Source organism: Heteronotia binoei, chromosome 8, assembly GCF_032191835.1.
Source record: "Heteronotia binoei isolate CCM8104 ecotype False Entrance Well chromosome 8, APGP_CSIRO_Hbin_v1, whole genome shotgun sequence".
NCBI lineage: Eukaryota > Metazoa > Chordata > Lepidosauria > Squamata > Gekkonidae > Heteronotia > Heteronotia binoei.
Genome location: NC_083230.1, coordinates 94,972,345 through 95,116,523, shown reverse-complemented (window position 1 = coordinate 95,116,523; position 144,179 = coordinate 94,972,345). Strand labels below are relative to the sequence as shown.

Genomic DNA, 144,179 nt, shown 5'->3' with positions numbered 1-144,179 from the left:
ATGTCTGGTGGCCGGGGATGGATGCGAAAATCGAGAACTGGGTCCGGAGGTGCCAGGCATGTCAGGAGTCACGCCCCGAACCTCCCAGCACCCCCGCCACACGGTGGGAGTCCACCAGGAAGCCGTGGGCGAGACTCCACCTCAACTTCGCGGGGCCATTCCAGGGGCAGACCTTCCTGATAATGGTGGACGCCTACACCAAATGGCTGGAGGTCTTTCCCGTAGCGTCCACATCTGCCGCCTCCACAATCCGAGCACTGCGCAGGGCATTATGCACCCACGGCATCCCAGACACCATTGTCTCGGACAACGGAGCGGCCTTCACCTCTGGAGAATTCCAGGCGTTCCTCCAGAGGTACCTGATCAAACACATAAGGTCTGCCCCATTCCATCCGGCCACCAACGGACAGGCAGAGCGCATGGTGCGCACTACAAAAGAAGCCCTTAGCCGAATCATACAGGGGGATTGGGAACACCGACTAGCGGCCTTCCTGTTCGACAACCGAGTGATTCCCAACCCTGTCACGGGGGTAAGCCCGGCTGAACTCCTCATGGGGCGGAAGCTCATAACCAGACTTGACAGGCTACACCCCGACAGGGCTTCAGACATTCGTGGGAACCCCGAGGTCCGGGACGTGACCAGGGGTTTCTTTGCGGGCGACCCGGTATACGCCCGGAACTATGCTTGGGGCCCCGAATGGGTGGCAGGCCGAGTGCTGCGGGTAACAGGGTCCCACCACTATGACGTATCTACCGAGGGGGGCCAGGTCGTACGGCGGCACATAGACCAGCTACGCCGCCGCACGCTTCCGGAAGAGCCGGCGGACACAGATGAAGCAAGACCCGGGGAAGAGCCAACCAGGGGCCAGCCAGAGGATGCGGCCCCAACGCCCAGTCTACCGACGCACGAAGCGCCCGGGCCGGTGGAGCTCGAAAGACCCGCTGAGCCAGACCAGCCGCCTCTGGCCGCACCACTGCCCACAGACGCGCCAGCAGCAGAAGCCGCGCCTCCCCAGGACAACTTAAGGCGGTCAACCAGGGAGCGCCGACCCCCCGCATACCTCAGGGACTATGTACAATAACCAGGGGGGAGGGGTGTAGTGTATCGTCATAACGATACATCGGAGCAACGCAATAGCACAGAACCAAGCTATACGCGCCCATGCGCAGAGGCGACTGGGCTGTCCCAGGTGCCCAGCACAGGGCGCGGAAGCCCCCGCCAATCACCAGCTGTGGCAGGAAGTTTAACAGGTTTGGGCTGACCTGTCCAGAAGGCTGGACCGGGGATTGTACATAAGCGGGACCCGGCCCGCGTGTTCCTCTCTCTGTAACGTGCCTCCATTAAAGCATGTTGCCCTACCAACGTCTCCTGTCTCAGTACGTTACAAAGATATCACCTCAAGTTATTCTGAAACTTTCAAATGCATTGTTACAAAGAAATTTTCAGATGGAAGAAGTGGTGGGGCTTCTTTGAAAGGCGCTGACAAATTTAGGATAGAAATTCTAAATAAACTCTATGGCTGTTTGCTAATGCAGTTAGGCAAGAGGATTGACCCGTGTGAGCAGATTGCAAAAAGGTTCAAGTTCCTCTCAGAATTGGTGACCAATTTTGAAATTGATGACAATATTAAACTTATGATATTGCATTACAAAGATGATATTGACCACAAATTAGTAAATGAGTAAAGCAGTAGACAAGTGCACCTTTAAGCTTTCATTCTAAATAAAACTTAGTTGGTCTTAAAGGTTCACTTGTCTACTGCTTTGTTCTATTGCTTCAGACCAACATGGCTGCCTACTGGGATCTATCTTAGTAAATGAGTGTTATCAGTTCAAAGAATACTTATACCTTAGGGCTTAGGTGATCCCAGAAGAAAACACACCATCTAAAATGCAATGCATAGAAGTTCTTCAGCTTATTTGTGAGCAATATCTGAAGTGCTCCCTAATATTACTACTGCACTTAAGCTATACTTGACAATGCCTATCTCAAAGCTTTCCTTTATAAAGTTTGGTCTACCATGACTGAAGAGTGCTTAAATTCTATATGCATATTGTCTGTAGAAAGTGACATTGCAAGGAAACTCTCATATGACAAAACTGCACATGAATATGTTGCTAATAAAACAGACAAAAGAGTATTTTGGAAAATGTGCTTCATGTAATATGTATTCTCATAGGTGTCTAAAATTAAAAAATATATACTAACTGTGGTCTTTGCTATATTCTATTTCATTATTCTATGATGCACCATGCATATATACGTTTCCCTAATTTTCATCTATAAGGCATAGCCTAAAAAATTTTTATTCACACAAGTGACTTTGACATGTGAGATAACTCAGGACTAATTTTCATCAAAATCTGAGATGTAGTGGTTAAATTTTAAAAATATTTGTAGTGATCTGCCATGAAACAAGCCCACTGAACAAGATAACAGTGGTCACCCAGACCTTGTTGCTAGTGGGAAGGGGCTCATTGTATGGCCCATTTTCAAGGGCTGCACCCCACACCCTATTCTCTGCCATTTGGGCCTTGAGGTCCTCACAAGGGCAGCAAGGCCCTTTGGGCCTTGTTGGATGTTGCCCTATTGTTGCTGGTTGAGAGGGGGACTCCATAACAATTTAAACTTCAGGGTCCCAAAAAGTAGATCTGCCCCTGACCCCAGCCCCAGTTCAGGCTACCAAGCGGCAGGGGCACAGCCATCTACCTGAGGAAGTAAAGTTAGTTGCTTTGTTTTGCATGTTGTGTTCAATTTATTGCAGAAGTGTTTCAGTATATTAGTAATTTGTTCTTCATTCAGTATCATGCATCAGCTTTTAGTGTCAAAGATTTCTGTGGGTTGCACAAAATCCAGTACTATTTGATTCAAAGCGGGAACTAGAAAAGAAACCTGAGCAAGAACAAAGCAGCTAGTCCTGTTGAAATCCTACACAAGAATCTGGAGGAATACAGGAGGTTGACACCAAAGTGTCATGCCTCAGGGCCAGAAATCCTCACTACTCCACTGTTAGACGGTCTTTAAATAGGTCAGTTAATTGTCCATGTTGTTTTCCTAGAGGGCAATGAGTGATTCAGCTCTACAACGAAGCCAACAGCAGTCATTTGAAACCATTGCTAACATTTAAACATCATCTACCACATTACTTTCAGACTTTGAACTTGTTAGTTTCTTAAAGTAATTTTAAGAAAAGTGTTCCTCACAGAGAAGAATTCAATACTGAAATCTGATGCTTTAAAGACTGTCTTTCCTTCTGCCAGTGAGTGATAGCCTTTGAACATTCTCTCATATACCAGAGAACTTTTCCTTGCCTTCAGAATCTAAAAAAGGGGGTGCCATTATTGAAGATTGGCAATATGTAAAATTCAAAATGTGTTACTCTGTCACAAGCTGGGCAGTAAATTGACAATTCAGAATATATGTGTTCCACTGAACGCAGCACCCCTGTGTTTTCTTCTACTTTCTCTTTCAGTAGTATCTAAGTAAAACAAAAGTTGTGGGAATGATATTATCATGTCAAGACTTTCCCTACTATTATATGTGGCAGGTGATAAACTGGAGTAAAGGCAGGTCAGATGAGTGGAATGGAGAAGCAGGGCTGCTCTTTTGGGCTGCAGTCATGCAGTTGTGTTTTGAACAATGTCTAGTTTTATCCTGAGAAATCATTTGTGATTTTACAACTTTCATTAATTCTCCTCTTTTCTAGACCAATATGGCTACTGTCAAAGATAAACTACAAAACATCTACATGGAAATCAGCATATATACAAGTGTTGAAATTATTCTTCCTGTTGTTAACCACAAACTATGGCAAGTTGTTTCATCAGCAGGCAAAAAAAAATAGTTAAAAACAAGCTGTGTTGCAATCATTTCCTGTTACCAACTGTTAATTTGAAATGCAGCACGAGTTTCAATCTGGAATTAATTATTATCTGTGAAACGTTGGCAATTTTCATTTTATTGCTCGTTGTATACCTCATACTGTTTTTGTTGCACTGTTATTCAGTTTTAACCCTGATTTATTGTATGTATTACTCATTTCAGTGCTTTCCTTAACTTCCTAATCCAGTTTTTATTACATTGTTGTATGTATATTGCTTTGATTACATTGTTTTTATTGCCTTGTTTTAAATTGTGTCATCCGTCTTGAATTTTAGCGAGAAAGGCAGACTATAAATGAAGTTAAATAAGTTTTTTTTTAAAGATTGGGTGATATTCAATGATCTCTTCCCACCCTTCACACCAAATAAATGAACATTTACTTAGAGGAAGGGCTGTGGCTCAGTGGCTCAGGGAGAGCCAGTTTGGTGTAGTGGTTAAGTATGCGGACTCTTATCTGGGAGAAGCGGGTTTGATTCCCACTCCTCCACTTACAGCTGCTGGAATGGCCTTGGATTAGCTATAGCTATCGCAGGAGTTGTCCTTGAAAGGGCAACTGCCGTGAGAGCCCTCTCAGCCCCACCCACCTCACAGGGTGTCTGTTGTGGGGGGAGAAGATATAGGAGATTGTAAGCCGCTCTGAGATTTAATTGCTGTCAGGGACCCCCAGAAGTGATGTGATGGCTGTCTAAGAATTGCCAGACATCTAGAGAGAACTGACATTACTTCTGGAGAAAACAGAGTTTCCCACCATTATACCCTATGGGCCATTGAAATCAATGGCAACCTAGGGCATAATTAGAGGCTACTGGGGAGCATGGGGTTTGAGGGAGAGCCCCCAAAACTGCAGAAAACTCGCAGGGGACTCTCCCCTACAAAACTTCCAAGTCCCAAAAAGATTGGGCTAGGGGGTCCAATTCCTGGGGCACCCAAAGCCAAACTTAATTTCACACCAGAGAATCTCTATAGGACCCAATGCACTACACCCATCTATCTACTCTATGAACCCTGCTGGCCTGGAACCAATATAAACCCAGTTGCCAATGCCAACGTTACTGCCACACAAAACACAATCTGTTCAATCTGCAGCAAACCCAGATGCCAGCGCTCCCAAACACAAGCACAACAAGCATGCTGGTTCTGGGTCTCTCACTCAGGTGCCAGCTTCCCTGCCACAGAACACACAATCTACAGATGCCAGCTTTCCAGCCCTGCCCCAAACACCATGGGGAGAGCTGGCCAAGCACAACAAGCATGCTGGTTCTGGATCTCTCACCCAGACGCCAGCTTCCCCACCACAGAACACACAATCTACAAATGCCAGCCCTGCCCCAAACAACACAACACTCAAACAAGAGAAGCAGTGGACAGAGCCAAACTACAACAACAGATCCAAACAGATCACTGAGAAGAGGCCAACAAACTCAACTCCAATGAAAATTAGGCCAAACAGCCCTTCCCCCAAGAACCAGAAGCAGAAGAGAAAAGGAACAACAGCAGCAACAACACAGCAGCAACAAATCAAACACAGAGTCCTTTTAAAACAGTAAAAAACTTGACTTTTAACAATACAGGAACTTTACCAACCCCTCCCCCCCAAAAAACCTTCACTCTAACCCCAAGAAATCCAAGCCACCCAAATCAGGAAAAGTAAAAGGACACTGCACTTTTAAAAGTCCTCTCACTAAAATAAGATATGGGCAAATCGGCAACCCCCGCACCCCAGGCCCCCACCCCTAGCAGAACCCCCTAACTCTAACCCCAAATAAGCTACCCAGTACTCACCCACCCAAATCTGGGTAAGTAAAGGGACTCTGAGTCTTAAAAAGTCCTTTTACTAACTAAAATAAAAACAAGAAGCCCAAGACTGTCTTACCTTAGACGTCTTCTCTTAGCTGCGATTAAAATGAATATTCTACCAAGGATAATGTATTTGTTTCAAACTATTCCTATTGTGAAGGATGCTAAACAATTTGATAAAGGGCATAGGAAAATTTCAGAATTTGTGTGGACCAGGAAGAAGCCAAGGATTAAAATGAAAATTCTGTCAGATGCAAAAGAGAGAGGCGGATTTCAACTACCAGATTTAAAATTATATCATGAAGCAGTTTGCTTAGTGTGGATGAAAGAATGGATAATGCTGTTAAACAAAAAACTAGTGTTAGAAGGTCACGGAAATAAATTTGGTTGGCACGCATATTTGTATTATGGAAAAAAGAAGATGGATGGTCTTTTCTCTCACCATTATATAAGAAGCAATTTATTAAATACATGGACAAAATACAAGAAATATGGAGATGAGAGAAGACCTTTATGGATAGTGCCAGCTGAAGTAATAAAGATAACAGCTGAGATAGGTGAAGAAAAGTGGTTGTCATATAATCAATTGTTAAAAATACAAAGTGGAAAAACAGAACTGAAAACTGCTGAAGAATTGAGTCACAAATATGATTGGTTTCAAATGCAACAAATAAAGAGCTTGGTAGAGAATGACATTAAAACTGAAGGAATAAGGAAAGAGCAAACAGAAATGGAAAAAGTTCTGCTTGGAGACAATGATAAACTAATTTCAAAAGTATACAAATTACTTTTACAATGGTCTACAGAAGATGAAGTAGTGAAATCTCAAATGATTAAATGGGCAATTAATGTAAATAAAGAAATAAAGATGGAATCTTGGGAATATCTGTGGAAGAACTCTATGAAACTCGCAACATGTCAAAGTATTAAAGAAAATTGTTTTAAGATGATGTATAGATGGTATATAACTCCTAAAAAATTGGCAAAGATGAACAATAAGATGCCAGACAGATGTTGGAAATGTAAAAAGCATGAAGGTTCTTTCTACCATATGTAGTGGACTTGTGAAAGAGCTAAAATGTTTTGGCAGATGATCTTGGGATATGAATTTAACAAAGTTGCAGAGACTTTTCTGTTGGGACTACAAATGGAAACATTTCCAAAACATAAGAACATAAGAGAAGCCATGTTGGATCAGGCCAATGGCCCATCCAGTCCAACACTCTGTGTCACACAGTGGCAAAAAATTTTATATATACACACACACTGTGACTAATAGCCACTGATGGACCTGTGCTCCATATTTTTATCTAAACCCCTCTTGAAGGTGGCTATACTTGTGGCCGCCACCACCTCCTGTGGCAGTGAATTCCACATGTTAATCACCCTTTGGGTGAAGAAGTACTTCCTTTTATCCGTTTTAACCTGTCTACTCAGCAATTTCATCGAATGCCCACGAGTTAGAAGATAGAAGATAGAACTTTAATCTGGTACTTGCTCTCAGCCGCTAGGACATTGTATGCGCAGTTGTGGAAGCAAGAAAAGCAAGAAAAAATACCAGAGAAATGGGATTGGATTATAAAAGTTGGATTATAAAAGTTATGACATGGAGTGAAATGGACAAATTAACAAGAATATTAAGAGACTATGATTTGGAAGTTTTTAAGATGGAGTGGAAGTTCAGAAGATACATAGAAAAAGAGTAGAAAATAAAAGGACATTGGACAGTTTTTGATAATGATTAAGTTTTTAAAGAAGAATATAACTTTTGGGGTTTTTAATAGTTAAGGGTACCTTTAATATTTTTTTTAAAGTAAATAAAACTGGTGGGGGTCAAGTAACGGGGGGAGGGGTGAGAGAAAAGTAAGATATGGGGTAGATAAATTTTTCTTTTTAAGTTGTAAGATATTGATGTAGATTTGCTACCATATGTTACCAATAAAATTGTTTATACTAAAAAAAAAAGGAAGTATACAGGGAGCCGTATACAGCTCCCATATAATGGGTCCCAATTGGATTCGGAAGTATATGGTGCCATATACTTCTGAATCAGGGGTGATTCGGCGGCTTCTTTGATTTGGCCGAACCAAATGCACACCCCTAGTTCAGACCTGTAGCCTTCTCCATCAAGCCATGGCATCAGAGATCATAGAATCATGGGGCTGGAAGGGGCCATACAGACCATCTAGTCCAACCTCCTACCATCTAGTCTAACCTCCTAATGCCAAGATGCCAAGCCCTGGACCTTGAATGACTACACTTGAATCTTAGCTAAGATTGTTCTCTTCCCCCAAATCCCTAAAGTCAGCTGCTGGAACTGGAAGTACAGAAGGTACTGCTCTGTTGGCCAACCAAAGCTTCTAGTATTTCTACAAAGGAACAGCCAATTCAGAGGCTTCAAACTGCCTGATTCTTGGTGTTATTAACCACTCAGTGGTGCCTGGAATTCTTCTGGAATTACAACTGATCTCTAGACTACAAAGATCAATTCCCTTAGAGGTAATTAGAGTTTTGAAGGGTGGATTCTATGTCGTCACATTCCAACTGAGCTCCATTCCCTTCCCAGGCATAACCCCCAAATCTCCAGGGATTTCCCAAGCAAAAGATGGTAACCCTACCTGTGCTTGCTAACAATAGTGCCTGGTGCTGCACACATCTATTTCCCGTCTATGCCTCAAGAGTATGTCATCTCTCATAAAGAGCTTGTCATCCATTTTTAAACAATGAGGTTCCTGTTTCAGGCCCAAGGTTCCTGCCCTGTTTGTGTGTGTGTTTGTGTATCTTGAACTACAGCAGGAGAAAAAATAGGAATTTCTTTTCAGAATTATTGTTTTGCATTTCTACCCTCTGCTACTATATTAAATGGTGTTTTTAAAAATATGCCAACAAATATTTTGAAAGTGTATACTGTGGTCTCTTCTAATCATTTGCTGAACTTGAATGTAAAGGTGTCAATTGCCAGATATAATACTGCACACATTATCAGACCATATGTGAAAAACATATGGTTTGAGGGAGAGGGTAATGTTCTTGCTGAGAAGAAAAGGAAATGGGAATGAATAGCTCATTCATTGTGCTAGGAAGTCACTATTCCTTTGGTGGTAGAGTTTCTTCAGTGGTTGACATTCTAGAAAGGGAAACTGAGCTTGCAGAAAGGGAAAGTGTTTACTGGTAGAAAAGATATGGGGCAAGACATTTCTATGACAGGGAATGTCAACAATTGTGACATGATTGCCACTGTGTTCAAAGGATGATAGAAACAAAGATAATATTTTCCATTAAGAAATTTGCACTCATATTTGGGGTAATAATAATAAGTCCTGCTTGATTCAGATTATAGAAAGGCTATAAAATGGAACCAATAGAATCTGCCATGCTGAGAAATCCTTTCCTGGTGGTGAATTTCTTTCATCCTCTGTTACACTCTTCATTCTCTTGCATACTTCTCTTTACAATCTATACTTGTATTCAAATTTTAGATCCTTTGAACTACTGGATCCATTAAAGTAATGGTTGGGTCTTCTTCATAAACTTTTGGGCACCCACTAGAGATTATGGATTTGTACATTAGTTTGGGGACACCATTGTCTGGTTTTGCCTTCCTATTTTTTTAATTCAACAATTCATTTTGGTTACTATCTGCCTGAGTGTGCAGATATAATCTGTTATGAAGAGGTCCGCTTCTCCAGTATGACATTTCAATTGCCTGCCCTCTTTCCTCCCTTTCTTTTGTATGACCAATCAAGCACAGATTTTAGCCACCTTTTCAAGTTTAAAAATTAACACTGTCTCCTTTTATCTATCTCTATTCTGGCAACATTTCCCTATCTCAGTTAAAAGTGACCTTGACAGAACTGAAAGAATTTCTCTATTCCACTGTGTTGCATACTCTCCATATCTCAGTGTTACTGCAATGAAAAAAAAAATCTGAGAAGCTGAATACAATAATTTTTTTTGTGGATTTGAGGGCAAACATACAGTGATAAAGACACTTTGCTTTGCCTAGTCATTTCCACCAAACATGGTTACTTCATGATAAGTATATATGCCACAGTTCTGTTTGCATACCCAAATATAGATCAGTGTTACTGACCAATTTCGCACTAGACCTTTAATCAGGCCTTGGATTTAATGGGAGCTCACAGGAGCACAGCTACTGAACCTTTCTGAGAGTTCCACCTCCTTCTCCTGAGAGTTCCACCTCCTTGTGCATTGAATAGTATGTGCAGCTGCATAACAATCCCTGGATGAGCTCCACCACCTATTTTTCTACAAAATGACTCCTGCCTTTAATCCTGGTTTAGCCCTGTCCCCAAGCTGACATTCTACACTAAAATCATAGAGTTGATTTCTCTGATTCTAGTGTAGAATGTCAGTTTGGGGGCAAGGCTAAACCAGGATTAAAGGTTTAGTGTGAAATATTGTACAGTATACTATATATGGCATAGCCAGTCTTTGGCAAATGCTATGTGCATACCTAAAGGATGACCTACTCCCTTGCAAACTTAAGTACAACAATTAAAAATTAACCACACAGTGCAAAACTCAGATCACTCACAAATCCTCTATATGAATAATTGCTAAAGAACTTATATTTATAAGTGTGTTGTAAATATTACAAAAGTTAAGTATCTACTACAAAACATAATCTCTGAATTTGCTACATAAATACATAAACAATTAATACAATAATCAAGTTCAATATTTTCCACCATGTTACAAATATTTGTATGTGTTCAATAAATACTGTTTTTGTTCAGTACAGTGCAACATATATTGTACAGTCTCTCGGCATATCTCAAACAACAGGAGTTTGTCTGTAATATTTCTTCCATGATCCTGCAGATGGCCAGTTTCATCCGTTTCAAATTAGTTCTTTTTAAAGGATCATTAATAGGTCAGTTCCTTGTTGTTTTTATCCCTGTTGCTTGGCATTTTGTTTGTTTAATTTTAACAGCATATAAGAAGTTGCTTCAAGCAACAGGGAATAAAAAAGTTGTATACTCTAGCAATCTCTCATCTACGTCCCTAAGGATTCTTTCTTAATCTGAAATGTCAGAGGTGGCTTCAGATTTGATGTTGAAGTCCCTGAAACTTCCATTCTCAGGTACTTCCACAGCCATATTGAAGACTCCTTACTTAGTGTGGTTGAGGATTTCATGGCTACCATGATAACCAGGGCTTTTTTTTGCAGCACAAACTCCTTTGAATATTAGGCCAATCCTCCAAGAGCTTACAGTAGGCCCTGTAAGAAGAGCCCTGTAAGCTCTTGGAGGATTGGCTACATCAGGAGCTGAGGACTAATACGCAAAGGACTTCCTGCTGCAAAAAAGGCCCTGATGACAAATAGGGAGCTGTTCCAGAAGCATCTTGCCTTCCATACATGTAACTGTTCATAAACTAGTCATTTTGCTCTGATCAAATTTAAAGTGATCTGGTAGTGGAAGAATTTTCACTAACTCTTTCATCATTGCACAGATCATATCTGATGAGGTTCATATTTGCAGGTGCTCAGACCCTCTTCAGAGCTATTGAACCAATTAGGATGGATTATCCAAAAAAGCTGATGGATCTGAATAGACGGATATAGTTTGAGAAATGTCCTGCTAATATTGCTGGTGCTCCTGTCAAACACCCTCCTTGATCCTTGTAATTCAGAGATACTCTGAGTGGATGACGTAGCTGATCCTAGAGTTCCAGAACAGTTCAAGGCAATAAAGTGGCTGGAAGATGGTTTGAGCATAATTAGAGTAAAATCTAGATCAAGCATATCTGAACACATTAGGGCACACATTCATGCTTCTGTGGTGGTGATAACAGCAAATGATTGGTACTTATAGAATAATGACTGCTTTTATATTGCTTTTTTTGTTACCTTCTCTGTCATTTGTGTTGTTAATTTCATGCTGCTGATTTTATTCTGCTAGTTTTAATTATTTTTATTGTTTTATATATTGTTTTAGAGTTGACAGATGCCTTGCAAGAGAATAGATGACAAACGTCTACAATATATCCTGAATAAATTAGGTGTTCCCTTCCAGTTATGATAAGCCCTTCTAAACATGAAGTGTTTCTACATGAGGGTAAACTGAAAGGTAACAACTGCCCTCTCTCTCTTTTTGCAAAGGAATAAAGAAATTAGTGCTATTGTAGACCCCCTACTGTTATTTTCACAGATCAAGTTAGAGATAAACTGCTTATCCCATAATATTCTGTTCCTCAACAGACAATCTAAGGGTCAGACAGCCATCTCCAGACATCTCTCTCTTCTCTCCACCAAGCTCCTACCTCTCTCCTTTGTTATCATTTTTCTGAACATTTTGATATTATTTTTCAAATTTCAGGTTAAATGGAACAGGACTACAATCTTGAAAAACATACAGTCTTAAAAATAAGGAGTTATTGATCTTTACATGCTGGAATCAGTAACCTTTTATTAAGTTAAGCTGAAAAAGTGAAGAGAAGTGAGGAGAGAAAAAAAATAGAATTATAATAAAAATCCCAGAAGGCATCCATATACTGTAGCATTTAATAAAATCCTGCAGACATTCCTTCCTGTTCCAGTTGTCAAATAGGCCTTCCACATTTCCTTTAACCTTGAAAGCCCAATCTATAATACGTTCAGATCATATACATTAAAAAACAAATTTTAAAACTCTGGTGGTTCTGCAAGGCAGAATTCATAAACATATTTAAGGAGGAGGAGGAGATTGGATTTATACCCCACCCTTCACTTAGAGCAGAGGTCCCCAACCAGTACCAGGCTGTGGCTGTTAGCAACCAGGCTGTGAGTTGTATAGTTAATTCATTATATATTGCAATGTAATAATAGAAATAAAATGCACAATTGTATCATCCTGAAACCATTTCCTTCCCCCCAGTCTGTGGAAAAATTGTCTTCCACGAAACTGGCCCCTGGTGCCAAAAAGGTTGATGACCGCTGACTTAGAGCATCTCACAATCTCCGTCTCTTCCTCTCCCCATAACAGACACCCTGTGAGGTAGATGGGGCTGGCTGAGAGCTCTTCAAGAACTGCTCTTGAGGAACAGCTTTTCCCTTCAGTTTATCTACTGGTACTGCATAGTACACCATGAACACTTGAAGATACTTTATACTGAGTCAGACCATCGTTCCATCAAGGTCAGTAGTGTCTGTCTACTGATCAAGTGTAGTATCTGTTCTTATCAGTTTAATATCTACTGAGACTGGCATCAGCCCTCCAGGGTCTCAGGGAGAGGTCTTTCACATTACCTTTCAGATCCTTTTGAGTGGAGATCCAGGGATCAAACCTGGGACTTTCTGCATGACCATTGAGTCATAGCCTCTCCTCATCTAAACTGCATTGGTGTAAACTCCAAGCAGGAACCATTTTAGGTTGGACCACATTGCTCTGCCTGATGTGAAACTGAGACAGAAGTTTCAGCTGTGGGTAAGGCACATGTATTAATTTATACTGTGTAAAAGTTTAGTTGGCTTGACCTGGATAGCCCAGGCTAGCCCAGTCTCGTCAGATCTCAGAAACCAAGCAGGTTGGCCCTGGTTAGTATTTGGATGGGAGACCACTAAGGAATACCAGGTTTACTACACAGAGGCAGTCAATGGCAAACCACCTATGAAAGTCTCTTGCTTTGAAAACTCTACAGGGTCGCCATATGTCAGTTGCAACTTGATGACAAAAGGAAAGAAAGAAATATTTCTGGACAAATAGTAGCAGCGATGCTAAATGTAGCAATTTTTGCTATACTATCTGTTCAATCTCCCCAGAATTTTCTAGCTGTCAACACAATAGATTGAAAATTAGATGTCTGAAATTAATAGTTACATTCCATCATGGAGCTGACAAATAAAAAGCATTTAATTGTTTTGCAGTTTCTTCCGTGAAAATAAGATATGGCAGTTGTTGTATTTAGCATATTCTCTCATCTTGACTCTTGTTATGCTGCACTCAAACTGAACAGAAAACTGAATTCAGTGAGACTTTCTTCCAAGTAAGCTTGCATATGATTACAGCCTTATAGCAAATGATGCATTATGAAAGAAGAAATTCATGATCAGTCCTTCTGACTTTTCAAAAAGAAAAGCTTAAAAGCAAAAATGGGCAGATTTAGATCATTGCTATGGTACACTGGAGTTGCCCCTCTCAAAATCTCTGCCCCAAAGATGACATTAGCTGTGACAGTGGAGAAAGACAGTTACCCATATGATCTCTAGGATTATCATCAACAAGGAGAAAGGAAGGGCAGGGAAGAAGAAAGGCAGCTACTGTTGAGTATGGGAAGTCAGCTCTATACTTACCTCAGTATGCCCAAAAGTCTACTCAGAAACTCACTAGAGACTGGGAGTTGTGTTGCCCAAGGAGACTATGGCCGTTTTCCCACTTACCTTACCCCGGAGCGACGTCCCTCTTCACCGCGCTGCGTCTGCGCGGATTTCGCACAAACTGCTGCGCAGCACCAGGAAGAGCCGCGTAGTCCCGGGGCTTTTGTGTCGCAAATGTAAACTGCTTTTTGGCGGTTTACATTTGCGACGCAAAAGCCCCGGGACTACGCGGCTCTTCCTGGTGCTGCGCAGCAGTTTGTGCGAAATCCGCGCAGACGCAGCGCGGTGAAGAGGGACATCGCTCCGGGGTAAGGTAAGTGGGAAAACGGCCTATGATTTTCAATAACCCTCCATGTTTACACTGGACTCTAATGAACTGCATACAGATTGGTTATGCAGATGTGATTGCCCAACTACAGGCAAAAGGAACTGATGTAAAGCAACCAGTGAACAAAGGAATCTTCTGGTCACCAATTTGGAATAGCACTTCTGTTAATAAAACATGGTTGTTCTAATGTCATCATCATAGCTACATCCTGCCACCCATTTCCTCTCCTCCCAACCCTTTTTGTTTCCTATTCTTCCCCAAGAGGTGTCACAATAACAAACATTAGACCCTAAATTGCCCGACATTGTTTTCTTTGTCTTAGTATATGATTCACTCAGAGAAGCAATACCACTTTCTGGGTGCTTTTGTCAAACTTCTTGCGAATTATTGATCAGCCAGGTAATCTCATCACAAGACACTGCCTCAGGTTACAAAATTAAGGCAGACCCCTCTGCCATTCAGGTGTGGCTTTTACCTGACTGCTACCTTGCTGGAAAAAGTCACCCCCATTCCTGATCAGTTTGGGTCCCTTCCCATCAGGACACTGGTTGTTTCACAGCCCTCCTCCCATCTCTCTTGCTGTTGAAGCTCTGCCTCTCCAGGGCAGATAATGTATACTCATTGATGTAATTCCTGCTAATGCAACTTTCTCTATCTTTTTCTTACTATATTTCCTAGTTCTGAACTGTGAGTGAGTGTTTGATTCATTCTTGCGTGCTTGAATTTTTCATCAAATAAAAATCATTTGCTTTAGACACTTATTCTCATCATTGACTCTGGGGCTCCTAAGAAATATTGATTCTGGTAGAAAAAGGTTAATGTTCCCATGCTATTTTTGCCACCTAACTAATTTTTTGCCAACTAACTTATGTTTGCCCACCTAACTAAAAATCCCCCAAACTTATTCAAAAAGGCAATTTGGCTAACAGTGGATAGCTCACTACAGTAAGTTATCATTGTTCCTCATAGGTTCCTGAACTTTATTTGTCCTAGAAAAGAGCCTGCCACAAATCACATGAGCATGCCACAATTTTTGGTAGTCCTTAAAGTATTACTGGACCCTTGTTCTTTTCTATCGTTACAAACAGACCAACACAGCTGCCCATCTTGATGTACTTGTCCCACTTGGCTCATTCATCAGTATTTGAATGTAGACCATGCTGGCACTGATTGGATCATTTACTTATGTAGGGAATTTCTATGCTGCCTCTCCAGAGTTCTCCTAGAGGCAACTTAAAAAAAAAAAGAGAATCCGCTCTGTGTGTGTAAAGTTGCAGCCAACTTACAGTGACCTCATATAGTTTTGCAGGCAAATGAATAAGCAGAGGTACTGTAGTTTGTCATTGCCTTCCATTGCCTGCCTGCCTTGGTGGTGTCCTCATCCAACTACTTACCCTGCTTAATTTCTGAAATCTAATGAGATTGACCTATACCAGGGGTAGCCAAATTGCAGTTAGAGAGCCACATGTGGCTCTTCCACACATATTGTGTGGCTCCTGGAGGTCGAGAAGTATGCTTTGCATTGGATCTAAAACTTCAGTCAGCCTCTGAGCACTGACTCATAGGTAGGCAACTATTTCTGCTGTGTGTGAAGCAGAAAAGGAAGGAGAAATAGGCAGGCTTGCAAGCTCTTTTCCTCCATCAAAAAGGTCACCTGGAGACCTAGAGAGGGAAAGAGAGTGTAAGAGCTAAGGGAGCCTCTGAAAGGAAGATCAGAATTAAATAGGGTTACACAGGGTTCTTTCCTAGTTTCATAGCTGTTGTAGGAGATGTATTTACTAATCTTGGTGCCAAGGCAAAGAGAGATGCATAATGATGCAAACTGTGATCAGTGATTTATATGGTACATGGATGTTACCTTCTCTCACTGGTGCAACAAAATAATTCCCTACCTTTTCCCTATGCTGGTCTTATGGAGACTGTTATTCCCAGCTTTTTTTTTTTAAAGTGTCCTTCTAGCTTGGCCATGTTGTAAAGTGCATACATATGTATTTTGTCTTTCTGTGCAGAGAAAATATTAAGAGTTTTAATAATGAAGTGTAATATTTGCTCATGTGTGGCTCTCAAACATCTGAAGTTTTTTCTATGTGGCTCTTACATTAAGCAAGTTTGCCCACCCCTGACCTTTACTATACCATTTCACATCCCCCTAAAAGGATTCCATACAATAATTTTCTTTAAAAAATCATAAATTATCAATGTAAAGAAGCCTCAAACTGTGAAAAAAATAGCAGATGCATCCCAACAGGTGCCAAAAGGCACAGAAAAAAAAGTGAATTCCTCTTTGAAGCCTAAATCTATCAAGAGGTTTAAGTTACAGAAACAATGCATTGCTAGTGAAACATAGAAGTCAACTGTAAATCCAATGTGCATTCTGCTTAAAGGAGGTTTTTACATTGGATTTACAGATGAAGCAAATTGGTTGGGGGAGAAATCAATTTTGGAGTCATTCCTGAAAACAGATCGAGTGTTTTCACAGCCTGCAGCACTGTAGCCAAAGAAAGGACTGTATTCCTCCACAAACCATTTTGCTGTGGTGACCTGTGTCTGTATGAAAATATGCTGGTGGAATTGGGCTACAAATTGCTCATTATGTATTACAATAGCTGCTCAAATCCCCTCCCTAGTTTCTCCATTTCTTTGTCTTTGAAGTGCAATGATATAGAGAAGAAACACACAGGTGCATGGAATAGGGTGTATAATGATATTTCCCTCAGGTCTAGGTTTTCCAGGGCAACATGGGTGAAAAGAAATAAGACAACAGTGATGAACATGGGTGAAAAGAAATAAGATAACAGTGCTATCCTAAGCAGGTCTACTCAGACTCCTACTCAGAAGAAGAAGAGACTGGATTTATACCCTGCCGGTCACTCGGAGTCTCAGAGTGGCTAACAATCTTTTCCCCCTTCCCCTCCCAACAGACACCCTGTGAGGTAGATGGGGCTGAGAGAGCTCTGAGAGAACTGCTTCTGAGAGAGCAGCTCTTTCAAGAACTGTGACTGACCCAAGGTCCCCCAGTTGGCTTTATGTGGAGGAGTGGGAAATCAAGCCTGGTTCTCCCAGATTACAGTCTGCACACTTAACCTCTGCACCAAACTGGCTCTCAGGTCTCTTCAACGGTGCTTACTCCCTGGAAAGCATTCTTAGTGTAAGTTACCTGTGCTGCTAGTTCTCAGTCAAGGATACTGTACTGCAACACAATCTGAACCATATACATAGAGCACAAAAGTAACATGTAGCATGGTGCAATGTGGGGAATCCTGCAATAAGAACATAAGAACATAAGAGAAGCCATGTTGGATCAGGCCAACGGCCCATCAAGTCCAACCCTCTGTGTCACACAGTGGCAAAAAATGTTATATACACACATACACTGTGGCTAATAGCCACTGATGGACCTGTGCTCCATATTTTTATCTAAACCCCTCTTGAAGGTGGCTATACTTGTGGCCGCCACCACCTCCTGTGGCAGTGAATTCCACATGTTAATCACCCTTTGGGTGAAGAAGTACTTCCTTTTATCCGTTTTAACCTGTCTGCTCAGCAATTTCATCGAATGCCCACGAGTTCTTGTATTGTGAGAAAGGGAGAAAAGTACTTCTTTCTCTACTTTCTCCATTCCATGCATTATCTTGTAAACCTCTATCATGTCACCCCGCAGTCGACGTTTTTCCAAGCTAAAGAGTCCCAAGCGTTTCAACCTTTCTTCATAGGGAAAGTGCTCCAGCCCTTTAATCATTCTAGTTGCCCTTCTCTGCACCTTCTCTAATGCTATAATATCCTTTTTGAGGTGCGGCGACCAGAACTGCACACAGTACTCCAAATGAGACCGCACCATCGATTTATACAGGGGCATTATGATACTGGCTGATTTGTTTTCAATTCCCTTCCTAATAATTCCCAGCATGGCGTTGGCCTTTTTTATTGCAAACGCACACTGTCTTGACACTTTCAGTGAGTTATCTATCATGACCCCAAGATCTCTCTCTTGGTCAGTCTCTGCCAGTTCACACCCCCATCAACTTGTATTTGTAGCTGGGATTCTTAGCCCCAATGTGCATTACTTTGCACTTGGCCACATTGAACCGCATCTGCCACGTTGACGCCCACTCACCCAGCCTCAACAGATCCCTTTGGAGTTCCTCACAATCCTCTCTGGTTCTCACCACCCTGAACAATTTAGTGTCATCTGCAAACTTGGCCACTTCACTGCTCACTCCCAACTCTAAATCATTTATGAACAAGTTAAAGAGCATGGGACCCAGTACCGAGCCCTGCGGCACCCCACTGCTTACCGTCCTCCACTGCGAAGACTGCCCATTTATACTCACTCTCTGCTTCCTATTACTCAGCCAGTTTTTGATCCACAAGAGGACCTGTCCTTTTACTCCATGATTCTCAAGCTTTCTAAGGAGCCTTTGATGAGGAACTTTATCAAAAGCTTTCTGGAAGTCAAGGTAAACAACATCTATCGGGTCTCCTTTGTCCACATGTTTGTTCACCCCCTCAAAGAAATGCAACAGGTTAGTGAGGCAAGATCTTCCCTTGCAGAACCCATGCTGAGTCTTCCTCAATAACCCGTGTTCATCAATGTGCCTACTCATTCTGCCCTTGATAATGGTTTCTACCAAGTTTCCCGGTATTGAAGTCAGACTGACTGGCCTGTAATTTCCCGGGTCTCCTCTGGAACCTTTTTTAAAGATGGGGGTGACATTTGCTACCTTCCAGTCCTCAGGAACGGATGGATGTAGGATAATATGAATTCAAATTCCCCTGTCATAAGAACATAAGAGAAGCCATGTTGCATCTATCTCAACAGTCAGAAGCCAAGAGGCAAGCTTCTAACCTTCCCAGGACTAAACAAGAAAGTCAGCCCTGCAACGTTGGATGCTTGCCAAAATGAGTTTCCACAAAACAATTAACTTGGCTTAGAAACTGGAGTTAGGATTGAAGCCACTTGAACTCAAAAGACCATGTATATAATTAAAAATAGATTTATTAAAAGTATGCAAGAATATTTTGCAAGAGAACAAGCACTGAGGAATCAAACAATAAAGCTAATTATAAGAGACTACACAGTAAGACATTGGGTCAAAACAAGAATACAAGTTGTAAGAAGTTACCATTCGAAAGTTGCTCAGCAAGCAAAGTCCAACTCCCTCCACAGTTTGCATGGGCAGTGTCAAGGGTCCTTGACATTTTTCTATTTCTGTACAATGGATGTCTTAAGAATGGGGGGTGGGGGAGATGCACTATGCCTGCTTTGCCTTAGCTGTGCTCTGTCCATTGTAACAAGTACATGTATTCATTTCAACCCTGCAGAAAGGAGTAAGGTTGTACCTCAAGGTCATATTTATCTTTTCACAGAGACAGCTCAGCTGCCAAGTGTCTGGTGAGAAAAGGAGATGGTGGGTTTCAAAGAATGCATCCAAAATCAAGGAGCTTGGGAACCCTAGAGACATAAGAACATGAGAGAAGCCATGTTGGATCAGGCCAATGGCCCATCCAGTCCAACACGGTAGCTAAAAAACCAGGTGCCATCAGGAGGTCTACCAGTGGGGCCAGGACACTAGAAGCTCACCCACTGTTGCTCCCCCCCCCCAGCACCAAGAATACAAAGCATCACTGCCCCAGACAGAGAGTTCTATCAATACACTGGGGGTAGAGTCAAAGTAAAAAATATTCAGATATGGGTGCCAGGCAGATATGAGATTGTTCTTGAAAGGGAAGGGCGGCATAGCTGAAAGTATTTGCCGGTTAGGAAGGTTCCTGGGAGGTGCCAGAGCCTAATTGGTTAGTGACATGATGAAGTGTGAGGAAAGGCTAAGACAACAGGCCAGAGAGGCCCCAATGACCAGAACTTTAAAGGGGTGGGGAACATGGAGGGGGTGAAGCCTCAGAGGAGGAGCCAGAGACATATAGCTGTAGCTCTGTCACCAGAGAGGGGAGAATGACACTGCGGCTACTGGTCACATTTTTTTGACTACTCTGCCTAAATGTCTACTTAATAATGATGAAAGAAGACAAGGCAATGCCAACCATGCAGTAGGGGGGGGGGATGTATACTAAAAAAGTCCCTATGTATTTCATATGCAGCTTTGTCAGAGGTTCTCTAAATATATATTTTTCCCCAGTGTACATCCCACAGCTGCTAAACTCATGAAGAAAAGTGGGCAGGATGTTTAATACTGGGCCATATTTGCTGAGAAGCTTAAGGAATTTATTTCTAAAAATTTCCATAGCATTGTAGGCCATTCAGTGGTACTTCCCCTGAAGCTTAGTTCTCATTTCCCAGTTAGTTTTACTTCATTTCATAACTTGCTTATGGTTTTTACTTCCATGTCTTCTCTGTTGGTCTAGATTTCTGTGCTTTGAATATAAGCCTTTCTGTACAGCAATTCAGATGACTGCTATGTTCATGATGTTGTTGGCAACCATGCTTCAAGGCCTTTATACCATCCTATGAGTCCACATACACAACACATCCAGACACGTGGCTTTCAGAACGTTTATCATACGGTACTGTGCAGAACACTGCATTCCTTGAGATGCATTATGAAAGCCCAAACCATTGAGACCCATCTCTTCTGGGGTGGGGGGGGGGAAGGTTTGTTAGAAGCAAAGTGAAAAGAACCATCTTCAGGTGGTTGATTTGTATGAGAACTGAAATTTTTCTTATTGTCTCACAAAAAGTTCAGTATATTCTTTGGCCCTGCAGCTCCCATGTTTGGCCTCTCAGAATCAATCTTTTTTGTTTGTTCCAAAGTATATGTGCTAGGATGCCCACTGACATTTGGTCTCAAAGCTTTTGGGTCATTTTGTGCTGTTTCTGCCGATGTCTGTGACACAGAATGATAATTTTCAAAGCCACTGGCCTTATATGGGTCAATCAGCTTGGCATTTGTTCACCATGCATCCAAAAGCTTCTTCTCACTTCATTTTTCTGTTTTCCTTCCATGTTGTATGCAAAGAAGTAACTGGATTTAGAGGCAGAGGTGAAAAAAGTACAGAGAAAATAATCTTTTTTTCATTATAGCCAAGGCATAAAGGCATCTAACAGGAATCACAAAGAATGACAACTGGGATGTATTTGTTCCTTCCAAATGGCTATAAGGTAAAGATAAAGGTAGTCCCCTGTGCAAGCACCAGTCGTTTCCGACTCAGGGGTGATGTAATATCACAACATATGCATTAATTTTCTGAAGCACGATTGAAAAGCATTAGAGTATCACTAGAATCTTCTGAGCAGTTTATCAGCTCTTTTTAGTACAGTAAGAATAGTAGTTTAATAAAAGGGCTTCCACACTTCATTTACAACTATTTATTTAAACCTGGCACACTCTGTAAGAGCTGGCTTATGATAAATAAAAGAAAACAGGAAGTAACTGTAGAAGAACAGCATTATATAGTCACATAAAGTATACAATACAACACCAGCTGAAATCACAACATAAACATTACACCATAAAAACCATAAAAGCAACCAAAGGTAAAACTGTCCTTTTAGAAGCCCGAACCATGAAACCAGGTAAACATCTCCATGATGAAAAAGGTAAAGGTAGTTCCCTGTGCAAACACCAGTCGTTTCCAACTCTGGGGTAACATCGCATCACAACGTTTTCACTACAGACTTTTTTAACGGGGTGGTTTGCCACTGCCTTCTCCAGTCATCTACACTTTACCCTCAGCAAGCTGTGTACTCATTTTACCAACTTTGGAAGGATGGAAGGCTGAGTCAACCTTGAGCCGGCTACCTGAACCCAGCTTCTGCCAGTATTGAACTCAAGGTTGTGAGGGAAGCTTGGACTGCAGTACTGCAGTTTACCACTCTGCGCCACAGGGCTCTTCTTCAGTGATGAAACAAATTAATATAATCCCAGTGCTGTTAGTGACTGAAATACACAATCACTGAAATACACATTATATTAAACCACATAATACTTTTTATTAGGACCAATCCAAATGATAAAAAATGGTGTGGAAGTTTTTGAGTTCTTCAGAAGTCTTCATCAGACTAGATGCATAGAAGCTGGAAGGAGTGGTTTACGGTTATGATCTCAAAGACTTATGCTAGTCAGTATCATGGCCTGAAATTCACCACTACCTTCCCTTGAAACTTCCAGCCTGCTGAAGAGTCCTGGCAAACACAAAAGCTTGCATAGTTTTGTATAATTTTGCTTGGTCCTAATAAAAAGTATTACAGGATTTCTGGGGTTTTTTTAGATTTTGCTTTGCACCAACAGTCACCTGTAGCCTCATTCTTCCTTGATTCTTTTCCTTTCCATTGCAGCTTCTCTTCCAGGGGTCTGAATATGATAAAGAGCCCCTTTGCAATCAAGAAAACTGAAGAAGCATTCTGAAAAGAAAATACGTCAATTTTTTCTCCCTGACCTATGGATACCCCTCCCTCCCAGCTCAATAAATACTTGCATGTACTAATTCTCATGCATTGGATCTAGTGGAGGTGGACTCTGTTCCCTGGAGTAGTAGCATATCAACCCCAAACCCCAAGAAAGCAAGGAAGGATTTGTTGTACGGTTTAGACCATTCAAAATCCCAAATCCCAACGCCGTCAGCTTGGTATTGCTTTGATCTCGTTGCTCAAGTTCCCAAATCCTACAGAGTTCGAGCATGGCCATACCCTAGAGGGGCTGGGGTTTCCCTGATTGTAAAGTGGCAATGGAGCTTTCAGAACTTTCCCAGAACATCTTGCAAAACAATAATAAACAAAAGTTGATGTATTGACAACCGCAGCTTGTCATGCTGAGGGGGGAGGGAGTCATGCCCCTCTGGGGGCTGCCGTTCTACTGTCGGGGGCGGTCGTTTGAGACACAGGCAGCAAAGACTATGTTCGACTCCATTCCATAATCCGCTCCGCATTTTATTGGCACCTTTCGCAGTACTCCAATGTATTTTCAAGGCAGCCCCTTCCAGTCCATATTCATTCATAGTTCTCATGATATCCAGCAGGCCTTCTGGCTGCTCTCAATTGTCTCCAATGGACATTTCTGTATTTCATTGTAGCACAAGCGCGGCTTTAAAGGAGCCGCGCGAGGCACTGAACTGCCCAAGAGCTCGAGGGGTGGGGAGCTTCAGCCCACTGGCGAATAGTAGGCACTTCCTCAGCAGCAGCCCGGTTGCACGAATGGGGCACACGGCAGCCGTGCGGGGAAGGGCCTTGGCTGGGGCAGGCGCCCGCCCCCTTCTGCCACGGCAGAGAACGCACCAGCAACTGAGTTCAGCGCCTGCGCTCCCCAGCCTCCTCGCTCGCCCCAAGTCCCACCCTCGCAGCGGCGGGACCGGCTCGCTGCCTGCCTCCACGGCCAGGGGGGGGTGGGCTGTGTGCAATTGAGAGTGGCTGGAGCCGGAATCCCACGGACGGGAGTCAGCCAGCCCGCCAGCCAGCCGCCTCCCCGCCAATCCTCTCGCAGGCCTGAGCTCAGCCCCCTCTCGTGCTCCTGGCCCGGCCAGCCCCTTCGTTCGCGCCGCCGCTGGGGAAGCCGCCTGGCCTGGCTTGGCCGGCCTCCCTTGAGCTGCGGCGGTGCCAAGTGAGCGCGCAGCTGCTGCTCCTCTCCGCCCCGCAGTGAGCGCCGAGGCGCCCGCCGGTGAATGCTCGCTCTGCCTCTGCCGGTCCCGCCGTCGCCATGGGTGGGGAAAACGAGGCGGAGAGCCGGCAAGGCCCCGCCGACCGGACCAACGGAGAGTCGCCGCTCAACCTGTTGGACACTTGCGGGGTGTGCGGGCAGCACATCCAGAGCCGGCAGCCCAAGCTGCTGCCTTGCCTCCACTCGCTGTGCCTGCGCTGCCTGCCCCCGCCGCACCGCTACCTCATGCTGCCGCCGCCCGCCGCGCCTTCCCCGGGCGGCGGCCCCAAAGACGCCCCCTTGCCGCCGCTCCTCCAGCCAGCCCCGGCCTCGCCGGGCTGCGCGCCGGCCTCGCCGCTCCACTGCAACCCGGGTAAGGCGCCACAGCCGGGGGACGCGCTTCGCCACGCCGGACCCGGGAGGGGGGAGGGGGTGGGTGGCAATCAGAAAGGTTCTGGTCAGGCTACGCGCACAATGCAAAAAGAGAGTTCCGGGGAGGGGGGGCGGCGGACTGATGGACAAAGAAAGGTACTGGGGCCAAAGCTTGCCTAGGAGTCCCTTTGTCAGGGAACCCGTCCCCTCCCCCCCAATTCCAGGGAGAGCGTGGAGGGAAAAGGCATTCTTTTGTCCCTTTACGGTGTGGATGAGGTGTGTGTGGGGGAAGAATAAGTCTCGAAGTAGATCTCCGGAATCGAGTTAAGCCCCATTTCCGTGAAGGTATTTCAGGCTACGCAGCCGTAGGCACACTTTGCTGGGGAAGTCGCAGAGGGGCTGACTTGCGATAAGGCTGTGTGGCGTGAGCTCCAGATAGTTGGGAAAGTGCTTGATCGGATGCATCAAGTGTGGCTGAGGTGGGGGGGGGGGAGGCGGTGGGATACAGAGACGTGAGCTGAGATGCAACAGGGAAAGGGAGCCAGAGAGGCATAGCTCGGCTATGAAAAAATAAACAGGGTTGGGGTTGTGTCTAGATGTCTCTGGTTTCAGTGGCAAAAAGGAAGCTGCTATAAAAGAAACGTGGGGCTTTAGATAGGGAATGTTTGTGATCCTGTCTATTAATGACTGCAAAAGCCATTGTTTACGCATGGCGTTCTGTGTTGGAATAAATATGAGGCAGGAAGTCCCATCCCAGCTGATGCCTGGTCTGAGCCAGGGATCCTTAATAACAGACTGTGGTCAAGCATTTTGTCTTAATTATCTTATGGCTCATGCTATTATCTGCAATACTGGTACTCTGACAGTGCTGTGACTGCTAAATCAGTATTCCAAAAGAAAAACTAGACTTACGGTGTCTCTAGACTGTGCTGCTGTTATATTTTAAGGCAGGGGTGTCGATTCATGAGGGATCGATCTGACATAAATGAGAGCTTGTTGGGCCGGGCCATGTGTGTCATAAAATGTAATGCCAGATAGCAGAGACATAAACTTTATAAAAGACACAGACAAGCACAAACATTTTTTAAAAAAATCTTTGAATAAAAAATGCTTAAAAGATAGCGCACTTGCAGTATTTTATTTAATAGTCTCTGATAACTGAAGGAAGCAAGAGAGAGGGAGAAGGAAGCAGACTTGCTGGCGGGCTTAATAGGAGTCCTCTGGGGGCCTGATTTGGCCCTCGGGCCTCATGTTTGCCACCCCTGTTTTAAGGAGTTACTGAAATGAAGGCCAATGCATTTGGTGAACTGCACTAAGGAATGTCATACTAGGGTTTTCTTAGGTACTTCTGGACAATCCTTGTCTATACAGAGATAATGTTTAGTTTCCTCAGAATGGGTCTCTTACAGATTCACCAGGTGAGTGCCACTGTTAAAAAAAATACTGAGGTATGGATATTTGTAGAGATGTTGCATTGTTTCTTCAAGGCAATTAAGTTTGTGGCTGCTTGGTAGGGGATGGAAGCATTTTGGAGAATGCTTGAGTGGTGTGTATTTTTGCCCTTTCAGTTTCTCAAAACATTTGAAACTGGTTTTTAAAAATTTATTTTGTTGAGTGTGCACATGTTGATACTCTGTCCCATGGAGTATGTAACCTAAAGTGATTTTTAATGAGAATACTGTGGTATCATTTGTGTAAAGGAATAGTCTTGAATTCTTGTAACCAGTTACTATCAAATCACTTCTTGGGGCAGATGTGTGCAGTTTTTAAAGGTGATGTACCCTGTTTTTATACTTCTGAGCCACCTTGATTGAATTCATAATAGTGGTCTAAAATGCATGTTTAAATTTGTCTAAAGTTCAAGGTACCATTTGCACATTGACATGGATGTGGCCAGAAACATATGCTTGCTAGGCTTGACCAAAACCCATTATGGAAGATGTTTATGCACACAGAAACACAGCTCTAGCCTGGCCTGTTAGCTAAACATGCCAAAGGAGTTTAGTAGTCTTGGAGAGGGGCATGAAACAAAGGAGTAGCACACTTATCTGGACTTGTGTAGATTTAGAAGCTGCCTAACCTGAGTTGAGGCCCAAGTGCAAAAGTGTCTGAGAATGGCAAGAATGTCCAGCTTCACAGAAGTGAAGACATAGTCAGGGGTGGCCAACGGTAGCTCTCCAGATGTTTTTTGCCTACAACTCCCATCAGTCCCAGCCATTGGCCATGCTGGCTGGGGCTGATGGGAGTTGTAGGCAAAAAACATCAGGAGAGCTACCATTGGCCACCCCTGACATAGATGGTTTGTATTGGTTGTGGGCCAACAGTTATGCATGTGTATGTGAAACTTGTAATTCTTATTTTTAAATCCACTTCGTTAAGATAAGTAGTAAAAATGAAGTGTTCCTTTCATATTTTAAGAGGATTTTCAGGTATAGATAACATTGTATGAAGCTTGCAGTTATAAAAGAAGAAGAAGATGATATTGGATTTATATCCCGCCCTCCACTCCGAAGAGTCTCAGAGCGGCTCACAATCTCCTTTACCTTCCTCCCCCACAACAGATACCCTGTGAGGTGGGTGGGGCTGGAGAGGGCTCTCACAGCAGCTGCCCTTTCAAGGACAACCTCTGCCAGAGCTATGGCTGACCCAAGGCCATGCCAGCAGGTGCAAGTGGAGGAGTGGAGAATCAAACCCGGTTCTCCCAGATAAGAGTCCGTGCACTTAACCACTACACCAAACTGGCTCTCCAGAACTGGCTCTCTTAGCCAAGGACATGCACCTTTATCAGGTGGTACAGCTAGCTATTTTTAGATGATTTTAAAAACTAGATATGGGAACTTGGATTGTTTGGAAGCAGCTTCTTAGAAGGGGCTCCTTGCTTGTGACTGGCTTATCTTTGGGGTAAGATAGTTTTAAGGACTCATGTAACAGCTCTTTTAATTATCTATGTAGCAATAATTGATGGTATAATTTTTTGTTGATTTAGTCAGTATTAAAAATGCAATAGTTTTAATCAAAGATTAAAATGGAAGCAATGTCAAGTCGGCAGATTCAGTAATGAGTCATTGTTGATACAAAATGACAATTGATACTGTTGTTCTCGGCTAGGTTAGTATTGAAAGACTAAAGATCAAACAGTAGAGTGCAATCATAGAAGGTACACTTCAAAGTGATTCTTCAGGGAGGGGGGACTATGCAGGGCACATTCACACATTGATGTTACCAATTCGTTCTCAGGCTTACTTTGGCCTTGAGCGTCGCTGGCTCCTGACTCCCCCTGAGCCAGGCCTGAGAAGGCACAGATAAAACTTTCACATATTCCCATTTCAAAGCAATACTACATAACAAAGAGAAGGAGGGGGGTAGGGAGAGTCCAAGCTAGTAGCAATGGAATACAGTTTGGCTTTACCTGAGCCAAAGTTAGGTACAGACTTGACCAGAGTTTTATATAGACTTGACAAGCAGAGATTCTCTAATAGCATTGACTTTGTACTGTACCCATATCAAATCTAGAACTTTTTGAGGTGTACCTCTTTGCCAAGAATTAAAGGATCTGATACAGGGAAGCTTACTAGATGCTTAAGGTATCTGGCTTCTAGTGGAGTACCAGATCAGGTTCAAGGTTTTGGTGTTTACCTTTAAGGCCCCTAATGATCTGGGACCCATGTATTGTCGGGACTCCCTCTTCTGGTTTACACGCCCCCCCCCTCCCCAAAGGGCATTAAACTCTGAAGATAAGAACTTACTTGTGGTCCCCAGCCCGAGAGATATCTGTCTGTCATCAACTAGGGCCAGGGCTTTTAGTGCCCTGGCCTCCAAGCTGGTGGAACTCTCTTCCCAGTAACATCTGTGCCCTGTGGGACTTAATGCAGTTCCACAAGGCCTGTAAGGCAGAGGTGTTCTGCTAGGTGTTTAGTTGAGGACAGTGATGGTATCCATCTGGCTGACACTCATACCCCTTGCCCCAGCTCTGCCAGGCAGTGGCACAACTATAAGTTCTGACTGCCATCTAATTAAATTGATTACTGAAATTTTATTGTAATTTCAGTGTTTTAACCTCAAATTAGTATGAATATGGTTATTTTATCTATCATTGTACACCGCCCTGAAAGGAAGGGTAGTACAAAAATTGGATCTAATAAATAAATAACTGCTTATATTTGAATCAGGCCTGACCAGAGTAATCCAGAACAATGTTATATTCCTTTATTTGAAGTAGCCTTCAAGACTCCTATAACAGTCACCAAGCAGCTTTTCCCGCATCACATAATTTTCAATTACAATGCCTCCTCCTTTTCAGACTCAGTGATTTCTGCAAGGAAGTAGACCAACCATGAGGTTGGGTAACAGGTAGGATCCAGAAACCAGCTAGAGAGCCAGTTTGGTGTAGTGGTTAAGTGCACGGACTCTTATCTGGGAGAACCAGGTTTGATTCCCCACTCCTCCACTTGCACCTGCTGAGATGGCCTTGGGTCAGCCATAGCTTTCATAGAGGCTGTCCTTGAAAGGGCAGCTGCTGTAAAAGCACTCTCAGCTCCACCTACCTTACAGGGTGTTTGTTGTGTCTGTGGGGGGCGGGGAAGGTAGAGGAGATTGTGATCGCTCTGAGATTCAGAGTATAGAGCGGGATATAAATCCAAAATCATCATCATCTTCTTCTACAAAGGCTTTGGGGGCTGAGCGGTGGCTTTTATGCACTTTTAGTCACATTGAGAAAGGAACAGTTTTTCTACAGTGACAGTATTGGGTTCCAGCTAGTAATTTTGAACCCTACTAGAAGGTTTGGATGTTAGGGGAGTGTAAATTAGAAAGAATTCCAAATGTGGGAATGATTAACTGTGTTCAAAAGTATGGGAAATACAGGAAATGTCACTTGGGAGGGTTGGGTCACCTGCCCAGAATACCAGTGTGATCTGGTTTAACAAAAGACTGGGCAGAACTTGATGGCCCTTCTTGGGTCTGTGATTAAATTACTAGAGTGGTGAGCCTGAATGACAAAGGCGAGGAGGTAGCCGGTAGGCCATTCAAAAGAGATAATAAAAACAATGAAGATACTCCAAATAAAATGAAATCAGCAAGCTTGCTGGGTGACATTGGGTCAGTCACACCCTCTCTGCTATCTATGATGGCCACTTTCACTTTCCACTGCCCTCAAGGAGCTTCAACCATTCATTTTCAAATGGTGGATTGGAATAATGGGAGAGAAAAGGAGGTATTTGGCAGTTTAACTGATGCCAACTGACACAGTTAGGGGTTGTTGGATTTTGGTGGGGGAAGTGTTAGGAGGCCTTCTGGTTAGACAGGGAATCCATTAAGGACTTCAGGTTCTTTGAAGATAAGTAAGGGTGCGTGTTTGCTGACATGGATAGTCCAGGCTAGCCCAATCTCATCAGATTTCACCAGGCTTCTCACAGCTTTCACCCCACCATCAATCTAACTGAATTACACAAGAAATAAGTTTCCAGGACACCTCTGTATGGATGCATGAGAGATACATAAGTACCATGTTATATTGGAAATCAGCAGATCGGCAAACATATCTATATGCCTCCAGCTGCCATGCCAACCACATCAAACAAATATCCAAGCCTGAATCTTTTAGTCACATCTGCTTCAACCTCTCAGCCAGAGATACTCATTTGAAGTATGTGCAACAGATATTTTTGCCACTACAATGTCCCCCTGATATGATGAGAAAGATGACTGGAAAAGCTGGAATGATATCCAGGGACAACTTACTACAAGACAAGCCCAAATAAAATGATAAAAGAACACCACTACAGCTCACAACTCAAGCCAGTTTGATGCATTATAAATGACCTATGACCCATGGTGGATAGCGACACTTCCCTCACACAGGCACTGAAGGGCCAGCCTTTTCGTGCTTCAGACAACCTGTTAGCCAAAATCAACTTCTCATCTACAATGATGAACGGTAACATGGACTCTAGTACCAAGGCCGGCGATAAACCAAGATGTCAGCTTTGCTCTCATATGGATCCTAATAATACCATAATTGGACCCAGCAACATCAGCCATACCATCTCAGCTTCCTACTCCTGCTCATCCTCTAATGTGATTTATGCCATCACATATCAGCAGTGCCCTTCCACTCTCTACATTGGGCAAACAGGCCAGTCCCTTCAACAAAGGATTAATGGACATAAGTCTGACATCAGAAACCACAATATTTAAAAACCAGTGGGGGGACATTTTAACATTTCTGGACATTCCGTTGCTGACCTAAAAGTAGCAGTTGTCTTACAAAGGAATTTCAAAGAAATCAGAAAGAGAGACTACTGGATTGCAACTGATAACAAAGCTCAAGGCAAATGCATCCACTTGGATTGAGTTGAGGACTCAGCTTCAGTAATTATACCAAAGATTAATGTCCATATTAAGGCATATAAAATAACACAGTGATGTTTCCAAATAACAACTGCTTCCAAAACATAGGGAAAAATCGACAAAGCAGATGTTTTCCCAAAATTTAGCAAGGATCAGCAAGCTTCCAAATTACAAATGCTTCCAAAAAATGGACAAAGAGTGGCAGTACAGATGCTTCCAAGAAGTGGCGCGAGGAGTGACAGTGTAGCAAGGAGCAGGAGGCTTCTGAATGATAAATTTTATCCAAAAAATGGAGCGCAGAACAGCAGAACAAATGCTTCCAGGAAGTGAGAGTGACAGGATACGCCCTTCTGGAATTGGAGGTGGTTTTGTGTAGACTTTTCTGCTTGCTTCCATTTATATGTTGACTTTCAGCAATTCTTAGTTGGAACCCAGTGAGAATGAATGTATATTCAACAGTGTGGAATCAGCCTGCACACTGTTTCAGATGCACTGTTCTGCTTAGTTATTGAGGCTGTTAGTAGATTTCTGGAGAAGTCCATTAAAAGTTATGCTGGGCATGTTTCGCTATAAATTCTATTAGTTTATTGTCCTTAATCTTGGACTATATATTTTAAAATATAGAATAAAATATAGAATATTTATATAAATATATTATAAAATATATAATACAAAAAAACCCAGCAGGAACTCATTTGCATATTTAGCCACACCTCCTGACACCAAGCCGACCGGAACTGTGTTCCTAGTGCATCCCTGCTCAAAAAATGCCCTGTAAACTATGCATCATAGTTTGAAATATTTATTTATTAGATTTATATCCTATCCATGCTGGAGCAGGCTCAGGGCAGTTTACAGGCCAATAGGCAACAGAACATAAAATCATTAAAACAAATATACATATTTTAAAAATTCAGGTGCTATATCAATACGATATTGATATATTAATGTATTTAGTGGTATGAGACCTATTACATATAATTAATTTTACTTGTTGGTCTTTGCATGTGGTGGCATTTCATTTTGCTGGTATTCCAACACCAAATTTCCTGTACCTTTTGTTGCTAATGTCTAACTGTCATTTTCATTTCCTCCCAGGATGCCATGTGGGTAGTAACAGATAAACAATCGGCTTGCGTTAACTATTATTCCCTGTCACACGTATTCAGTATGCATTTCTATGCATTCCATGAAGACAATTTCAGAGGGTAGTAATGTTGGTTTGCAGTAAAACAGCTAGATTCAGTTCCAGTAGCACCTTGGACTAACAATATTTTCAGGGTATAGACTTCTGAGAACAGCCTTCATTAAGTATCTGAAAATCTTTCTGGTCTCTAAGGAGCTACTGGACTTGAGTCTACCTCTTGCACGTGCATGTACACCTGTTTGTAAGGAAAAGTCATCATGCATTCACTTCTCAGATGAAACCAGCGGCCAATACTTTGGGTTTCAATCACATGTTCAGCAGTTTATGTTTGAATAAAGCATGCTAAGTAATGCATGTATTAAGAAAACCAAGTGTACGCTGTACATGCATTCATTGTAACTTGTACATAGGGCTTATTTTGCTTTCATTTTTTGTAGTTTTGCTGCCTTGTGTCTTTGTGTGATACTTCTCTTTGTCCATTGCTGCCCCAGTCATCATCTCTAATCTTCCCACTCCCAATAGTTTACAAGAGTTGTAGTTTTTCAGACTGTTACTTTCAACTGGCTTTCACATTTGTTGTCTCATCAGTATAGAGCTTTTTTTTTAACACCCCCCCCCCCCGCTCTGCTGTTTGTTCTGTTTTGGAGCCCAGCCTATCACCATAATGGGCTACCCATTTTACTAATAAACACCATTTTAAATAGTGTTATATTTGCATTACATGTTGGACCAGAAGTGCACTCATGAAAACAGTGCTACATGGATTTTATACAAAGAGGCTGGAGAAGAAGGCACATCCACACTCACAAAGGTGTTTATCTGCAGATTCCGCCTTCCAGCTGTTGCCCCCCCCCTTCCAAACTGTCTGTAAGAGTCTCCTGATCCCCAAGAGCATCTACTCAAGGTTTGGGTACAGCAGCTGGAAGGATAGATAAGAAGCCTTTGTTCTGCAAACAGAACTCCAGTCACAATTCTTGGGATTCAATCTTGTGCTTTTAGAAATTGGAAGATTTGGGTTGTGTTAAATCTGTTTTAGTAAAATTAAACAGGAGCACAGTGGCACCTTCAAAACTAAAAAAACCTTTTTCCAATATAAACTTTAATAGGTCAGAGCTCACTCAGATTAATGAAAGCCATTGCTGTTATCTGTACTTAAACTTACAAAACAACAGAAGGGGTGAGAGATGTCACAAAGAGAGGACAGTTTGAAACAATAAATGTACAGAGACATCAGTCCATTCTTAGTGGATGAGGGACATTCTGAATTGTTGAAGATGAGCAGAGGAGGATTTACATTAGATTTGTCCATGGGAGTATGTTTCAATTTTGTTATTAATTCAAAAGGAAATATTTTATTATTGGACTGTTTCATAAGATTTTTTTTCATTTTTGTTTCTTTCATTTTTCCATTTTCATAATTCTCCATTGTTATTATTTCTGATTTCTTTCAATGGAAAATATGCATGCCGTTCTCTTGGGTGTGTACTTTCACGGCTTACTATCCACATTAGGACATCCACAGTGCCAAATTTGAGACGTGAGGCAGTGAAAGTCACCCGTGTTGTTTATTTGATACAAGTTTATAGGAAAGAGTCCAAACAGTAGCAAGACAGCACAGCAGCCATTTGGCTTGAAGGACAGTAGCATAAGGAACAGGCAAAGGAAGGGCATTTGGTGGCACAAGGAGGCAAGGCATAGATTTACTTGGACAGGTTAAGATTTGGAGAACAGCAGACAAGCAGAAGGGCAAGATGCAAGGAAAAGGCTGGCACAGTAGAACAGGAACTGGGAGTAGAGGAAGGCATAGTCCCAGTCCATATCCTTTGGCATTGATATACCTCACCACATCTATGCAATCCTAATGGTTACAGCTTGCAGTCAGTGAAGAAAGCCCAGAGCTTCTCTTTCTCATCCAAGGAACACTGTGCTCTCTTTTTGTCCTTATTAGGAAAATATTGCCTGCCTTATAAAAGTGAAAGCAACAGAGACAGATACTGCCTCTGTTTAAGAAAGCAGAATAAAATTAAAATCATGGGTTTTTTTTCATTATAGGCTGTTCAGGTGGAGAATGTGTTTCATTTTCATATTTCATACTAATTATGAAATGCCCCATTTTATAATTACTTTAATTAATGGGAAAAACATATGCATCTAATTACCATTGCATCAGAACTAATCAAGTAGAATGCATTATGGAGCAGGATAAGCAGAAGTACTTAACATCTCTAAAGAGTTAAGCACTTCTAGTAGCACTTACAGTGAGTCTTTGTTCAGGCTTTGAGGAAAGAGTGTTGAATCTCTTGGTGAGTCCTAACTGAACACACTTGTGTTGGATTCTCCCTTTGGAATTAGTTTGCAGGAGCATAGTAATGTGAGGTCTGTAACAGTAACAAGAGTACAGTAACGTTAAGTCTTAAAAGATTAAAATGTCCCCTAACGTTTATGAAAATAGTGGTTTTTAATGTCAGATGTTTATCCATTTATTATTTTTTGTAGGGAATGTTTGCCCATTGTAGAGAGCAGAAGAGTATGTTGTTGGCATATGGTGGATATTTACTTTGGAGGATGAGCAAGTACATTTGAGTGGATGAGCTCACGGTGATTTTTTTGTTATGACTGAGTGCCTCTCAGGAGGAAATTGGCTTCTAGGTTTGTTGCAGGGTTTAATTCCTGGGTCTTTGTCTTTGATGATTCATTGTTGTTAGTGAGGTGCCATTTTAGGTTGTAGGGCCATTTGTAAGCAAGGAATGGTACCCAAGGCCTGTGAAAAATAACTATCATCGCTCAGGATGGCCTGCTAGTTGCTGATGTGTTGGATTGATTTGAAAAGTGAGCTGTAGGTGACAATCAGTACTGTTCTGTTGTTTTTTTTAGTCTGTCTTGTAGCAGGCTTTTTCTGGGTACTGAAAATAAATTGACATTGTCAGTCTGTTTCTCTTCTTCATTAGGTAGGTATTGTGATCTTAAGAATGCTTGTTGTAAATCCCTCTGGTGAGAGCTCAGAGAGTGGAGCAAATGTGATTGTGATCTGTTTGATTGTAGAAAACTATGACTTGTCTTCTGTGCTATGGTCGGTAGCTGAAAGAATATAGATAGTTGCGACAGTTGGTAGGTGTTCAATATAATGTGGTATTCATGCCCCCATAAGTGCATAATGGAAAATTTTGGGGAGCAGTGGGGAAAAAAACCTCTTATATTGTAGACATTTATCATTTTAATAATTGTTGGTGTTTAAATTGAAATAATTTTAGCAACACCTAATGTGTTCTAATGTGTTTAGTAATACATTATTAATGAAATAAAGCAAGAGACCTTGAAGACAAAGAAAGTTTTATTCAAGGTATAAACTTTTGTGTGTTACACACACACTTCTTCAGATACAATGACATGGGAGAAAAGCAATCAGATATATAAACAGAGTTGGAAAAAATGAATTAGCATATAACATGATGTTAACATTTTGAGACAAAGCAGGGACAACAAGCCAAGTGCTCAGGATCAATAGCTGTATGGATCCAAATAAGAGGAAACAACATTTAATGCAATAAATATGTCAAAATAGGAGATAAGTGTGTAAGATGCTTTCTGATTGTGGGAAAGTTAACTTTATGATCCCTATCTGCCTCCCCTCGAGTGAAGGTGACAATCACTATATGTTGTTCTAAATACCATATTAATATGCTGTTCTTAGAGGAGTTGTGTCTGAAAAAAACCTATTGTATTCTATTAGAAACAGTATTCCATTATATTATTCAAAAGAGAGAGAGATAGGAATGCATAAAAATACATAGGGTGTATAGTTCTTACAGAGGACATATAGGAGAGAGAGAGAGATGCATACAAGTCTACATTATTATTGAGTTCTATGTTCTCAATGTTATAAAGTTTACTTTAGTGTGCTGGTAGTCCTACCTACTGTGACTCTATGGAGTTTCTGTCCAAGTATACTTCCCTTTTTAACTATGTAAGTAATTTGTTTTCTATCTTCAACTTTTATCTTTTCCAACTTCTCAGTTGCCAAAAATTAAAGGTTCATGTGCAGTTAGGGTGGCCATAATTTCTGCAGGCCAGCCAGGGACACCTTGAGGGGGGAAGGAATGTGTGTGCAGCCTGTCACTAATAACACAGGTCGAGATGCAGGACAGGAACCCGGAAGTGACCGACAGGCTGCTTCAGCGTGCCGCTGCGCCGGCCCCCTGGGCCCCACAACGATGGGACCGATGCAACAGGGACGGGCTCGAAACACTCTATAACCCCTCAAAAGAACAGCAGTCTAGCTCGCTTCCCCCGAGCCCTGCCGCCATAAGCCTCAAGGGGGCTCTTTTTGCGGCATCTCCCAGCGGGAGGGTGGCACCCGCACGGGACACATATCAAATGAAAGAGGGGGCGCAGGGCTATCAGAAACAGCTGGCGGAGGGAGTCGGGAGACCACCCCACTGGGGGATCCACACCCCGAAAGTGATGAAGGTGGCGCAGATAGAGCCAACAAAGCAAACAGGACAAAATAAATAGGCTGCATTATGCAGCACAGTTGAGAAAGTGCCTTATCCCATATACTGATGAAGTAGATACAGGATCTGAGAACAAAATTGCACCAGAAGACACAAACACAAAGCTCCCTTACACTGAATCAGTGCTTGGGTCCACCAAAGTCAGTATTGTTTACTCCAGTCACAAACACAAAGCTCCCTTACACTGAATCAGTGCTTGGGTCCACCAAAGTCAGTATTGTCTACTCCAGTCACAAACACAAAGCTCCCTTACACTGAATCAGTGCTTGGGTCCACCAAAGTCAGTATTGTCTACTCCAGTCACAAACACAAAGCTCCCTTACACTGAATCAGTGCTTGGGTCCACCAAAGTCAGTATTGTCTACTCCAGTCACAAACACAAAGCTCCCTTACACTGAATCAGTGCTTGGGTCCACCAAAGTCAGTATTGTCTACTCCAGGGGTGGCCAGAGGGAGGGAGGGAGGGAAGGAAGGAGGGAGGGAGGGAAGGAAGGAAGGAAGGAAGAAAAGGAAGGAGGGAGGGAGGAAGGAGGGAGGGAGGGAAGGAAGGAAGGGAGGAGGGAGGGAAGGAGGGAAGGAAGAAAGGAGGGAGGGAAGGAAGGAGGGAAGGAAGGAAGGCCGCCCCCCCGCCAGCCGCCCCCCCCCGCTTTCGGCCCCCTCCCTCCCTGCCTGCCCTGCTTACCTGCTTCAGGGCGGGTGGAGGCCCGCGCACGGGGCCCGGCGGTGGCGGCGGAGAGGCCGGGGAGGCGGCGGAGAGGCCGGCGCTGGTCGCTGGAGGCTCTCCAGCGACCAGCGCCGGCCTCTCCGCAGCCTCCCCGGCCTCCTCCTGCAATGTAGGGCCCGCGCACGGGGCCCGGCGGCGGAGGCCGGGGAGGCGGCGGAGAGGCCGGCGCTGGTCGCTGGAGGCCCTCCAGTGACCAGCGCCGGCCTCTCCGCTGCCTCCCCGGCCTCCTCCTGCAGTGTAGGGCCCGTGCACAGGGCCCGGTGGCGGAGGCCAAGGAGGCGGCGGAGAGGCTGGTGCTGGTCGCTGGAGGGCCTCCAGCGACCAGCACCGGCCTCTCCGCCGCCTCCCTCGCCTCCTCCTGCAGTGTAGGGCCCGCGCACGGGGCCCCGCGCGCGGGCGGGGAAGGCGGCGAGTGAGGGAGGGAGCATCCCCGCGCATGCGCAGAGCCTGCCACAATCGCCCTGCGCACGCGCGGGGACGCTCCCTCCCTCCCTCCCTCGCCGCCTTCCCCGCCCGCGCGCGCGGCCCACCGGCTCTCTGGCTGGCTAAACCGGGACCTCTAATGGTCCCGGTATAGCCAGCGCGGGAGCCGGGAATTGGGGGCCAGAACCGGGACTTTCCCGGGTGACCGGGACGGTCTGGCCACCCTATGTGCAGTGGTAGTGTAGGATGAAGCAGTTTGCAACACTTTCTCATATGTTGGGTATACTTGCAGTTTATCTGGTAGAAAATGGTTATCCTTATTCTGTAAACAGAACTATTAGTTCAGATTTATATGCTACATTATGCACTATGTTGCTAAATTGGTAAAAGAGATTTACATTTAATAGGTAAGAAATTGCATATATTATGGTTTTTCCAAAAATTTCCATCCTGCCCCCAATGGCTTCTAAATTTTTATAAATTTTACATCGCTACACTCATTGCTTAATTGCACAGTGGTGTCCAGAAAATATACCTGTTGCATGGACTGGTACATGCTCAGATTGATGAGGGAGGGGTGAAAGCTGTTGAAGTCCTGGTAGAACCTTGTGATAGCTTTCTTTTTCTGTGTCCAGATGATGAAATGTCATGAATAAATCTCAATTATAGGAGAGGTGTCAATGAGTAAAAGCCAAGGTGGGATTGTTCCAATTCAGTCATGAAAATATTTGTATACTTTGGTGGCTTGTTGGATACATACCGCTCTGCAATTAATCTGAAATATAAACTCTTGTCAAATCTGAAATAGTTATTCATACAAAGTGGTAAAGTTTGGTAGGAAGGTCTGTTATGGAATTTTAGGGATAATATTCCTGATGGCTTGTCCTCACTAGTGGTCCTCACTCAGTCTGAGAATCGATTGATTTTTATTTTGGTTGGTTATTATCTCCACTTCTACCCTTCTGTTGCTTGTAAATTAACTTCCATGGATATACACTTTATGTATCTGATGAAGTCAGCTATAGTCGTGACAATTTATGCTGGGATAAATTTTGTTAGTCTTAAGGTGCCATTGGACTTCAGTTTTATTTATTTGTGTGTCCATGTGTGTAGATGTAAAAAGTCACTGAAATTGAAGCTGTGGTGAGAGAATATTCTAGGCTGACAGAACCATCTGGATAAAACAGCCTGGTGAGACATAACAAGGAAATAAATCACAGTTATTCCTATGATCTTAAAGGTGCTCCATTTTTTTTAATCTTTCTGAGAGTTTGCTTTGAGGGAAGGCTTAGTATGCTTCATCGTTATACTGATTTGTGTGATTAAGTAACAGCTCGGGTTTTGTGACAAAAAAGGGAAACATAATAATGTACAAGCTTGCTGTGTCCTGAGATGATGACTTAAGGTGTGTGGTTTAGACATCTTGATATTTTATGCTGATGTTAGTAAGTCTAGGGTAAAGTTAGATTCAGGTGGGTAGTCTGAAGCAACAGAACAAACTTTGAGTCCAGTGGCATTAGGGTTGCCAGCCCCCCAGTACAGGCAAGAGTCTCTTAGTTTCAGGAGCTCCTCTCCCCCACCCCAGTCACCTCCTCTTACCAGGACCTCCTCTTACCTGAATGTCATCACAACATGCGCATAGAAACCGAAAGTGATATAGGCATGTCAGAGGGCAGCACTCTGGTTTTTGGGCAAAACTCAAAGTGAAAGTGAAATCTCTCATAGAGTTGAAGTGAAATCTCTCATAGAGTTTTGTCCAAAAAACAGAGCATTGCCCCCTGATGTGCCTACATCATTTTCTGTTTAAATAGGCATGTTGCAATGCTCCTCCCAACTCTTGGAAAGGCCCTCCCTCTCCCCTTCCGGTGTGACGATTGGGCCTGGCAACCCTAAGTGGTACCTTTAAGTGGCCCCCAACTTAAGGTAAAGCTGTTAGCTTGATTAGCAACCCTGAACTTGAACCTACAGCCATTTTGCTGAAACCTAACTGAAGTACATGCTGCATAGCTAGGGCTTTGGGGTACTCTGCAGTAAACACATTTACATTTTACACTCAGGCTGTCCAAACTCTGTGATGCTTTACATTTTGTGGATTTGCCTGATTTCTCTTACTTTTCATAATTCTGCTGTTTTTCTATTCCATTTAATTATCTGTCTGCTGGATGTTGTTGTTGTTCAGTCGCACAGTCGAGTCTGACTCTTTGCGACCCCATGGACAAAGTTACGCCAGGCTCTCCTGTCTTCCACCATCCCCCGAAGTCTGCTCAAATTCGTGTTTGTTACATCAATAATGTTGTTCGGCCATCTCACCTTTTGCCATCCCCTTCTTCTTTTGCATTCTGTTTTTCCAGCATCAGGATCGTCTCTAGTGAGTGCTCCCTTCTCATTTGGTGGCCAAAGTATCTGAACTTCAGCTTCAGCATCTGACCTTCCAGGGAACAGTCAGGGTTGATTTCCCTTAGGACTGATTGATTTGATCTTCTTGCAGTCCAAAGGAGTCTCAAGATTCTTCTCCAGCACCACATCTCAAAAACATCTATTCTTTTGTGCTCTGCCTTCCTTATGGTCCAGCTCTCACAGCCATACATTACTACTTGGAATACCATTGCTTTCACTATATGGAGTTTTGTTGGCAGGGTGATGTCTCTATTTTTTATTACACTGCCCAGGTTCGCCATAGCTGTCCTCCCAAGGAGCAAACATCTCTTTACTTTCATGGCTACAGTCACCCTCTGCAGTGATCTTGGATCCCAGAAATATGAAGTCTATCACTACTTCCCCTTCTATTTGCCAATGTGTGATGGGACCGGATGCCATGATCTTAGTGTTTTTTATGTTGCATTTCAAGCCTACTTTTGTGCTCTCCTCTTTCACCCTCAACAAGAGGTTCTTTAGGTCTTCCTTACTTTCTGCCATTAGAATGGTGTCAGCTGTATATCTGAGGTTGTTGATGTTTTTCCCGCCAATCTTAATTCCGGCTTCTGGTTCGTCCAGGCCAGCATTCTGCATGATGTACTCTGCATATAAATTAAATAAGCAGGGTGACAATATACATCCTTGTCAAACTCCTTTTCCTATTCTAAACCAATCAATTGCTTCTTGACCCTTATACAGGTTTCTCAGGAGAGATGTGAGGTGGTCTAGTACTCCAATCTCTAAGGACTTGCCACAGTTTGTTGTGACCCACACAATCAAAGGCTTTAGTGTAGTTAATGAAACAGAAATAGATGTTTTTCTGATACTCCTGTGCTTTCTCCATAATCTATCGAATGTTGGCAATTTGATCTCTAGTTCCTCGACCTCTCCAAAACCCAGCTTGAACTTCTGGTAGTTCCTGATCGACATACTGCTAAAGCCTAGCTTGTAGGATCTTTAACATGACCTTACTGGCATGTGAAATGAGTGCAATGGTGCGATAGTTTGAACATTCCTTGGCATTACCCTTCTTTGGGATTGGAATATAAACTGATCTTTTCCAATCCTGTGGCCACTGTTTCATTTTCCAGATTTGTTGGCATAATGTGTGCATCACTTTAACAGCATCATCTTTTAGGACTTTGAATAGCTCAATTGGGATACTGTCATCTCTGCTTGCTTTGTTGTTAGTAATGCTTTCTAAGGCCCATTTGACTTTACACTCCAGGATATCTGGCTCAAGGCCATTGATTTCACTGTCATGGTTGTCAAGGACATTGAGATCCTTCTTGTATAATTCTTCTGTGTATTCTTGCCACCTCTTCCTGATCTCTTCTGCTTCTGTTAGGTCCCTACCATTTTTGTCCTGGATACAGGAAGGCTAAATGAGCTGTACCCAGTGTTAAAGTCTTGCACCAATTATAGGAAATCCCCTACCACATCTCTTTTGCTTTGGATTTTCAGCAACTATATCTTCAGAATATTGAAACAATTATAAATTGGCTTTTTCCTAATGAGATACCAATTATTATATATTGTATTTTGGGATGTATTTAGTCTTGCGGGTAATAATTGTGTTAATTATGTTAATGTATTTTTTGTATTTCTCCAGAATCCCAACACCCCACCCTGAGCTTAACTCTTTTATTTATTAAAACATATATACCGCCTTTCATTGCTCAAGGTTGCTTAAAATAGTTTAAAACATCTCCAGTTAAAACCAAAAAAGCATGGCAAACCCAGAATATTTTCCCTCCCTTAAAGATGCCTGTCACTGGAAACCCCCTCAAAAGCCCTGGCAAACAAACCTCTTCAGGGAGCTTATTCCACAGAGCCACAGTCATCATGGAAAAGGCCTAGGCTCTGGTCAATAACCGATGGGCTTCTTTAACTGATGGATTAGTGACAAGATGGCTGACTAATTACTGTTGTTGGTACACAGGGCATACGCAAGGTGATGTTCTTCAAGATATGTGGTGCTGCTATCAAACCTCCTTTTTTGCTGGTGTTTCTTTTCCCTTTTCCACCTTTCCCTGGTATTAAGAGCTCTTCTTTGTCATTCATATCAGGCCCTTAAGAGCCACTCTGGTGTAGTATTTAAGTGTGTGGACTCTTATCTGGGAGAACCAGGTGTTATTCCCCACTCTTCCACATGCAGCTGCTGGAGTGACCTTGGGTCAGTCACAAGTTCTATCAGAGCTCTTCTGCTCAAGAGCAGTTCTCAGGAGAGCTCTCTCAGCCCCACCTACCTCATAGGGTGTCTATTGTGGGAAGGGGAAGAGAAACGAGATTGTAAGCCACTCTGAGACTCTTGAGTGAAAGGCGGAGTATAAATCCAATCTCAACTTCTTCAAGCAATACTGTATCCATAATAAAGGTTGAAGGCCAGCAAATAAGAGTACTTCCACCTTAATCTTGTTATGATCATTGGTAAACAATGTAGTCTGAGGCAGAGATCAGTTTCTCCCTTGCCTAGATCTAGACCATTATTCAGGTTCCCTTAGTAATTATTCAAGCCATTTAGACACAATGGATCCTGGAGCAATAATATTTCAGCCAACATCTTTAGCTAAAAGTTCTCCTTTCAGCAGCTATTAACATCAGCTAATTAGAACTAATTGGGGGGGCAGACCTTTTCTTGCCCCCCTAACCTTAAACAATAAATGCTCTTCCTACCATAATTTTCCTGCTCTGTCTGTGTGGTATGTTTAGGATGGTGACTGAAGGCATGTAGATATATTTGGCAATCAGTACGTTTTTAGTATAAGGTGGTTTTTATGTGTCCATTATGTGTTTGTACAGTGGTGTGGAGAACAACTAGTACATTTTCTAAACATATCTACATGCCTCTAGTCACCATCCTAAACATGCCCAACAATTCATTGTCTACAGCCAATCTCTACACTGCAGCTGTGTCTGTTCCATTTCCTCTGATAGAGATTCTCACCGGTGGGATGTACCACAGGTAAGAATTACAGTATGCACCTGATATAGTGAAGCCACAGATCAGCAAAACCAGAATGATGCCAAGGGTTAACCTGCTACAAGACAGGCCAGATAAACAACAGAATACCACTGTTGTTTGTATACAGCTCTCAGCTCAAACCAGTTCAGTGCATCATTAATGGCATGCAGCCTATGCTGAACAATGACACTTTGTCACACACACATTGGGATGTAAATTGTTTCTTCCTAACTTTAGCAACTTCTCACCCACAATAGCGTGCTTGCTAAAACTGACCTTGGGGCCAGCGCCCACAATAAACCAAGATGCCAATGTAGCAGAGAAAATAACAAGGTCCGCACATAATTTCTGATATGAAGCGATGTTTTACTTTGGTACCAAAGCTGAACTCAGTTGAGCAACGCAGTCCAATGGAACTGAAATGAATCATTCTGAATACACACAGTTTTCTAACAAGCAAGCAGGCAGGCAGGCGCACTGGCTTATCTGATTTCAACAATCCCGCCTTCGCGAAGTTTTCTGGTAAAATTCCATGACATCATTCCTTTACTTTATCTGTTACAGCAAGACGCTGTTAGGAGGCGGTTTCCTTATCTAGTCAGCCAGCTTAGGCACACACCCACTCAGGCAGTGATCAGTGCCCCAACAGAAAGTTACATCAGACACCCTAGTTGGAAGGTAATGTTATAGGGGTATTAATTAATTATTCAGGGGCTCCCCTTCACCAACTCTGTCCCCATATTCACTCTGACAACATAATCACTAAACCTAACAACACCATATCTATTTCATTCACTTGTTCATCTTTTGATGTTTGTGTGCATGCGTGTGTTTAAATAAAATCACATGTCAACTATGTCCTTTCATTTTCTATGTTGGACAAACATGTCAGTCCCTACACATAATAATAAGTATGAATAAATCTAACAGCCAAATCATAAAACTCAAAAGCCAGAAGTGGAATATTTTAATCTTCCAAACATTCCACTAAGAGTGGCAGTCCTCAAACAGAGAAGCTTCAAGAGGAGACTTAAACTCAAGATTGTTGAACTTGAGTTCATTTAAGAATTTGGAACAATGACCACCCAGGGCTGAGTAGGAACATAGGATTCTTTTTGATCCATAGCATTTCCTCTTGCTTTAAGCCTGGTAATTACATTTTGCATTGTGCCCCTGCATCCTGACAGTAACATCCCCCCACCTTCAGAGTGGGATATAAAGAATCCTGGCTCTCTGAGACGACCCTTGAAAGTTCATACTGTCCCCCCTGCCCCCCCCCAAAAAAATCTTGTTTGTCTCTGAGGTGCTAGTGGACTCAAACCAAGTTATAGTTTGTATAATAACCATTACTAATATTTTATGCCCACCATACAACTTTTTCTGACTTTATACCTAATAATCTTTGAATCACAACAGTTGATCTTCTTCGTGGTCTCTGTGCAATCCCATATATGGGTTATCCGCCAGGATCGAGCCCAACCTCGGAGAATTCAAAGCAATCTTGAAGCGTTAATTTTAGCGCGCCTTCCTCTCGTCCCGGGGAGGAGGCATCGTCTGCGTGTGCCTGGATGAGGGGGAGGCGCCTAACCCACTCAGTTTCTTCTTTACCGCCGTCCGGAATACACCTACCTCGCTGATCTCCCGCTTTCATTGCAATCCTCTGAACTTCTCATCTCTTCACCGCTCATCTTCTTCACTTCACTCTTCACCGGTATCGTTAAAAAAAAAAATCTTCCTATCTCTTTAGACTTTCTTCCCTCCTCCCCCCCCCCCCGGGCGGATGGAAGGGAAGGACAAAATTACTTTTAAAAGGTGCGTCCGCTGTGCAGCAAAAATCCCGTCATCGATGGCCATTTTTTATGTCTTTTCTGCCTCGGCGAGGCACACCGCATTGATTCCTGCGTACACTGCAGCCAATTCGGCAAACAAGCTAGAAAAAATCGCACGGCAAGGCTCAGAAGCCATTTGCTAGAGTCATCACTGCGCCCGGCTATGTCCCACGCCTCGAGTTCTCAAACTTCGCCATTATCCCTAGCTCAAAAGAGAATGGCCCAACCAGCAGCTTCCATGGCCTTGGTTCCCAGCAAGCCTAAATCCGGGAAACATCCAAAGAAATCAGGCGATTCCAGAAAGCTGCACCACACGGAATCGACCTCGAAGGACCCTTCAGGTCCGAAATCTCTTAAAAACCCAAGGCAAGCCATAGGCCACCGGATCCGACCTCCTCGGCACGGCCTCCCACGCCGCACCCGGCTACCACGACTTCGGTACCAACAACCCCGGCTTCGAAATCAACCTCGACGCCTGCTATTACACCCCTCGAGATCGTTTGTATCAACTTCTGGTCACCTTTGGTGCACGAATCCTTACCAGAGCAGATACTGAGCACCGAGTCCCCGGGTTCAACTAAGAGCCAGCGCCTCAACATTCTAGATGCACACTCGTTTCAGGAGGTCTCAATACCTCCACAGACAATAACTGCACCTTCCCTCGGAAGAGAGCTGTCGACTCCGAGAGAACTGCCCATTCGTGTCCGAGCTAAGAGGTCTCAAAGTGGTCACAGGGAATGCTACTATTACTACATTCCATCGAGGTCCAGGTCACCTTCCCCTCATAGGTACCGAAGATACCACAGATCACCATCTACGGGTTCTTATTGACATCGCACCCGTGAGGACTCTCGGTACTGTGAGGACTCTCAACACCATGAGGTGCCTTACTATCGAGACCGAACACATAAAGAAGACCATCCGCAGTATCGTGAGACTCCTCCGCGCTGAGAGCATTCATACTACGAAGACCATCCCCGGTACCGTGAAGCCTCTGCTCATTACACCATGGAGCCGAAAACGTTGTCACCAGCCAGATCAATCTCGATCAGTCCAACCAAACCACGGGCACAGGCCTCGCTAACCGAACAAACCACCAAACCTCTGGATGTAGACACCCAGGAATAATAATAATAATAATAAATTTTATTTATATCTGAAGTGGAGCAATCTGAATCATCCCATTCCTCAACCTCAGATCTTCATTCACCAGCATCGGATATTGCTAAACCGTCTAACCTGTCTCCATCAGAGGGACCCAAATCCTCCTGGATTTATTATCCAACATGGCGAACTCCCTCAATGTCAAGCTAACCACTGACGTGCCTAGAGTTTCAGATGTAGTCTACGATCTGGTGCACGCGGACCTCCCTGCAGGTTTCTCCTTTCCAATGCTTCCAGTTCATCTGGAAACTTTGAAAGAGGCCTGGGACAAACCAGCCTCGGTACCACCAACGTCAAAACGGGTCGAATCACTTTATAAGTTTCGTGCCCCTGAATCTTAATTCCTCTTCAACCATCCTGCACCGAATTCGATGATAGTTCACTCATCATCCAAATCTAAGCAGACAAGACACCCCATTCCTCCTGAAAGGGGAGGCAAAAAACTGGACACAATTGGGAGAAAAATCTACTCCCTCACCACCGCCACTACGAAAATTCACAACTATATGGCATACTTCTCAGCATACGCCTTTAACCTGACTACACAACTCAACACCCTGATTACCTCTCTGCCAGAGATAGCACAAAGACAAGCCTCACATGCCCTACAGGAGCTCGCGAGGGTCAGCAAGCAGCAAATCAATACGGCACGCCACGCAACCCAGTGCTCTTCCAGAACCCTGGCATCGGCAATTGCCTTATGTCGACATGCATGGCTCAGGTCTTCATCACTGCAGCCAGACATAAAGTTTAAAATAGAGGACTTACCTTTTGACGGGCAGGGCCTATTCAATGCCACGACAGATGACATTCTGACCAATGTAGACGACAGCAGAAAGAGGGCTAAGAGATTGGGGGTTACCCAACCGCAATCCCAATCCATACGACAGAGAACTTGGAAGCCAAATTACTACAAGCGCTCTCGATCCCCACGACAGGCTGAACCATGGAGGTGCAAGCCCCCCCAGGCAAAACAACCCTTCCAGCAGAGAGCATGCCCTCAAACATCAAAGAAAACGACACCGACCACAAAACAGTCTCTTTGACTCCCCAGCCCCTCTCGGACAGCCTCAACATTATCCAGACATCAGACTACAGCCGTTTTACCACACGTGGGAGTTCATAACATCAGACCCATGGATCCTGGCAATCATCCACAGGGGCTACACCATAGGGTTCAGTTCAACCCCAAAACATCACAGGTTCATAACTACCCCTCCATCCCCACCTCTACTATTGGAAATTGCAACCTTGATGGACAAGGGAGCTATAGAACCAGTTCCACCACAGTACCATCATACGGGATTCTACTCCCGCTACTTCCTGGTCCCAAAGAGAGACGGGGGATTACGCCCCATATTAAATCTGTGAAAGCTCAATCTTTACATTCGCCACAAAAAATTCCACATGGTCACTCTTCAGTCTATCTTGCCACTGATTCCAGAGCAGGCTTGGATGGCATCGATAGACCTGCAAGACGCCTACTTCCACCTCACCATCAACCACCACCACAGAAGATTCCTCAGATTCACTATCAGAGATCAACACTATCAATTCCACGCTCTTCCCTTTGGTCTCTCTGTCACTATTATATGTAAAGAGACAGCTTATAGCATGTGCTGCAGAACAGAAAGTAGATCTAGAGGCTTAGATGATCTACATGACAGCAGGTGGCTGGCTGCCAGAGGAATTGCATCAGCCAGCAGAGTCAGCATGACACAGCAAGTTGCTGATTGGCCGTCCAATGTATAAATGTACAGAGCAACTGTGGTGATTGTGGGTCAATGGAGTTGGAGTGCAGCGGAGCATATTGTCAGTCAGGAGAGTGAGTGGTGTTGTAAATAAATGTATATAGTGGTTTTACAGCTACTGTGTACAGCCTTCATTCTTGCGTCGCTAAGAATCACCCTCTTGGTCTCTAAGCGCATCGATACTCTCAACAGCAAATATCCATCTACCCGTACATAGACGATTGGCTGGTCGTCGCCCAAACCAAGGAACAGCTCTAAATGGACATTTTGGCTACCCTCTCTCTCCTAGCTACCCTAGGCCTTCAGGTCAACAGGACAAAATCCAATCTAACTCCTACTCAGACCATACAATTTATAAGAGCGCACCTGTCAACGATCTCCCGCAAAGCCTACCTTCCAGCAGACAGAATGCAACATATCAAGTCATTGGCCAACAGAATAATAATGCATCGCTCCCAAACAGCTCTCATTTTTCAGAGGATGCTAAGCCTCATGGCGGCCACCACCTCTGTCCTCTGCTTCGCCAAACTTCACATGCGTCCCCTCCAGTTGTGGTTTGTCCGAACATTCCACCCTCAACGACAAGCACCAATGTACTGTGCTAACTGTTCCGCCCCACATTATCCCATCGTTGCAATGGTGGACGGTGGAACGTCATCTCCTGGCAGGAATGCCATTTACACAGACAACTCCTTCTGTGATTGTTACCACCGACGCCTCCAAGTGGGGATGGGGAGCCCACTTGGGAACACTCACAGTGCAGGGTCAATGGACCGACCACGAAAGATCTCTCCATATCAATTGCCTGGAGCTCCTGGCGATCCACAGAGCCCTAAGATCCTTCCTTCCATCCCTTCACAACCGCCACGTTCAGGTCACCTCAGACAATGTGGCCACTGTCTTCTACATCAATTGGTAGGGAGGCACTGCCTCTACTCGACTATGCAAACGAGCTCTGGCCCTATGGCACTGGAGCATCACCCAGGGTATCTTCCTAACAGCAGTACATCTACCAGGGGTCCAGAACGTCCAAGAGACGCGCTGAGTCGCCACTTAGTCAACGACCACGAATGGACCATCAACAGTCGTTACCTTCAGCCTCTGTTCCAGACCTTTGGTACTCCGAAAATAGATGTATTTGCATCCCCAGACAATGCCCAGTGCTCCCACTTCTACATGCAAGGCCCTTCATCTCCAGTGTCAGCAGGGGATGCCTTCCTCCAGACATGGACCGGGCCACTGCATTACCTATTCCCTCCAATACCACTCATCACGAGGGTATTACAGAAGATAAAGATGGACCACACCAATTGCATTCTGATTGCACCTTGGTGGCCGCGCCAACCCTGGTTCACTACTCTCTTCCTCCTACCGAACAACACATTCCTCCGGCTCCCTCAAGCTCAGGACTTAATCTCCCAGCAGGAGGGCAAGGTCCTACACCACAACCCAACGCTCCTGCGACTGACAGCATGGAGAATCAGTTTCTGAGTTTTCCACCAGAGGTTCAACATGTCCTACTCAATGCAAGGAAACCTGCCACCAGAAAATCTTATTCTCTTAAATGGAAATGTTTTTCGGAATATGCACTTCAACATAACTTTAAACCTGATCTTTCCAGTATCACTCAAATCCTAACATACACCCTAGCCCTTTCTAATGCTGGACTTTCGCACTCCTCCCTAAAGGTCCATTTAGCAGCTATTTCTGCGTTCCACCCGCATATCGAGGGCTCCACTGTGTTCTCCCACTACGCCACTAAAACCTTTTTGAAAGGAATCCTTCACCTCCACCCTCCAATCCGGAAAATCCATCCTACCTGGAGTCTCTCACTCGTACTGAGTCAGTTGATGAAGCCACCCTTTGAACCTATGGCATCCATTCCTCTACATCTCCTGACTTGGAAAACATCCTTGTTGGTAGCACTTAACACTGGCAGGAGAGCTAGAGATATCTGCGCTTTTAGAGCAGACCCGCCATACACGGTTTTCCACCACAACAGAGTAGTGCTACGCCCTGACCCTGCATTCCTACCAAAGGTGGTCTCAGCGTTCCATCTAGGAAAACCCTCGACTCTACCTGCTTTCTTCCAGCACCCTGCGGATGCAGGACAACGAACACTACATAACTTAGACGTACGCAGGGCTCTTGAAAGGACACGACGGTTCCGGAAAGACACAAGACTTGAAAGGACACGACGGTTCCGGAAAGACACAAGACTTGAAAGGACACGACAGTTCCGGAAAGACACAAGACTCTTTATAGCATATGCAATCCACAATCAAGGTACAAAAATCTCAACACAGAGATTTTCAAAGTGGATTGTGGCTGCCATTACATTATGCTATGAACTGGCAAAACAGCCCATACCAGAGCATACATGGGCTCACTCTACTAGAGCCGTTGCAACCTCAACAGCTTTCTGCAAGGGCATCCCGATGGAGGACATCTGCGCCGCTGCGGTTTGGTCGTCCCCATCCACATTCGCCTCGCACTATGCTTTAGACGTCCGTGCCCGGCATGACACGTCCCTCGGACAAGCTGTGCTGCGATCAATCTTTGACTGATGCCCCCTGCCATTCACACTGTGAGTACAACCTTATTCTTCTTATGAATAACTAACCATGCTTTTTGGTTACAGATCCAGCACCTGCCTCCTGACGGAATAGCTTGCCAGTCACCCATATGTGGGACTGCACAGAGACCACGAAGAAGATAGACAGGTTTCTTACCTGTAACTGATGATCTTCAAGTGGTCATCTGTGCAGTCACACATGCCCACCCTTCCTTCCCCGCTGCTGGATGCTTATTATCAGTAGAATTGGTCCACCTATACGGCAGCGGGAAGAAACTGAGTGGGTTAGGCGCCTCCCCCTCATCCAGGCATGCGCAGATGATGCCTCCTCCCCAGGACGAGAGGAAGGCGTGCTAAAATTAACGCTTCAAGATTGCTTTGAATTCTCCGAGGTTGGGCTCGATCCTGGCGGATAACCCATATGTGTGACTGCACAGATGACCACTCGAAGATCATCAGTTACAGGTAAGAAACCTGTCTTTTTCTTAGCTGTGGATTGTGCCAAACAGGTTAGGTTGTGCCTCTCCCTAACAGTAACCAGTGAGAATTGACGGAATGTTAGAGGGGGGGGGACAGTTGGAAAATAGCGGTTAAGAGAGTAATTGAGAGCGTAGACAGTAAGGGTGTGGTCAAATGAGCAGTTTGATCTGTTGTTATTGCTTCTCCCCAATGGATTTAAAGTGCTCAGCCAGACATCTGCATCCTCCGTTCCTCTCTCACCAGCCACCCAGCCTCACCCCCAACTTTCCTGACACTGGATAAAGTCCAGTGTTTTTTTGGCTGAGCCAGTCTCACTGAACGCTTCTGACATCTGATTGCTCCATAGTATGCTTGAGCCATTTGGGAGGTTTTCAACTTCCAGTCCCCAGCCGCTTTCTTTTTTTTTTTTTGCTGTTAGTGATGTGCGCACAACTGCATATTCGTCCAATGGTAACTAAGTGGTTATGCACATGTACAAAGCAGACTTTTTTAAAAAAGAAAGATGCCTGCCCACCCTCTCTGCTGTGACTGCGCAGCAGCAGTCTGATCACTCTACAGCAGGGTGAGGTGAGATTGGGGTGGTGTGAGTGATTGCATTTCTTCAGAACAAATAGTTCCACAGAAATTAGAGGCGTGGCCAAGCCTGCAATGTGACCACACCCTAAGTCTGATTGACTGTTTTAGGTCAGCTGGCTTTAAGCTGATCTTCAATCTGTAACATGAGATTCAAGATGCTGGAATAGAGGAACAGTTCAAAAGCTACCATGTCTGCTGATGATTTTGTGGGTGAGAGAGAGAGTGAGGACCTGATGTGTGAAATGGTCAGAGATTTTAAAAGAGATTAGAAGGGTAGTGAGGGTGACCTACTTGAAACCTGGAACCTGAGAGAGAGAGGCGGTGAATGGCAATAGGTGTCATATGGATAAATATAAATTCTCTAAGAATTGCATTTGTTGTGAGCGGCTCTCTTAACTGGAGAATCTTTCAGTAGCCGCTTGGAAAGGGTCTTACTTAACTGTCCACTATTTAACATTTTCTATCAGGAATTTTCTTTTATAAAATGAAACCCCCCTGAGACTTTTCTCATTAGATTATAGTACCCATGCATTGACTGTAGGGTTACCAGATCCAATTCAGGTAATATCTGAAGACTTCAGGGGTGGAGCCAGGAGTAATGGTGTGCCAAGGACAGTTGAATTCTGAAGGGAGTTCCGGCCATCGCATTTAAAGGAACCATATGCCTTTTAAATGCCTTCCCTCCACTGGAAATAATGGATAGGGGCATCTTCTTTGGGGGTTCATAGAATTGGACCCCCTGGTCCAATCTTCTTGAAACTTGGGGGGTGTTTTGAGGAGAGACACCAGATGCTATGCTGAATTTTTCGTGCATCTACCTCAAAAACAGCCCCCCCAGAGCCCCAGAAACCCACAGATCAATTCTCCATTATACCATACAGAGATCGGTCATCAGAGAGTATAATGGAGTGCCTAGCAGACATTTCCCCCTTTCCACTTTCTGATGACCTTTATGTGGATCTCCAAACCAGGGGATCCCCTGCCCCCAACTGTGGATTGGCAACCCTAAATGACTGAGAATAACGTATTTTTTTGCTGTGAGCAGGTAAACTGTTCAAGAAAGAACTTTCTAAAATATCCGTGGAGCAACTTCGCTTTGAATTGTAAGCTGACTAATCATCCTTTTTTTCCTTTCTTACCAGTTGGTGTTGTTCGTTGCCCAGTTTGTTGCCAGGAATGTGCAGAAAGACACATTATAGATAACATTTTTGTGAAAGACACTACTGAAGTTCCCAGTAGTACAGTGGAGAAGTCAAATCAGGTGAGTGTGTCTCTTGGGTACTCACGGCAGTAAACATTTTTCTTTTTGAATCCATAAAGACTTAACTAATATCCCAGTGAGTGCTTTTGTGGAACACTGGATATATATGCCGGAAAAGGCATGGATAAAACTATTTGAATTTTTATCTTTAAAACTTTATTTTTAATATCTTTGAAACTGTAATCTGAGAAGATCAGTATTTTGTCCTTCTTGTTTAAGGTGCTAAACAATCTTCTTGTTGCTTGGCCTGGGTATAGGCATATGCTACATATGCAAAAACTTACCTGCAAGTGCTTTTATTAATGTAGGACAAGTTTTATTTGTCTTTGCAGATATTTGTCCATCTACTCGTAGAAAAAGAAAGGACTTTACATATTTTTAACTAGACATTTAGCAAAGATAGAACTGAATACAGATGATGTTTTCATGTACATTGTTGGTCTGGTTAAGGATGCTAATATTGGGATCAGAACAGTGTCACACACAAGAAATTATTGGAAGTTAAAGTTTATATACACACATACATATAATGGCTAAAAAAAAGTAAAAATAGTCCCCCGTGCAAGCACCAGTCGTTTCCAACTCTGGGGTGATGTTGCTTTCACGTTTTCACAGCAGACTTTTTATGGGTGGTTTGCCATTGCCTTCCCCAGTCATCTACACTTTACCCCCAGCAAGCTGGGTACTCATTTTACCGACCTTGGAAGGATGGAAGGCTACACTGAGGTTGATATCTATCAATATTAATGGCTTTAATCAGGGCCATTTTTGTAGAAAAAGCCCAACAGGAACTCAATTGCATATTAGACCACACCCCCTGAAGTCACCATTGTTTCACACAGGGCTTTTTTGTGGAAAAAGCCCAACAGGAACTCATTTACATATTAAACCACCACCACCACCCCACCACCACCACCCCACCACCACCACCCCCGATGCCAAGCCAGTCGGAACTGCGTTCCTGTGCGTTCCTGCTAAAAAAAAAAAAAAAAAAGCCCTGGCTTTAATAGTTCAATAAAGAGATTGGAAATTAATAGAGTAGCTGGAGTTCTGAGAAAAGAAGTTGAGATATGATCTGTTTACAAGAAACCCATTTCAAAGTGGAACGTGAAAAAGATTTTAAAGCAATACTTAATGGGCAAATATTTCATGCTGTAAAAATAAGACCAGAAGAGTAGCAATTTGGAATGGATAGAAGGAGAATTGATAATAGTAGGGGATATGAAAGGGATTATGGAAGCAAGCTATAATATATCATCTTCTTCTGAAATTCCACGGAATAATAAAAATGGCTAAAGGACATAGATATGTTTGACATCTTGATTAGACCTTACTGCCCTGAGCCTGCTTCAGCGGGGAGGGCAGGATATAAATTAAAAATAATAATTATTATTATCTTTAGATACAAGTATCCATTTAAGAAGGAATACCCCTGCTGTTTGCATAGACACAATTGACATTGTCTTTGTTAAGTCAGGTATGATAGGGAGAGCTAAGGACATTCTGATAGGTGCAACAATTTGTGCAGAGGACTCTCCTCTGATTTATCAGTTTAAAATTCAAAATGAGAGTCTTTTATTTTATCAGATTGATATCCCGCCCTCCCCTAATGGGCTCAGGGCTGCTCAGGAGTCTTAAAAAAGAATGGAGATTAAATAATTGCCCAAACATTGAATGTATTCAGAATTATACTGCTTAAAAAGTATAGATCCGGGGTGGCCAAACTTGTTTAACGTAAGAGCCACTAGTAATTAATTTTATAAATCATATCCAGACACATTTGTTCCACATTTGGCAAAGTTGTTCAGCTCCCAAGTGTTATTTCAGATTCTTGGGCAGAACCTAATATTACATTGATACCAAAGGAAGAAATGGATTTGTAGATTTTATCATTTTATCAGCCTGCCTCTTTGTTATATTCAGAATTACAAGATTTTTACAGTGGTATTGGTTAAGAGATTAAATAAAAATTTGGCAGATTGTATAGGTATTGATCCAATAGGATTTATAAAAAAAGATTAATGAAATGGAACACTAGGTGATTGATCGATCTAATTAATTTAGTTCAGATATGGGGCATATCCATGATGTTTTACTTTATTGATGCTGAAGAAACATTTGATAGAGTAGATTGGGATTGACTACTAAGGTAATGCTATTAAATCACATTACAGCAATGTAGATATTAATGGCTAAGTAGATGCAGCAAGGTCTAATCAAGCTGGCTATTCCTCAACTATCCTCTTCTCTTCCCTAGCTCTCAGCCAAGTTAAGGCTAAATAAAAGTGTAACAGGTTAAATACAGTAGGATAATAAAATGAGATATGCCAAATTTGGGCTGGAAGAGAAAGCAGAAGTATCTTTTATTTTAAAAGTTTCAGTGTGGTAATTACTGCCTGCTGTTTCAAGTAAAAACAACCAGGATAATTATGCTTAAGAGAAAAGGAGAGAGAAAAACCAGAACAAAACAGCAGGAAGAAGCTTATATGCTTCACAAATAGTCTAAACATGTTTATCAATTAGAGTGAGGTAAGATAAAAGGAGGAGTAAATTTGGCAGTTAAAACAAGTGAAAACACCACCACCTCAGTAGGTCAGCTAGCCCAGTCAACTGGGATGGAATTTGGCTCAGCATTTCAAGGATCGTAGGTAATTATTCAAGCCGAACAAAGTCTGCTACTTTCAAAACAGAAACTAAATACCAAAAACAGAAATCTCTATGGAGTCGGAGGCATCTCTAAAGAATATAAAACTGAGATAGATTAAGAATTTAGCTATAAAACAAAATCTGTCAGTGCCGCAACAACACGCGACTGAGACCTAATACTACTAAATTATGATTGTATGTAGATGATGCAATATTCAACTTGTAAAACTGGAATAATCTGTTGAGGAACCTGTACAAATTCTAAGTGAATTCTGTCAAATTGCTTGATATAAGGTAAATGCTAAACCAGTATTAATGGGGATAAAAATTTCCTAGGAAGCTAAACACAATAGTATGGAAGTAACTGATTTTTCTTGGACAAATAGTAATACTAGGTAACTAGGTGCGCTTATTTCTGATAATTTGGGCTGGCTAATCCAACAGAATTTTAGTTCTTTATTTAAAAAGATATTGTGACTTTAAAAAATTGGTCCAACTATAAAATATCATGGTTAAGAAAGATCATGATAATTAAAATGAAAGTTTTACCAAGAATACTTTTCATTATGATTGCACTCCTCACTACACTTGATCTTAGCCAAAACACCCAGAAGTGATCCCAGATGAAATTGTAGATTTAATCAGTCAATTGAAGACAGGAAAGACTGCTGGCCCAGATACAATCCTCCCTGAAATTTTAAAACTGGTCCCTGATTGGTGGGCTGCCCCTCTTGCTTCATTATTTACAGTGACTAACAGAACTGGTCACATCCCAGCCTCATGGCTTAATGCTATTGTGGTGCCACTTTCTATAAAAAAGATGACAACAGTTTCCCCTCCAGTTATAGACTAATCAGTCTGCTCTCTGTATTGGGCAAATTATATTCCAAGCATTTACTATCCCAGCCTTTGCTTTGGGTAACTCATAATAATGTTATTGGCCCAGAACAGCTAAGGTTCTGTAAGAGGAAATCTACACTGTATTACTCTAATCCACTTGATTGATAAGTATACCAAAAGGAGTAATGTAAAACTTTATGCTGCTTTTATATATCTCAAGGGAGTATTTGGTCCACAGGATTTCCTTGTCAATAGAGTCAAACACTTCCTTAAATGACTACATGGGCTGGAGACCAAGTCCTATGAAGTAAGGTTGAAGGAGCTGGGCATGTTTAGCTTGGAGAGGAGGCAGCTGAGAGGTGATATGATCACCATCTTCAAGTATTTGAAGGGCTGTCATATAGAAGATGGTGCAGGATTATTTTCTGTTGCCCCAGGTTGAAATTACATCAAAAGGGTTTCTGGTTCAACATTAGGAAGAACTTCCTGACTGATAGAGTGGTTCCTCAGTGGAATAGTCTTCCTTGGGAGGTGGTGGGCTCTCCTTCCTTGGGGGTTTTTAAACAGAGGCTAGATAGCAATCTAACAGCAGTGCAGATCCTGTGAATTTAGGGGGAGGTATTTGTGAATTTCCTGCATTGTGCAGAGGATTTGACTAGATCAGGGGTGGCCAACAGTAGCTCTCCAGATGTTATTTGCCTACAACTCCCATCAGCCCCAGCCATTGGCAAAAAACATCTGGAGAGCTACCATTGGCCACCTCTGGACTAGATGACCCTGGAGGTCCCTTCCAACTATATGATTCTATGATACATCATTTAAATATCAATAAGAAACCTCTTGTACTCATAAAAAAGATATATTCTTCTACTACTTGCCAAATTAAATGGTCAATGACTGGTAAATTAACTGTCAAAATCCTGTGTAATAAAAGTGTTAAACAGGGTTGTATCTTAGCTCCCTTCCTATTTAATTTGTTTTTTTTTAATAATCTTGCCCCCTTTTTAGCTGAAGCTGAGTGTCACTATCTGAAACTGAGCTCTGTTCATGTCCTTGAGTTACTTTATGTGAACGATGCCGTATTTATTGTCTTGCGTAAACACTTATTGAATAAATGCCTTTTCTTTTCAGTCAACAAATTATAGCTCAAAATTACAAATCAAATTAGAAATCACAAATACTAGCATTTGCTAGATCATGGAAAATGCATCAATGGGTCATTGGAGGGAAAGAATAGAACAAATTAAATGCACCAATTTCTTGCAATTTCAATATAATGCATTATGGTCAACTCAACATAAATTGGTGGCCAATGCGGCAAACATTAGTGCCTCAGCTATATCACTTTTCCCCTTCAGCAAAGGCAGTCAATTTATCCCAGCTGTGCTAAAAGTTTTTATATGCAAAGTGATTTCCCAACTATTGTATGGGATTCCAATTTGGATAAATGACTTTGAACGGGCCATTGAATGTGTCCAAGTTAAATTCTTATGGAACATCATGTATATTCTAAGCTGTGTTCCATATGCAGCTTTTTGTTTAGAAACCGGTTCATATTTAGTAGAAATAAGTGCATGGTTCATGATGATTAAGTTTTGGTTGTGTTTGCACTATCACACTTGTCAACCGGTTTTGGAGGGATGCCTCCTTCTTCCAGATTCCAATGACTAGGCAGAGACATGTGGTTCAGAGAAACAGCTTTAATTTTCACTTTTGCAAAAGTGGAGAGGAAGACCAAGTAGCATGGCTGTCTCCCTCTGGCTAATTCGTGGTCAAGCCTGAGCTTTTATCAATCCCCGACGTCACAAATCCCTGCCTTCCCCTGTGGCAAACAGCCAATCGAACGCAGGGGTTACAGTCTAGCTCATCCCGTTCGCTATCTCAGGCTATGACCATATCAACTACAAACATCCTATAACCATATAAGGTAAACATCCTACAGCATCGTTTTCCCTTGTTTTATTTTATTAAGTACTAAGTTCTAAATCTAATATAACTCTACAACTACTACCTGCCCTAATGGCCTACTTGTCAAAATTATATTAACTTGGCTCACTAAAATTCTAAAAATGCTTTTTACTTAATATATTTTAAACTGAACCCATAACGAATAGAAAGCAATTAAAACAAATCTTCAGCTCTTATTTCTACGTTGCTATGGAACTTTCAAGAGGAAATGGCCTTACCGCAAACAAAGGCCGGAAATTGCCAGCAGAGAGACAGGTGTCAGAGGAGCGGTGGGGGCTCCTCTTCTGAGTTATACTTCGCTCCCTGCTAGTTACTCATTTATCCTTTTGCTCATGCTAAATATTGATTCTGCCTTGTTTCCTAGCAAGCCTTAAAGCAAATGAGAAGCATTTTTATTTACCTTAGATTAAATAGGGCTAAGATCTATAAAGGAACAGTGAGCAACAGATGTTAGCAAGCTATTAATAAGTCTGCAAGAGGAAGCGGCTTGCTTGCCCACAAGCCACAGGAAATTGGGTTGCAGAACCAGTTCTTCTTCTATCTTGTTTTATATGTAATCTTCAAATGTCAAGAAGGAGGTGGGGGCTCTCTGACTCCTAGTAGCTGAAACAAACTGCTAACAATGCTTCTATAGGAAATGCTTACAAGGGGGGGGCTTCTTGTTGCCTCATCTAGTGTTGAATGTATGTTTTATATAGAGAAACATGATTGAATAAATGAACATTCTAATCAACATTATTAATTTCCTAACACACTGACTCTGGGAGTTTCATTCAGTAAATGCTCACTGAGTCCACCATTTCTAACTGGTCAGGTTATACTGAGAAAAAAAAATCCTTGTGTTAATTTGATATTTCCCTAGATTCGCTGGCCATGCTCCCTTTTATGGGTGTGTATTTGTTAATCAAACACCAAATCTTTGATATGAAAGTCCAAAAGTTTTGTAGTTTAGCTAACACATCCTGTTCCCCCCTTAGCTTTGAGGTTCCTCTTACTACAGGTCAGATGGCTTCTTACCTATCCCTTTTACAAGTCCCCCAAACGCAAAGAGCTTTCTCCCTTGCACAATTTAATGCAATGCCATCAGTGGTCTTATATGGCTAGGACTGAATATTTGGCTAGGACCTGTCTCTGTAAATCTGGTTGCGCTGTAAATCTGGTCACACATTCTTTTCCATTGCTATTTATATGCAGACCTACATGCCAAATAGTTAAACCTGATTTTAGCTAGTATGTCAGATCTTTCTGACCCTATTAAGGTTTATTGTCTCTTGAATTATCATTTACCTGAAGTCATTGAGAAGGTAGCCTTGTTTTTACAGTTGTTAATAAGAGTCCTTCAGGAAATGCTAGAGTTTTAACCTCTTGGTTTTAAATTATACATAAACCTTTGTAGCATGATTTTATCTTGATTTGGTGAAGGTTATACTAAGAAGATATGGGAGATTGAATAGATTAGGCTACAGAGGTTCCGAAGGAGTTTATTTGATTGGAAAAAAGGGATGGACATGAGCAAGAAATAAATGCAGTTCAGTCTGCACTATCAAAAACTTGGGATAAATGAAAGATTAGATTAGATCTGCAGTTTTCTGTTTGTATGCCTGAGTTTCACCATGTAGATTTTTCTGAGGCTCTCCGACACAGTAATTTTAGTATCCGGGAAAAGGGAAGGTTGAATTGACTTCACTAAGGATGGTATTATATTTTTTGGGGGAGTACAATATAGATATAAAATATGGTATTGCTTTTCTCAGTACTTAAAAATTAGGAGTTTTATACAGAGTAAAGCAGACTGAACTATACTAGGTCTCTGAATAGTTTTGAGTCAGTTTTATTTAGGGTGACCATAATGTCTGAAGGCCAGCCAGGGACACGTTGGGGGGGGGAAGGTAGGGGTGCGCGCGCGCCGCCGGAAACAGGAAGTGACGTCACTTCCGGTGACGTCATGCCACCACAGGAAACAGGAAGTGACATCACTTCCTGTGACATCATTTCCCCGCGTCACCTGCCGGAAATGGGAAGTGACATCACTTCCTGTGACATCATTTCCCCCAAATGACATCATTTCCCCCAAATGCCACTGCCGGAAACAGGAAGTGACTTCACAGCACTTCCTGTGACATCCCCAAAAATCCCCCAAATATCACCGCCGGAAACAATTTTGTTCTGAAATCCTGTATATACTTCATCAGTATATGGGATAAGGCACTTTCTCAACTGTGCTGCATAATGCAGCCTATTTATTTTGTCCTGTTTGCTCTGTTGGCTCTATCTGCGCCACCTTCATCACTTTCGGGGTGTGGATCCCCCAGTGGGGTGGTCTCCCGACTCCCTCCGCCGGCTGTTTCTGATAGCCCTGCGACCCTCTTTCATTTGATATGTGTCCCGTGCGGGTGCCACCCTCCCGCCGGGAGATGCCGCAAAATGAGCCCCCTTGAGGCTTATGGCGGCAGGGCTCGGGGGAAGCGAGCTAGACTGCTGTTCTTTTGAGGGGTTATAGAGTGTTTCGAGCCCGTCCCTGTGGCATCGGTCCCATCGTTGTGGGGCCCAGGGGGCCGGCGCAGCGGCACGCCGAAGCAGCCTGTCACTAATAACACAGGTCGAGATGCAGGACAGGAACCCGGAAGTGACCGACAGGCTGGGGAGGCCTTCGCTGGTCGGCGCTGGTCCCGGAAGGCGCTCTGGAAGGCCTTCCGGGACCAGCGCCGGGTGCTCCGCGGCCTCTCCGCGGCCTCCGCTGGTCGCTGGAGGCCCTCCAGAGTCTCTGGAGGGCTTCCAGCGACCAGCGGAGGCCACGGAGAGGCCTCCACCACCGCCGCCGGGCCCCGCGCAGGGCCCCGCGCAGGCGCAGGGACGCTCCCTCCCTCACTCGCCGCCTTCCCCGTCGGCGCCCGCGGCCCACCGCCTCTGGGGCTGGCTAAACTGGGACCTTTAATGGTCCCGGTATAGGCAGCCCGGGAGCCGGGATTGGGTGGCCAGAACCGGGAATGTCCCGGGAGACCGGGACGGTCTGGCCACCCTAGTTTTATTATACCCAGAAAAATGAAAATTCTTAGTGGCGATGCTGTATTTGTTGATGCCGACTTACGTTGGAATAAGGAAGAAGATACTGAAATTTATGTATCACTGGTATCTGATATATTAAGTAAAGTGTCACCTCAATAACAAATTTATGTTGGAGATGTAAAAGGTATGTATTGGAGTCTTAATATTTGCTGGCAATGGCCAATTATCTTTTGAAGCAAAGTATTTAAATTTGTAAGAAAAATTACAGACATAATATTACAATTGGATCCTAGCACAGCACTTTTGAATATTATGTCAAAAGAAGTTTCAATTGATAAGATTTATTTGCTTGATAATTTATTAATTTCTGCAAAAATTATTCATTTCTGCCAGAATGTTAATTGCACAATTATTGGAGGCAAGGATAAAGCTCCCTAGATAAACAGTTATGGCAGACTGTCAAGAGCTAATGCTTAACAGAGTCTGAGAATCTTTGAGTAACAGGCTGTTTGAATGGAATTCTGCTGAGAAAGTCAGTTAAGGAGTGACAGTTGGGAACTGGCAGTTGAAGTAGAGACTATTATTAAGCACTGACTGTGGACTAGGAAGGAGACTAACAATGCAGTCCTAAGGAAAGTTACTCCAGTCTAAGCCAATTGAAATGAATGGGCTTAGACTGGAGTAACTCTCTTTAGGATTGCACTGTAAGAGAGGGGCAGCCCAATCCAGACATAAGTGGCGTAGGAATTTATTGTTTTGTCTGTCTGCGGTTGAGGAAGTAGCCCCATCGTCATAGATCTGCAGCATTCACAGTCAACACAGGAAGTACGTCAGACATTGCGAGATTTCTCTACCAGCGAAACGAGACTTGGTGGCAGGAAAAGCAGGAAATACCAGAGGAAGAAGAAGGAAGCAAGAGAAGCAAACAGCCTACTCTAGGATTATAATATCAAAGAGAAACATCGGCGGCCATTGTTGGGAGGACAAAGTTTTAACAACGTTTTTAAAGTGACTGGGACATTAAAAATTGGTGGAGTTAATTGAGTTGGTAATTTTAAAATGACTATTGGACAGTGGTGAAGAAAATTTGAATTGGATTAATGGAAAAGGAGGAAAATTTTTAAAGTGAAGCAAAAGTTGCGTTCGCCATTTTGGGGAAAAGAAAAACTTTAAACACTAATATCTGAGCCTGGGAGGCGAAATAGGGTTCATTGGAAAGGGCAAGCTTCACTCTATTAAACCTGGTAGTCCAAATTTAATTTGGTGAGATAAAAATTCTCGATCTTTTTTATATGTCAGATCCGAAGCAAATTCGTACTAGGTCTGGTTTGATGGAGAAAATGCAAGCCCAATTAGGTGCAATGGAAACCAGGATAATGAAGGGGGTGAAAGAAATGATAACTGCCTCTAAAAAAGAAATAAGAAAAGATATTGAAGACTCAAAAAAAGAATTAAAAAAAGAGATAGAGAATCTCAGAAATGAGACTGTAGTAATAACATAAAAAGTACAGGAGGTGGAAGAGAGAGTGAAAAACATGATTCCACCTTATTTTGCAGATGGAGACACAGATTCGTCTGAGAGGTGTACTAGAAGATGAAGAATCTGATTTGAAAGAATACCTAATAAAAATAATTGCAGAATTTTTGGAGGAAGTTCCTGAAGGGAATAGATATATGTATGATTATATGTACAGAGTGAACTCAGTCTATGCAAAAAAGAACAATCTGCCAAGAGATGTGGTCATAAGATTTATGGCAAAAAAAAATGATGGGAAAAATCATGAACAAAAATTTTGAAAAAACATTGATAGTGGGAGGCAGTAGGATAAGAATTATGAAGGAGTTGCCAAGACAAGTGTTAAATGACAGGAATGCATACAAAAAACTGACAGAAACATTACGTGACAATGGAATGGGATACAGATAGATAATACCTGAAGGTTTGAGCTTTGAACTTCAAGGGAAAAGGATTACAATTGCAAACACACAGGAACTGCGTAGATTTTATGGAGAAAATAAAGAATTTGCACCATGATGGATTACAAATTAATATCTTGGAATGTAAATGGACTAAATTCACTACAAAAAAGGACAACATTTCATTGGATAAAAAAACAAAATTGCAATATAGTTTGTTTACAAGAAGTGCATATTAGACAAAAGGATTATAAATTTTTATGGAATAAGCAATTGGGACTAGAATTTTATACATTGGCTGAACAGAAGAAGAGAGGAGTCGTTTTTTTTTATTAAAAAAGAATTAGATCCGAAATTGGTTTTTAAAGATAAAGAGGGAAGGTACATCTCAGTGGAAATTTTATTGAATGCTAAAGAAACTTGGTTGGTGAGGCTTTATGCTCCAAATGGTGCAAAGGACACTTTCTTTAAAAATATTACGCAACATCTTGATGAAGAAAATTTGGAGGATATATGGAGGAAGTTCAATCCTGAAGTACGGAACTATACTTTTTTTCAGCCAGACATAATTCTTTTTCTAGAATTGACATGTTGTGGGGTACCAAAGACTTGGGACTTATAACAAAAAAGATAGAGATTTTACCCAAAATAGGAGCTGACCATAACCCAATAATGTGGATTACAAAATTGTCTAAAAAGTCGAGAAGATGGAGAATAAATGAAGATTTACTACAGAATAAAGAAAAAGTGACATCTCTAGAAAATGAAACTAAAGCTTTTTTCCAAAAAACGATAAAGAAGATACAGAATTTCAGACGGTGTGGGATGCTTATAAAGCAGTAATGAGAGGAGTATTAATAACACTGAATAATAAAGATAAGAGAGCAAAAGATAAACAGATTTTGGACATTCAAAATGAAATTAGAAAAAAGAAGGTGAATTAAGAAAAAGGCCAGGGAAAAAGAAAATTATAAGGGAGATTACAATATTGCAAACACAAATGAGACATTTGTTAAATAAGGAAATGGAATGGAATTTGAAAAAATTACAACAGAAATCTTTTGAGGGAGCAAATAAACCTGGAAAATACTTGGCTTGGCAACTGAAGAAAAAAAGAGAAGGTAAAATTATTAACAAAATTGTGGTTGATGGGAAAGAGAAAGTGGATCAAGAAGGAATAAAGCGAGAATTTTTAAGTATTATGCTAATTTATTTACTACTGTAATGCTCTCTACATGGGGCTGCCCCTGTGCCGAACCCGGAAGTTGCAGCTAGTGCAGAATGCCACTGCCCGGCTATTGTTAGGGCTCCCTAGGTGGGAGCATATTCAGCTGGGGCTCCAGGGACTGCACTGGTTGCCAATAATATACTGAGTTCGGTACATGGTTCTTACCTTTAAAGCCCTATATGGCTTACCTTAGGGACTGTCTCTCCCCGTATGTTCCCAGAGAGTGCTTAGATCTGGTTCTCAAAATCTTCTAACAATCCCCGGGCCGAAGGAGGCCCGCCTGAAGTCAACCAGGGATAGGGCCTTTTCAGTTACAGCCCCTGGATGGTGGAACCAGCTACCGGAAGAGGTGAGGGCCTTGAAGAACCTAGGGCAGTTCCGCAAGGCCTGTAAGACGGTCCTCTTCTGGCTGGCATTTAACTGATTGGGATTTAAAAACTGTGAAGAAGGTTGTAAGAATAGCACCAAACTGATTGACTGTTTCTCTGTTTTACTGTTTTAATTTTTGTAAATTATTTAATGTATTTTACTATTTATTAAGCTGATTATTGAATTTTATGTTGTGAGCCGCCCTGAGCCCGCCTCAGGGGGGGGGGGGAGGGCAGGATATAAATTGAATGAATGAATGAATGAATGAATGAATAAATAAATAAATAAATAAATAAAATATCGTCAAAGCAATGATATTCCCAGTAGTAATGTATGGCTGTGAGAGTTGGACCATAAAGGGGATGGCAAAGGATGAGATGGTTAGACAGTGTTATTGATGGAATGAGCATAAATTTGAGAGCCAGTTTGGTGTAATGGTGAAGTGTGCAGACTCTTATCTGGGAGAACCAGGTTTGATTCCCCACTCCTCCACTTGCACCTGCTGGAATGATCTTGGGTCAGTCATAGCTAGTGCAGGAGTTGTCCTTGAAAGGGCAGCTGCTGTGAGAGCCCTCTCAGCCCCACCTACCTCACAGGGTGTCTGTTGTGAGGGGAGAAGATATAGGAGATTGTAAGCCGCTCTGAGACTCTGATTCAAAGGGCGGGGTATAAATCTGCAGTCTTCTTCTTCATAAGGAAGGCTGAGCATCAAAGAATAGATGCTTTCAAACTGTGGTGCTGGAGTAGATTCTCAAGAGTTCCTTGGATGGAAAGGAGATCAAATCAGTCAGTTCTAAAGGAAATCAACCCTGACAATTCCCTGGAAGGTCAAATACTGAAACTGAAGCTCAGATACTTTGGCCACCAAATGAGAAGAGAGCAGTCACTGGAAAATACCCTGATGCTGGGAAAGATTGAATGTAAAAGAAGAAGGGGATGGCAAAGGATGAGATGGTTAGACAGTGTTATTGATGGAATGAGTATAAATTTGAGCAAACTTAGGAGGACAGTGGAGAGCCAGTTTGGTGTAGTGGTTAAGTGTGCGGACTCTTATCTGGGAGAACGGGGTTTGATTCCCCACTCCTCCACTTGCACTTGCTAGCATGGCCTTGGGTCAGCCATAGCCCTGGCAGAGGTTGTCCTTGAAAGGGCAGCTGCTGTGAGAGCCCTCTCCAGCCCCACCCACCTCACAGGGTGTCTGTTGTGGGGGAGAAAGGTAAAGGAGATTGTGAGCCGCTCTGAGACTCTTCGGAGTGGAGGGCGGGATATAAATCCAATTTCTTCTTCTTCTTCTTCTTCTTCTAAGATAGAAGGGCCTGGCGTGATGTCGTCCATGGGGTCATGGAGAATCAGACTTGACTGTGTGACTGAACAACAACAACAAATAAAATATCAGAAATTGTAAATGAAAAGATTATTTATTGACAACCTCTAACTTTTTAGATGGCCTTCAATTAATTACTTTTGGACCCCTGTGAGTGTTACTGGTATACTTCTTGTCTTACAAGCTTCCTAATCAACCTGATCTGAAATTGTTCAGATATTGGGTTGGCTGCAGTCTAAACTTCCTGCTCACGCAAGGCACTTCTGTCAGTGAAACAAAACGTCCCTGCCTCTCCCCTGCCTCTTCTGCTGCTGCCTGCAGATCTCCCTGAAATGCTGCTCCTGGGGAAAAGGGGACCCTCTGAGAGGCAAATTCGGGGTCTGCAGCAAAAAAGATAGAATTTGTGGGAAGTACCCCATCTCTTCCATTAGCTTAAAATTTCATCTGGATTGACCCTATTATCTTTGAAGGGTTTTTTTATAGCTTCTCATTTTCCAGGTCAGCCAGTATCTTTCCAAACTATAATATATACATATTTAACAAACCCATGTAGGAGGGATTATCTATTTTAGATGTCATTCGGGTAAACTAGTTTGTAATATGTGGCTTTTACAATAGCAAAAGCAGTGCTGACAGTTACACTTTGTCAAGTGAAGTTTATTTTCAGGATGAAGAGTTCTTTTACCTTAGCAATAGCTTGATGGTCATACCTAGTATGTACAATGATGGCACGGATTACACCTATGGTTCTTTTAATTTAAATGTTCTGCACGTTAAAGTCTTTTGACTTTGCTTCCTATTTAACTGTTTTGTAAAAGTACAAAGGGAGAACCTTTTCACTGAGATGCATGCAATGCGATTGTGTGTGGGTGAAAAATCTGAAAGTCTGACTGGCATGAATGTGGCTGATCCACCTAGTTCCCTTTTCTACCTTCAGTGATGCTATTAAATTTACAAAAAAATCTTTTACTATAAACATAGACATTATTGTTTAATCATATATACACTGAAAACAAACTGCTGATTTATTTCATTGGAAGCTTTACATGTTCTCATACTTTGTCAGGTTTGTACAAGCTGTGAAGACAATGCAGAAGCCAATGGCTTCTGTGTAGAATGTGTGGAATGGTTATGCAAGACCTGTATCCGAGCTCATCAGAGAGTGAAATTCACAAAGGATCATACAGTCAGACAGAAAGAAGAAGTATCTCCAGGTAAATGTTTGCCTTTCACAGTTCAAATTTGCTTGGGACATTTCTGATCAAGCTGGATTCTTTCTGTAGGTATATATATCTTAGTTTTGTTTCCTTTCATTACGTAAATTCACCTCCAACATAACTACTAGAACAAATGATATTGGATTATGCTTCACTTTTATTTATCTGTTTGTTCATTTATTAAAACATCTATATCTTGCCTTTCATCTTGGTTCAAGGTAGTTTACAATAATAGTTAAAACATCTCTAGCCAAAATCAAAGATAAAATAGCAAGCCCCAAATCCCTCCCCACTCCACACTTTAAAAGATGCTTGCCAATTCAAACCCCATCAAAAGCCCTGGCAAACAAGCATGCCTGGCAGTTTCTCTTGAAGATCTCCAAAGGCCCTCTCATCCCTTTGGAGAGTCTAATCTGCACAGCCAGAGCCACAATGGAAAAGTACCACGCTCTGATCAATGCTCAATGGGTCACTCTAAGTAGTGGGACAGCCAACAAATGGCTTCATGATGACCATAGTGGGTGCACAGATACATATGGAAGGAGATGGCCCTTCAAATATGTGGGTTCCAGGTCTTGAAGGGCTTTAAAGGTCATAGCCAGCACCTTGAATTGAAACCAGAAAGAGACTAGCAGCCAATGAAGCTGTTTCAGAATGGGCAGCATATGCTCTTGACATCTGTCTGACTGCCTGACACTGGACCAGTTGTAGTTTCCAGATTGGCTCCAAGAGCAGCTCCACCTAGAGCACTTTGCAGCAATCCATACATGCAGTTGCAGAAGAAGAAGAAGAAGATATTGGATTTATATCCCGCCCTCCACTCCGAAGAGTCTCAGAGCGGCTCACAATCTCCTTTACCTTCCTCCCCCACAACAGACACCCTGTGAGGTGGGTGGGGCTGGAGAGGGCTCTCACAGCAGCTGCCCTTTCAAGGACAACCTCTGCCAGTATGGCTGACCCAAGGCCATTCCAGCAGGTGCAAGTGGAGGATTGGGGAATCAAACCCGGTTCTCCCAGATAAGAGTCCGCACACTTAACCACTACACCAAACATTGCCAGATCAGCTGAATAATGAGATCAAATAATGAAAAAGTTGGTGAATCAGATGCAGCTGATAGAAGGCACTGCTGGCCGTCATGACAACTTATGTGCCTTTTGACCATCAAAACAAGTCCCTAAGTGAGTAATATAAATGTGACATATCCAGTAGCAAAGCTACTTGCTGAACAGTCATTATAAAAATACAGTTATCTGTACCCTTTAATCTTGTGGGTACCCCACAGTGCAACTGGGCCCAGGTCTTGTGGCTGCCACTGCACAATTGGACCCAGGGGCTACACCATTCAACTCTGCCACAGTTTTCCCATCTGCCAGGTAAAAGGAAGGAGGGAAAGCTGAAAGGGGAGGCGGGAGGGAGATAAATGGAGGTTGGCTGGTTGATGGAAAAGGAGCGAAGGAAACAGGAAAAGTAGAGAAGCTATGGAGGCTTTCAGGGAAGGGAAAGAAAAAAATGGGGAGAGAAAATAAGATGCCTTCCCATTTGTATTTAACTAACTGATGTTACTGATTGTTTCAGAGTGGGAAACTGGGATGCCTGTTGGGAAATTACATGCTTGACTTATCAGAAACCATTTTGTTTATTTCAAGTTCTGTGACCTGAAGAACAGCAACAAATTATCTTGTCAAATTTTATTGATGTGTTTATGCCAACAAAAGTATGCAAAGTCATGTAAACCCCAAACCTTCATGCCTTTACTAGCTCACTCTGTAGATGCATGGAATAGGCATTATTTAGTGAATGTGGACAATACATTCTGTTGAGTATTTGATATGAAAATAGTTCCCACACAGATGGCTCTGAATCATGGAGAATATTTTAAAATTTCAGGAGGAAACAGTATTTCAGAACCCATGAAATAGTTGTCCAAATGCTCAAAGGACGGCTTTCCATTTTATTCTTACTGCTTGAATCTGGCCTGTTAAATCCTCTGGCTAGACATATTCAGTCCCATTTTCAAGATGAAATCTACCCCTTTTGTTCACTCCCCATCCTCCTTAGTTTGACATTAGGTGTGTGTGCAATGCAAGAGGTACATAAGACAGTTTCTTGTTTCCAGGTTCTGGAAAAGTTGAGGATATAAGATTCCTGCTTTGAGAAAGCAGATGTGTTCACATTATTTCTCACCTGTAATAAAAATATTATAAAATGAGATTTCCCCCCCCCCCCTTTGTTCTTCAGAGGCTGTTGGTATAACTAGTCAGCGACCTGTGTTCTGCCCTTATCACAAAAAGGAGCAGCTGAAGCTCTACTGTGAGACTTGTGACAAGTTGACGTGTCGGGATTGTCAGCTGCTGGAACACAAAGAGCATAGGTACAATAATAAGCATCTACGTGACTCATAAGATATTTTTTTTCATGTTAAATCTTTCTGTATTGGACTGGATATCATTCTATTATTTCTGTAAAGCAGGTCTGGTAAATGGAGATCTATAGTTCCAGTTTATAGTTGTATATTTTTACTGCTAATGGGTAAATCATTTGCAGGGCTTTTTTTGAGCAGGAGCACACAGGAACACAGTTCCAGCTGGCTTGGTGTAAAGGGGTGTGGCCTGATATGCAAATGAGTTCTTGCTGGGCTTTTTCTACAAAAAAAGCCTTGGTTAAATGTGATAGAAATAATTACTAAGCTTTGCTTCAGGCATATATCTAACAATAATAATAATAAGCTTTTATTTATATTTATATAAATATATATATGTTAACCTTCAGCTGTAACATTTGTAAATAAAAAAAGTCAGCTGTCAAAAAGGTAGTTGTGAGTGTTACAAGTGCCATTTTTAACTCCTTCTCTTCCTCCTAAGCCTTTTGATCTCTATTTGGGACTGTAGATCAAAGGCAGAATATATAGTGTTCACAATGTGGAGCCATATGGCGGGCAGGTTTGGGTTTTTAATATATTTATTTCAAGAAATAATAGGGGTACAGAAAGAAAAGATGATAAATAGAAATGGAAATAATTATATAGGAATATTTACATTAATTAAGAACATTTATATATAGTACATTACATAAAAATAAAATATGTTTCAAAATGCTTCATTTCTCAACACTCTTATTTTGCAATTCTAACATAACAGTTTTTTTGGTGCATATATATGTGTATTACATTGACACAATTTAATATATCATGGGAATTTTAAGAATCATAGTTTAAGAATATATATATATATATATATATATATGAATTAGCTACTAAGCTTTACTTCAGGCATTTATCTAACAATGTTAACCTTCATCTGAAACATTTATAAATAAAATATATATATTAGAATTATAGACAAAGGCTGCATATTTTGCATAGTTTTTTTGAAGTATGTGTGAATAGGCTGGCATTATCCTCTGTTGCTTTGGTTTCCCTCCCTATGGCACATGAAAGGAAGGCATCTCTCCCTTGAGAATCAGTGGGGCTTAAAAGGTTTCTTCCTCCGTGGTCACTCTTCCTCCGTGGTCACAGTGCTAGTAGGTAATAGTTCACAAAAAACAAGTCTCCCCTTAGCTCCCAGAATGTTCCCATGCTATTCTTTTTTACCTTTCAAAGAGATCAGCTTATTTCATTTTACAAATAAACTCTGTTCAGTTTAAAACATTTGGTACTGGATCATCTTTATTTCTCAGATTTGAAATTAATGTGACTTGGTTTTAATAAATACTTATAGCAGCATTGGGATGATTGTTCACCTACAAACTTTAATTGTAGAATGTCAGCTCAAGAAATAAAGCAAGATAATTTGTTTTAAAAGAGGGAGTTTGCAACACTGAGGTTATGTTAGCCATCAGTTATTGCCATTGACATATACAGAAGAGAGATTGCATCATGTAATTTCTGAATTACTTGTATATCACTGTAAACCTCAGAGTAAATAAAACTCTCTTTTCTCTATGAAATATTAGTATACAAAACCAGCTACCAGGACATAGTATACAGTAGAACAGACTTGAGGTTGCACCCCCACCCGGGGCGGGGGGGATGGCAGTAAATTGAAATATATGCAATATTAACTTTTCAGTCAAACTGAAACTTCTCATATTCTGTACTTTCTCAGACAAGCTACTACTCCTGAAACGCAGTCAAAATTCTAAAGTATTTAACACGGCATTTATGTGCATCATTTTGGTTTTCATCATGTACAAAAAACAAAATGGACAGTTTTTTAGAATGTTAGTAAAAAATCTACAAGGTGGCCTTGAGCAAGGTTTTATGATAGCATGCCATGCAGTACTGGAAGTTGTGCGTTATCACCCATTACATTTCTAGATTAGTTTAAACTATTTGATTACCTCCCTATGCTCCACTGATATGAGATATTTCATAATAAAAATTGTCAGTGGATCTCACAAAGCTGTTGTTCACAGCAACCAATAGTCTTGCTGAGTAAATCCAGCAAAATACAACTGTAACCATATTTAAAATAGATCCAGGTGGGCAGCCGTGTTGGTCTGAAGCAGTTGAACAAAGCAGGAGTCAAGTGGCACCTTTAAGACCAACCAAGTTTTATTTAGAACGTAAGCTTCTTGTGCTCTCTAAGCATACTTCATCAGACAAGGGGATCAAGTATTGTGGCTGCATGTATTTGAACATATGAACATATGAAGCTGCCTTATATTGAATCAGACCCTTGGTCCATCAAAGTCAGTATTGTCTTCTCAGACTGGCAGCGGCTCTCCAGGGTCTCAAGCTGAGGTTTTTCACACCTATCTGCCTGGACCCTTTTTTGGAGATGCCAGGGATTGAACCTGGGACCTTCTGCTTCCCAAGCAGATGCTCTACCACTGAGCTACCGTCCCTCCCCTTTCAGCCACAATACCTGATCCCCTTGTCTGATGAAGTGTGCTTAGAGAGCATAAGAAAGCTTACATTCTAAATAAAACGTGGTTGGTTTTAAAGGTGCAACTTGACTCCTGCTTTGGTCATATTTAAAATAACAATTGTAATTAAAAATTGCTAGCACAATGTATTATCTTAAGCAGATATTTCTTATAGTCATTGATGCCATAAGGTCAGTTTCTGGAAGCAAGGTTACACGTGGGGTACTATTTGCATGGTATCTTATTTTTATCTTTCTGCAGGTACCAATTTATAGAAGAAGCCTTTCAGAATCAAAAGGTGATCATCGACACACTTGTCACAAAGCTGATGGAGAAAAGTAAATACATAAAATACACTGGTGAACAGATACAGAATAGGTATTAATCTTATTTTATATTAGTAAAATAGCATTTTCTAGACGATGTGCAGTTGATTGGATTTACTAAATGGGCAAAGATTCTTTCAGGTTTGATCAGGTACCCGTGGTTTGTTGTTTAGGTCAAGAATGCTATTGTATCTGTGCTATATATACAATCTACAGGGGGGGCAAACAGTAAAACAAAAATTAGATTCTCTCTTTTTTTTTTTTACTAAAATACCACTAAAATGTGGTTACTAAAATGTGTTATTGCTTTATAGTTAAGTTTTAAAAATAGTAAAGTAAATTGTGAGGAAAAAAAGATCATTGGATCAAATTCGGGCCCAGCAGCACTAAAGACCTGCATGATTTCCAGGGTATAACCTTTTGAGAGTCAAAATGCTTTCCATTCATAACTGACAAAGGGAGCATTGACTCTTGAGAGCTTATACCTGGGAATCTTGTATAAAGATTGCCCCGTATAAAGATTGCCCCTCTATAAATCGATGGTGCGGTCTCATTTGGAATACTGTGTACAGTTCTGGTCACCGCACCTCAAAAAGAATATTATAGCATTGGAAAAAGTACAGAAAAGGGCAACTAGGATGATTAAAGGTTTGGAACACTTTCCCTATGAAGAAAGGTTAAAACGCTTGGGGCTCTTTAGCTTGGAGAAATGTCGACTGTGGGGTGACATGGGATGGAGAAAGTAAAGAAAGAAGTACTTTTCTCCCTTTCTCACAATTCAAGAACTCGTGGGCATTCAATGACATTGCTGAGCAGTCAGGTTAAAACGGATAAAAGGAAGTACCTCTTCACCCAAAGGGTGATTAACATGTGGAATTCACTACCACAGGAGGTGGTGTTGGCTACAAGCATAGCCAGCTTCAAGAGGGGATTGGCTAAAAATAAGGAGCAGAGGTCCATCAGTGGCTATTAGCCACAGTGTGTGTGTGTGTGTGTGTGTGTATAGGGCACTGTGTGATACAGAGTGTTGGACTGGATGGGCCATTGGCCTGATCCAACATGGCTTCTCTTATGTTCTTAGTTCTAATCTTGTTGGTGGTCTTTAAGTTGCTACTGGAGGTGGTGGTGGTGCTGCTCTTCTCCTGCAGACCAACAAGGCTACCCACCTGAGATTATTTTATGTGTTTCTTTTTAAAAGAGAAGTGGGAGAAGTATGTTTTAAAAGATTACTCAGATATGGAAAAGTGAAAGGATAATGTGGAATAAGAATGCTTTCTGATAGCACAAGTGAAAAGGAAAGTTAATCATCTGGATTTTTTTAAGCTATAAAATGGAAGGTTTTAACATTGGTGCTTGCACATTCAGACAAGTTTTGAAATCAAGACTGTGTGAGCACAATGCGGGAAAAAGGTATTTGCAATTAAGTTTCATGGTAAAGTTGCCAGGTCCCCCCCAAGCCTGTGATGTGGGTTGAGGGGGTAGGGTTGCCAGATCCAAGTTGGGAAACTCCTGGAGATTTGGATCCTGGGAAGGAAAGGAACCTCAATAAGGTACAATTCTATAGAGCAGGAGTGTCAAACATATGGTCCACAGCCCCGAACCGGCCCGCAGAGCCCTTTAATTCATCCCTCTGGGCCCTTTAAGCCACCCCCCATCCCCTCATTAAAACATTTACAGCCCAGGAAGCAGCTGCCAGACTGTAGCCATGCCAAGGTCTTTGTGTGGTGGTGGCACTAGCATGAACTTAGAGCAAGAAGAAGGGAGCCAGCTGCTGGGTGCAGCAGCCACTGCACTGTGAGCAGGAGGGGCAGCAGAGCCCAGGGAGCAGCTGCTCAGCCCTGCCAAGCTCACTGTGGTGGTGGCCGTGGCAGTATGAAGCTCGGGTGGCAGAGAGGAAGCTGGGGCCAGGCTCAGAGCCTGTTGCCCCTCGGCTGCCTCATTGAGGGCTGGAGGGGCTGCAAGACTTAGGGAGCAACTGCTTGGTCTTGTTGAGGTCTCTGTCTTTCCTGCACTTTGCATGGCCCTGGGCAGCCACCTCGCATGTCCCTGGGAGACAGGGGCAGTTCCTGTTTGTTTGGCGCTGCCTGCTACCTATGTGTTCCTGAAGGAACCAGTATCCACACTCTGCCATTCTTATCCTGACCAGCATTGGCAGCCAGGAGAGTGGGTACTAATTAGCTCTTGCAGATGTTGCTGAGAGGAAAGTTCTGGACCCTCCCCCAGCCTAGTTCACTGTGTGGGCCATTTGAGGCTGTGATTGGCTTCTGATGTGGGGGGAGGCCTCAATGCATACAGAGGCAGCGGGAGGTAAGCTCCAGAACCACCCTTTCCCAGGGCTTGGGTCTGGAGGCTGAGAGTGAGGGGCAGGGATGAGGCTTGGAAGGAAGAGCATCAGAGGAGGGCAGAAAAGCGGGGAGGGGACACTTTTGCTCTTGGTTGGAAGGGAATAATCATGGGCAGGAGCTCTGGACCCTCCCCGCAACCCAATGCAACTGCTACCACAGTGCCCTATAAATGGGGGGAGTGTTTCTCTTTGGCATGGGGGAGAGCCCAGATGGGTGATCATTGTACATCCCCGCCCTTGGGCAGGAGAAGGGGATGGGAATTCCAGCAGCCTAGTTCACTGCGCGGGCCATTTGAGGCTGTGATTGGCTTCTGATGGGGGTGGGGTGGGAGGCCTCAATGCATGCAGAGGCAGCGGGAGGTAAGCTCCAGAACCACCCTTTTTCAGGGCTTGGGTCCTGAGGCTGAGAGTGAGAGGCAGCTCCTTTTTGGCTGGAGCTGCAGCAGTGGAGATCTTTGTTCACTCCCCCTCCCCTCCCCGGGAATGATCAGAGTTGCTTCCAGGGGTGAGTGCACTTGGAATCCCATGCATAGTGACTTGGAGAGGGGTAACTGCCCTTTCATTCAGTGGGGCTTTCACTCTCATTGAAGGTCTCACTTCTGCAACAAGTATAAGATGAGCCGGTTCTCCTGCCCATGATTATTCCCTTCCAACCAAAGAGCAAAAGTGTCCCCTCCCCCCTTTTCTGCCCTCCTCTGATGCTCTCTCTTCCAAGCCTCATCCCAGCCTAACTTCATGCCTAAAATGACCCCCGGCAGGGGCTTGGACTGGGAATGGGGGAGCCTTGGCAGGCCAGGCTAGTATTTAGAAGTCTTATTTAGGTTGCTGACCCCGTTCCAGATATAGAGGACTGCATGCTTATTATGGGGGAGAAATTGATGTCAAGGCAGTGGCAGTTCCAGTAACTCAGCATGTCTTATTTTTCTTCAGTGAGAAAAAAAAACTAACTTTCTAAGTATAGCTAAATCAAGATTCTTAGTTTGGAGAGTGGACACTATAGTTCATTGAAATCCCTTCTCTCCCCAAGTCCTCATGTATCAGGCTCCACTCAAAATCTCCTGGAATTTAGAAACCCAGGAAGATAAAAGTTCAGATCCCCAGTAAGCCATGAAGGTTACTGGTTAATGCTGGACTAACTGCTCTGCTTTGTACTCTCCTACTGCATAGAGTTATTGTAAGAATAAATGGAGAAGGGCAAATTATGTATGCTACCCTGAAAGTTTTGGAGGAAAGGCAGAATAAAATTGTGATTAGGAGATATCATTCTGTTTCTGCAATGGGACTCTTCTTCCTGCACATTCTGCTCTCCCCCCAACCAAGAATTGCCAGTAAGCCTGGAGAAAGCTATTGCATCCCTTTAACAGAGGTCTAACTCTGTGCGCCCATTCAAAGCAGTCATTTTCTCCAGGGAAGTTGAACTCCAGGAGATATCCAGGCCCACCTGGAGGCTGGCAACCCTATTTTACAGCCCGTCCCAATGAAGTCCCATTCATGTCAGATCCGGCCCTCATAAGAAATGAGTTCAACACCCCTGCTGTAAAGTCCACCATCCAAAGCAGCTATTTTCTTCAGGGGAACTAATCTGTGTAGTCTGGAGAGGAGTGTAATTCCACGGGATACCCAAGGCCTACCTGGAGGCTGGTGTCCTTATTTCATGACAATCAGTATAACATTGTGACTTTTTCTCAGGTGTCAGTACAACATAGTTGTGACTAAATTTTCCTTGATCATCTTTCAAATAAGCTCTGCCACTTTCTCATACAGGCTTTTAAATAACATTTCTACATTCGTTTTTTCAAAATGTTGTACAGGATCCAGGAAGTGAATCGGAATCAAAAGCTGGTAGAACAGGACATTAAAGTTGCCATTTTCACATTGATGGTAGAAATAAATAAGAAAGGCAAAGCTCTGCTGCATCAGCTAGAGGTAAATTCCTCTCTACTTGGGGGCAGTAATAATACATTTTAGATGAGATTTTAATAAACGGTTCTGAAATAAGTCAAAACATGAACACTAATGTCTAAAAACCGGCCCATTTTGTAGTATTCTCTAAATGTCTGAAGAAGTGAGCAGTGACTCACGAAAGCTCATACCCTGCCACAAATTTTGTTAGCCTTTAAGGTGTTACTGAACTTTTACTCCTTTCTAAATATATTGATTACTTTCCAGTCTATCTCTACTTTCTCCTAGACTACTCTCAGCAGGGTGTTTTCGGTATGTTGCCTGAAGTGTGCTTTCCAGGCATCTTTAGTATTTGTGGGGCACAACTTCATGAATAGAAAAAACACATCAGTGTCTGCCCTACTTACTGTGGTATGAAGCTATAAAAGATAAAAGAATTTTATAAAAGAATTTAACAGAAGTTTTGGATTTCATGAAACTGTAGCTGTGTTGCAATAGAAACAGTAACTTCTTAACAGTAACATTTTATGTCTCTGAATTTGATTATGGAACAAGAAATGTCCAAATTCCCATTACAATTGATAGATATCCTGGTAAAGGTTACATCACTGGTTGCTGGAATTTTATTATAAGACAGAGAAATTGTCCAGGTCAGAGGCTACTATGGTTGCCAGGCCTCCTCTTGCAATTAGCAGAAGATTTATCTGGGGGGCAGGGCTGGTTCTCTGGCAATATAATGGCACTGCCAGTAATGTGCTGTCATAATTCCTTGTGTGCTTAGAAGTGACGTCAGCCCATCACTAGGGGATGCTGGGGCTGTAGCATTTGGGCAAAGCTCTATAGAACGTCTTCTGGGGAGTGATGCCAGAGCATCAGGATGCTGCTGATCTCCGTCCCCCATTTCCTTCCATTTTTCCTCCTTCTGGCCAGCTAAGTGCTGGTAGGAAGCACCCACTGGTGGTGGTGGGCTACTTAGGTAGCTGTAATGGATTGAATAATAATTTGTTCTAAAAAGTGAATGGCTCTCATGTTTGGTCATTTGAAGCAACTTGAGTTAGTGGCTTTTATCACTTTCTGGAATTTGACTGTTCCTGTGCTTTTGCTGAGAAATGGAGCACTACTGCCCAATCTCTAAGCTTAGCTAGAGACCTCACAACTTTCCTTTTCTATCTTTGCAGTGTCTAGCTAAGGAACACCGGATGAAGCTTCTGCAGCAACAACAGGAAGTGGCAGGGCTTTCTAAGCAGCTGGAATATGTTATGAATTTTTCTAAGTGGGCGGTTTCCAGTGGCAGCAGCACAGCTTTATTATACAGCAAACGGCTGGTAAAAATAAAGAACTATTGCACTTTTGTCTGGAATGGCCATAGCCATGGCAAGTTGATTACATTTTGAAACCTTGTCAATACAAGAAAACAGTGCAGTTGGCAGGATGCAGGACAGCGAACGTGCTAAGGGCCTGGCAGAAGCTAACTTCTGCTGTTGCTACTGTTGCTCACAGCGTTAACATAGCAGTAGGTCAAAAAATGTTAAGTGCTGTTGAGACAGCATATATTATGAATGTGGCAAACACTTTTGCAGACATGCATGTTAAGTGCACTTGCCAGTTGGCTGAGAACCATTGTTGATTCTTAGCTAACACCCTTAAAGGTGAATGTGAGTTTGCATTGTCATAATGTGCAATTCACAATATGTCTTAGAAACTTATTCATGTTATCACATTCTGGAGCTTCCTGTACTGGAAATTATTGTTACATCGGTCACAATGTGAGTGTGTGTGTTTGCGCTCACATATGCAGTCTCCCACCCTTGTTCTTTAATCAGTTTTTTTAATTTAGGTGATTCTTTTACTTCTCTATCTTTGCTTCTGGAGAAGTGTGAAAGGATTCCTACTGATTTGCGGATGCTGCTGCTGCTTTTTATACATCATTATGGAATATATTACATTGCTTCTATCATTGGAGTTCCTGCAGTAGTGAAATGATATGCTAGGAAAAGGGGTCATGCAGTGAGAAACTCATTTTTCACTTAGTAAAAAAAAGTTGTTGGGGGTAGGATTTGGTTCTTAGTTTATAACTTTCTTCCCAAGCGTTTAGTAGCATCCAGGAAAAAAATCATGTAAGTTTAACTAATACAGTATTCCTGATTTTGTTCTAGATCACGTATCGGTTGCGCTACCTCCTTAGAGCAAGGTGTGATGCCTTACCAGTGTCCAACACCACTGTTCAGTTTCACTGTGATCCTAGCTTCTGGGCCCAAAATATTTTCAACTTAGGTATGACAGAGTTCCTGTTTTCCGCTTTATGAAACAGTTGATTCATCTGTCATCTGAATAATCTGTTGATTCTTTCAAGTACCCTGCGAGTGGTTAGAGAATGCTTAAGTACTAGCTTCTTGTTCTATGATGTTGATATTCTCCTTGGAACAGTGGTACATGCTTTCAATTTTTATCATTCTTACTTTGAGTTTTGGTTTCGTTCACTAGGTCAGGATGATTTCCTGTACTGCAATGTGATTTCTTTTAAAACTTAGCAGGTTGCCCACCACTGCACTTATACTCCAGCCACTGCCTTCACCTAATGGAGCAGGGGGAGCAGAAATGGGGAATGGTGGAAAACAGTGTTATCAACATTCTAGGAATCCCCTTAACCTGTATAGTTTTACCATAGAGATTTGGGGAAAACCTGGAGAGTTGTGCAATACCATGACATCATGTCCCCTAGTCTCTGCCCCACAAATGCTCCCATTGCTTTTGTTGCATACATATGTGGTAGGATGTTCCAACTGGTTATAGTTTCACACAGTATGTTCATAGGTACATTGGTCAAGTTCAGTCATCACTCATATTTTTATGCAAGCCGAGTATATTCAATTTTCTATGTGAGAGTAGTAGTATGTAGGACATTTGTTTTCCTATGTGAAAGTGATTCAGAGTTTGGCACTATAAGGGGAATGTCTGTCAGTCATTATGTACTTTTTATAAATGTGTATCCAGTCCCTGACTACTAATGGTGTTAGTCAGCAGCTGAATAAACATATATTTAGACAATCTAGCTTCATAGCAACAGGTGAGTTCTTAGATTACAAACTTGGCCATGACATAAATGTCAAAAAGAATGGTTTGTCAGAAGTCATTACCTCCAAAGGAAGTTTACAGTACTAATAAGGGGCCAAAAGTTAAAAACCACAATAAAGACAAAAGTACACGTGTTTATTACAAAAACATATAAAAACCTTGTAGGGACCCAAATGAAGCCTCATAAAATCATCAAAGGGATAAATGCACAAAAGGAACTGTATATATGACCTAACACATTTTGGACTGCAGAGGCCTTTTTCAGAGGATAAATAGTACAAATTACAATGTACAACGAAGTCCCTGTTACACTTGTAAGGCAATATGGAATATTGGAATGCTTTATAGAGAGGATGGATGGATAGATAGATAGATTATATTACCCAGTTTAAAAATCCCACCCAATATTAATGATGCATATGTTACTGTAGCCTAATTAAATATACTTACTTCCAATCTGGAAATGAATGACCCCCAAATAATGGGGGGGGGGGGGAGCCGCATGTGCATCTGACCTTATGTCAGCAGCAATTACATATCCTGGAAATAGTAATATTGCCAATGCATACCTGAAAATACAAACATAAAAATGAATTCCACATGGCAACAATTAGTAAAATGTAATAACTTAATGTTAATTTTTTTAAATGAAAATTTAAATATAATAAATTCCTAAGAGTACAAGTAAAATTCCCTTATCAGGGCCAGTGTAACATCAGTATGTACTGATGAAGATGGATAATGTGCTTTGGAGGTTTATGCTTGGTTGGTTTAGTTTCTTTCCCCCTCTCTTTGTGGTTGTCAGAAGTCATTGCCTAATGGCAAAAAAGGACACAAATTGTGCAAATCTTAACTTGTAAACAATGAAATATTTATTTTTATCCAGGTTCTCTTGTAATTGAAGATAATGAGAGCCCACCACTCATGCCTAAAAGTCCTGTGATGGAACCCAACATGCAGCCACAAAGTGGTTTACCTTCCAATCAACTATCCAAGTTCCCAACGCAGATCAGTTTAGCTCAACTGCGGCTTCAGCACATGCAGCAACAGGTCCTGGCTCAGAGGCAGCAGCAGGCTCAACGGAGACCAGGCCCTGTGGGTCTCCCAAACCCTAGAATTGCAGGGCCCATGCACCAGACTCCTCCACCTCCACCACCACCTCAGGTAAATTAGGGCAAGACCAGAGCAGAAGACATTGGTCTGTTGTGCAGTGTGCCAAGGCATTATAAGAATCATGAGTTTTGTGCTTTTAGAAGAATTGTCTACATTATGTTGTCCATATTATATCGTTACCAGTGTCTACTGCTTCTGTCCCCTCTAGTGCAGTGCTGTCTCTAGAATTCTTAGACACTTGTAGACTCTGGAAGGATATCTTTTTCTTATACTACTTCAAACATTTCTCTGTTGGTTAAGTAGATTGTGAAATAGTATTATTAGGCTACATTGTATTGTGCTGAGGATGAACCACACTATTTATTTATTTTATTCATTTATACCCACCTTTCTCCCCAGTGGGAACCCAGGTCAATTTACATAATTTTCCTCTCCTCCATTTTCCCTTTACAACAACCCTAGGAGGCAGGTTAGGCTGAGAGTGTTACTGACCTAAGGTCATGCAGCAAACTTCCATGGGGATTCAAACCTGGGTCTCCCAGATCCTAGTTGAGCACAGCCACTACGCCACCCTGGCTATCCAGTTATGTAGATTATTTTGGATTATATGGATTATATACAGCTCTTGAGGTTTTAGTGACAGTGGTGGAAAACCAACTAGCTGATAAGATTGCTTTATCTTTCCAGCAGCCTCCTCCACGTTTGGTTAACTTTCAGAATCACAGCCCCAAATCGAATGGCTCCGGTCCTCTTAGTCAGCCAATGAGAGTGCCTCAAAACCAGAATGTACCACACCCAGCTGTAAGGCCCAATCCACTGCAGATGGCATTCTTGGCACAGCAGGCTATCAAACAGGTAAGCTGTTTATATCATTTGTAATCCTGCCTCTACAACTACCCCAACCTCCTGGACTCTTTAATTGTTGAGGAAGGATTACAAGAGAGAACAAAATTAGGAACACTCTATATAATTTTATATGAATATAAAATGGAGAGAACTTCTGACTGACTTAGAATGCAGCAGTTTTGAGATATTTTTCCATATAATCTCTCAGCAACATATATGGATCTCTTCCCCTTCTGTAGAAGGATGTTGTTGTCAAGTCTGTCTGTAATGTCTGTAACTCTGGCTCAGTCAAAGAGCATTCTGGGTAGAACCAAAGTATATTCAAATGCTGCTAGCTGTACCTTCCCTACCCCTCCCTTCCTGTAGTGAGTGGCCTTGCTTTGAAATGGAAAGATGTGAAAGTCTTATCTGTGCCTTCTCAGGCCTGGTTCTCGGAAGGGAGTCAGGAGCCCACTACGATCAAGGCCACGCAAGCCTGAGAACGAATTGGTAACATCAATGTGTGAATGTTCCCTGCATAATCCTCCCCCCTTAGGAATCCCTTTGAAGTGTTCCTTATATGCCATGCATTTACAGTTATTCTTTAGTCTCTTCAGTGCTGGTTTAACCTCAAGTATCAGTATCAATAAAGTAGTTTCTTTGTATCAACAACGACTTGTTATTGAATCTGCCGACTTGACAGTTGTTTGTTAGAGAGCTATGCATGTATACGGGAAACTTCAGTTGGTTCAGAATGCTGCAGCCAGGATATGGCCATAGGGATCATATCCAGTCTTGGCCATCTACACTCGTTCCCAGTTTGTTTCCAGGCACAATTTAAGGCGATAATGTTGACCTTTGTAGCCCTTAGTGCTTGAGACTAGCATACCTAACCACCTTACTCCCTTATGATCCTTCCTGTCATCTTGTTAGGCCTTGTTTCAGATGCCCCTGACTTCTGAGATTAGGTTGGTGGTAAACCAGGAGAGGGCTTTCATGGTTATGGTATCCAAACTCTGGAAATTTCTCACCAGAGAGACTGTCCTGTCCTTTTCTGTTGCCATTTTCTGCCAGCAAGATTTTTCATGTTTATGTTTGATTCGATTTATGTTAATGTTTAATTCAATTCATCTGGCAGAAGAGCATGCATACATTTTGTAAATTAATGGGGGGAGAGGGAGTAGACAATTCGTGTTCCTTATGATCCAGTAAACAGAGTGTTGAAGAAAAATTACCCAGTTTGATCTTAGACTGAAACTGTAAGTTAATTTGCTAAGTCTTCTCATATTTATACAGCCTTGTTAGGTGAATAATACAGAAACATGACTTAAAATCAGATCTACTGCATCTCTCCTCAGTTCTTTTACTACTGATGTTTGTGACTGATTGTTTCTGCTTAACATATTTGTAATTCTTTTGTAGTGGCAAATCCACAGTGGGCAGGTTTCTGCTGCCCAATCAAGTGCCAGTAGTACCACTTCAACTGCCTCCAGTCCCACTATTAATAGTGCTGCTGGGTACGACGGGAAGACATTTGCTCCACCCATGATAGATCTGACTTCAACAATGAGTGGTTCCTATACTCTACCGTCTCTTCCTGATGTAAGTTAGATATTTTGCCTTCTTTAAAAGATGTATTATTATGTGTTGCACTGGTAGATCTGGGAACTTGATGGTTTCCTTGTAAAATAGAATGGTTCAAGATGCTTATCATTTACCTAGCTTGTTGAGTTCTATGAGTTACTTTTGTGAAAGTTTTAAGGGACGTTTATTATTTATTTACTGTATCATCTGCCTTTCTAACTGAGACTCAAAGTGGATTGATTACATCGTGCAAGTCAATACAGTCAGTGTGATGGGACATCTAATGAGCAATATACTAGGAGTTCAGAAACATGAATAAGCATAGTATATTAGACACACTACACTTGATATTGTAACTCAGGATACAACCAGTTGATCATTATTTTCTCTTGATACCTGAGAACAGCGTCCGTATGCAGTTTTATATCACTGTCTTCTAGCCTTGCTAGAAGTTCAGATATGGCAGAATTGTGTGGGAAATTCTGACCTTAAACTAATTTACCCTCATTTCTGCAGCTGATACACTTCAAAAGAGTTCGGAAAGGTGGTCTTTCATTTCTCCAGTCTTTAGGCTGAAGACTTGGAAAACAGTCACAATGGTATTAACTGTGGCCTCTGATATGTATGTTATTGTTTAGCACGGTAAAAGTGGCAGCATTAGTGTTTTGTGAACAAACATGTATTCTGCCAGGATTTATCATGGGTATGCTAAATAATTTGCTGATGCTGAAAAGTTAATTTCTATGCATGTTGCCTTGCCATTAGTAGCACATTATTTGGTCCTAGAATTAATGGCTATATTAAAATCTGATATGTAATCCTGAATCAGGATTAATTTGAACTTCTAAGAAAGAGCATGGTTATATTCTACCTACCTTACCTTCTTTTGTCCTTCTAAAAGATTGATTGTTCAGGAACTATTTCTCTGGATAACATTGTAAGGAGAGATATAATTCTGGAGCATAGCCAATCCAAACCTCCTTCCCGCAAAACCGTTCAGTCGCCAAATTCATCTGTACCATCTCCAGGCCTTTCAGGTAGGGCTGCTTTTCTTTGTACAGCTCATATACTCCATATTGAGTAAAAAGAAATGAGTCTCTGCTGACAATTTAACAAAATAAGAAATAGGAACAGGAAAGGAAGAATTAGATAAAAATACATTATCATAAATGAACACTCATGCTGATTTGCCGGATGAAAAAATCATTATGAGAAGGGGAAGGTCTCAGAAAAGAGATATGCAAAGCAGATATGCAAAGAGCCAGTTTGGTGTAGTGGTTAAGTGTGCAGACTCTTATCTGGGAGAACTGGGTTTGATTCCCCACTCCTCCACCTGCTGGAATGGCCTTGGGTTAGCCATAGCTATCGCAGGACTTGTCCTTGAAAGGGCAGCTGCTGTGAGAGCCCTCTCAGCCCCACCCACCTCAAAGGGTGTCTGTTGTGGGGGGAGAAGACATAGGAGACTGTAAGCCACTCTGAGTCTATGATTCAGGGAGAAGGGTGGGGTATAAATCTGCAATTCTAATGTAAATGAAAAAGGTAAGGAACGTCAGTACTTAAGGAGAGGCAAGAGAGCAAGATAAACTAATGTGTGACTGAAATAGAATGTCATAGCATAAAGAATTAAAAGGATGGAAAACACAACCTGGACAAAAACAAGATATTGACAGTCAAGTGGGGGAGGGCCTGTGGCTTAGTGGTAGAACATCTGCTTGGCATGCAGAAGGTTCCATGTTCAATACCCAGCATCTCCAGATAAAGAAATCATGTAGTAGGTGATGTGAAAGACCTCTGCCTGAGACTGTGGAAAGCTGTTACCAGTCTGAGTAGACAAATACTGATGGACCAGTGATCTGGTTCAGTCTAAGGCAGCTTCATGTGTGTTCATATAAGTTCAAGTATATGTAATGATTTAATACTAACAATAAGGCACAGCAGCTCATACTGAAGTTGGGTGATGGAGGTGGCCATTATAAAAGCAGTAAGTAGATCACAAAGAAGTGGAAAAGAGATATACACCAGAAAGGAAGCAATGGGAAGAATGGAAGAAAAAAAATTATGTTAACACAATGCATAAAATCCTGAGTTTAGCAGTGTTCACAAAGAAAACTCAGTTGTGTTGTAGAGATCCCCATTGCTGCTGAGAATTGCTCCCTGTAGACACAAAGGCAATGCCCACCTGGGCTCTTCTGAAACCCTTCCTGGATAAAGGAGGCACAGGAAAACCAGGACTAGTTCTTGCATTGGGGAAAGGACATTGTTTAGTTTTAGTTTTCAAAGAAAGAGGAGGGTTGCCCTTCAAGGAGAGGCTGCCAAGAACAGTTTCCTCCTCTATCCAGAGATGTCCCTTATGCACTTCGCCTTTTTCTCCTGTAGGAAAGGGGGCTTGGTATGCACAATATTTTATTTCCCTTGATTTGTATTTCTTCACTGTTAAGGGGCTGTGTTAGTAATTAATCATCTGTTCTGCTAAAATATGGCACTCTGTCTTCTGGGCTCTCAGAAAATAGTCTGGATTAGAGGGGGAAGATAAAGTTGAAACAGTTGTCATTCTTTTGTGAAGTAGATGCTGGAACATCCGAGCAAAGAAGGTCAAACCTGTTGCTCATTACCTTTTTAGGACCATCCTCACCAGGGGTGGAATTCTAGCAGGAGCTCCTTTGCATATTAGGCTACAAACCCCTGATGTCGCCAGTCCTCCAAGAGCTTACAAGGCTCTTTATTGTAAGCTCTTGGAGGATTGGCTACATCAGGGGTGTGTGGCCTAATATACAAAGGAGCTCTGGCTAGAATTCCATCCCTGATCCTCACAGCATTTATGTGTGAAAAAAATCAGTTCAACTTAGATGTCGGCATCAGATTGCATTCTCCAGGACTACTTGTTCTTTGATTTGACCATTTCTAAAATGTTTCATCAATAAGAACTAAACCATTAGAAGACTTTAAATCAAATCAGTAAACATAAAACAAATGTTTAGAGCTCAGATGCTGAAAAGTCCACCTATTCTGTTGTGACAAATTGCTTTTGCCAAATTGTCTTGGGCACATGCAGCTGTAGTCTAGTGTTGCTCCTACTGGTCTTCCTCAGTGTGGGATCTCAGTTGGTTAGTCAAAGCCCATGAGCGCTTTGGCTCTTGTCAAAGGATCACACCTCCATCAACCTCTGGCTTTTAAAGCTGTACCTGAGAAGAGGAGGGGCTAAGATGAATATAAAAACATATTGAACTGAATCTTTAGTTCAAACTGTTAGAAGCTTTAGAATATAAAGGAAAGTGTATGACAAGATGTGTTTCTAATTTTGTTTTCACTGATGGCTTAGGAGCAGTTTCTGTTTCTTGTGTTCATCCTCCAATTCGTTCACCCAGTGCCTCCAGTGTTGGAAGCCGAGGCAGGTAAGCAGACTGTGTAGGAAAGGGAACCTTAAAATAACTTTATTTAATGAACATGTGTTTGGTTATCGGTTCATGTAAAAGTGAAGTGAGCTTTGTACATATAATGTGAGGCTCCTGCAAAATATCCTAGGAGTGCTGGCACATTAATGGGAGGATAGAATGTGCTGGGTAGTGAGATCTATAAATACCAGAAAATTAGGACACATGAGAACATTAGGATTGATTCACCTAAGCAAAGCAAAAAAAGCAGATATTGACAGCTTACATCAGAGGATGGCCCTCTCGTCACCTGGGGATTTTGAGGACAAACTGATTTGGACTGGTATAATTTTTAAAATTTGCTTGGTTGCAAGTAGGGCAAATAATTGTCTTAGAATCTAAGTCAAAATATATAAAGAATCTTCTGTGTGCAGATGCTTGTTTTTCCTCCCCATTTCTCACCCCATTGGGTCAAAGAACTAGGAGGAAACCTTTATGGTATCAGCTAAGGCGTTGTGACCCTGGTTTTGGTTAGGGTCAAAATTTCCTCTTGTGTCTTGGCTATATGTTTTTTTTTTATGCTATAGCAGTTACGTTAGCACTTTAATTGTGTAGTTCATAGTTGTGGGGAAACTCTTCAAGTTCTTGAACAAAGCAGGAGTCAAGTTGCCCCAACTAATTTTTATTTAGAACGTAAGCTTTTGTGTGCTCTTAAGCACACTTCATCAGATGAGGAATCCAGCCATACATAGCTGAGCAGAGCCATCCATAGCTGGTAGGCAGTGGCCCAGGATGCAACATCGTTCAGATCTAAGAACCAATGACAGTGAAGTAAAATTATCTGGTAGGCAGTGGTTTAGAATGTAAAATGGTACAATGACAGAATAGTAAAATTAACAAATTGAGCAAACCTTTGCTCTGAGTACCATGAGCATGCAAAAGCAACAGAACAGTAGTATGTCAAAATGTGAGATTGTCTGTCAATGACAGTGGGAGATGGATTCAATATATGTAATGAGATAAGCAACCAAAGTCCCTGTTTGAGTGTGTCAATACAGCTAAAAGTGAAATACATTGGATAGTGATGTTCTTGTCCACCTAATTTACTTTTTAACATGTAAACATAATTCTAGTTTGCCATCAGAAGAAGGAATACAATAAAATATAGTGAAAATGGGTAGAGCATATGTAATGAGATATACAGCCAATATCCCTATTTTGAGTATGTCAATACAAATAATTATACTGATTCACAATTCTAAAAGAGAAACACATTAGAATACTGTGGATGTATAGCTATACTCACTGAGAGTGGATTTAGCATCTGTAATGAGATAAAAAACCAGTATCCCTGTTCAGTCCTGGGGAGGTATTTGTTCCAAATTTCATAATAATTTGTAATTCAGCAATTTCTCACTCCATTCTGTTCTTGAAGGTCCTTTGCTGTAAAACAGCTACTTTGAGGTCACCCATTGAATGTAGAGGTGTGCATTCGGTTCGGCTGAACCGAATCAACCGCCGAATCACCCCTGATTTGGCTGTATATGGAATCGCATACAGCCGAATCCAATTGAGGTTTATTATGTGGGAGCCGAGTATGGCTCCCTGTATACTTCCATATAGATATTCGGAAGTATACGGAAATCCATGGAAAAGGGGCTTCTGCAGCCTTAGGGGAGCTGCTTGCCTCCTTTCCCGCCTTTGGTAGCCTTTTCCCGCCTTTCCTATAGCCTCCCTGGGATTGCGGGGGGGAGGGGAAGAGGAGCCCCAGCAGCCAATCCAAAGCATGCATTTGCAAAATGTATTGCAAATGCATGCTTTGCAGGGCTGTTGTGTAGCTGATTCCCCAGCCATCAGCAACATTGTTCTTTTGACCTTTTGCTTACTTGGGTATCCAAGTAAGCACTGTTGTCTGGCCAATCACAGAGCAGTGCTATTTTTAAAAACTGCTCTCTGTAGGGTCAGATAACCTTTTTAAGGAGTCTGCCTGGCTGGACTCCTCCATTGCTGCTGTGTTGGTGTGAGAGAGAGATTGTGCTGTGCTGGCCCTTGGCCTCAGCTGCTGCTGCTCTCTCTCAGCCTTACCAGACTTGGCTGGAGTAGAGAAGACATCTAAGGTAAGACAGTCTTGGGATTCTTGTTTTTATTTTAGTTGGTAAAGGGACTTTTTAAGACTCAGAGTCCCTTTACTTATGCAGATTTGGGTGGTGGGTAGCTTATTTGGGGTTAGGGTTAGGGGGTTCTGCTGGGGGAGGGGGCCTGGGGTGGGGTGGGTTTTGCAAATATGCTCGTATCTTACTTTAGTGAGAGGACTTTTAAAAGTGCAGTGTCTTTTTACATTTCCTGATTTGGGTGGCTTGGATTTCTTGGGGTTAGGGTGAAGTTGTTTTTTGGGGGGAGGGGTTGGTAAAGTTCCTGTATTGTTAAAAGTTAAGTTTTTTACTGTTTTAAAAGGATTCTGTGTTTGATTTGTTGCTGCTGTGTTGTGCTGCTGTTGTTCCTTTTCTCTTCTGGTTCTTCGGGGGGGCTGTTTGGCCTTACTTTCTTTGTTTAAAAGGCCACTTTTTTAACAATTGAGTTTCTTGGCCTTCTCCTGTTGTCCCTTTTCCTGGTTCTGGTTTTTTTGGGGGGAGCTGGCACCTGGGTGAGAGACCCAGAACCAGCAGGCTTGTTGTGCTTGGCCAGCTCTCCCCATGTTGTTTGGGGCAGGGCTGGAGAGCTGGCATCTGTAGATTGTGTGTTCTGTGGCAGGGAAGCTGGCACCTGGGTGAGAGACCCAGAGCCAGTATGCTTGTTGTGCTTGGCCAGCTCTCCCCGTGTTCTTCGGGGCAGGGCTGGAGAGCTGGCATCTGGGTTTGCTGCAGCCAGGTCTGCAGAGCAGACCTTGAGCAGATTGTGTTTTGTGTGGCAGGGTTCATAGAGTAGATAGATGTATATAGTGCATTTGGGTGCTATAGAGATTCTCTGGTGTGAAGTTAGGTTTGGCTTTGGCTGCCCAGGAATTGGACCCCCTAGCCCAATCTTTTTGGGACTTGGGGGGTTTGTAGGGGAGAGTCCCCTGCAGGTCCCCTGCAAATTTGGGGGCTCTCCCTCAAACCCCCTCTCCTCCAGGCGGCTTCAAATATACCCTATTTGCCATTGATTTCAATGGCCCATAGGGTATAATGGGGCTGTATATTCGGAAATAGCCGCGCATCTACCGTATATGCGGTTATTCTAACTACGGAATTCAGAAATATACGGGATTCCTTATTCCCCCCAATGCTTGGGAAGGTTAAAGTGTTCTCCCACAGATTTCTCAGTTCTGTGATTCCTAATGTCAGATTTGTGTCCATTTATCCTTTGACGTAGGGTTTGTCCTGTTTGCCCTATGTAGAGAACTGAGAGGCATTGTTGGCATTTAATGGCATATATAATGTTGGAAGATGAACAAGTGAATGAGCCTGAGATGGTATAGTTGAACATATGAACATATGAAGCTGCCTTATACTGAATCAGACCTTTGGTCCATCGAAGTCAGTATTGTCTTCTCAGACTGACAGCGGCTCTCCAGGGTCTCAAGCTGAGGTTTTTCACACCTATTTGCCTGGACCCTTTTTGGGAGATGCCAGGGATTGAACCTGGGACCTTCTGCTTCCCAAGCAGATGCTCTACCACTGAGCCACCGTCCCTCCCCGATGTTAATGTTGTTAGGCCCAGTGATTGTGTTGTCTGGGTGTATGTGGCAGCAAAGTTGGCACTTGGGTTTATTGCAGGCTCTGGTCCATGCTCAGATGAGAAGCTGTATTGTTGTGGGTGAGGAGTTGTTTAAGGTTGGGTTGGGGGCTGTCTGTGTGCAAGAAAAGGTTTTACCCCCCCCCCCCAGTGCTTTTGAAAGAGAGCTGTTGCTGTCCAAAAGAGGTTATAAGTTGTTGATGATACGTTGAACTGTTTTAAGTTGAGTGTTGTGTGAGACCACTAGTGGTATTCTGTTATATTCTCTTTTGGGTCTGTCTTGTAACAGGTTTTCTCTGGGTATCATTCTGGCTTTGTTGATCTGTGTCCTGACTTCATCAGGTGGGTACTTTAGTTCCAAAAAGGTTTGTTGTAGATCTCTCAGGTGAGAATCTCTGTCAGCAGGATTGGAGCAAATGCGGCTGTAGCATAGAGCCTGGCTGTATACAATGGATCGTTTGGGGTGGTAGCTGGAGGCATGCAGGTATGTTTGTCGGTCAGTAGGTTTCCAGTATAAAGTGGTGTCAATGCGTCCACTGTTTAGTTTTACAGTGGTGTCCAGAAAATGTATTTCTTGCATAGACTGGTTCATTGTCAGGTTGATGGTAGGGTGAAAGTCATTGAAAGCCTGATGGAATGCGTCCAGGGCTTCTTTACCATGTGTCCATACCATAAAGATGTCGTCAATGTAACGAAGGTATTACGTAGGTATGAGTGGGTGGGAGTCTAGGAAGCGCTGCTCCAAGTCAGCCATAAAGATGTTAGCATATTGTGGGGCCATGTGGGTACCTATGGCTGTACCATTGAGCTGTAGGAAAAGTTCATTGCCAAATCTGAAGTAGTTATGAGTGAGAACAAAATGGCACAGTTTGATAGCAAAGTCAGCTATGTTTTTATCAGAGATTATATTACTTACAGCTTGTAATCCATCTCGGTGTGAGATGTTGGTATACAAAGATTCCATTGTGGCTAAGATAGTATTCTCTGGAAGGTTGTTCAAAGATTGTATTTTTCTCAGAAAATCTGTAGTGTCACGAACATAACTGGGAGCACTTTTGACATAGGGTCTTAGAATAGAGTCCATATATCCAGATACCCCCTCAGTGATAATGCCTATCCCCGACACAATGGGACGTCCCGGATTACCTAGTTTATGTATTTTGGGTAGAAGATAAAAAGTACCTGGTCGGGGTTCCTGTGATGTGTCTGACAGGATCTGTTCCTGAATGCTCAGTGGTAATTCTTTTGTAATCTTGTTCAGTTCTTTTTTGTATTCCTGTGTGGGGTCTAAGTCCAGTGGTTTGTAAAATGAAGTATTTGAGAGTTGTCTTTGGGCCTCCATGATATAGTCTGATCATGATGACAACAGCTCCTCCTTTGTCTGCCTCTTTGATTGTAATATCCATATTGTTCCTGAGACTGTCTATGGCCTTCCTTTCAGCATGGTTGAGATTCTGCTGTGCGCGGTGTTGTTTGTTGATCACATCAGTTTGAACTCTGTGGCGAAAGCACTCAATGCAGTGATCCAGTGTGTCGCTGCAACCCCCAGGAGGAGTCCGTGTGGAATTTTTTTTCTTGTAATGTTGTTTTGTTAGTGTGGTGTGGCAAGTATCCTATTCATTGTTGGGTTGGAGGGATGGTAAATGTTCTCCAGTGGAGTGTGTGATGATATGTATATTATCACTATATTTTATTGTATTCCTTTTTCCTATGGCAAACTAGAATTATGTTTACATGTTAAAAAGTAAATTAGATGGACAAGAACATTACTATCCAATGTATTTCTCTTTTAGCTGTATTGACACACTCAAACAGGGACTTTGGTTGCTTATCCCATTACATATATTGAACCCATCTCCCACTGTCATTGACAGACAATCTCACATTTTGACATACTACTTGTTTGTTGCTTTCTCATGCTCATGCTACTCAGATCAGTTTGCTCAATTTGTTAATTTTACTATTCTGTCATTGTACCATTTTACATTCTAAACCACTGCCTACCAGATAATTTTACTTCACTGTCATTGGTTCTTCAATCTGTACCATGTTGGATTCTGGGCCACTGCCTACCAGCTATGGATGGCTCTGCTCAGCTATGGATGGCTTTGCTCACTGTGCTGGATTCCTCGTCTGATGAAGTGTGCTTAAGAGTGCACAAAAGCTTACGTTTAAATAAAAATTGGTTGGTCTTAAAGGTGCAACGACTCCAGCTTTGTTCAACTGCTACAGACCAACATGGCTGCCCGCTTGGATCTATCTTCAAGTTCTTGTAATTTTACCTTTTTAAAAAAGTTTAAAAATTGATTAGTCATTGAAATGAAAAAAAACCCCTGTAGAATAAAGGGCTTATTTTCATAAACTTCATACTGCTATCTGAAATAGTGGTTTTGTGTCCTGCTTCAGAAGATGGACATGTCAAAATCATCTTTCTTCCTTTTTTTCTTTCCCACTGCATCTTTGTTTTATAGCTCTGGCTCCTCGAGCAGACCATTAGGTGCTGATTCAACCCAGAAACCCCCAGTAGTCATGTTGGAGCCTATCAGAATAAAACAAGAGTCGGGTACGCCAAGCGAGAATTATGATTTCCCAGTTGTAATAGTGAAGCAAGAAACAGATGAAGAATCCCGGAATCAAAACGTAATCATTGTTACAGAGAAACTAGTCTAAGTACAGGAGGGTAATTTGAATTTATTGGAAAACTAGCTAAATTGCTAAGATTCTGCTTCAAAGCTAAAGATCTAGTGGGAACTCAGCTCTTCACATTGATCTCTGAAAAATCAGATAGCACTCATGCTACTTATTTATTCAGTTTGTTCATTTAGAACTGTCTGCTCTTCTACTTAAGAAGAACTAAATGTTTTTGTTTGTTTGTTTGTTTGAGGGAGGGGGTTATATTATATGCAGTTTGTGCAGCAGCCTGATAGCCCAGTCTTGTCAGAGCTTGGAAGCTAAGCAAGATCAGCCACAATTAGTACTTGGATGGGAGACCAAGGGGTTGCTACACAGAGGAAGGCAGTGGCGAATCACCTCTACTCATCTCATCCCTTGAGATTCTCATATTCCTTGGGTTGCCATGAGTCAGTTAGGACTTGATGGTACAATATCAGGGCTTTTTTTTGAGCAGGAACACAGTTATGGCTGGCTTGGTGTTAGGGGTGTGGCATAATATGCAAATAAGTTCCTCCTGGGCTTTTTCTACCAAAAGCACTGTGCAAAACAATGGTGATGTCAGGGGGTGTGGCCTAATATGCAAATGAGTTCCTGCTGAGCTTTTTATACAAAAAAGCCCTGTAACACTATTGTTACTATTACAAGAATTAATCAGAATTTTTATTTAGTTACATAAAGACCCGTTCCAGAGCAGGCATTCCTAGGCATTATGAAAATGTGCTGTGCATTTGTGATGAGGGAATAAAAATGACTGAGTAAACAAAAAAGGAAAAGAAATGTATCTTTAAAAATGAGCTCTGATTGTGCTGAAATAAATGTTGTGAGTATAGGTGCTAATTTATTCCTGTGTGAATTGGCCCAGCCAACCCAATCTCATCAGGGCTTGGAAGCTAAGCCAGGTCAACTGTGGTTACTATTTGAATGGGAGACCACCAAGAAAACTAGAGTTACTGTGCAGAGGAAGGCAGTGGCAAACCACCTCTACTTGTTGCTTGCCTTGAGAACCACATAGTTCCAGGGTTGCCGTGAGTCATTTGCAATTTGATGGTATACTATTGTTGTTGTTGTCATGGCACAGGGCTTTTTTCCTGGGGGAACACAGTGCAACAGAGTTCCAGAACCCCTTTGTGGAAACAAAATTCTCAAAATATGTTTAAAAGTTCATGAGGGGCACCCATGTGTCTCTCTTTCTTTTCCCTCTTGAGAGTTCCAGCAACTCTTTTTCCAGAAAAAAAAAAGCCCTGTTTAGGCAGTTTCTAAAATCATATGTTGAACTAGTTAAAACAGATTATAACTGCCCTATTGTAAAGGAGACATTTCCCGATGCTTTTTTTAAAAGATGCATGCATTATATTTTTGTCAACTATGCTCATTTTTTCCCCTTTTCTCTGCAGACCAGTTTTTCTAGAAATTTGCTTACCTCATTGCTGTTGAACAGCAATCGTAATCACTCCTCTGAAGAAACAGTCTTGAGAGCTGAAGCACCAGACAGTACAGGTGACCAGCCATCCAGTGGCAAGGGAGCATGGATAGGGGCTTGTCATGCTGGAGACAGTAGAAAAGATGATGACCCCAATGAGGACTGGTGTGCAGTGTGTCAGAATGGAGGAGAACTGTTGTGTTGTGACAAATGCCCTAAAGTGTTTCACCTGTCGTGCCATGTCCCCACACTCAGGAATTTCCCAAGGTACAAAACATGAGAAACTGGGGTGGAGGGAAGGACTCAAAACTCCCACTCTTTGGGCATCTTTTTAAAAAACTCATCATAGATTAAAGTGTTTCCCTAGGAGCCTTTAGAACTCAAGAATGCACACTGAGGCCTGTCTGTCTTCTCTCCATTTACTTAGCGGAGAGTGGATTTGCACATTCTGCCGTGATTTGTCCAACCCGCAAGTAGAATATGATTGTGATGGCCCAAGTCATGTGTCTGAAGAAAAAAGAAGACTGGAAGGCAATGTTGGATTGTCTCCTAAAGATCGGAGGGTAAGAATATAAGTCTATTGCATTATGTTCATAGGGGGAATGAAGTTAGTGACAAAAATAAATATGGTACATCAATAGTTTTTTTAAAAAATAGGCATCAAGAATGTTAGAATGCATCTTAAAGAAATCTTAAACTTATGCATTTTATTTATCTCATTTATACCCCGCCTTTCTCGCCAATGGGGACTTAAACCAGCTTATATCATTTTCCTCTCCTCCATTTTATCCTCACAATAACCCTGTAAGGTAGGTTAAGCTGAGAAAATGTGACTGCCCAAGGTCACCCATCAACTTTGCAGATCTCCTTCACTGCATTGACCCTCTGGGGTGATCTACATTCTCCTGCAGTTTTTTAAGGGTAGCATTGTATAGACATGATTGCAAAAATATGATTATGATCATACCTGACTAATCACATAGTGTACTTGGGTCACCGTTTAATAAGCAGTGAAATATGTTTAAATGAGCTCTGGTATAATTCTTGTGTTAAACATATATATTACTCTGGCAAACTATTTTAAAATGTTTCTCTGATTTTTTTTATATGATACAGTTTTTGTGAAGATGTAATAATGTGTTTTAGGCATGGGCTATCAAATTGCACAGCACAATTTCTTCATAGTTTTAGAAAATGTACTCCTTAACCAGGGGAATGTATTTTCTCTTTTGAGATGCACACATTGTCTATTCAGACTCCATTTTATCAGTATGTCTTCAAAATGTGTTGATTTCAAAACTTTTCTGTTGGGGGAAGATGAGAAAAGAACCACACAATGGTAGAATTTCAATAGAGGTACCTCTTATCAGAGTAGAAGCTGTTTTTTGGAGACTCCCAGTTTTAGCTTTTCGTGTCGGTGTTCTGAGTGACTGTGACCTCTTCTCTTATACAGAAATGTGAAAGATTATTGCTGTACCTTTACTGCCATGAAATGAGCCTTGCTTTTCAAGATCCTGTTCCTCCTACGGTATGGTAGTCTCTTTATTATTTGCCATTTGAGTTTTTTAATAGAAATTGGCACTCACCATCAGTCAGATTGCTATTATAAATGAAGTAAATAATTCCAACACTGGTACTAACTAGCATGTCAGTTGAACTATGGTTGGGTATTCCACTCTCCCCCCACCAAAAAGTCATTGTGTTATCCCCTAAACTGACCACGGGTTTCTCAAAACAAATTGAGGCAATATTCTAAGCATAGTGTTTCCCCTTATATAAGTGTCCAATGGGCTTGATCCGGTGCAGCATTTTCATGGGCACAAGAACTTTTGCCTGTGGAGTGTGATTTTTGCAGCTCCCAGAACCCTGAAATCCCCGTCCCACAGAGTCCTTGCACCTGCAGAAACTACATTGGAGCCATCCTACTGTATTTATCACTTCTTTCTTCTGTATTGTATTTTGAATATTTGGGGTTGATTTTTTATCTTTTTTTGGTAATTAAATGCAATTCAAGTATCCTCATGTTGGATTAAAATAGTAGTGTTTGTGTCCCATGGCAGTAGAGATGCATGTTCTATCATAGATTATTTGCTGTAGCTTGAGAGTTAGTTGTGGGTTTTCTACATGTTTTCTTTTTTGCCTTTCAGTTTGTTTCCTCTCTTCATTTTCTTTTTGAACTGTATCATATTCACAAAAGGAATCTTTCTTTTTTCACTTTCTTTAAATTCCAACTGTGCTTCACTGTGAACTTCATATGGAGCAGCTCATTAAACTATAGGAGGCCTTCACATGTTAGAACAAACAACTGTTAAAAATGTATGATGTGTGCTAGAACAAGTTGTACTATAGCGGCAATTCTAACATTGCCTTTAGTGGCATGTATAACATATGGCCTCAATGGGGGACTTAACCATGTTTTATTGAGGTGATTGCAGAATTACGAGGAGTACAATGGCTGTTAAAAACTGCAAAGTGTACAGTTTAGGTAAATAATATGGAGCCAATTGGTATCTAATATGGAGCTAATTGGTATCTAATATAGATTCCTTCCATTTATTTTCACTAATTATAGGAATCACATATGAACAGAATTCAGTTGTTGGAAGTTCTGAATTTCTGGTGCTCGGTTTTCTAGAAAATACATTGGGACAATTTCTAAGAATACTGGTCTATTTCTCATTTAGGTGCCTGACTACTACAAAATTATTAAGAAGCCAATGGATTTATCAACAATCAAAAATAGATTACAAGCTCATCACCCATCGTACACAAAACCAGAAGATGTTGTGGCTGATTTCCAACTGATCTTCCAAAACTGTGCTGAATTTAATGAGGTTAGGAAATACTATCATGTGCTCACATATACATCCTTCTAGGAAAGGACATTTTTTGCCAGGGAATCTGATTCTGAGTGCTACAGTAGTTTGAGAGGGACACACCTTGTTGTTGCATGTAGACTATAACTGCGGGTCTCCTCTTTCATGACCTCTGGTCAGCACTGTGAAAGGGATCTCACAAAGACTGTTGGCAACCAAGTGCTGAAAATGGCTAACAGGCCTATTAATGAGGCCACCACAGATATAACAGGCCTATTAATGAGGCCACCACCTGCCGTCCAAGTAACAACCCTGCTTAGCTTCCGATATTTGATAGGATTGGACTATGGTGTACCATTCCACATCTGCCACATTTAGTAGCAATAGGGTGTATCCACACGAAGGAGAGAAATTAAATCTTTCTTACATTAAGGCTGGTGTTGGCTGAGGGAGTCTTCTGACACTCTGTCTGAACAAGTTCTTTTAAGATACCTTAGCCAAGGAACTGGCCATCTTTAGTGATAGGATGTTCCAGCGGACTAAAATGCTTACTCTGTACCTACTGTACGTGCTGTTGACATGCAAGAAACTATATGCCATAAGAACGTAAGAAGAGCCCTGCTGGATCAGACCAGTGGTCCATCTAGTTCAGCATCCTGCCTTCCATAGTGGCCAGCCAGTTCCTTTGGATGGCCAACAACAGGGCATAGAGGCCAAGGCTTACCATGATGTTGCCTCTTGGCTCTAGGATTCAAAGGTTTAGTTCCTCTGAATGTGAAGTATTTCCTCAATCACCATGGCTAGTAGGTATTGATAGATGTATCCTCCATGAATCAATCTAATCCCCTTTTAAAGCCTTTTATTCCTGTGGCCATCACTACATCTGGCACTGAATTCCACATTTTAATTACACTCTACTGCATAAAGTAGTATTTCCTCGATCCCCTTGTTACAGAAGACTTGTAATTGTTAGGTCCCCCTTCCCTTAAGAGAAACACAGATCATTCCATCCTGACTGTTAATTTGAAAAGTCTATTTTTAATGTCATGGTACTGCAAATGTGAAAACCTGATGATAAATTGAATTTCCCCAACAGCCTGATTCAGAAGTGGCTGATGCTGGCATGAAACTGGAAGCTTACTTTGAGGAACTTCTGAAGAGCATTTATCCTGACAGGAAATTCCCCACCCAACCCTATTGCCATGCTGATAGACGTAGTCTCGATTTAACAGACGACTCGGATGATGACTTTGTACAACCCCGAAAGAAACGCCTCAAAGGGGAAGAACGTCATTTTTTTAAATGAACTGGTTATGTCAATGGCTAAGTTTTTTTTTTTTAAATTTGATATTTATCAACATTCATTTTCTGGACAAAATTTTGAGATGATTTCTATGTCTGTGGACTGAGACTCATACTTTGCTGCTTCATACTACCAAGAATTGAAGCATCTAGGAGACCTTAGAATACTTCTTTAAAATTTATTCTTCGGTAGTTCATTCTGCCACCATTCCTGAAGGACTGTTGCTCAAATCTTTTATTTAAAAAAGATTTGTTTTAAAAAATTGGAACTGAATTTAATGGCTTTTGCTGTTTTCAAGAGAATGTGAATCCACCAGACATTAGTTTACCAAAGGCATGTGATTGGCTGTAATTTCAGTTGTCTGTACATAACCATTAGCCATTGGGGGGGTAGGGAGTGGGGGGGAAACATGATTTGATATTGTCCTAGGATTCTGATTGGTACAATGGAATTGTAGTTGCCTCTAGAGAGTTACTTGTGCGCTAAAGTGTAAGGAGTGGAAAAATGAATTAAAATACTTCGAAAAGTATTTAAAGTAGTCTTATTGTGGTCATATGAAAAAACCCTTCAGCCAGTTATTAGTTTTCTGCTGTCTAACATTTAAAAACTTTAATTCAGCTTTATAGTGACTTCTGCAAAGGAAATTTTCTAATCTCCTTTCTGTGTTGTGCTTCTTAGTATACTAGAAGTAATCACCGTTTTTCTTGAATTAGCAGTTTAAACATGTTGTGTTAAGATGGTTTGAAATTTCTCTCATTAGGAAAACATTGGTTGCCTAGTGCAGTAAACAGCATTCCTGTTCTTGGTGACTAGGGATGTGCACAGACAGAAAAATTTGGTTTGGTCTGGTGCCTGTGAGCCAGGTGGACCCAGACCAAACCCTGGACTGAACCATTTGGGCAGCATCAGGCCCCATCCCCAGCATGCCCCCATTAACCAGAAGCAATGCATGCCCCCAGTTCCGGGTAATGGTGGACCATGCCCTATGGCATGCCCACATTTTCCAAAAGTTATGCAACGTTCATTTTCTGGATGAAATTTTCAGATGATTTCTACATTTGTGGACTGAGACTCATACTTTGCTGCTTCATACTACGAAGAATTTAAGCATCTCATACTTCCAATGCCATCCAAAACTGGCAGGTGTATGTCATGCTGCACATGATCCCAAGCCCACCTTTAAAGCTTAGGGTGAGTGTCCGGGGAAGGTACTTTCCCCAGACCTCAGCTCATGAGCCCCAAATCAGCAAATTCCTACTGGTGACACTATGGTTTAATCTTCAATATAGTACAGAAATGTGCCTGAACCATTGCTCTGACTTCAGTTGCAAAACCCCAGTACCTTGGCCAAAATCTAGAGAAAGAAATAAGGCTAAAGCAAAAGATTGTGTATGCCATGTATTTAAATTTTTCTTCCCTTCAAATATTTGGCTTCTCCACCAAAAGCAGTGTTGGAATGGAATCAGTCTTATTTTAAACATGACAGTAGGCCTGTTTTATTTGGCTATTTTATTTGAGAGAAGGGAACCAGGTTACAATGCAATATACATTTTGTGGGAAAGGCATGTCAGAAAGCACACAGTTCTTGCTGTCTTGGAAGATGACTCCTATCAATCTGATCATTTTAACAGGTTCTTTATCTTGCCTTTTTCCAGCATTAGCATCTTCATTTTGTTTGCTACAAGAGAAGTTTTTTTAAAAAAATTAAAGTTTAACAACTCACCACAGTTGCAAAGAGAACATGTCAGCTTTGTAGCTAATATCTAGTACTGTTGGGGGAGGGGTTGGATCCAGTCACGTTTTTTTACTCAGTCTCACCCACTTCTGCTTACTATAGCCCCTGTCTTACATGGCCTTTATCCACGAAGGCCCTATTATCCCCAGCATCTGTGATCTTTTGGGTGGGTATTTCTATTCCAGCCTCGTTCCTTACTTTCTTCTGGAGGTTTGCAGTGGCATGAAGAAAAATCATCCAGTATACATGCGAGTGGGTTCATGTTCTAATGCGGAGGGTTAGTATACCATGCCACTGTGATCCTGGCGGAGAAAATCTTTCAGAATCAGAGCTACAGTTCAGTGATGGAGGACTTTAATTTGGTTTGGATCAGTATTAGCACTGCAATGCAAAGCAGCTATCAAATTGTAGCCTACTGTTTATGAAGCATTTTAAGTACACAAAGGAGTTATTTATCTTACTTTTGTCCTTAATCATCAATGTTTGGGGGTGGGGGTATTTCCAATTCACAGATAGATCTTGATGCTTAAAAAATGACAACTACTGCGTAAACAGTTTGCTTTGTGGTTTGCTGTCTTTCATTTTTGTTGTGGATTGTTCGTATCCTACTAGCTTATGTACATTTTACTTGATTCACTTTTACGAGATGGAAATTGGAGCTTATCAGTCTCTACAGGCTGCATGTTAACTACCTGAAAATCCCAGCATTGCAGTATATCTTCACTATTCACAGATTCATGATTTGCGATCTCACTTATTTACAGTATGTTCATCTGATGCATTTCCCGATTTGTTTTTACCCCTATGAAACCATGATCCTAATAATCATTGCATTGTTAAATTTGGTGGGAAGTGTTTGTTTGCTACTACTGGGAGGTAACAGAGCCTTGCCATCTAGTATTTGCCACTTTTGCTGTTCATAGCAATCACGGAACAGAGCTCCATGAATACTGAAAGTCTGCTGTACACTCTTTGTATGGCTGTTCACCCAAAGATTTAACTTGCAAGCACCGTGTTATTTGGAGAAACATCCATCAGCTCCGCACCTCGAAGGCCTCTTTAGCATATGGATCTCCTTTGAAGGCCAGGGCCACTTGTACTTGGCTTGTGTAGAAGGAATTGTTTTTCCTAGTTAAGTGACATTTAAGATTATCAGTTTTTGACAGGTGGCTCTTATAGGGCTCCTGGCTTTACATTTTTGAGGATGTTCAGGGGAAGGTGCCCCTTGCGGCTTTTGCAGGCCAGTAGCTCCATTCTCTCTCCTTGGAGGCTTACCAACCTGAAGTGCTCTTCCTTTGGTCTCTATGGGTAGAGTGAAAGCTGAGATTGCACATACAACACAGACAGATGCGAACAGGCAAAGTGCTCCCAAGAAAGAAGCATTCATGAGCACCTAGAAATAAACAATTAATTCAAATGCTGTAATGCAACAAACAATAATAATAATATAATAATAAATTTTATTTGTACCCCGCCCTCCCCCGCCGAAGCAGGCTCAGGGCGGCTAACAATACGGTGACCAATGGTGCACCAACAATAAAACAGTTACACTAGAAACATTAAATTAACATTAAACTAACCTTAAAAGCCTGAATTAAAACAATTAACTAAAACATTTTATGACGCTATCCTTAACACTCTTCTAGTTGATGCTGATGGCGGATTTTCAGTTATTCATAAGCTAATTTAAAAAGGGTGGTCTTGCAGGCCCTGCGGAACTGATCAAGGTTCCGCAGGGCCCGCACCTCCTCTGGGAGTTGGTTCCAGAGATGTGGGGCTGCGGCCGAAAAGGCCCGAGAGCGAGTATTCTGTAGTTTAATTTGTCTTGGCCCAGGGGTAGTCAGTCTGTTCTTTCCTACTGACCTCAGTGCTCTCTGGGGTTCATACGGGGAGAGACGGTCCCTCAGGTTTGACGGTCCCTCAAACAAAAGTTTAACTTCATCCAAAATAATTACTCTGGCTATAGCACAGCACAAGAGGCAGTCATAGAAAAGCATGCCTGTAGATTTTTGCCATTGCACTATGGCAAGATTGCTTCTTCCCCACACCAGAATAAAAATTTCAGCATCTTTCTCATTCTAGTAGGGAAAAGCTCAAAAAAACCAAAAGCAAACACTAGTCGCTCTCTACTAATAAAACCAGAAAAGATGTTACAAACAGAAGCCAGTTTAAAACAAGATCTAACCAACATGGTAATAAACTGTTGGTTGATAAAAAGAGATTAGTATAAGATCTACTCCAGAAAAGTTGAAGATGAGAACAGATCCAGTTAGAAAAGTACAGGAACCATATAGAATGTAGCAGAACATAGTATCTGTAAAGGTTGAGGAACTGTAATTTTTCAGGGGGTTATGTTACTGAGCTATGCCACTATTCTTCTGCAAAAAAAACCCAACAACCTGTAAAGGGGCAATCTAGTATGAAAGTCCAGAATTAAAATTACTTGAGAAGTTCAAATACTATTGTCCCGTTCCCCAGGCTTGAACAAGGAATTGGGATTTCTAAGTTAGCAAGCATCATCCATCCCTTATAGATGTTCATATACTGCATGGTCTCTGTTATCTTGATCATCCTGTCTCACCCTGTACTTTCCTGTATTAGCTTTTATGTAAATTCCTTTTTACCTATGTAATGATACTTAACAGTGAGCCTCACAAACTCAGAGTGATTTATTACTTTCAGAGGATCTTGTTTTAAATTGTTTTCTGTAAAATCTCTCCCATCTTTCTGTTGTTTGTAGGTTTAAGTATAAATGCCTCAGCCTAAAGGATGTACACCATGCATCTGATTAAGAGAACTTCGATCCATAAAAGCTCACTTCAGAAATCGGGGGGGGCGGGGGTTGTAACAAAGTCTTTAAAGTTCCAGGAGGCATAACATTTTTCTGCAACAGACTAATTCGGCTACCCTTATAGAATTATCTATTTTTAAAAGTTTTCCTAAAAGATTCCAGCCAATGTTAAACACTTCAAAACTCAATCAGTTTCAGTGGGAGAGTTAACAGTAGTTTTTTATTAAATGAAAAAGGATTTGTGCTGGGTCATACCCTTTGGATCTTGGCTAGAGGTGAACACATTTCAGGTAAAATTTAATGTCACAACTTAAGAATTTGTGATATTTCTCCAGCATATTTGCTGAACAGATTACCTTCCAGTAATGCTTGTCAAAACTGTTGCCAATAATGCTTGTCAGAATTATTTGTTTTGGGGATCCTCTACCATCTAACCCTACAGTTTCCTCACATCTTTGAAATATGTTGAATGAAAAGAGAAATAAAATATCCTTAAATCTTTATCACTCTAGTTGCCCTTCTCCAAACCCTTTCCACCTTTACCTTTTTTTTCCGGTGCTGTAACCAAAACCAATTTCAGTATAAATTTTAATTGTGTTGAAAATTATAATATTGCTATGGCTTGGAAGCTCCTCTATAAAACAGTTTTATGGTTTGGTTTAACTTTTTAAAGCCTGAATTCACAGATATTTGGAAATGAAACATAGCCTACACAATTTATCTGAACTTACCTAGCATTTATTTTAGGGGCACACTCAAGTTACTAAAAAGAAGTTCTCTTACTTGTGCTATAAAAGGTGCCACCATAGCACCAATGCGACACAGTGATCCACTAGTCCCCAGTCCCACAGCTCTCATTGTTGTAGGATAAACCTGTAAGAGAGCAGTTTTTAATTCAGTGTCAGTCAGGCCACAAGATGGGTACAGATGAATCACTGGGTGGAAATTCGATTTAGGGTTGTCAACCTGGAGAGGTCCCACTATTACAACTGATCTCCAGGTGACAGAAATCAATTCACCTGGAGAAAATGCCACTTTGGAGGGTTGACTCTGGCATTATACCCTATTGAAGTCCCTCCCTTCCCCAAACCCCACCCTCCTGAGGCTCCACCCCCAAAATCTCCAGTTATTTCTCAATTCAGAGATTGGACTGTCATCTAGCCAGTAACTGAACTCCTCAGGAGAAGGTGACAGAATACAAATTGTTGCCCAGACCCAACAATCCTGTACAAAAAACACTGAAATTTTTGTTGTTGGTAAGAAATACTTTTGTGTGGTAGAGCCAAATTCAACTGCCACTGATTTCAGTGGGGGAAGAGTTAATAATTATGCTTAAGCCTCTCATGCTGAAAGTAGTGGGCTCAAACCTGAGTCACTTTTGCAATATTATATTCATTTACTGAAACTTCCAATGCTACTAATGAGATTCTGTAAGCCCTGATGCATTAAAGTTTTACACTATCCAAAATAATGTTTTGATTTTGGTATTTTATTTATTACTTTAGATTTCTATCCTGATCTCCCCACAAGCAGGCTCAGGGTGGGTAACAACACAATCAAGTCATTAAAAATCAGTTAGCATAAATTGTATAAAACAATTATACAATTTTAAAACAATGAAAGATGGTGAAATGTTCATAGCAGCTGTAACATAAGTTATTTTTTGACGGTTGAAAAGAAATTTTGGCAAATGTCCAAAGTTCAGATTTTCTGAATTTGAAATCTAATTGTAATTAAAGGGTCAAAGCCAATCCCAGCTCTTTGCTTTTTGTCCTTTGTTATTCAAGAGGGCAGTCTTGAATAAGGGCAGTGGGGGATGAGAGGGATACTTACCAGGCCATGTTGCTAGCATCACACAGGAAGTTACATAATAATGCTAGTGACTTCCGGGTACAGGGGATCCCTACATCAACTGGGGAAACCTTGCCTCCACAGGGGAAGGCTGGCAACCCTAGGACAGTCACCACCCCAAACAGGAGTTAATTTATGAGTAGATCATTCTGTAATTATCCACCATAGGGCTTTGTTCTTTCCTTTTTTGCATGACCATGCAGAGAACATGATAGCATATCAAGCAGGAGTGTTTGTCAACACTAAAGTCTACTGAATCCAGTTTCTAGGAACCCCTTCATAATTCAGTTCTATGTGTATGCAAATGATTTAGAGATGTCAGTGATTTCTGCTAAATGGAATAATATAGATGTGTTTAGCTATATTCTGTCATAATGAGTTTGTGCATAACGAACATGAACCTAGCTGCTTATTGGGCTTGCAGATTCTCCTTCTGTTTCTCATGCTTGCCCCAAAGGTCGAAGATTGCCTGGTTCAATTTTATTCCAATCTGTTGCGATGTCCAAATGTAAGCACTTCAACAAAAGGGAGCCTAAATTACACTTATATCCTGGTTTAGAATCTCAGTTCCCAGAAAAGAAAGAAGCCCTGATCTGTTCATATGCCTTCTCTAGGGTGTTACAACAATTTTAATTTAGATTAAAGACTTCCTAAACCAGGAAGTCTTCAGTTAGCAGTTGAGAGGTGGGAAAGAGAGCACAAGCCCCCCAATAAACCTGGTTCAGGCTCATTGTGAACAAAACTCTAGTGAAGATAAATTTTGAGTCCAGTAGCACCTTCAAGACCAACAAAAGTTTATTAAAGGTAATGGGCTTTCTTTCTTTTTAAAAATAATAAGGTTATTGAAAAATTCAAGTTGTACATAGCCTTGTAAAATGAATTAGTGTCAAATAACTATGATGAATCCTAATGAATGAACTCCACCTTTATAAATGGGACTCTCCATTTGTTAGGGAAAGGTATAAAAAACAGCATATGCATGCACTGACCCCACCCCACCCCCGACTCTTCCAGTTACAGCTTGCTTCCCTCTATAAATCATGGGTTTAAAAATTCTTACCTCTGCTGTATAAATGTAGATGGTATTGAAATTTGCAGATACCAAGGCCCGCAACATGAAGAGAAAACCAATGAGGCCTGCGCTAGATGTGGAAAAAGAAAAAGAAAAGATGAATTAAATTTTGGTGTAACAAGGATTGTATTAAGATTGTGTCATGACAAAAAATTCCAGGGGTGGTTTTTTCCTATAACAGTAAAGTGGGTGGCTTGTGTCAATCGTGACAGCAGCAAAACTAGGCTACCCACAAACAGTGCATGTATGGGTTTCTAAATACTGTGGGTGCTCCCTGAGAAAGCAGAAAAACAGGATGTTGCAAATGGAATCTTAATAGAATAATAATAATACCACCCTCACCCCAAAAAACCTGGATGAGGACTGAATAAATGCTATGAGAGAAGGAATTTTGAAAACAGTGGATAATTAGAAAGGGAACCAAACCAGGTAAGGAAATGGGCCATTTTATGCTGCAAAAATATTATAAACACCTAGATGAGTGATTTGATGTTAAGAACATAAGAGCCCTGCTGCATCAGACCAGTGGTCCATCGAGTCCAGCATCCTGTCTCGCACAGTGGTCAATCAGTTCCTCTGGATGGCCAACTTCAGCCTTCCTACAGATTTTTTTGAAACTTCCCCCCTCCCTCCAAAACCCCCTAAGCTTATTGTTCTCAGAACATTGGGAACACTTGTGAGTGGGGATGGGCTGGAATAAAAATACGAACCACAGTTCAAGCATGAATCCACCAGTTTATGGTTCATTTTGAACCACTTCATTTGGTCACATCATTCCCGAACCCAAGAACAAACTGCCTTTTTTCCATGGAGATCAGGTGGTTCATTTTTGCAGTTCAGTTTCCAGACAGGCCAGTGCTGATTCAATCAATTCCTAGGCAACACTGGGGGTGGACTTACAAACACCCAAAGCAGTTGTCCATAGCTTGACTGGCAGCTCTGGGAGCCAACCACAGAACTTCCCTTCTACTCTGTAGGAACAGGTATAATACCACAGCTGCTTTCACTTTACAGTACAGAATGAGAAGAGTAAGTTGTAATGAGAACAGAATAATAGTTTTCTGCATGGCTGATTTAAGGGAGGCTTTGAGGGACTTCCTTTTCCCCCATACACAATGACACATTTTTAAAACCTTGCCGTAGTTTCCTTGCCATGGTTTCAGAAACCAAACCTGAAGCTAGAACTGAAGCTGAGCTTTCCTGGGGGCACCTGCTTTGGGGGGCTATAACTCAGAGATCCCAAATCCAACTTTTGCCAAACTTGGGAGGGCAGGTGGCAGAGGACCTGCTGAAGACTTCTGGTGAGTTTGGTATCTCTAACTCATGAAGGGGCTGTTCTACGACCTCCTGAACCATGAACCAGTTGAGGAAAATGATGGTTCATGCAATCAGACGAACCACGAATCAATATGAACCACCATTTTCCCAGTTTATGCTCATCCCTACCTGAGATTCATTCTTCATGGAAATAAAGATGGAGAAATGGGTGCTCACAAAGGAATGGATCAGGCTTCATATCTTTTGCTCAGAACACTATGAAAATAGGTTTGTGAGTGAAAGAAGCCAGCAAACAAACCAAAGGGGAGTTTCACAGAAAAAAATGTTTGGGAACTCTGCCCTTCATAGCCATCTGCCCTCTTCTCAACTAACAGAATTGTGCAGAATAACTAAAAAGATGCAAACCTGCCTCATTTGCGTAATTTATACAAGTCGCAGAATTCTGCTTTTCCTCCCATGGAAATTATTTTTTAAATGTTGAATACATTCAGCTTTAGTTATGAGTTTCTTTTGTGCATTTACAGGAATACCACAGCATGCCCCAAATGACCAAACTCTGCAAACCTGAATGCAGGAATCTGTAAGCTCTTGGGCCTCTATTTTTGTAAGAACAGCTACACCTCATTCGTTTCACAATAACAAGCCAGCAAGATTATATAACAGGTCAGGTCATCAAACAGGATTAAGGACTTCAAATCAAAAGGCACACTTTGTTCAGATTGGCCTCCTCAGACATTCCGCATTGGCACCAGCTCCCTTCCATTCCATTGGAATAATCTTGTTTGAAGTTTTACAAGTTGCTCATCATTCACACACTTGTCCTTTTCCTTTCAAAACATGAGTTGCCATGTTGGCTCAGCTCACAGTTTGATCTGGCACTCAGGGATGCTCCACCTACCATGAATTTCCCTCCTACCCATCACTTCTGGGCAGGAAAGCTTAAGAAATGTAAATCGTAACGTCTAATTGGCTCCATTACTTCCCAGCAAATTTACAGGAGGGAGAAACCAACAGGCGCTGCAGAGCAATAAGTTTGATGCTGATTTTCCATCCAAAAGTGAAATTCGTAAACTGAAGCTCAAAGAACTTAAATCTAAATTGGCTGCACAGCAGCAGTTGATGGCGAAGCCCAGGTTACATTTGGTCAATGCAACCATGGCATCCTTCAAGGTCAGCAACCTGATCGCAAAGAAATGCAAACCTTTCAATGAAGGAGAATTTGTAAAAGATTGTTTTCTTGAAGCAGCAGACAATCTTTTTGAAGGATTTAAGAATAAGAAAGAGATCATAGCTGCTGTTCAAGATGTACAATTGTCAAGAAACACCGTTGTGCGGCAAATAGAAAAGATGTGTGGAGACACAACTGAACAATTGTTGGAGAATGTTTCAGTTTGTGTTGCTTTCTCACTCCAACTGGATGAATCTACAGACATAAGAGATATAGCCCAGTTACTAGTCTTTTTCTGGATGGTTTTTGAAGACTTCAGTGTTAAAGAAGAACTACTTGGAATGATTTCTTTAAAAGGGAGAACTATTCAGCTCTTTCCATTTTTTTGTGTCAAAGTGTAATCTTCCATTGCATAAACTTGTTTCCATCACTACTGATGGAGCAAGTGCAATGACAGCTGAGGTTAACGGTTTCCTAGGCCTCTGTAGACAGCATGACGACTTTCCAGATTTCTTTTCTTACCACTGCATCATTCACCAGCAAGTTTTGGCAAGCAAAAGTCTCAATACAAAGACTGTCATGGACATCACTTTCAAAATTGTAGATTCAGTTTGTGTAAGATCACTTCAAAGAAGGCTTTTCAATCTTACTCTTGATGAAGGGGCAGCGGAAATCATTTTGCACACAGATGTAAGGTGGCTAAATTTCATGATTTGCTGAATGAAATAAGGTTTTTGAAGGAGAAGGGAGATGACAAAGCAGAGTTGGAAGATGAGTGGTTATGTGGTCTGGCATTTCTCGCTGACTTTACAGGCGAGCTAAGTGATATGAACATTGAACTACAAGGTAAAAACAAATGCATTGGCGAGATGATGAGTACAGTTTCATCCTACAAGAGCAAATTTGAGCTAATGATGACTGACCTTGCAAACAACACTTTTGATCATTTTCCTAATACGCAGGACCATCTGGGACAATATCCAAATTTTGTTTTTCAAAAGTATGTGACAGAAATCTGCTGTGTTATCAGGAATTCAAAAAAAGATTCTGCGACTTCCAAAGAACTGAAAAAGTTGTGGAGTTCTTGTCATACCCATTCAAAGCAGATATGGACATTAAGGAAACTGCAGCTGCTATCAGTAAAAATTATTGATTGAACAAGGCATCTCTTGAAAACAAAATAGTAACCCTTAAAAAATGACATTTTTCTCAAGACCCATGCTGAGCAAGAATCGTTTTGGAAGCTAGTGCCTAGAGACAAATTTCCCAACTTGAGAAGATGCAGTGAAGCTGTACACTCCTGTTTCAGTTCAACTTACTAGTATGAATATGCGTTTTCCCATCAGAAAATGACAAAGAGTACACAGCATTCCAACATGACAGATGAACATCTCCAGGATTCCCTGAGACTGGCCCTCATGCAATATTCACCCAACTTCAAAAAGCTGGTGGATGAAATGCAGACTCAGACGTCTCACTAATTAGCAAGAGTGAAGTTTTAAAGATTGCACAAGATCAGCCTGGATCAATACTTGACCTACATTTAAAACAAATTACTCAATAGAAGTTAAAGAAAGTTATAACAATAAAAATGTAAGAAAAACTGTTTGCAGTTCTTTCTGGATCTTCATCTCTCTTTTGTTTTTGCTTATTTTGCTTACCAATAAATGATAGAAGGTGCATTGTAAATGGGGGAGGGGCAGTGGAACCCAACTTTGGTGGGTTAAAATCTAATTCGAAACTAATTTGGAACTTAATTTTCATGGTGGTAGATCACTAGCTCTTTTGTCCGGAAAAAATAGATCATGACCTGTTCGAAGTTGGACATGCCTGACAAAGAAGAAACATCAGATGTTTGAGAGCTGCGAGGCATGAGTGCCAGATGTTTGAGAGAAGGGAGGAAGGGAGGGAGGGGGGCTTTGAGAGCCACACAATATGTGTAAAAGAGCCACATGTGGCTCCTGACTTACTGTTTGGCCACCCAGACTTTAGGATTTTACCTATTTTCCCTCCATATGTTGGTATAAGCTGACCACCCCTTTACATTCTAGATCACGCTTTCCATTACAAGCCATGTTGTAATCAAACATACCACCAATCCAGGGCAAGATGACCCTGTAAACACTTAAAGCAGGCTTTTGTGTCGAGGAGGTAGGGCTGCCACATTTTTAACCTGGCTAAATATACTCAGAATCAGTCTTCACTGATTTTGCCAAGGCTGTGACAACAAACCCAGCATTATACACTGTGGTACTGCATTTGCAATATAATCATGGGCTTCACAAACACACCAGTTCATCATAATTAAATGTGGTGTTGAAAAACTGGTCTTGGACTGCCATGCCAATCCAGTTTCAGGAACCTGCTCCTGCTTTGGGGAAATGCTTTATTAAATGATTGCTAAACTGAGTTGCTAAAGATCTCTTTCTTCACATGTCAGCGTTCTTCCCAAGGCTTCTAAAAAATTCATCCTAATCCTTGTATGACAGGCATGTAAGTGCCTGCACATGCACAATGTTTGCTTTATTTATATATGCGTGTATTTCTGTTTTTACAGTATGCCCTTCTTGCTGGGACTTAAGGCAGATTGCACAGCGTGAGTCAATAAAATCAACAGAATGGGACATTCAATAAACCATGAACCAACCAGAAATATAGAAACAGGAAGTGAAGCAATTTGTTGACATAGTATGTTCAATGAAGTAAAATGATACAGTAGGATCCAATTTACAACAATCTATACTCAATAGAACAGACCACAGTCCCTAATAATTTATTAAATTTGACTTTGCATTTAACAAAGTTAAATAATTTAACCTTGTGAATTTATTTATTTATTTATTTTATGATTTGTATCCCGCCCTTCCCACAAAGATGGTAAAGATGTTTCATACAGGGCTACCCTGTTATTTGCATTTTAAAAGCCCTCTTGAATAATTCCATTTTGCATAATTTGTGGAAAGCCAGGAAAGCGGGAGCCATCCTGACCTCCTCCATAGGGTTGCCAAGTCCAATTCAAGAAATATCTGGGGACTTTGGGGGTGGAGCCAGGAGACATTAGGGGTGGAGCCAAGATCAAGGCTGTGACAAGCATAATTGAACTCCAAAGGGAGTTCTGGCCATCACATTTAAAGGGACAGCACACCTTTTCAATTCCTTCCTTCCATAGGAAATAATAAAGGGTGGGGCACCTTCTTTTGGGGCTCATAGAATTGGACCCCCAGTCCAATCTTTTTGAAACTTGGGGGATATTTTGGGGAGAGACACTAGATGCTATACTGAAAATTTGGTGCCTCTGTCCCAAAAAACAGACCCCCCCTCCCAGAGCCCCAGATACCCACGGATCAGTTCTCCATTATTTTCTATGGGAATAAATCTCCATAGGGAATAACAGAGTTCCCAGCAGATATTTCCCTCCCCTCCCCACGCTTTCTGATGACCCTGAAGCGGGGGGAGGGCCTCCAAACCGGGGAATTCCCTGCCCCCACCTGGGGATTTACAACACACAGAGAGTAACATGGCAAAAGGACAAAAAAAAAATCAAAGGTACATAACCCACCGTGAAAACCAGCTTCTATTATTAAATTATACAAGGTCAACAAAAATAAACACAAATTCCACCGTCATAAATTACAAAGCAACCATAACTTTTAGTCCCAAGGACTAAAAAGTTATGTTTGTTTTGTAATTTAGTCCCAAGGACTAAAAAGTTATGGTTGTTTTGTAATTTATGACGGTGGAATTTGTGTTTATTTTTGTTGACCTTGTATAATCCCCTGGTTTTACAGGCTTCCCCTGGCCCCCAGCCAGCTGGCCGGTGGGGGGAAGCCCCGCCCCCACAGTCACCTCTAGAGCGCTGGCAGGTTTAGAAACCTGCAAACAGGTCTGTTTTTAAAATGTGTACCTTTAAAGTTGAGCAGGAAACAGGAAGCGCTTCAAGGGGAAGCACCAAATTTGCAGCATAGCATCTGATGCCTTTCCTCAAAACATCCTCCAAGTTTCAAAAGAATTGGACCAGGGGGGCCAATTCTATGAGCACCCAAAGAAGGTGCCCCTATCCATCATTATTTCTAATGGAGGGAAGGCATTGAAAAGGTGTGCAGTCCCTTTCAATGTGATGGCCAGAACTCCCTTTGGAGTTCAATTGTACTTGTTCCAACCTTGCTCATGACTCCATCCCCAATGTCTCCTGGCCCCACCCCCAAAGTCTCCTGGCTCCACCCCCCCAAAGTCCCCAGATATTTCTTGAATTGGATTTGGCAACCCTAAGTCTGATTCTTTGCCAAACCATGGACCAAGTCATGCCACGCCCTCCTGTCTTCCACCATCCTCCGAAGTCTGCTCAAATTTGCGGCATAAGAAAAGGCCTGCGTAGTTAATAAACAAAGTAATGAAAGCTGTAAAAGGTAAGAAGGACTCCTTTAAGTGGTGGAAAACCAGTCCAAGTGAGATTAGTAAAAGGGAACACAGGCTGTGGCAAATCAAATGCAAGACTGTGATCAGGCAGGCAAAAAGGGACTATGAGGAGCATATTGCAAAAAACATAAAGACCAACAATAAAAATTTCTTCAAATATATTAGAAGTAGGAAACCAGCCAGGGAGGCAGTGGGGCCCTTGGATGACCATGGGGTAAAAGGATTACTGAAGGAGAATAGGGAAATGGCTGAGAAGCTGAATGAATTTTTTGCCTCCATCTTCACTGTGGAAGACGAGAACTTTTTGCCTGCCCCAGAACCACTAATTTTGGAAGTGGTGTTGAAAGACCTGAGTCAGATTGAGGTCACAAAAGAGGAGGTCCTACAACTGATAGACAAATTAAAAACTAATAAGTCACCGGGTCCGGATGGCATACATCCAAGAGTTCTGAAAGAACTCAAAGTTGAACTTGTGGATCTTCTAACAAAAATCTGTAATCTTTCATTGAAATCTGCCTCCGTTCCTGAGGACTGGAAGGTAGCAAATGTCACCCCCATCCTTAAAAAGCGTTCCAGAGGAGATCCGGGAAATTACAGGCCTGTCAGTCTGACTTCAATACCGGGAAACTTGGTAGAAACCATTATCAAGGGCAGAATGAGTAGGCACATTGATGAACACGGGTTATTGAGGAAGACTCAGCATGGGTTCTGCAAGGGAAGATCTTGCCTCACTAACCTGTTACATTTCTTTGAGGGGATGAACAAACATGTGGACAAAGGAAACCCGATAGATGTTGTTTACTTTGACTTCCAGAAAGCTTTTGATAAAGTTCCTCATCAAAGGCTCCTTAGAAAGCTTGAGACTCATGGAGTAAAAGGACAGGTCCTCTTGTGGATCAAAAACTGGCTGAGTAATAGGAAGCAGAGAGTGAGTATAAATGGGCAGTCTTCGCAGTGGAGGACGGTAAACAGTGGGGTGCCGCAGGGCTCGGTACTGGGTCCCATGCTCTTTAACTTGTTCATAAATGATTTAGAGTTGGGAGTGAGCAGTGAACTGGCCAAGCTTGCGGATGACGCTAAATTGTTCAGGGTAGTGAGAACCAGAGAGGATTGTGAGGAACTCCAAAGGGATCTGTTGAGGCTGGGTGAGTGGGCGTCAACGTGGCAGATGCGGTTCAATGTGGCCAAGTGCAAAGTAATGCACATTGGGGCCAAGAATCCCAGCTACAAATACAAGTTGATGGGGTGTGAACTGGCAGAGACTGACCAAGAGAGAGATCTTGGGGTCATGGTAGATAACTCACTAAAAATATCAAGACAGTGTGTGTTTGCAATAAAAAAGGCCAACACCATGCTGGGAATTATTAGGAAGGGAATTGAAAACAAATCAGCCAGTATCATAATGCCCCTGTATAAATCGATGGTGCGGTCTCATTTGGAGTACTGTGTGCAGTTCTGGTCACCACACCTCAAAAAGGATATTATAGCATTGGAGAAAGTCCAGAAAAGGGCAACTAGAATGATTAAAGGGCTGGAACACTTTCCCTATGAAGAAAGGTTGAAACGCTTGGGACTCTTTAGCTTGGAGAAACGTCGACTGCGGGGTGACATGATAGAGGTTTACAAGATAATGCATGGGATGGAGAAAGTAGAGAAAGAAGTACTTTTCTCCCTTTCTCACAATACAAGAACTCATGGGCATTCGATGAAATTGCTGAGCAGACAGGTTAAAACGGATAAAAGGAAGTACTTCTTCACCCAAAGGGTGATTAACATGTGGAATTCACTGCCACAGGAGGTGGTGGCGACCACAAGTATAGCCACCTTCAAGAGTGGTTTAGATAAAAATATGGAGCAGAGGTCCATCAGTGGCTATTAGCCACAGTGTGTGTGTATATATAAAATATTTTGCCACTGTGTGTGACACAGAGTGTTGGGCTGGATGGGCCATTGGCCTGATCTAACATGGCTTCTCTTATGTTAGCTACATCAGTAACACTGTCCAGCCATCTCATCTTTTGCCATTCCCTTCTTCTTTTGCCTTCTGTCTTTCCCAGCATCAGGATCTTCTCCAGTGAGTGCTCCCTTCTCATTTGGTGGCCAAAGTATTTGAGTTTCAGCTTCAGCATCTGACCTTCCAGGGAACAGTCAGGGTTGATTTCCTTTAGAACTGACTGATTTGATCTTCTTGCAGTCCATGGGACTCTCAAGATTCTTCTCCACATGTGCAGTTGTTGATTTTGCCCAATGGGTTGCCAATCCCTAGTTGGGCCAGGGGATGGATAATTGATCTGTGGGTATCTTGGGCTTTGGGAGGGGGGCTGTTTCTTGAAATATTCAGCATGGCATTTGATGCTTCTCCTTAAAAAAAACTCTCCAAGTTTCAAAAAGATTGCACCAGGGGGTCCAATTCTGCAAGTTCCAAACGAAGGTGTCCCCATGCTCCATTATTTCCAAAGAAGAAAAGGGTTATTGCCTTTTATACAAGGAGCACAGTTTCTTTAACCATCACCAGTGATTCAACCATCACCAGTGGTCTGACCTAGCCTCAGATCGCAAAGCATGGAGGCACACCATCCACCAGGCTGTCTCTTCCTTTGAGAACGCACTCTTAGCTGGTCTTGAGGACAAAAGGAGATTGAGGAAGAATCGCACTGCTACAGCACCACCCCCAAATCAGACTTTTCCCTGCAGCCACTGTGGCCGGATCTGCCTGTCCCGCATTGGTCTTGTCAGCCACCAGCGAGCCTGCAGCAGACGTGGACTACTGCACCCTTCTTAAGTCTTCGTTCGCGAAGTCAAGCCGAGAGAGACAGTTTCTTTAAATGTGATGGCTGGAACTCCCTTTGGAGTTCAACCAAGCTCATCACAAGATTGCTCCTGGCTCCCACCTCCAAAGTCCCCAAATATTTCCTGAGTCAGATGTGGCAACTCTACATTTGCAGGTGGCACCTTCAGAGGGCTCTGCTTGGATGAGCAAAGCTGCTGTGGTGGAGCATAGGGGGAGAGAGAGTCTCACAGATACGAAGGTCTAAGGCCATGAAGGGCTTGGCTAGTATCTTAAATTGAGTCAGGTTAACAGATTGGCAGTGACTGTGGAATGGAAGTAATCTGCATGTGCCACCTACCTCCTGATAATAACTGGGCCATAGCATTCTGCATGAGCTGGAGTTTCCAGACTGTGGCCCCATTCAGCTAGGGTTCCCAACCTCCCACTGGGGGTGGGGGTTCCCTAATTTCAGGGCCTCCAACCTGCTGGCACAGGCTTGGCCAGTGGGAGAGCCCTGCTATCAAAGAGCTCCACCAGTGCCCAAAATGCCTGATGTAATTATGTCACCCAGAAGTGACATAATCATGCTGGGCACGACACACGGGCATGCTCTAGCATTTTGGTAAAAAACTCTTATGGTGCCATAAAGGTTTTTTAACCAAAATAGTAGCACATCCCTGTGTGACATGCCTGGTGCAATTATGTCACTTCTGGGTGATGTAATCATGCTGCACATGCAAAGTGCGTGTGAGGGAAGTCCCTCTGTTGGCAGCCAGGCAAGAACTGGCAACCCTACATTCAGTTGGCAACCATTGAGCTGTATTTTCAATACAGTGATAATAGATTATAGAACAACTATAATTTGTATCCATTCCACTAAAAGCAAATGCAATTGCTTTTAGCACAAGGAGTCTTCTATTGATGCACCTTTTGAGTCAGCAGAAGGCATTGTGCAAAAGAGGAAAAGAGCTGCTATCTGCCGCATTGGTCTGTAGGATCCAACCCTATGTTCCTCCATGACACTTAATTTATTAAAAGAATATTCTCTAGGCTTTTAAATGAATAGAAGACAAGCTCCTGGACAGTAAAGGAATATAGTGGGTGGAGTAAAGCCTTCCTTGGTATATAACCTGAGAGAGAGCTTGAGCAAAAGTTACTGGGATGAGAATAAGTATGTCACAATTGAAAGATATTGTGTGGCTTGACCTGGAGGCCGAGGTTAACCTGATCTCATCATATCCCGGAAGCTAAGCAGGGTTGGCCCTGGTTAGTATTTGGATGGGAGGCTGCTAAAGAAGTCCACAGCTGCTATGTAGAGCCAGACAATGGCAAACCACCTCTCTTTGTCTCCTGCCTTGAAAACCCTACAGGGTTGCCATAAGTTGGTTGCATCTTGACAGCATTTTCTACCACCTGGTTCAAGGGTTGCCAGGTCCCAACCAGGGGCTAGGAAATCCCTCATTGTAGGGCCTCTCCCCATGGCATCTATCAGCTTGGCAGTGGGGAAAATACAGGCAGGGAAACTAGACATTGCCCTGTGTCACCGGCAGGGTTTTCTTTGTAGAAAAAGCCCAGCAGGAGCTCATTTGCATAGTAGGCTACACCCCTGATGTCACCATTGTTGCACACAGGGCTTTTTGGTAGAAAAAGCCCAGCAAGAACTCATTTACATATTAGGCCACACCCCCTGATGGCAAGCCAGCTGGAACTGTGTTCCTGCTAAAAATAAAGCTCTGCTGGTAACAAAATAATGACACTTCCAGCATGCACCATAAGTGATGTCATTGTGTTGCCAGTGACACAGGGACACTCTGGTAGTTGGGCAAAAACTCTATACTGTAGTCATTTTTGCCACAGACTTTTTGCCCAACTGCCATAGTGTTCCCAGTGCATGTAGGGTAATGCAAACCAAGGTCTAGTTTTCCTGCTGATAAGTCCCCCCATCTCTCCACCAGTTGCCAGTCAAGAAATATGAACTGTCAATAACATTTGAATGGCCACTGTACAGTGTGTTCAGTTCTCACAATGTTTCGATAATGCCTTGGGAAGCGCCTTAAACAGCATTTGAATAATTTTATTAAAGAAGAGCAAGCAGGATTTTTCCCAGGAGGCAAATTAGAGATAACATCAGAACGTTTATAGACATTATTGAATATTATGAAAAACATCCTGAAAAAAAGTAGCATTATTTTTTGCAGATGCAGAGAAATCGTTTGATAATGTACATTGGGACTTTATGTTTGCAGTGATGGAGAAACTGAAACTGGGAGAAGATTTTGTAAGAATGGTGAAGGCCATATATACTGAACAACAAGCAAGACTCTGTATAAATGCAGATTTGACAGAAAAAATAATAATCAGTAAAGGAACAAGACAAGGTTGCCCTCTATCTCCATTGATATTTATAATGACTTTAGAGGTATTGCTTATGCGAATCCAAGAAGATAGAGGGACTGCAAGTGAGGTCTTTCCTATAAATACAGAGCGTTTGCAGATGATGTAATGTTTATAAATGAAAATCCAACTCCAGTTACACCGTTGTTGCTTCGTAAGATACAAGAATATGGAAATTGGCAGGCTTCTATATAAATAAAAAGAAGTCAAAAATTGTGTAAAAATATGTCAAAGAATAAACAGGAAGAACTACAAAATTTAACAGAGTGTGAAGTGACCTCCAAAGTAAAATATCTAGGTGTAGAAATTACAACAAAAAACATTGACTTGTATAAAAATAACTGTGAGAAGCTCTGGCGGAAAATTGATGGAGACTTATTAAAATGGAATAAGTTGAACTTGTCTATGCTGAGCAGAATTTCTGCAATTAAAATGAATGTTTTACCAAGAATTATGTTCTTGTTTCAAACAATTCCAATAGTGAAGGACAGTAAACAATTTAATAATTGGCAAAGGAAACTTTCAGAATTTGTATGGGCTGGCAAGAAACCAAGAATTAAAATGAAAATTTTGACTGACGCAAAAGAAAGGGGAGGCTTCCAATTGCCGGATTTAAAGTTGTACCATGATGCAGTTTGCTTGGTGTGGATCAAGGAATGGATGACGTTACTGAACAGAAAATTATTAGTATTAGAAGGCCATGGAAATGTTTTTGGTTGGCATGCATATCTGTGTTATGGGAAAAGTAAGATGGATGGCTTCTTCTTGCATTATTATATAAAAGTAATTTGTTAAAAACCTGGTCAAAATACAAAAGATATGGGGACGAGAGGAAACCGCTTTGGATAGTACCAACAGAAGTAATAAAGTTATATTCAGATATTAATGAAGATAAATGGTTATCATATAAACAATTGTTAAAAATACATGGCAGTAAGGTGGAATTAAAATCGGCGGAAGAGTTAGAATATAATTGGTTTCAATTGCAGCAAATTAAGAGTTTGCTTGAACAGGATATTAAAAATGATGGAGTAAGACAAGAACAAACAGAACTGGAGAGAATGCTGTTTGGCGATAATGAAAAATTGATTTCAAGAGTTTATAAATTACTATTGAAATGGTCTACAGAAGATGAAGTAGTTAAATCTCAAATGATAAAATGGGTGATAAATATAAATAAAGAAATACAGATGGAACAATGGGAGTACTTATGGAAAAACTCTATGAAGATATCAACATGTAATAATATTAAATAAAACTGTTTTAAAATGCTTTATAGGTGGTATATGACACCTAAGAAACTGTTGAAAATGAACAATCAGGTGTCGGATAGATGCTGGAAATGTAAAAAACATGAAAGATCTTTCTACCGTATGTGGTGGACTTCTGAAATGGCAAAGCTATTTTGGCAAATCATTCAGCAAGAGATTTCAAAAATTTTGGGTTATAACATTAAGAAGGCACCAGAAAACTTTTTGTTGAGATTACAAATAGAAAAATTTCTGAAACAAGATAGAACGATAATGTGGTACATGCTTTCAGCTGCGCGGACATTGTATGTGTAGATGTGGAAGTAAGACAAAATACCAGAAAAGTGGGACTGGATTATAAAAGTTATGTATTGGAGTGAAATGGACAAGCTTACAAGAATCTTAAAAGAATATGATGTAGAGAAGTTTAAAGATGAGTGGGGAAAATTTCAGAAATAAATTGAAAAACAATGGAAGGTTAAAGGACATTTGGTGATTTTTGACAACAGTTGAACGCTAGAGAAATAGTAAATGGATTACAGTTTAAAAATTGAGACTATGGGATTATATCCTTTCTTTATCTTTTTTCTCAATTTATTATTTTGATAAGGTTTATAGTTAAAATTGAGGCTATGGGAATATATATTTCTTCAATTTTATTTTTAAAATAAGGACTAAAGGATTATAATGAAAATGGACGATAATTATTGTAAATAGGGTTTTTTCCTTATTTTTATTTTATTATAGTTATAAGATTTTTTATGAAGATTCTTAAAATGTTAAAATTATCTTTTATTTCTTTTTAGTATATTAAGAAAAATGCACCGATGGAGGTCACGAAAAGGGGGGGAGGAAGGTGGAAAATGTAATGTATTGGTACTAATTTTTTAATAATAGATGAGTATTAATATAATATATTGCAGAATAATAAAATTGTTTTTACACAAAAAGATAATGCCTTGGGAAGATCACAAGCTCTAGGGTGTACAAAGTGCAATATGCAACACATTATTTTCATCTCAATATGCCAATACTTGACAGACTTGCCTGGAAGTGCATATGTTGAGGAGAAGGAAGAACAGTGCTGTACACCCCATAGTTATTGTCAGGCTCAGTCGCCTTCCCAGCAAATTGATGCCTAGAATGTTTACCGGGTTTACTGGAAAACAATGAATGGAAAAAAAGAAACATCATGTCAAGATTGTAAAGATTAGGTGACTCAACCTGGCTGTGAAGCCCTCTTTACCATCAATCTATGCTCACTAACTCAATCCTGATACTCCTTCTGATTAGGTAACAATCAGGTTTCCATTTTCAGAAGTTTTACAAGAACGTACTGAGACACCTAATGTTGTAAGAAGCCTTACATTTATGGTAAATGTTTTTGATTATAATACAATATATACCTTGATACTATAAACAAGATACTGTATGTACTCTTCTGTTGTGTAATTATTATTAATGATAGATAATTCTGCAATGTTATTGCACAATAAAATTTTTATTGGGGAAAAAACAGCTACTGATGTTATAATTCCTGGACATATTTGCAAGAACTGTTCAGACCTCCAGGACTCTGGCAATACAGATGGGGGCAATAGGAAGCAAGGCAGAACTCCACTTGTATTTTCTGGAATGCACATCATGAGGAAATGTGGATGAGTCAGCAATATCCCTGCATTAATCAAAATCTACTTTAAGCCACACTCTTTATTCATGAGAGAACCATACAGCATGTGAATTAGAGAGCACAGATCTTAGTTGTTGCAACTGCAGCCAACCTCTGAGTTGGCAAAATCTACCCTCTACATCATTAAACTTGTTACCTGTTGGGAAACCAGATGAAACATTAGTAGTCTGTGACTGGATATCCCATCTTTTCTATTTTCTTTGAAAAGCAGCCAAGAGAGACAGATTTAAATTGGGATAATGGCACAAACAGGGGAGAGTGTTAAACCCTTTCTCATCACCCACTAGGGACTCAATACAATCCCCCTTCCCTGCAACTGCTTTTCAAGATGAGACAGGAGATCTGACCATAATTTTCCCTCTACCTTGGCCCTAAGAGCCATGAGCTCTTGGTTCACAGGTTATTCCAGAAAGCTAAGTAGGACCGAGTCCTGTGGATGTCAAAAGCTGCTATAAAGCACCCCCCCCACATGGTAGAGAGTACACAGACTTTACTTTTGCAATGTTCTTTCTCTCTTCCCTTCAGACAATAGCATATTAAAATAAAGAAGGGAAGATAGTTACATGCAATTTCTCCAATTGTGCTGATGATCATGACCTGGTAATCTGAAGGGGCAAACAAATGACATAAGCAAGGGCTCCGGATCTCCTCTGCATCATTGCCAACAGCTGCCTTTTCAGCTGTGCCTCCTCCTCCTGTGGCACAGACCAGATTCTTCTCTAGTAACTCTGCACTGGCCAGGATGACACCATAGTAGGCAAAAGAGATCCCCAGCCTGCAAAAGAGAAGGCAGAAGAACCAGCATAACAATTGAAATTAGTCTGGTGTGGACAAGGTTCTCTCAAAGGACCTGAGAACACAGTTTGGAATAAAGTACAGTGATCTGGAGAACAAATAGAGGGACTTGAACAGTGTTAGAGCTGAAAGTATTCTGGGCTCATTAAGTAGACCACTGCTTGCCTGTGATGCTAAAGAAGAGGGCTGCTATTAAATTGCTCTATGTTTATTAGCAAAAAACTGATCAGAATATGCATAAGTACTTTTCAAGTAGTAGGTTGGGAAAGGAGTTAACCTTTAAACCATCCTTTGGCGGCGGGGGGGGACCCTTATACTGCATTGGGGGCATAATTCCATCTCAAACCAAATTCCCCATCTGGTTTTAAAAGTCCCACAAAGTTTTGTTTTGATTTTGGTTTGCATGAAGGGCTATTTCTATCCAGATCACTTAAAGCAGTTTTCTGGATCCATGTTTCCTTAATGAGTTCATGGACCACAAAAAAATTCCTAAAGGCTGAGAACAGATGGGCATTCTGGGATGGCCTGGAGGCGGCCCGAATCGGGGACGGCTCAAAAAGAGCCATCCCGGAGCCTCCATATGCTCACCCACATGCTGCCCGCATCCCATCTGTTAGGTGGCTGGGCGCCTCTGCATGGGAAGGTGACCCAGAAGCCAGATTCCTTTTCTTTTCCCTTTCAGCTCCTTGAGCTCGGAGGTGGTCGGAGGAGCTCGGGCAGTAGGAGGGATGCTAAAGCCATAGCATCCCGAAGGGGGCCTTAGGAGGGCCCCCTGTTAGCAATGAACTTTACTGGAAGTGGTAGCTTTTTGAGCCAGATGGAGCGGCCTGGAGGACGGGGTGAGGATGGGATAGGGATGGCTGGCAGATGTTGCCATCTGCAGGGATTTTTTGGGCTGACTTCAGAGGCATCTCTGAGTTGGCCCAAAGTGCTGGTCTGTAATCAGCCAAAAGGTACTAAAACCATTATGAGTTTTAACATGTTGTGTCCAGTTTCTGTGTCTTGACTTTGAATAAGGCAGTTATCGTTCACTTCCAAGTTTGCTTCTGGAAACCTATTTCTCAGGCACACAGATTTCAATCCAAACAGAATACCAAGAGAAGGAGCCTTCAGTTTTCCTGTCAGTCAGTTTTCCCCAGGGGCACTATTAACCCTGTTGGGGGCTGCACATGTACTGCTGCATGTATACAAGCAACTCAAACATATAGAATCAGAAAGCCTTCCCCCAATTAACTGAGATAGGGCAGTGACTGAAGAAAATGAAAGCACTATAAAGAAACATCAATGGGGTTGATCAAGTTTTGTTAATTATTCTGGGTATATCGAGTCACTCATTTCTGTCACTTTTCATCCACTGTCCTCCTGCCAAAGTAAATAAAATCATTGAGGTGCCAAGATAATTGTCAAATGAAAAGCTTTCTATTCCAAACCTTGCAACAATAATCCCTCCAGGAAGGAAGAGCATATTATCCAAAATCAAGTAACAGAAGATTCAAATTGGCATGTATAGAACAGCCAACTAACTAGATAAGATAACAAGATAGATCAAAAGGGAAAAGATGTATGTGAATTTTAGAAAAAATGTGCATGACAATTCACAGTGCAATATTTGTAAATCTTGATTATTGGTGTGGGCTGGGGTTTTTTTCCAATGTGCAATTTTGAACAGGTAGGCAAGAGTTTGTACACATGCAAATGGAATGATGTGCCAATATTGTGTGCTTGTTTTTTTGATATCCCTCCCTCTAGTAATTTCATCAACAGCGACAGAGGAATACAAAAACCAGAAGCAGAAGACAGTGCCTGCCACTGCTAGACAAGCACGCATTCCATTATATCCGATGCCCAATCTCATTTGCTGGGCTGTGTGTGTCTTTAAACAGTTTTAAATTTCTTAGATACAACAGAATAAGATTGCTGGCTGAATCTCTGGCACCTTGTGTCTGCATTGCAGTGCTATACAATATAGCTATTTAATGGATCTGGAGGTGTGCAGGGGATATTTGTGCAGCTTCATTATCTTCTGTGTGTTCATCTTTTATTCACATGTAATTTCCCAGTTAACAGGAAGAGAAATAGGCTTTCCATAGAATGTCATCAGCTGTCATTTGGGTCTTTGACCTGTGATACAGAGACAGCTGGTTGTGCATAGGTTGTTTTCTGAAAAAGAGACTACCAAATTCAATCATCAGAGCCAATTTTCTCCCATTCTAATTGACTATCCTGCAAACAATGACTTTCCTCTTTAAAATGCATCTGAACTAACTCCCTCGGTATGTTCCATCGATTTCAGTTCGCCTAGACACACCATCATCTGAAAGGAACAACTCAAACACATTTACCATATAATCCATATCTGCAAAGTTGTCCGTAAGTATTTGGAATCCATTAAGTCTTTGAATCGACCTCTTCTTTCCTGAAAATAATAGTTTAAAGGTAGAAATAAATTAGGATTGCACTGCTGAAACCTAGAAATCCTATCTCTACAATACCAGGGCTGGAAACAATTTCAGGACTATAATCCAATGAAGTCAAACAGTTAATGGAAGGATGGATTTGTCAGTGAAAATTAAACAAGATAGCTAACTGGAATCTTCATTTGTGGTGGCTTCCAAAGAGTATCAGGCGTTGGAGATAAACAAAAGAAGGTAAACTGTAGCAATTTTAAAATGTTACATTAATTTATGTATTTTTATTTTATTTATTTATCAAATCTATATCTTGCTCCCTCTCCCCCGGAAGTGACTTGGGACAGCTAATAGCATATAAAATACACCAATAAAAGCAGTACAGAGAAATGATAAATAATCTTTAAAATATAAAATGGTTAAAGATTTATCCCCATTAAAATCTACTCGGTATCAAGCAGGGTAAAATGCAAAGCCACAGCTGCCTGGTGGATTGCAATCACACAAAAGCCACCTGAAAAACGGCAGCCTGTGAAACCTATGGAAGTCCTGCAAGGCACATATCTCTTGTACCAAAGAGCAGGGGCCACTACTGAGTAGCCCCTCACCCATGTTGATAGACCAAGGACCTTCAATAAATTCCAATATGAAGATGGGTGAAGTCAAGAAGGATCATGCTGGGAGAGGTGGTCTGAAGATATGAGAGCCCCAGGCCATTTAGGGTTTTAAAGGTAAGTACCAACACTTTGAATTGGCACCAGAAACTAATTGGGAGCCAGTGCAGCTGCTGTAAGATGTGTTATATGCACTGACCAGGACACTCCTGCCAGCAATCGGCAGCTGTGTTCTAGACCACTTGCAGCTTCTGAAGTATATGGACATATGAAGCTGCCTTATACTGAATCAGACCCTTGGTCCATCAAAGTCAGTATTGTCTACTCAGATTGGCAGCGGCTCTCCAGGGTCTCATGCTGAGGCTTTTCATGCCTATTTGCCTGGACACTTTTTAGTTGGAGATGCCTGGGATTGAACCTGGGACCTTCTGCCATGGGCTTCTCCAGGGGTTAATGAGGGCTGCTGGGGTGTGTGGCAAAGCTCCTGGTAGCTGGCTGGTTGCTCTCTCCTAATCCAGGGATTGTTATGCAGCTGCACCTACTATTCCATGGACAATGTAGGTGGGGTGGAGGAGTGGGGGCCTCAGAAAGGTTCAGGAACTGTGCTCTTGAGAGCTCCTGCTGAATTCAAGGCCTGATTTCACAAAGTAAAATCCAGTTGGAAAGTGCATTAAAAGTGGGTTGAAAGTGCATTATTTGGTGTGTGTTATTGCAGCCTCCTTCAGCTCACCTTACCTCACAAAGTTCCTTTGCAAAGATAAAATGGAGGAAGAGAGAACAATTTTGTAATTTCTTTGGGTCTCCACTGGGGAGGAAAATGGAATAGTCTTATATTATAACTACCATCTCCACAAATCATGAGACAGTAATGAATATTTATTTAATCTGAGGGTCAACCACCAAGTATAATACTATTCTGAATCTTACTGTAATTATTTGAATTTATATATGTGTTTTCCTTTAATTGTTTGTAAGTTACAGTAGAGAATGGAGGCTGAAAGAAGGAGATAAGTGAGTGAGGTGATTGGTTGCTGACTGAGTGTGGGCAGAGCTAAGAAGTATCTGTGGAGAGAGAAAGAGGGAGAGGTCAGCAGTTAATAGTGGTCAGTCAGCAATCTACAGAGTCTGAGAAGCAGTCTTCTAATTGGAATCTCATACTAATGCTCTGAAAGGCATTAACATTCTAGGGAAGAAAAATAGAATACTTTAGAGGACATATTAGGGGCTAGATAGAGGGCCAAAACCTAGTATGGTCAGAGCGTTATAGGAGAGTGAGAGACAGAAGCTGTCAGGAAGTTGAGTTAGAAGGAGAAGGAAGGATTTGAGAGTGAGGAGTGTGTGAAAGGAAAGAGTGTGACACCTCAGTCAGAAGTTGTTATTATTCACTGAAGAATTAAGCTATGAACATCTTGAAACCAATATGCTTCTTGTACAATAAAGTTTTATTTGTTTTATATTAACATGGAGTCGTATGATTTTAATAACATAAAAGTCTCATCCTCAGGGCCACATAGTCCAACAAAGAAGCCTTCGAGCTTGGGCACAATTTAGTGGGGAACATTAAATAAAGCGTTTGGAATTAAATTCCTGTTGGCAGCATTACATACATTAAGAGGGAAGTGGTGACACTTACATTGACAGGTTCCACCAGCTTTCCTTCAGGCATAACAGAATGGTTCATCTTGGCAATCCACTGCAGCGTTGCAAGGGCAGCTTTGTCATTTCCACTGGAAACATTATACCGAGCAGATTCAGGGATAAACTACAAATACAAATGGGTTAGATAGTTGCTGCAGAGTCAGTGTTGTCCTGGATTCTTAAATACCAACTTGACTGAGGTCTTTCCTTTAAGGTTTCAGAACTTACATCAGTACACATGCAGATATATATTGCTGAGCAGTTCACACAGTACTTGTGAGCCATTTACTGGCACAGTATGGAAAAACATAACACGTGATTCAGGCTATCACAGCTACAGTCAAAAGTAACTCTGGTGATTGCAGTCATTTGAAAAAGTTGTGCCACAGTAATTGTTACAGACTACAGGATGTAGCTGATTTATGTTCAGTCAGAACGTTGTCTTCTAAGGTCAGTACTGACTGGCAGTAGCTCACCAGGGCCTCAGTAGCAGTCTTTTACATTTTTTAAAGGGAGATGCTATGGATTGAACCAAGAACCTTCTACATGCAAAAGAGATGTTCTAATGTGCCCTGACCTGGATAACCCAGGCAAGCTCAAGCTCATCAGATCACAGAAGCTAAGCAGGACCATCCCTAACAAATACTAGGATGGGAGACCTCCATGGAATATCAGAGCCAGGACTCAGAGGCAGGCAATAGTAAGCCACCTCTCTGAATGCCCCTTGCCACCAAGCCCCACTAGGGGTTGCCAGAAGTCAGTTATGACTTCCACGCATGCACACACACAATACCAACTCCCTCCCCAAAAAAAGATATTCTAATGCTGAGCCACAACTCCACACTGTACTCTGTGGCTTCATTCAGCTAACGGTGGAGCTTTTCTCTGGTGCAAGGACCCTAGAAGGCTCTAGTGTTAGTAGAATGGAACCGTAGCACACAACCCAATATCCACAATGGACAGACTCTTTTGTGTCTGCGTGGCAACTGAACCATAGAGAAATAGTTTGTTACTTAACTTGAGAAGACTGTCTATTCTAGTCTTATTAAAATAACCATATACATGTACAAGAAATGCAATGGTAACTATTTCCAACCTTAAATGCTAAAAGGAGAATGACGCCTGGGATAGAGGCAATTCTTATCAGCCATCGCCACCCAAGGGTTGGGTTGACCACTGACGCCAGTCCAATAATTAACAAGGATCCTGCCAACCAAAATACCTGTCAAATGGAAAACTGGAGGTTAAAACAGAAGGTGATGGGTTTTCTCTAGTTATTTGTTTTAGCAACATCAGCATTCATGCCTTTCCTCCTTGGACTTTTCCTGATGCATAGATATTATTAAGAAAAGAGATTTCACTGCCAGCACCAGTTTCCAACTCACAGACTGTCAATACAGATTTTGTTAAAGTAAGCGACACATTCTTCAGCTGAGCTATGGAAGGTTGAATGTCAGCTGCCAATCATCTGCAGAGTGTAACACAAGGAGTATCCAATTATTGGAAATTTCTTCAGTGCATCGGAGTGCACATATTTAATGCAGCAAAGCATATCACCACAAATAAAGCTATTTCCCTGGCTGAATATTTGTACAATTCTGGAGCACTGAGAGCTCTTTTATTATATTAATGCATTTCTATCTGACCTCCTCAAGGCATCTTCCAGTCAATATTGAATACATACTAAAAACTAACGCTGAAACTAAGAAAAAAAATACTCCTACAATTCAAAGGATTCAAAGCACTATTTTAATGATGAAAACAAAGTGGTGGGAGGTGCCAGTCCAAGCTATGATTCCTATGATGGGTGCAGTTATTTCAGAATGCGCACACCCTGTAGATCCAAAGATGATGCCTTCAAGGCTCTTCCAAAGCACCTCCTGCTCCAGTAAGCTGCAGGAATGCTGCAATTAGCTCCTTTCTTTTGGGGGGCTAAAGCAAATGGGCAACACATTGGCTGAAACCATGTTGGTCACAGATACCATGCTGGGGATTCCTGATGTAAATGGTGGATTCCCAGGAATGATTTTAAAAACCTGGAGGCAATAATCTGTTTCTTAAGGGGCATTTTCGCACTGACCTTAATCAGCAGTGACGCCCCTCTTCACCGCGCAGGATCGGCGCGGATTTCGCACTAATTGCCGCGGAGCACCCGGAAGAGCCAGAAAGTCCCGCGGCTTTTGCGGCACAAATGGAAACTGGTTTTTGGCGGTTTCCGTTTGCACCGCAAAAGCCGTGGGACTTTCCGTCTCTTCCGAGTGCTCCGCGGCAATTAGTTCGAAATCTGCGCCGATCCTGCGCGGTGAAGAGGGGCGTCGCTGCTGATTAAGGTCAGTGCGAAAACAGCCAAGATGAAATTCCGAAAGAGCAGAAAAGGCTTACCTGTGACAGTGGCAGCATATAGCCCCGATACTTTGTAGGCAAGAATTCAGTTTTTATTATAAGCCTGGAGAAAAGCAGAATAAAGTGGGAAGGTTAAGGAGAGACAAGGAAGTGTTCAACACCACAGTTTATAGAGCCAGTTTGGTGTAGTGGTTAAGTGTGCAGACTCTTATCTGGGAGAACCGGGTTTGAGTCCCCACTCCTCCACTTGCACCTGCTGGAATGGCCTTGGGTCAGCCATAGCTCTGGCAGAGGTTGTCCTTGAAATGGCAGCTGCTGTGAGAGTCCTCTCAGCCCCACCCACCTCACAGGGTGTCTGTTGTGGGGGAGGAAGGTAAAGGAGATTGTGAGCCGCTCTGAGACTCTGAGATTCAGAGTGGAGGGCGGGATATAAATCCAATGTCTTCTTCTTCTCATCAAAAGATGGCTATACATGATTCTGACTGGCTCATATTACATTCCAGTGACTGACAGTGACTATGTCGTCTTCAGAAAACTCAGTACACAATACCACCAATCATCAGTATCCATTGACATGATTTCTCCAACACACTAAGAAACCACAGTGTGTCCATGCATACAGTTGCCACTTGGGATAGCTAGACCAGGACTTTGCAGGGCTCACTTAGGGCCAGTTCCAGGAGGGTCACTGGCAAGGTGGAATCATTTCTTTCTCCCTCTTCCCCATACACAGAGTGAAAGACCACGCAATACTCCTCCACCACCCCCTTGCTTGCAAGCCCTCTGTGCTCCCAGCCGTACACCCTGCCCAGCATAGTCAGAGAATGGGTACCTGGGTGATGCAGACATCAGTGAGTGCAGATGGTGAGGGAAGAAAGATGCACGAATGTGTGGGTCAGGGACTGGGAAGGGAGGCATAGCGGCTATAGGAGAAGGCACAGAAGAGGAGGGGAGCCCTGGATACTCTCCATCCAAAATCAGCCCTATTTAAAGTTTTCAAATAGTCTCCAGCAGCCCTACACTGTGCATATTACAATAATATGAGGTGATGAAGGCATAGACAATGATGGACAGATGCCTATCTGATAGAAAGGAGCACAGCATTTTCGCCAGTGGAAAGCACTGTGAGTCTGTATCACAATCAGAGCTTCCAGATACCATTGTAGATCTTGAATTGCCCCAAAGACACAAGACTAAGTAGAGAGAGAGGATGCCTATAAACATGGCTAATCTATTTTCTCTCCATGGTGTTCTTGATTTTTATCTGTTGATGTTTTGACTGAGACAGTGTTTGCAATACGTTACCCTTGAGCATGACCTGACACGCCACATCCCACCATGGTCCGGAGGAAAACAAACCAGATGTATGAAGGAGAAAACGATGTCAGCAAAGAGAAATAGGCTCCCCAGATGAAAGACATGAATAAAATCTGGAACAGGGATATGGAAAGGAATATTAAATGTGTTAAACAGAGGGCAGCAAGCTGACTCCGAAGAACAATCCAGTGCAAGTTGTTGGGTGAAAATGGAATAGCGTGGACTTAAAGTTCTTCCATGTTTCGTGTCCCCATTTTAAACCTGAACTTTTTCAATAGTGAAAAAACCCCCACAACCTTTCAATGATCATTGCTAGTTAATGTATTGTGTGTGAGGGAGAGGGTCTGTGACTGAGTGATAGAGCATCTCCTTTGAATGGAGAAGATCCCAGGTTCAATCCCTGGCATCTCCAGTTAAAAAGATCAAATAATGCAGAAGACTTTGACTCCAGGCCCTGGAGTTCCACTACCAGTCAGTGTAATACTGACCTGGACAGATCAACAGTATGACTTAGCAAAAGGCTGCTTCCTGTCTTCAATATGTTAAGAGATAAAAGGTGTATATGAGGGTACCTAGTAGAGTTGCAGTAGGGTTGCCAGGTTCCCTCACTTTCATGGCAGTGGGATTTGAGAGGCATTCCAGGGGTAGGTGGATGTTTGCACAATGTCCCTGATGTGATGACATTGCCAAGAAGTGATGGCATCATGTCAGTGACATCAGAGGCAACACTGTTTTTTTGACAAAACTCTGGGTTTTTGGCTTCAAAACCGTAGAGTTTGCCCCCATACCAGAGCATCACTGTGGGATGCCCCCTGCATGATGACAACACCGGGAAGTGATGTCATCACATTGGGGATATCACTGTTTGTGGGTGAGGTTTTCTCCATTGGCCAGCTGGCCGGCACTGGACTAAAGCCCCCAAAAGTGGGAGAACCCTGATGGGGACCTGGGAGCTGGCAACCCTAGTTGTTGGGGCTGGGAAATATCTGGAGATTTGGGCAGTAGAGCTTGGGGAGAGACCTCAGCAGGCTATAATGCTATAGACTCCACCTTTCAAAGCAGCCATTTTCTCCAGGGGAACTGATCTTGGTCATCTGGAGATCAATTATAATAGCAGGAAATCTCCAGATGCCACCTGGAGGTTGACAACCCTATCCACTAAACTTGAGACAGACAAACAAAAGCAGGCAGTGATAGGATTCACACAAGCTGAAACAGCAAAGCTGAATTTCTAGCTTCTAGCCCAGTAGTTCTCAAATTTTATAAGTGGGTCCAAGCTCTAGCTGATTTTAATTCCATGTCAGGAGAAGTTTAGTCTGCTAAATTTTGATGTCAGATGATTGTTAAACCCAGGGGACCGATGCTAAATGGCAACCTAGTGTATTCCCCTTAATGGCCAAGGACCTGCCTACCTGAAGGACCGTCTTTCCCCTTACGAGCCCCAGAGAGCACTGAGGTCAGCAGGGAATAACAAGCTGACTATCCCTGGGCCAAAAGAGGCCAAACTGCAGAACACCCGCGCATGGGCCTTTTCCATCGCAGCTCCATGCCTATGGAACCAGCTCCCGGAAGAGGTGCGGGCCCTGCGGAGTCTTGACCAATTCCGCAGGGCCTGCAAGACCATCCTTTTTAGGTCGGCTTTTACAGACTGCTGATTTATGATTACTAAACAAATGGATCCGCCAAAATGACTTTGCCCAGGGACCCTCGCTATCACATAAACTGACAGAAATAGTGCCAGGAACATCACTGTTACTGTCAAATTATGTCAAATGTGAATTTTAGAACTGTTTTGGATAATGTTGATTTTAAAGTCTTGTATATTTATTGTATTGTATATTTTATGGATGCTGTTAGCCGCCCTGAGCCTGCTTAGGCGGGGAGGGCGGGATATAAATAATTTATTATTATTATTATTATTATTATTATTATTATTATTATTATTATTATTATTATTATTATTATTATTATTATTATTATTATTATTATTATTGTTATAATGTCACTTACTTTCCAGCGGCCATATCGATCAGCTAGAACTCCGAAGATTACACTGGATATCATATAGCCAAAAAAGACCATCTGAAAAGGATTGGAACATAGGAAGTATGAAGAGTTTACACTATTTGAGGAACAGCCAGACCTCCGATTCAGCGGCAGCTCACAGGAGTGCAGCTCCTGAACCTTTCTGACAGTTCCACCTCCTTCTTCCCACCTTGTCAATTGAATAGTAGGTGCAGCTGCATAACAATCCCTGGATGAGCTCCACCACCATTTTTTCTACAAAACGACCCCTGGGAACAGCCCTAATCCTTATCAAAGGAGGTGTGGGGAATCAAACCCGATTCTCCAGATTGTAGTTTGTTGCTCTTAACCACTATATAGGGTTGCCATTCCCCAGTTCTGAGTCAAGACAAAGGACTACAGCATGGAGAATACAAATAAAAAATACACTGCTCCAGGCACAACAAGAAACAATTTAGTAATTGCCAGTCCTTTGTGTACAAATATATATACAAATTCTCCATTGTTTCAATATGTGCTTTAATCTGAGTAACTGCTGCATTAAACTGCTCAGTCGCAAGAATATTTAATGCTTCTTTTGGTTGTGACTGGCAATTACTGAATTGTTTCTTGTTGTGCCTGGAGCAGTGTATTTTTGTATTCCACAGTTCCGGGCAGAGGATCCCCCAATTTTGGGAGTTTCTGCTCAAAGCTGGCCAGCAGGAGCAGGAGTAAAACCACCTCCAAACAGCGACATTGCCACACAATGTCCCTGATGTGCTGACATCTTGCGGAAATGATGACACTCTGGTGACACATGATAACACTCTATTTTTTGGGCAAAACTCTATGGTTTGATGCCAATTTTACCATAGAGTTTTGGACCCAAAACCCAGAACATTGCCCCCCGACATCACCTACACAATGACGACATAATGACACCAATATGTCACACGGTATCACCACCCACTCCCAGAATGCCCCACAGTTCTTCCTTTGGCACGATGATTCCACCTGGCAGCCCTATCACTACTACACCATGCTGGCTGGTAGATTAAAAGCACAGCCTCAAGTTCCTTCAAAGATGATTAGAAACCTATCAAACTTTAAGTGTATGGGAAAATAAAATTTAGCATTAACATTTTTCTTCCTCTTGGTAGATTGTTCCTGATTTTGTAGGTTTCTACCCCCACACTGTCAGGTTGGGAATTCAAGAACCATGGAACTGCCATGAGTTCCTGTTCTGGGCAGCATGTGATGTGACATTTATCACATGACAGAAACTTAATGAAAACCATTAGCTGTGGTAAACATTGGATCTCGCCTTACATGTTCAAAATGGAATAATCATCACACAAAACTGATGTGGTAAAATTACAAAGAAGTAACCATATAGTCATATCATAATGTGAGAATTAGGCTAGAAATTGAAAGGTCTGATTTTGGTTCTTTTGATCCTGCTTCCTCAGATAGGCTAAAGCCCCCTGGAAAATAAGACCAACCTTTAGCTGAACTGGTTAGTCTGTGGGGAGAATGGAATGTGAAAAACAAGTATATAATTAATTCAGTAGTATATAATGGTTGTATCTTGTACTTTGCTTGTTGAGTCAGTGGGATAATTGTTCTTTGTACTAAATAGGTTTTTTTTAACTAAATATGATGTATTCTTATCTAGGTCCAGATTTTCTGGTTATTGTAAAGGTCATGTGCACAGCATACCTATGCACACCTGTGGACGTGTGGGTGTGAAAAGACAGAAGCAAATCACTGTAGTTAATGTATTAACCAGTAAAATGAGTTAAGACATGTAATTTTAGTTTTCTGCAGGAGGTTTCTTTGAACATAAGACCTATAAATTTGCCATGTATTTTACATTTCCTTTGGGAAAAACCTGAACTGTTTCTCCCCACTTTACTGCATTAAAGCCTTTCCTTCCAGACTCAGTTTCTTTATGTGTATTATTGGCTTGTACCTACGAGGGTTTTCCTGTTGGGCAATGTTAAATACTGAGTTCGATGCATAGATGTTCAAAACAGGAACCTGCTTTATTGATAACTCCAGAACAAGACAAAATGGCAGGGCCGCAACCCCACATATGCATATTCCAGAACCACACCCCAGAACTGCTCATTGGTTTGCACCAGAACTGCTCATTGGTTCCCCTTTTAGAATCCAGATCACAGAGTATATCCCAGGGTCTCTAGTGTTCCCATGGTTGCCCAGGTGCACGAAAGCTGCCCACCAAACATAAATTCCTGTAATAAAATGATCATTTAGGAAATATCAAACTAATGCAGACAGGGAAGAATATAAATCATACAAATTTTAGCTAAATGGACAAAAATTCACAAAAGCCATCCAATGAGTAGAATTGGTGTTGATGTGCTTTCCCCATCTGTATAGAAGCAGACAATCAAAAGTCTATCCACGCAGGTAGCCATGTTGTACTGAAGTAATAGAATAAAGTTAGAGTCCAAAGGAAGGTCTACTTACTGTCGTCACTAATGCCACTTGCCAATTTCCAAGTTGCCATTCGCAACGGATAACTGGACCCACAACAGCGATAAGCATAATCTCCATGGCCTCTGCTACCTTCAGGAATTAATACATGTCCTTCATTAGCAGAACTGCAAAATTAGCACATAAAACAAATGTTGTGCTTGCTGAGACAAAAGATCCTTTCACCAAAGTTGCAGATGAACTGCTGCAGTAAATTAATCTGAATTTCAGCTACATTCAAAGGCCATTGTATCAGTTCTGATAACATGAAATTTGGTCTTGGTACCCAATCTACACTTTAAAATTCCAAGAGATGTTGGAACATATTAATTTTTTTTAACACATGGGTTCTGAGGAAGCTCAGGTGCCAGATGTAAGAGCATTTTTTGAAAAAAGGGAGGCCATTCCTGTTTAAAATTTGCTAGCAAGAAGGGGAACTGCTCCTGGTTGAATATATGTTCTGACATTTAAAAGACTGGGGTCAAGAGAAGCATGTTCAAAATGTTTATTTAAAGGAATGTGAGAATATGAACAAAGCATAAACACAATTATCTCTTCTCCTTGGTCCACGGTTTTCTCCCCCCCCCCCCCACCTCAGTACAGATCATCCATTCATATATAATTTTTTACTGAAGCCATCTAATATTTTTCAGTTGCATTGCATACAATGAGACAATTAGAGTTTTGATCGTCAATAAAGGATTCCTAGTCAAAATATAAAGAACCCTTCATGACATACAGGAAATTTTAAAAATGTTAAAGTCACTGTGTTCTTCACAAAGTGAGACAATCAAAGGCCAAAAATCAAAGGTTACTGGATTTGCAAGTATCTGTCACACAAGTAAGGATATGTGTTTGGATATACGTGCTCCATATATATAGCACTAAAATACTTCATCTGGTTTTTTTAGAATATTCAGATGCTATCCAAGATTCTTGGAAATACTAATATCTGGGTTAGGCTTTCCAAGTTCTCACTAATGGTTGGCAAACTCCTGGCAATTTTGGCTGCTGCCCACCAGTGTTTCCTTTAAGCTGAGTTAGTGTGAGCGAGCTCACAACTTTTTAGCCTCCAGCTCACACATTTTTGTCTCAGCTCAGGAAAAATGGCTCCAGAGCAAACTAATTTATGCAGTAGCTCAGAACGTTAATGCCAGTAGCTCACAAAATAGAATTTTTGCTCACAAAGCTCCATAGTTTAGAGCAAACACACAGGGTCCTAGGAGTAATCAAGCTCAAGCAAAGGAAACCCCCAGTAAATAGTACCTACAGTCTTTACTAATTCTTTACCATGTAATAGTAAATAATAATATCAAACAGATACCTCTCATACAATATCAAAATACACAGTAAGCAATGAACTTTCAATAGTACAATTAGAAATTACACACAACAAAAATATGCAAACATACTCCCAAGTCCATACTTCCTATAATATAGTGGATTCTTATGCATTGAAGAGGTGAGGTGGTAGTGAATAACAGCTCTTTATTGGGCACAGCATTGTAGGTGGCTGCACAGAAAGACTGAGAACTGGGCCAACGGGCCAAACTTATATACAACTCCAGGTTCCCATCCAAGCCCGTTATTGGATCATTCAAACTGGTGGGGGCTTGTGATTGGTGTAGGGCAGCAGAGATTTGGATCCTGCTGCCCATTTTCCCAAGTTCCCAAGCCCAGTCCGTATGACTCCAATGAGCCAGGCAGGAACACCCATTAGTCTTCAATTGAGTCCGCATACATAACACTTCCATAAGTCAAAACTGCTATCCAAAATTACAAATTCTCCAGGTAGCTACATGGAAAAGTCTCTGATGGTGCTACTCATAGAGATAAAAATATCCATTCAGCTGACCAGTAATCTATACAAAAGGTCCAGTTTTGGAATCTTGATCCACAGCTGAGCTTCTCTCACAGAGCAATATCTATCCTCTTAATCCTCTTAGACATAGAGGAGAAAAAAATTCTCAAAGAATGAAGCACCCAGGCCTCAGGTACAATTTTTAAATGACCATCTATGTCTTTCTCAGCAGGCACGGTGTTCTCAACCTGGAAAATTTGTAACAGAATTTAGGAGAGCAGTTTTGACTTACGGAAGTATGGACTTGCAAGTATGTTTGCATATTTTTGCTGTATGTAATTTCTAATTGTACTACTGAAAGTTCATTGCTTACTGTTTATTTTGATATTTTGATATTGTATGAGTGGTGTCTGTTTGATATTATTATTTACTATTACATGGTAAAGTATTAGTGAAGACTGTATGTACTGTTTACTGGGGGTTTCCTTTGCTTGAGCCCACTGATGCTCAGCTGGTTGGCAGGAAGAAACATGCCAGCCATATGGAGGGCAGCAAGTGTCACCACTGCATGATAACATCAGTTCTGGCATGACCCAGAAGCACTGGCATTAAACCAGAGCCAATCTAGCACGCCCCTGAATAACGCAATGGTTTCCATTAAAAAACTCTGTGGTGTCAATAGAATTTGGGTGAGTGCTATAGTATCACCCCAGCATCATGCTGGTGCTTCTGGATCATGCTGGAAATGATGTCATTGTGCAGCAGTGACAATCGCCTCCACTGTGGTAAGTGATCGCCTCTCCTCATCTCCCATCAGTTTCCAGGCTGGCAGTCCTAATCCAGGTCCTTTATATTTCCAAGAATATTCATGAATACCCAGAGCCAGCATTTTAAGGAGCCTGGGCCTGTTTTTGTTCCTTTAGCAGGTTTTCTGGGCAACAGGAAAGTGGCTTGCAGCTGGCAAGTATCTCCCCTGGCCCAGGGGCAGCAGCTTGCTGGTGGCACAAGTTTCACCTGGTCCAGGAAGGGTGACTTCTGGCTAGTGCAAGTCTCACTTAGTCAAGGGGAGGCAGCTCTTGGCCAGCACAAGTCAGGTGAAGGACCTAGTGGAAACCCTTGGTTCTATTCTCATGAAACATGAGTGTTTGGTGGACTACTAACATAAGGTGCCCTGAAATTATGGTGTTATTTGGTTGAAAAACAGTCAATCCAGCTCCCCTCAGAATGCTTCCTCATAGGAGATATTGGAATTTGAATAATTCTGGAGTCCTGTAAAACCCCATCCACATGCCATGAAGACTTCTCTGAGCTCATTGCAGAAAAGTTAGATATGTCTAGAGAACTAATTAACAACCTATTCTTATTAAGTGCAGTCCATAGGACTCCATCTAGGCTTCCCAAATCCCCCGCCTAGCTGGGGGACCCCCGATTTGGAGCCTTCTCCCCCCACTCGCCAAAAATCTGGAAAGTGGGGGGGAATGGCGGCCCTTCCCACCCAGCCCTGATCCCAGCAGCTTCTCCTTGCCCTTCCCTTCCCACCCAGCCTCGATCGTAGCAGCCTTTCTTCAGTTTTCCCAGGCTGCTTCCCGCCCCCAATCAGCTGGCTGGCGGGGGGGGAGCCCCGCCCGCAAAGGACCATGTGCCTTTGCACCTCCGGAGGCTTGACTTGAAAGGCTTCAATTTAGAATGGTGTGTCTGTGTTTCTGTGAAGAAGCTGGCAGCAAATGGTGAGTAGAGAGGCCGATCCGCTGCTTCAGACTCACCAGAAGCGGGGAGAATAGAGGGAAATGTCTTCATTATTCCCTATGTGATCGATTCTCATAGGGTATAATGGGGAATTGTTCTGGAGGTTTCGGGGGCTCTGGGGAGCTGTTTTTTGAGGTAGAGGCACCAAATATTCAATATAGTATCCAGTGCCTCTCCCCAAAGTACCCCCCAAGTTTCAAAACGATTGGACCAGGGGGTCCAATTCTATGAGCCCCAAAAGAAGGTGCCCTTATCCTTCATTATTTCCTACGGAAGGAAGACATTTAAAAAGGTGTGCTGTCCCTTTAAATGTGATGGCCAGAACTCTCTTGGAGTTCAATTATGCTTGTCACACCCTTGTTCCTGGCTCTGCCCCCAGTATCTCCTGGCTCCACCCCCAAAGCCCCAGATATTTCTTGAATTGGACTTGGCAACCCTAACTCCATCTTTTGTGTGGGAAGTGTATGCTTTTCATGTATCCCTCTATTGCTGACTTTATACACACTGAGGCCAGAGATTTCTATTGTATTTTAATATGTATTTTAATCCCTGATAAAGCTTGCATTTTATGATCTGATCCATATTTTTTTTCTTCCAGTTGTAATGGCCTTTGGTCATATGCAATAAACTTCTCTCTCTACAAACATCAAAATCAATGCATGTAGCGGGGAAGCAGGCATGAACATTGACATGTGCATGCCTCCATGTTTGGGAAGACCTGAAAAGGCAGTATTACTGATCATGAGGAGCCTATGGGCACATGCCTCCTACATGCACTCTGTATTTATGAGCCGTTGGTCATGCATAGTCTGGGAGTAGGGACAGTGCACTTGTGCATTGCTTTCAGCATGTCTAATGTCACTAGTAGAGAGGTAATAACACATTGAACTGTATGTATGCTGGCTCTAATGATGATTATTACCAGAGCCAGTTTATTACAGCCCCTAGTCAAAACTTACTCCAGTACTGCCCATGACCAGGAAAAGCACAATATGGAACCTGCCAAATCCAATCGTTTCCACAGCTTCTTCCACAGTAAACGTCTTCTGCTCTAAAACATTGAGAAAGAAGACAGTATGAGCTTAGCAGCATGATCACTAGCCATACAATGGAGAATAATCAATTCTTATAACTAAGGTTTGATGTAAACTGTTGGGGGTGTGTGGGAGGGGGGACTTTCACAGGCTTGAGATGTTCTCCCAAGTAACATGGAACTAGATAAATTGTTTCACTGATTCAGGTGGGTAACTGTTGGTCTGAAGCGATAGAACAAGGTTTGAGTCCAATGACATCTCTGTGACCAACAAAGTTTAATTCTGGGTATAAGCTTTTGTGTGCACGCACACTTCTTCAGACACATACCCAGAATTAAACTTTGTTGGCCTTAAAGGTGTCAGGGGGTTGTTAGTTAGTTTGTTTTTGTAGATTAGGACACAAACAAGGCCAGCCAGGGAGGGACATGAATTTGATTCTGGAAGTGAAAAATTCTCAAGTAAATTTTCACAGCTCTGATTTGCCTTCAACATTCATATTTTTATTGTTATATTTTTTATTTATTTACATAAATTATACCCTGCCTTTCTTGCTGAGACTCAAGGTGGACTACAAAATATCTCTTTTTTAAAAAATCCAATCAGATTGACACCTGATCCAATGGCATCCAATAAACAGAGCAATAAGACTACTATGGTGACAGGTAGATAGATAGAATGAATTTGGTGTGTGTGTGTGTGTGTTATTTATTTAAAAATTATTCAATTTCTCCAACAAACAAAGTAGCTAACAAATTAAAATTTACACTCTTAGCAATAAGAACCCATCATATCATTAACAAACTGAAAACCTGATACAATTATAATATCAACAAGTTCACATCAGAAAGTTACATTCAGTGGTTTTCATTTGATTCTTCAAATATCCTCAAAAATAAATTTTGCAAGGTCTTTGAAAGGAAGGAAGGGGGCAGCTCACACCTCCTCCAACAGGCATTCCAAAGCATAGTCATGATAAGTGCCAAAGAGAGTGTTACATGATGTGGCACAGGACATTCAACCTTGGAAGTCTGATGAAAGTCAAAAAAAACCTGTGGCCTGATCTAATCAGACAAGTGGGTCATGCACAAAAGTCTTGAAATCAACCAGTTGATACTAAGTTTCATTGTTTTATTATGCAACAGGACATACATTTAATTGAGGGAAATATTAAAAAGATACATTCAAATTCTGGAATGTTGTCAGATGTCGAATATGTGAGACATAGAATTCTGGCTTCAGATAGATGTACAGATAGGAGCCTCTGGCGGGAGACTTAACCTGCGCACGGCACAATTACATCACCTGCAAGTGACGTCATCGCGCTGGTGATGTAGCACAGCAGCCACTCTAAGCATTTCCGGGGGAAATCTATGGTTTTCCCAAACGCTCTAGCCATTTGGGAGGGGGAAACTCTGTGGTATGTATTGTACCATATAGTTTTCCCTCCCAAATGACTAGAGTGTATGGGAAAACCATAGTGACATAGTGATGTCACTTCCGGGCGATGTCATTGTGTTGGCAACGTCGGGGGAGGTTCCCCCCGCCAGCCCAATGTGGGCCAGCAGGTTGGGAACCTCCCGGGCGGGGCATTCCCCGCCTGGACCAGGGGCTTGGCAGCCCTATGTACCGAAGACTCAATGCTTTAGAGAAAGAGTGAAGCAAAACCCAGATAATCTGGTGCCCTTGTGGTGGAGGGGGTGAAGCAATCAGTAGCAATCATGGGGTCAGTTAGGCTGGAGAGTCAAGACAAGGTGCAGTGCAGTAGTCCAGTATTAATTTGGGAAGGGTGATTAGTGAAGGATTCCAGTATTGTCTTGAATATGGGAATTAGTGAAAATAAAAGCTATAGGACAAGGTTACCTGTCTTCGTTTCCTGTCCCTGGGCCCCCATTTCCTCAAGAGCAATGCCATTTATTCCTTCTTTTTTCTTTTCGGTCATCTTCAGATTTATGCAAATACCCCAAGGATTCGGCTGGAGAAATTCTTGTATTCACTTTGAAACACAGCAGGATGAAGACAATAAACTGTATCAGCATAACCTTTGCCATAAGGAATGGTCTTTTAATTGTATGTAGATGGTAACAAGATAAAATATGAAACAGTGGTTAGAGTGTCAGACTAGGATCTGGGAGACCCATATTTGAATCTCCACTATGCCATGGAAATTTGCAGGATGACCTTGGGCCAGTCAAGATAAACATATGGAGCAGTGGTTCTTCTGTGGCTATTAGCTACAGGGTGTAGATGGAACTCTCTGTCTGGGGCAAGTGATGCTCTGTATTCTTGGTGCTGGGGAGTGCAACAGTGGTAGGGCTTCTAGTGTCCTGGCCTCACTAGTGGACCTCCTGATGGCAATTTTTTTTTGTATGTGACAGTGTTGGACTGGCTGGGCCATTGGCCTGATCCAACATGGCTTCTCTTATGTTCTCACACTATGTCAACCTAGCTCACCTTTACAGTGCTGTTGTGAGGATCAACAGAAGAGAGAGAGCAATGACCCCCATTGTGGAGAAAGATGGGATATAAATGAAGGAAGGAAGTAAAAAAAAAATCAGCATGGATTATCATTGGATGTTTAGCTAAAACCCTAAGGTCAGATCAGACAATACAACAGGATCCAGACCTAATACATGGTAGAAAGACAAGACCTACCTGTCCCCCCCCCGCCAATAAGCCATCCCATCTTCAAATATTCACACAAGTGTTCAACACCTGAATTAGGCATACATACAGGGTTGCCAATCTCCAGGCGGAACTATTACAAATAAACATCCAGACAACCATGATCAGTTCTGCTGCTTTGGAAGGTGGAATTGGCTGCTTTGGAAGGTGGATTCTATGGCGTTATACACTGCTGAGGTCCCCTCCCCTAGCCCCATCCTCCCCAGGCTCTACCCCCCAAAACTTCTGGTATTTCCCAACCCAGAGCTGGCAACCCTACTCATATACATTGCAGATATGGGTGGTGTTTACACTACTCCAATCTGACCAGTAAAAAAATATCACAGGGCAATTTATATCTAGACCAGTTTCCCACTCACCTTATGCTGCTCTCATGTTCTCAGCAGGGCTTCCTTCCGATTTCACACTAACTGCCCTGGGACTGCAGCTAGCATCAGCTTTTTCACATCACAAACAGAAACTGGTTTTCAGATGTTTCTGTTTGCGGCACAAAAAAACCAACGCTAGCTGCAGCCCCGGGGCAGATAGTGTGAAATTGGAAGGAAGCTCCGCTGAGAAGAGGAACGTGAGAGCGGTGTAAAGTGAGTGGGAAATCAGTCCTATTATCCAGGTTTTAGCGAGTGTAGATTTATGTTTGGAATGATGATGATCTTCAAAATAGTCATTTGAATACTTCATTTTGTACACCATGCAACACCCAAGGAGTCAGCTCTTGAAGTATCTTCAGATATGGAGAATAAATACAAAGTACTGCTAATCTAAACCTCTAGATTTATTACCAATTTTGAAGTGAATAATTTTTAAAAAATATATATTTATAAATATAGATCACTTTGAACAACTTTTGGGTGCAAACATTCATTAATATGCTAAATATTCCTAAATGGAAGAGCATTATGGCAGGAATAAGAAGAGTTAAACCAAGGAAAACAGTCTCCAAAGAATTTAGAAACGGATTAAATGGTTAAAAACAAAAAGCTTTTATTTAAAAAATCATGAAGTTCAGCAAACCTGAGATGGGATGGCTGTGTTGTGCCAAGTCTTATTTTATCACAGGTGTTACTCAACCATTGCTCACCATGCTTACATAACCACATGCCATATAATAAGCACATTTACCTCTTTCCAAACACCAGGAAATTAAACTGATCCTTTACAAGATATACTTCCATCCAAGTAGAGAGAACTCCTTGTTGGAAGGGTTGTATTTAAATGAAAATAACTGCATAAGGAAAAAATACACAGTCCTTATTGACAGATCCAAATGTTTCCTTATTCATACCAACAAAAAGTCCTATCATTGTTTTCCTCTGATATTTAGATTGTGTATCAATGGTATGAAGGAGTGAAGAGAGGGAATCTTAGTCTGGGATCCTGTGATGGTGCCCTTCAGCCTATATCCTGTGATGTTCTCAGTGGGTTCATTATGTGTAGATGCATTAAGCACTATTTTAAATACAAACTTTTCTTAGGCAAGACACAAGAGTTATAGTGATCTCTAAGGAAGGAACCAGTCATAAATATAGACGAGTTAGTTCATTTATAATAATAATGAAACATAGAGTTTCCTGAAGAGGTAGAAAGACCCAGCATGGAAACACTGAGAAGTTTTATCAAAATTGCTCCTGCTCATCAAAATGTAACTTACATGAGTTAATATTAACTCATGTCTTTTGTACAGAACAGAAACATTCAAGTAACTGGCGTGTTCAGAGTTCCTTTGAATTCTTACCTTTTAATGATCAAAAGCTGAGTGAAAATCTTGCTCTCCTTTTTCTTCTTTCTGAATATGCAGTGATTTGTATTTTAGTGTATTTCCTCAAACACTCTTTTGGGATTCATCCTCTGTGCATCAGTTTTCTTTAGAGACTTATAGACCCACAAACTTTTTACTGAAAATCTCTTGCTTCTGAAATGAGTCCTGTGTTTTTATTGGTTCTGGAGAGCAGGTGCACTCACCTGCAGTATCTTAAAAAGTAGATAATCATAGGTTACATTATTGGATTATTTAAAAAAAAAAAACACCAACACCACTTTCATTAAATAATGCAAGACCTTTCTTTGTCACTCCTTCTTAAAGGAGCAACACAATGCAGGTGTTTATTGAGAGAAACCAGGGAAGGGAAAGTAGCAGAACTATAAAGATGTAATCAGATTTCAAACTGATTGGCCAACCAAACTGCCCCTTCTCAGACCGGCTGTATCAACTTATGAAAGAGCTAAGCTCAGGCCTGTAGCTATGGTGGGGCCCAGGGGGGTCCAAGCCCCGCCAACCAAACTCCTGTGTGACCTTTCTGGCCCCACCAATTAGGCCCCCACCACTCACTGCTGTTCAGTTCAAGCAGCACCCACCGCTGCCATTGCTCCGATCAAGCAGCACCCACTGCTGCTGCTGCCACCTTCTCGCATTTTGTGAAGGTGAGAGGCCCTCTCCTCCCTGCCCCAGGCTTGCTCCTGGAGAGTGTGGGGAAGCAGCCATGGAGCCTGGATGAAAAGCGGTAGCCTGCCCGTTGTGGCTCAGCTGCCCATAAGGATGGGCAACCAGCCTGGGTGACCCATGGAGCCAGCGCCAGGTTTGTGGG

The 144,179-nt window shown here is 42.0% G+C and overlaps 2 protein-coding genes across 3 annotated transcripts; one reads left to right on the top strand and one right to left on the bottom strand.

The window, feature by feature from the left end:
* The first annotated feature begins 23,947 nt into the window (after nucleotides 1–23,947).
* TRIM24 (tripartite motif containing 24) lies at nucleotides 23,948–98,830 on the top strand. Of its 2 annotated transcripts, none has more exons than XM_060245654.1 (19): nucleotides 23,948–24,285; nucleotides 52,335–52,453; nucleotides 66,818–66,965; nucleotides 69,208–69,340; nucleotides 72,097–72,213; nucleotides 76,317–76,431; nucleotides 77,586–77,732; nucleotides 78,564–78,681; nucleotides 80,369–80,646; nucleotides 81,286–81,450; nucleotides 82,843–83,022; nucleotides 83,906–84,041; nucleotides 86,324–86,396; nucleotides 92,561–92,729; nucleotides 94,157–94,449; nucleotides 94,610–94,745; nucleotides 95,636–95,710; nucleotides 96,867–97,016; nucleotides 98,095–98,830. In XM_060245654.1, exons 1-19 carry the CDS (start codon nucleotides 23,973–23,975, stop codon nucleotides 98,302–98,304), a joined length of 3,075 nt encoding a protein of 1,024 aa, XP_060101637.1. In that variant the 5' UTR covers nucleotides 23,948–23,972; the 3' UTR covers nucleotides 98,305–98,830. The 2 variants fall into 2 exon arrangements, with proteins under 2 accessions (XP_060101637.1, XP_060101636.1); XM_060245653.1 differs by having other exon boundaries at nucleotides 81,283–81,450.
* A 999-nt stretch (nucleotides 98,831–99,829) lies between these two features.
* Nucleotides 99,830–143,505, bottom strand: SVOPL (SVOP like). The gene is made up of 16 exons (XM_060244596.1): nucleotides 143,330–143,505; nucleotides 140,776–140,908; nucleotides 138,841–138,932; nucleotides 134,329–134,427; nucleotides 131,842–131,913; nucleotides 129,820–129,944; nucleotides 128,554–128,617; nucleotides 127,268–127,393; nucleotides 126,167–126,295; nucleotides 123,854–123,927; nucleotides 121,280–121,491; nucleotides 120,074–120,185; nucleotides 105,739–105,820; nucleotides 103,611–103,700; nucleotides 101,316–101,429; nucleotides 99,830–99,979 (listed from the first exon to the last, which is right to left on the bottom strand). Exons 2-16 carry the CDS (start codon nucleotides 140,852–140,854, stop codon nucleotides 99,968–99,970), a joined length of 1,482 nt encoding a protein of 493 aa, XP_060100579.1. The 5' UTR covers nucleotides 140,855–140,908; nucleotides 143,330–143,505; the 3' UTR covers nucleotides 99,830–99,967.
* Nucleotides 143,506–144,179: the final 674 nt, after the last annotated feature.

Excerpts from the sequence above, each read along its gene's own strand:
- SVOPL (XM_060244596.1), bottom strand. The coding sequence starts at position 140,854 with ATGACCGAAAAGAAAAAAGAAGGAATAAATGGCATTGCTCTTGAGGAA. Across the intron at positions 138,933-140,775 it reads GGGACAGGAAACGAAGACAG|AGCAGAAGACGTTTACTGTG; the intron begins GTAACCTTGTCC and ends TCAATGTTTTAG. Across the intron at positions 121,492-123,853 it reads TTGCAGATATGGATTATATG|GCTGGGGATCTCTTTTGCCT; the intron begins GTAAATGTGTTT and ends TCTCTTTTGCAG.
- TRIM24 (XM_060245653.1), top strand. The coding sequence starts at position 23,973 with ATGGGTGGGGAAAACGAGGCGGAGAGCCGGCAAGGCCCCGCCGACCGG. Across the intron at positions 66,966-69,207 it reads GAAAGAAGAAGTATCTCCAG|AGGCTGTTGGTATAACTAGT; the intron begins GTAAATGTTTGC and ends TTTGTTCTTCAG. Across the intron at positions 92,730-94,156 it reads AAGAATCCCGGAATCAAAAC|ACCAGTTTTTCTAGAAATTT; the intron begins GTAATCATTGTT and ends TTTTCTCTGCAG.